Source organism: Lolium rigidum, unplaced genomic scaffold, assembly GCF_022539505.1.
Source record: "Lolium rigidum isolate FL_2022 unplaced genomic scaffold, APGP_CSIRO_Lrig_0.1 contig_20234_1, whole genome shotgun sequence".
NCBI lineage: Eukaryota > Viridiplantae > Streptophyta > Magnoliopsida > Poales > Poaceae > Lolium > Lolium rigidum.
This window is the reverse complement of record NW_025899957.1, coordinates 15151-156337: the sequence shown is the minus strand read 5'-3', so window position 1 is coordinate 156337 and position 141187 is coordinate 15151. Positions and strand designations below refer to the sequence as shown.

At 45.6% G+C, this 141187-nt stretch overlaps 11 protein-coding genes and 1 non-coding gene across 23 annotated transcripts; 9 read left to right on the top strand and 3 right to left on the bottom strand.

Moving 5' to 3' along the window:
* Window positions 1-23088: 23088 nt before the first annotated feature.
* Window positions 23089-24483, top strand: LOC124680571 (aspartic proteinase nepenthesin-1-like). The gene is made up of 2 exons (XM_047215632.1): window positions 23089-23438; window positions 23517-24483. Exons 1-2 carry the CDS (start codon window positions 23089-23091, stop codon window positions 24481-24483), a joined length of 1317 nt encoding a protein of 438 aa, XP_047071588.1.
* An 8572-nt stretch (window positions 24484-33055) lies between these two features.
* Window positions 33056-71801, top strand: LOC124680568. 3 transcript variants are annotated; one of them, XM_047215630.1, is made up of 6 exons: window positions 33056-33166; window positions 33285-33505; window positions 33906-34802; window positions 34884-35033; window positions 35218-35593; window positions 71774-71801. In XM_047215630.1, the coding sequence occupies exons 2-5, from the start codon at window positions 33461-33463 to the stop codon at window positions 35566-35568; spliced, it is 1443 nt and encodes a 480-aa protein (XP_047071586.1). In that variant the 5' UTR covers window positions 33056-33166; window positions 33285-33460; the 3' UTR covers window positions 35569-35593; window positions 71774-71801. The 3 variants fall into 3 exon arrangements, with proteins under 3 accessions (XP_047071586.1, XP_047071584.1, XP_047071585.1); XM_047215628.1 differs by lacking the exon at window positions 33056-33166 and having other exon boundaries at window positions 33196-33505; XM_047215629.1 differs by lacking the exons at window positions 33056-33166; window positions 71774-71801 and adding an exon at window positions 35647-35856 and having other exon boundaries at window positions 33197-33505; window positions 35218-35605.
* On the top strand, window positions 68913-80284 carry LOC124680569. Its single transcript, XM_047215631.1, has 6 exons — window positions 68913-69099; window positions 69376-69441; window positions 70136-71032; window positions 71114-71263; window positions 71449-71824; window positions 80197-80284. The coding sequence occupies exons 2-5, from the start codon at window positions 69397-69399 to the stop codon at window positions 71797-71799; spliced, it is 1443 nt and encodes a 480-aa protein (XP_047071587.1). The 5' UTR covers window positions 68913-69099; window positions 69376-69396; the 3' UTR covers window positions 71800-71824; window positions 80197-80284.
* LOC124680567 (putative FBD-associated F-box protein At5g56820) lies at window positions 77267-80284 on the top strand. Of its 4 annotated transcripts, none has more exons than XM_047215625.1 (5): window positions 77267-77523; window positions 77787-77852; window positions 78555-79451; window positions 79533-79682; window positions 79869-80284. In XM_047215625.1, the coding sequence occupies exons 2-5, from the start codon at window positions 77808-77810 to the stop codon at window positions 80220-80222; spliced, it is 1446 nt and encodes a 481-aa protein (XP_047071581.1). In that variant the 5' UTR covers window positions 77267-77523; window positions 77787-77807; the 3' UTR covers window positions 80223-80284. The 4 variants fall into 4 exon arrangements, with proteins under 4 accessions (XP_047071581.1, XP_047071580.1, XP_047071582.1 ...); XM_047215624.1 differs by lacking the exon at window positions 77267-77523 and adding an exon at window positions 77558-77672; XM_047215626.1 differs by lacking the exon at window positions 77267-77523 and adding an exon at window positions 77587-77680.
* Window positions 80285-83370: 3086 nt separating this feature from the next.
* Window positions 83371-87471, top strand: LOC124680562 (wall-associated receptor kinase 4-like). Of its 4 annotated transcripts, XM_047215616.1 has the most exons (4): window positions 83371-84612; window positions 84936-85442; window positions 85790-85933; window positions 86033-87471. In XM_047215616.1, the coding sequence occupies exons 1-4, from the start codon at window positions 83694-83696 to the stop codon at window positions 87295-87297; spliced, it is 2835 nt and encodes a 944-aa protein (XP_047071572.1). In that variant the 5' UTR covers window positions 83371-83693; the 3' UTR covers window positions 87298-87471. The 4 variants fall into 4 exon arrangements, with proteins under 4 accessions (XP_047071572.1, XP_047071574.1, XP_047071573.1 ...); XM_047215618.1 differs by lacking the exon at window positions 84936-85442; XM_047215617.1 differs by lacking the exon at window positions 85790-85933.
* A 272-nt stretch (window positions 87472-87743) lies between these two features.
* TRNAS-UGA lies at window positions 87744-87825 on the top strand. The gene has a single exon. It is a non-coding gene; the product is annotated as a tRNA-Ser (tRNA).
* Window positions 87826-88871: 1046 nt separating this feature from the next.
* Window positions 88872-91975, top strand: LOC124680560. Its single transcript, XM_047215612.1, has 3 exons — window positions 88872-89091; window positions 90739-90884; window positions 91712-91975. The coding sequence occupies exons 1-3, from the start codon at window positions 88872-88874 to the stop codon at window positions 91721-91723; spliced, it is 378 nt and encodes a 125-aa protein (XP_047071568.1). The 3' UTR covers window positions 91724-91975.
* Window positions 91976-94576: 2601 nt separating this feature from the next.
* On the top strand, window positions 94577-95392 carry LOC124680557 (nucleolin-like). The gene has a single exon (XM_047215609.1). The coding sequence runs from the start codon at window positions 94577-94579 to the stop codon at window positions 95390-95392; it is 816 nt and encodes a 271-aa protein (XP_047071565.1).
* A 3053-nt stretch (window positions 95393-98445) lies between these two features.
* Window positions 98446-104255, bottom strand: LOC124680561. Of its 3 annotated transcripts, none has more exons than XM_047215614.1 (3): window positions 103153-104255; window positions 102334-102433; window positions 98446-98500 (listed from the first exon to the last, which is right to left on the bottom strand). In XM_047215614.1, exons 1-2 carry the CDS (start codon window positions 104231-104233, stop codon window positions 102381-102383), a joined length of 1134 nt encoding a protein of 377 aa, XP_047071570.1. In that variant the 5' UTR covers window positions 104234-104255; the 3' UTR covers window positions 98446-98500; window positions 102334-102380. The 3 variants fall into 3 exon arrangements, with proteins under 3 accessions (XP_047071570.1, XP_047071571.1, XP_047071569.1); XM_047215615.1 differs by lacking the exon at window positions 98446-98500 and adding an exon at window positions 101166-101601; XM_047215613.1 differs by lacking the exon at window positions 98446-98500 and having other exon boundaries at window positions 102078-102433.
* Window positions 104256-106945: 2690 nt separating this feature from the next.
* LOC124680566 (pentatricopeptide repeat-containing protein At3g13880-like) lies at window positions 106946-109353 on the top strand. The gene is made up of 2 exons (XM_047215622.1): window positions 106946-107673; window positions 108378-109353. The coding sequence occupies exons 1-2, from the start codon at window positions 106985-106987 to the stop codon at window positions 109135-109137; spliced, it is 1449 nt and encodes a 482-aa protein (XP_047071578.1). The 5' UTR covers window positions 106946-106984; the 3' UTR covers window positions 109138-109353.
* Window positions 109354-123928: 14575 nt separating this feature from the next.
* Window positions 123929-130568, bottom strand: LOC124680565 (ATP-dependent zinc metalloprotease FTSH 4, mitochondrial-like). 2 transcript variants are annotated; one of them, XM_047215620.1, is made up of 5 exons: window positions 130142-130568; window positions 129144-129252; window positions 128785-128975; window positions 125006-125488; window positions 123929-124917 (listed from the first exon to the last, which is right to left on the bottom strand). In XM_047215620.1, exons 2-5 carry the CDS (start codon window positions 129217-129219, stop codon window positions 124000-124002), a joined length of 1668 nt encoding a protein of 555 aa, XP_047071576.1. In that variant the 5' UTR covers window positions 129220-129252; window positions 130142-130568; the 3' UTR covers window positions 123929-123999. The 2 variants fall into 2 exon arrangements, with proteins under 2 accessions (XP_047071576.1, XP_047071577.1); XM_047215621.1 differs by lacking the exon at window positions 130142-130568 and having other exon boundaries at window positions 129144-130086.
* A 377-nt stretch (window positions 130569-130945) lies between these two features.
* LOC124680559 (ATP-dependent zinc metalloprotease FTSH 4, mitochondrial-like) lies at window positions 130946-133274 on the bottom strand. The gene is made up of 5 exons (XM_047215611.1): window positions 133072-133274; window positions 132718-132971; window positions 132457-132660; window positions 131855-132331; window positions 130946-131772 (listed from the first exon to the last, which is right to left on the bottom strand). The coding sequence occupies exons 2-5, from the start codon at window positions 132877-132879 to the stop codon at window positions 130972-130974; spliced, it is 1644 nt and encodes a 547-aa protein (XP_047071567.1). The 5' UTR covers window positions 132880-132971; window positions 133072-133274; the 3' UTR covers window positions 130946-130971.
* Between the last annotated feature and the right edge of the window lie 7913 nt (window positions 133275-141187).

Below are 141187 nucleotides of genomic sequence, written 5' to 3'. Positions count from 1 at the left end.
TCTGGTTCGGTGCGCGGCGGCCAACACGGTTATGGCCACGATGACTAGGTCGCATGTTTCCGTGGACGGCTGTGCCAGGCAGTGCATACATTTCCATGTCATCGCTCTAGCTGAACAGCTCGGTGCCGGTGGGGACCATGAGACAGAGGCAAAAGCCCGGGTGGAACCAGGTGTTCCTCTTCTCCTAAGAGCGCGTACATGCCTCGGCACTCGAGATGTTCGTCATGGACAAGGATGTCGTGGTGCGCAACGAACTGTGCCAGCTGGGTCACGTTAGATCGGCGAGGTGCTGGTGCGCGTGCCGCCCAACATGCTGCTCGTGCCCGGGTAGCATCGATCCTGTTTAAAATGGCACCTGGAATCATATCTAAAACCTACCTCCTAGCTAGTACAAAATGTCGCTCTATACATATAAAAGGAAATAAATCTGATTTTCTTTTTGTGTTGAATTGACTCGGAAAGAAAATAAAAACAATAGAGAGAAATGCATATGTCTATTGCATTTGGCCCAACCCAGCCACGTACCCACACCTATGAATCACTCTTCTCTGCTCATCAGATCAGGCCTCTTTTATGATTGCCCTATATAACTCACCATCGGAGAAGTTAATTCCTAGGTAGTGCCACGATAATGGTTTCCAAATATTCTACATCGATCGAGTTGCCAAAAAAATGTTAGTAAAACATATTTCAGCATGCAACGTATCAAAGTAATTTTGATTTTTGAGCATGCACAAACCAGTAGAAGCTAGCACATAGCATGCACAATTCACATATACAGATAGGAGTAGCCTAGCTACTATATTGAAAGGAGCGTATACGCACGGCCATCTAGCAGATTGTTTGGCAGGCAACGCCGTACGGTGTACTTGATTCTGTCCTACCTAGCTAGGCGGGCGGGAAAAACAAAAGACCGTACCTCGAGCAGGTCGATCCGATGGACGTGGACATGAGGATTCAGTGTACTCCGTACTAGCTAGCATGCACATGGAAATGCAAGCTAAACTAGTCTCGCGCGCTTTGATCTAGCTAATATTCGAGTTGTTTCTATATTTATTAGGGCATCTCTAGCGGTCAACACAAAATGAACACGGAAATCGTATGTCTGGGTCTATTTAGGTCCAACTGTGGACACAAAATTGGCATTCTTGGCTGGTATGTTCGATTGGGTCGGGTATCCCAAGCCACGGTTACGCCTGCCATGGCCAACATTTTTTCAAAGTAGATACATAGTGGCTAAAATACATTGGAAAAACTAGCCATGGCTGGCTACTAGTCCTCTCCGCCGAGGTCGAGAAAGGTCGGATGTGCCCAAGGCCACGGCTTGTCCGTAGGCTATTGAGGCACTCGCGGTGGGGTTGGTGTGGGATTAGGAGGAGGCGGGCGCTGCGCATGGGGCTGGCGCCCAAGAAGGCAATGAGTACGGCGTTGGAGGCGGTGCGCCGTAGGAAGGAGGCGGCGCGTCGTAGCAAGAGGCTACGGTCGATGCCTCTTTGGCTAACCTCATGGCCCTCCTCCTTTGAGAGGCCATGATTCATGACCTTCGAGGTATAGCGTGGTGGCGCTTGTGGCAGTGGCGGCGGAGGCTGCTCCTGCGAGGACTTCATGGCTAGCCTCATCGCCTCCTCCTCATCCACGCCTTCTAGCATGAGAACCACTTCTCCCTAGTCCTTGACCTTCTTCGTGAGGTACACTAGGGAGCCAATTTAGTCCTCGGTGTCGTCTTGCGCCTCCTCTTCATCTTCGTCCTCCTCCTACTACTCCTCCTCATCCTCCTTCACCGGCATGAGTGGATCGGCGTAGTGGAGTCCATCATCGGCGAGGTATCCCGCTCGGCGCATCGGATCCCATTCGATTTATAGGGCACCGGCGGCATGGGAACCCTCTGGTGGCTAAGGCGTTAACCAGCGGAAATGTGCATGTTGGTCCACCCACTGGCGCATGGTGTGCGCACGTGGTGTAGGGCACGGGTGACTTCGACGATGGCGGACACGCGAATGCGCGGCTTCTTGGGCGCCGCCGATGACCCGGCCTCGGGGTCATGCTTTGGCTTCCGCCATGGTCGTCCCTTGCCCATGATCAACATTGCGCTGGCTGTTTAGTGGGGACGATGCCTGGCGGCGATGGCATCGCAAAAGTGCAGCCACCGCCCGCCGGTAATCGCGCTGCCGCTGAAGCCGAAGCATGCCATTGAAGGCTGTTGGGATAAGGCCGCGCAGGGGGGGGGCATCGATTGAGGCGACGCGGTCACCGCCAAGAGGGTAAGATGCAAAGGGGAGCGGTCACGCCCATGCAACGTCTGTGCATACGCATTCACGGCCCAAATTTTTCCCGTGTTTGCGTCTTGGCGGACACCCCGGTCACTATGCATCACGCTGCTTGGCTGGGGGCAGGTGGGTATTTTGATCGCGCAGATGTAAACGGTCACTTTATATCCATTTGCATCTAGATGGAGATGTCCTTAGTATCCACATTAATTAAAGAATAAAGTAAATGCTGATAGGCTTGCGAAAGATATACGTACGGAGTATGCTTTTTTCTTTAGTTGTAGATCAATTCGGCTTGGTACAAAACTAAACTAAATTAATAGGTGAGCAAAAAAAGGAGGTGCGGATCGATTCAATTTGGTGCAAATGGGGCTATGTGCTTCCAATTAAAAGACGTGTTTGTGAAAGAAGCAATTTTGAAATAATGCTGGTTTTTAAATTTAGCTGGAATATAGTTTTATTCCGTTAAAAGATGTTTTAATTTGCATGAGCCGAACCCTCGTGAATGGATGTAGGTTTTTGTGCGAGTAAATCGATGGATGGATGATTTCAGCACGTACGTAGATGCACGATTGGGGGGGGGTGAGAGAAAAGGTGATGCGTGACGGGAGCTGATCAGTACTAGCTAGTAGAGAGGCTTCGGACAAGAGATACGGAGTACGTGCGTTAAGTCGGACCTGATATATATTTGAGTTAGTATGTTGCGAACGGGCCGGTGTGCATATATGGCACTAATTAAACATGGTTTAATTTGGAGTAGGAGGAAGACGGGAAAGAAAAGAGGGGTCTCGTCGATGTGTGGGGTCAGAAAGGGAAGGAATAAAGATACACAACCTGCAGGTGGAAAAAAGCTGATCCGATCGAATACACTAGTACTAGTACTCCTCCAGGTGATTGTTGAACTGGATTCCGAACAAATTTGGGCCGTGTTTGTGTCTCGGCGGACAACAATGTTACTATGCCTCGAATCGTGTTTGAGTCTCGGCGGACAACCAGGTGACACTATGCGTCGGGCCGCTCGACTAGGGGCAGGCGCATTTTCTAACGGCGTGGACGCAAAAACGATCACTATGAGTATGCGTACGAATCGACTTGGTACGGATAAAACAAAAACAACAAAAAGCGACGAAAAAAGGAGCTGCAGATGGGAACGACTTGATGCAAACGGGCCGGTGCGGTGGTTTGAAGTAGACAAATGGTTTGCATTTTGTACGTATTGCTCGTTCAAGAATAATGGAAAGAAGTGATGAGTCGCAGCAGCTTTTGCATACTACGTACGGACTCTTAGCATGTAGGTCTCATTTTTTCGGGGCTCAAAAATATTTGTGTTAAAAGAATTTGCACGAGGTGAGGACGTGAATGGAGATGTAGCTAAACCAGCTTTGTGTGCGAGTAAATTGATGGATGGATGATTTGAGCGGCACGTACGTACGTTGGGATGGAAGAGAAATGGTGATGCATCACGTGTACAGTAGTATAGTACAGAGAGGCTTCCGAAAAGAAAAGAGGCCGGGCTGGGTGGGTGTGCATGGGAATGGAGATTGGAGTAGGTGCGTAAGTAGCGGCTGATATTTGCAGACGGGCCGGTGTGCATATATATATGGAGTAGGAAGAAATGAAAGAAAAGAAGGGCCTGGTCGACGTGTGGGCTAAGAAGAGTACTGCTTATTTATTGTTCCGGCCCGATAACGGAATTGATTTGAACACACAAGAAGCACTCGATCGTCCGCTAATTAAATCGCCAGCTAGCTGTTTCATCATCATCATCATCAGAAGAAGAAGTCAAATGTTATTCCAGCTGTTTTTCCGCAGTCTCGATCGGGTGTTTCGAAGCTGCAGTTGGGAGGTGCATGTAATATATATATGTGCAACCACCGCCGACGAATGAAGCAGCTTCCGCCTTCCGATTCCTCTTTTGACCTGTGTACTCGATCAAAGGAAGGAAGGAAGGACAAAAAAAGAAAAAAAACTACTCCATGGTATCTAGATTAATTACTTGGCGCAGATTCTTGCAATAATCTGTCGAGATCCGTGACAAGTAGTAATTTTTTGAAATATTGGTGGTTTTTAATTTATTGTGTTGGTGTGTTATTAAAAGATGTATTGATTAATTAGCATGAGGTGAGGGTGAGGTTGTGCGAGTAAATTGATGGATGCATGATTTGAGATGGAAGAGAAAAGGCGATGCATGAGTACTAGTTGTAGTAGTAGTACAGAGGCTTCCGAAAAGAGATAGCTGGCCGGTGCGTGTACACGTACGTACTCCCAGGTGGTACTAGTATTTGGTTACTCCGTATGTTGGAATGAAATAAAACGGCCGGGACGTACGGTGTGGTACGTACGTACCGTACCAATTAAGTAGAGAGGCAGAAGGAAAAGAAAAGAAGGGTGGGGGTGGGGGTGGGGGTGGGGTCGATGTGTGGGTTCAGAAGAAAAAAAATCTGATCCGAATTGAATTGAGCAGCCGTACGTACAGGTGATTTTAGCGAGAGTTGAATTGAATTGATTCCGAACAAAAGATTAACGCTGTTTCGGAAGAAAGAAAGAAGGACAGCGGGCGGATTTATGGAGGCAATCTCTTCTCGCGCGCGTGTAGGTGCGTGCGTTGATGGATCGCTAGATTCCAACGACGCACACGTGACACGGCACATGCACGAGCCTGAAGCGGTGCTGGTCGTGTCCCGCAGCGTGGCGCTGTGGGCGCGCGGAGGTGCTCCCGGTCGTGGGCCCACAAGACGGACGGACGTACGTACGCCGGTACGCGCGCGTGCATCAATGTCCGTCGCCGCCGCGCGGGACCGGCTCTCCTATCTCTCCGACGACCTGCTGACCCACATCCTCTCCTTCGCTCCCACCCGCGAGGCTGCCAGCACCACCGCGCGCGCTCTCCCGCCGATGGCGCCGCCCGCTCTGGCTCCGCACGGCCGCCGTCAACCTGGACTACCGCTCCTACACCGACGCCGGCGATCATCTCCGGTGGCACGCGATGGACGACGCTGACCACGCGTTCGCCTTCCACCGCTCCAACGGGTGCCGCCCCAAGAAGCTGAACGTGCTCATGCGCGATGACGCCACCACGCACCACGACCTATTGCGTTGCGCGCCCCCTGCCGCAGAGCGCGTGGAAGACAGCGAGGAGGAAGAAGAGCAAGAGGCACTCCGCTTCGAGGAGGAGGATTATGCCGGCACCGTCAACGGGGAGGAAGACGACGCGGGCGGAGAGGCGGAGAGGGAGGAAGAAGACACCGCGCGCGTCGAGGAGGACGCCGGCAGCATTGTGGAGGAGGACTCCGGAAGCGGCATCGAGGAGCTCCGCATGGAGTGGCTAGACCAGGGATGTCCATGCATCACGCGCACGCACGCACGGAGCTAAACGCGCTCCAGGACATGATCTCCGCGGCGCCCAGGCTCGCCGACGTCCGTCTCGAGGCCGTGCTCTTTTTGGACGAGCACGATGTGTACCGTCTACGCTGCCCGGCGGCCACCGTGGTTGTCATGGCCAACTGCGGCGTGCACCTTATCAACGGCCTCTACAATGCAAGCTGCAGCGTCAAGCTCAACGCGCCGCGCCTCCGCCGCTTCCACTACGTGCAGGGCGCTGGCTATTTTACGGACGACACATCCTTCTCCTTGGAGTCGCCCACGACGTTGCCTCTAGACCATGTTCACCTGGCACTGCCCTCGACGCCGGCGATCAACCTGCGTCATTCCTTGCTCTCCGCGGTGCGCCACACGAGGCTCCTCAGGCTCACGGTCTTCTCCCTCTCGGACCTCGACGACGATTACATGCCAATGTTATTCAGTAGACTGGAGCGGCTCGACATCCAAGAGCTCTCTGGGTGGTGTGCCCTTGATCACGCCGCCGCGGTGGTCGGCGTCGTGGACATGCTGAGCAGCTGCCCGTGCCTGTGCGAGCTCCGTCTCAAGTTCATTTGGCGGAAATACGTCCGAGAAAATAATGCAGACCCAGCAGACGTGATGGCGGCCATTGCTGATTTCTCGCCGTGCAGATCCATGGACGACGAGGAGGCTGAAGCAGCTGATTGCTGTAATGATCTTGAAGAAGACCTTCTGGGGCGACTCAGCCGCCGCTGCAGGCTGGATTCCTTGAGAAGGGTGGTTGTGGAGTTCGACGCGGAGGAGCTAACGTGTTTCCAGGTCCAGCTCCTCAAGTTCCTGGCGAGGGAAGTGGGGACTCTCCTCGAGGAGGTTGTGGTGGACGGCGGGAAGGGATACGACTCGAGCCATATAGACCGGAAGGTGGCACGGTGGCGGCGAAAACGGAGACCGAGACCGGTATCTCCGCCACTGCCTCCAGCGTTATCCGAGTTCCCGCCGTTGGAGGTGCCTCCGTGCTCGGACGGAGAAGTTGACGACGGGGACGATACCGAGGCGCATGAGGTGCCGGCGTGTTCGTACACAGCGCCTGAGGTGCATTCGTATTACTACAGAGTAGCTTGTGACTACGACAGTACTGATGACGAGGAAGATATATCCCCAAGGCATTTCATGCATAGCGCGAGAAAAAATAAAAAGAGGGGCTCAACTGAATGTTGGAGCGTGAAGCCAAAGCACAAGGGGTTCATCCGGGCCGGATGGAGGAGAGGAGCGTGTGGTGGTGGTCGCCGTCGACGTCATCCTTCACTTGGGGGAGAAGGAGACGTCCCTGCAGGGGCTTTGCCTTCGGTGTCATTGCCAGTGGCTCCCGCTCCGCCAATGCTCTGCATGTTCCGGTTACTCCGCCATGCACCTCCTCCTGCTCCATGGAGGTCACTGTTTGAGCAAGGTAGCACTCCTGCTCCGCCAAGTCGTGTTCCGCTGATAACAGAGCTCTTGTGTGGTTAGCTAGCTAGTCCATCGAGTGTCCAGAGGCATGGCGTTCAGAGCATCGAGGTTTTGCCATACTAGCTATCAAAAGTTGTGATTGGTGTTGATTTGGCACAAGCCCATAACTATTACCTAACTGTTTCACATTTCTGAACATGGTGTATGTTCTGATATAAGTGTCAAACAAAATACATATGCTTAACATCCGGGGAATTGTTCTTGGACACCTTTGCTAAGGCCTTAGGCACATAAACAATATAAGTACTCGTAACATTTTAATATAGTTGAAACAATCCAAAATGAAATGAGGTGTTAACTATGTTTTGATCTTGCTTTAGTGTAGCAAGGAACCATGTCCATGAATTGGAGCACTCTGTCTCCATCACTGCCATTGCAATTGGACTTCTCCCTCTCTAAAACTCAAAAAAGTTATTGAAGCTCCAAATTAACGAGCTTAACGAGCTGCTTATGAGATTCACCTCAACAATAGTGAGCTAAGAATAACAGTTTGGCTCTATTCTTTACTTGAATAAGCCGAATTAAACAAGTCGACTAGACGAGCGCTCACTATGCTTGCCGAGTTTCGAGCTTTATGTTCAGCCCTACCCTCATCGCCATGTACCACCGTCTGCGTGAGTTCTCCTCCTCCTCAGACACCGGTGGCGGCATTGCCCTCCAGTTAGTTGTTTGCCTCCCCTAGAGTGAGTACAGTTCGGTAGCTGTGGATCCGAGCGGCGGCTTTTGAACTAGATTGGGCGCGCTTGCGCTTCGACCGCGCGGTTTGCTGCCGTGGCGCGCTTCGAAGGCGCAAGCAGCGGTTTCTTCGAAGCACGTCCTCGTTTGTAGAGTATTTTCCTCCGCCACGGAAATCTCTTACCAATTACCACCCACCTTGCGCTTATGGTCCTTTTCCTCAAGTTGCACGAGACGGCATCACTAGTGGAAAACGGGGCAATAGGCCCGGTCCATTTGGGCCTTTAGACCCGGTTCCCGAATCGGGACCAACTAGGCGGGACTAAAGGGGGTACCCTTTAGTCCCGGTTCAAAGATAAACCGGGCCTAAAGGCCTCGACACGTGGTGCGGCCAGGGAGCTCGCGGTGGAAGGCCTTTGGTCCCGGTTCGTGATACGAACCGGGCCTAGGTTCCTCTGCCGCGGCGAGAATTGCTATTTCTCTGCCGCGGCACAGGTTTAGGCTGTACCAGCGTTTCTCGTCGCGGCAGAGAACAGGGCGTTTCTCTGCCACGGCAGAGTTTCAGCAATGCATATATATCATTCAAGAAACCACAAAAAATCGTCATGAATATATATAGACATCGTCAACAGTACACGACATCGTCAACAGTACACGTAATGCATGCATATTTACAATACAACATGTCCTCGACGGATTTCGTTCCCCGTCACGATCCGCCGATAGTGCTCTCCACCTGGGGTAAGGACCTCGGTAATAAAGAATCCCGCGATTTCCTCTTGAATTGCTTTTATTTGATCCGCTGTTATGAGAGTGTCCCGCAGGCGTGTCATCTATATTTAAAAAAGGAGATCAATATATGAATGGAACTCAATACAATAGATGGTACTAATTAAGATTAATTGTGAAAATTTGTTATCGTACACGAGTGTGGTGTATTTGGGCATCCCCACCCTTGGGACAGGACATGTCACGCATGAAGGTGCGGACGTAGTATCCACATAAGTTATTCCCTTGTTCCTGCCTCATACACTTTACGAAAAAATAGTTCGATCAAACTAATAATCAAGCATCGTATTGAAAGTAAATATCATATATAAAGTTTCACGGACATAGCTATATATATAGTACTACTTATAGGGTAATCTCTAAATGTAAGCTCCAGTTTCCATTCACCCGGAACAGTATTGATGAACCGTTTCCAAGCCCTGCCCGGCAAAAAATAATGAGTAAATGAGTAATTGATTAGTTGATGATATCTTCGAATTAGAGCAGATGAAGATGCCAATACGAAATTGATTGAAACTACCTCCGGAGGATGGCAGCCATGTCCGCCCATTCCGCATATTCTTTACGTTTCGAGTCCATGACGTTTACGACTCCAAGGTGAAGATCAATGATTAGGAGAATAAAGTGGAAACCGCACAAGCATAGCTCAATGATTACGAGAATAAAGTGGAAGGTGCACAAGCATAATGTATGTTATATATAACACTCACTTGAAATTGTAGGGAAAGAATATATCCTCTTTGTCTCGCTTGCTTCTCTAAAAACATTACAATGTTGTCCTCTCGTGTCCTTGGGGTACTGTCGAACCGTAACTTCATGAACTGTGTTTGGGTCTATGAACCCCAGCGGTAGGAGCTTTCCTCTTTTGTATTCCAGCTTCTTCATTCCGCATAATTAAATGTATAGCGTACACAAAGGATAATTGTTAGTGCAAATGAATGAGCTACAAACTTAATTACACAAATAAATCACTTACGAGCAGTAGCAACCGATAACAGCTTTGTCGAGGGCGTCTTGATTGAATAACTCGAAACAGTTCTTCTATCTCAAGGTTTATCTCGTCTTCCCCCGAAGTAATGCTCATCTCTAAGATACACCGTGAGGTAGCTTTCACTTCTTCGACAGGCTTTCGGTACCATTCATGCAACCTTCGCATCCGAGTCCCTAGACGCGCGAGCTCGCCAGGTTTGACGAGATCTTTTCCGTATCTATACGTGTTTACCACTTCAGCCGTTGGATAGTAATCTTCGTACTCAACCGATGCTCCCCGAGCTCTAGCCGCCCGTTCGATCATCGATGCCGTCTCCGGATCATGATATGGCTCCACGATGAAGTGGGGTGCGGCCTCGAATGTCCCGCTGTCCAAGCTGGGCGACTTTTTTGCTTCTTTGCTCGCTCTAGAGGACTGTCCAAGAGAGCGGTCATAATCAGCTCTCGGCTCAGGTCTCTTCATTCTCGTCTCGGCAAAGTGCTTCACCGTCTCGCGGTCGAATAAACACCTTCTTCGGCGCAAGAAACGCCTTTTGCTCTTCGGCCTGCTCATGTGGTAACAACTCTGGACTCGTGCCCTCATTGGAGTTGATGATCTCTTCGGAGCTGTAGGAGGTGCCGCGGACAGCTTCCTCTTTTGCTTAAGTGGAGGCGGCGGAGTCTCCCGACGAGGAGGAGGAGGCGGCGGAGTCTCCCGACGAGGAGGAGGAGGCGGCGGAGTATTTTCACGCGGAGCGGACCGGTCATGGATAGGGGAATCATCATCGCGCACAGGAGAATCATCACGCGGAGGAGACTCAGGTGGCGGAGGAGGCGGAGGTGGCATGCTTGTTGGCTTCTCACCTGGAAACACAATGTTCTCCTTCCGCCATTGCACGGTGGTTCTACGGGCTTCTCCCAGCTCTTTGATTTCCCCATCTTCACCTGCAGGGTGCTCAAGCACCAACCCCTCATAATCTCTCATCACTTCATCCACCATCACAACAAGCAAAGTCGTCTTGGACCGAACGGCAATGGTAAGACCTTGTAGGTAAGAGGATGCCGACCGCCGCCTTGAAGGATAGGTTGAAAACTTTAACATGCAGCTCACAAGGACGGCTCTCGGTGAGATCATGCACGGGGGGAGCGAGGAGGCTCGACCACCTGGTCATCATCATCATCATCATCCACCTGCTGAGAGGAAGCCACGCTGCTTTTCCGGTGTGGTTGAGATTGCAGCGGGGCGATGGCATTGAGCAATGCAGGATCTACAGCCTGCCCCCGAGCCATCTCGAGATGTAAGTACTTGGGTTACCATGGTTAATTGGGCTTTCATGGTGCTCATACCCTCTTCTAAGTTAGCCAGGCGGTCTGTTTCCCTTGCCTTCCTCCTCTCATGGCTTTTATCGGAAATCTCTTCCTTTCCGCAGGAAAGCCATACTTCCACGGAACGGAGCCTTCGTGCCTCGTGTTCGTCCGCCGTGTTCTTTGTTCCCAAGGGCGCGTGTCAGCTCATCGTTCTCTCTTTCGGGCTGGAACAACCCCGCCTCCACGTCCCTATGTGCTCTTTCCAGGGCATCAATGGGAACCTTCAGATGAGCTTTCTTATAGATTCACTTCCCTGTTTCTGGATCCAACGTTCCCCCAATCCCGTAGAACCACTCCTTGCACCGTTCGATCCAACCGTGTGTCCCTAATCTGATCCATTTATCGGTCGGTTCCGCCTCAGCTGCTTGCCACTTAGGACGGTTAGCCCCGTATCCACCTGGACCCGGAATTTGGTGATATAGCTTCAACGCAGCATTTGCCTTATTTATTTCCGACCTTCTCTTAAATTCTTCCGACTCCGTGCTGTACTTCACGAATTCTTCCCGGTGAGTTTTTACCTTCTCATTGTCCGGAGTCTTCTTTATCTTGATAAGGCGGCGCAATCTTTTCTTGTGGCTCTTGAATAGTTCGGCCATCTTCTTCTTGCCAAACTCGCGGAGGGCCTCGCTCCATCTTGGCCTTTTCAGCGTCACCCCCTCTTCGGGTACTATGTTGAAATGTGACATGAGCTTGTCCATAATGCTGTTTTTGGCTACATCATCGATATAAAGACCTTGACCTTCTTCCTCTGCAGACAAGCACTAGTCCCTTCGGCTTGTTCCATTCTCGAACGGTGATCGGGACGTGGTCCCTAACAAGCACTCCGCATTGAGCTATAAATGCCTTTGCACCTTTCTCTCGGAGCAATCGGTTTACCATCCTTAGCGATGTGGGTGATGTCGTGCCTAACACCGTCGTCCAACTTTTTGGCCGGGCCTCGCTTCCTCGACTTTACGGAAGAAGTGCTCGATCCGGAGGGCTAAAAAAGAAATAATTCATAGTCGAGTACAATTTAATTAGTTAATGCATCTAGTCGATCAACAGCGGCTTAATTAGTTTATATACCTCGGTGATAACTACAGTTCGGGAGCCATTATGATGATCTTGTTCCTCACCGGCGCCACTAGGATCTTCTTCCTCAATATTCTCCGCTCCCTCACCGGAGTCATTCAAATAAGTTGCGGTGACATCGTCACCGCCATCATCCGGAATAACGTCGTCGTCGCGATCATCCGAGTACCGTTTGCTATGAGGTTCTCCATGAAATTTTCTTCAAATTCATCTCTCGTCCATGCTTTCTACAACGACCTGCAAGCTATACATATATAGGAACCATCATATGATCAAATTAAGGATAATGCGAAAACTGAAAATGGAGTTACATATGTAGTTCTTAACTAAGGATCGATAATATAGTGCTGAAAGCAGATAGTGCGAGTTACATGCATACATAGATCGGGTTCATGTTTATTTAACCCTAATACATATCAATCACTACTACAACCACTCAACCGCGCAGACCGGGTCCTAGAGGGCGCCGACCGGGTCCCGAGCCGCGCCGGGTGTACCCCCAAAGCCACGGAACAACAACGGGAGCATAGCTAACATGAGATCCCCGCATAACGCTCCATCCGGTCCTATACATGTTGTCTAACGCGTACATGTAACGGCGAACGTGCTGGTCCTCCGCTTCAATGCGCCGAGCTACCTCCTCCGGCGGGGCCGGCTCCTCTCGAAACGACCGTGGCCCATAAGACCTCCACCAAAGAATATCCGGGTCGACAACGGGACCCGGATTCCGCACCAAGGTGCGCGACCCGGAAGCTAAGACCTCCCAGTGCCACCCCGGCGGAGCCCGGTCCCGGACCTCCCCATCTCGCTCCATCTCCTCTAGAAGAGTCAGACCACGGCGCGGCGGCTGTCGCGGCATCGTAGCTACGAAAACAAATCATATATGTATACTAATATAAATAAAAAACATGATATTGTGCTAAATAAAAAACTTCACTACTTTTGTACTAACGCCGCGTTCCACGACCCCGGATCGATCGATCCGGATCGGGGTCGGGAACGACAGCGGGAGCGGTAGAGGGAATTGAACGACCGTATTTTGGGGGCGCCGGCACTACCGGCATCGCCACGGACTCGGCGCTCCTCCTCTCGCTCTTCTCTCTATTTCACGACCCTAACTCTATGTCACGGCGGCGCCACCACGGACTCGGCACCGCCAGGGGCGCCGGCAGGGGCACCGCCACGGACTCGGCACCGGCAGGGCGCCGACACTACCGGCGCGCGCGGAAGAGGTTGTCCGCGCGGGGGGTGGCGTCGACACAAATTGTAACTTTTTTTCTAACTATACTAATTTAAATCTAACTAAATATTTCTAACTTTTCTAACTAAACTAACTAATCTAACAATCTAACAATCTAACAAAACTAACAAAACTAACTAATCTAATAATCTAACAATCTAACAAAAAATACAAAAAAAAGAAGAACTTGGCCGGCCGCCGGTCGGCCGGCCGGAGGAGGGAGAGGGAGAGGGGAGCACCATACCTGCGCGCGCGATGGCGTCGACGGCGGCGGAGGTCGACGGTGAGGAGGCGGAGGCGAGCGGTGGCGGCGGCCGGCGGTCGAGGAGGCGCCGCGGCGGGACGGGTGCGCGCGGCAAGGTGGAGGAGGAGGCGCGGGCGCGGCAGAGGAAGGAGGCGCGCGACAAGGTGGAGGCGGAGGAGGCACGCGGCGGCGGCGCGCGAGGCGATGGGCGGCGCGGTGGGCGGCGCGGTGGGCGACGGCGGTGGCGCGCAAACGGGCAGCCTGGCGGCGCTCTGTTTCTCCTCCTCGCGCGATTGATTTGCGCGAGGAAGGAGGCGAGCAGTTATACCCCCCCCTTTGGTCCCGGTTCGTCTTACAAACCGGGTCCAAAGACCCCCCTTTGGACCCGGTTTGTAATACAAACCGGGACTAAAGGCCATTTTTGCTGCGTTTTCGCTGCGCGCGCAAAAAAGGCCTTTAGTCCCGGTTTGTATTACAAACCGGGTCCAAAGGCCAATTTTTTTAAAAAATTTCATTCCCGCCTTATTTCAAATCAAAAAAAACACGCGCCGCCACCGCCGTGTACTGGCCACCGCCGCCACCGCCACCGCCGTGTACTGGCCACCGCCACCGCCGCCGCCGCCATGTACTGGCCACCGCCGCCATGCCACATGTGTCCACCGCCGCCTCCGCCATGCCACACGTGTCCACCGCCGCCTCCGCCATGTACTGGCCACCGCCGCCACCGCCACCGCCGTGTACTGGCCACCGCCGCCACCGCCACCGCCGTGTACTGACCACCACCGTCACTGCCACCGCCGTGTACTGGCCACCACCGTCACCGCCACCGCCGTGTACTGGCCACCACCGCCACCGCCTCCGCCATGTACTGGCCACCGCCGTCACCGCCACCACCTCCGCCATGTACTGGCCACCACCGCCACCGCCACCGCCTCCGCCATGTACTGGCCACCACCGTCACCGCCACCGCCGTGTACTGGCCACCACCGTCACCGCCATGTACTGGCCACCGCCGCCGTGCCACACGTGTCCCTTCCCCGTGCCACGTGTCCCTCCGCCGTGCCACACGTGTCGCTTACCCGTCGACGCCGTCGTGCGACGTGTAGCCACCGCTTCCACGTGCCTCGCCCCGCCTACGCCGGCGTGCGACGTGTGTAGCCGTGGCTTACACGTGCCATGCCCCGCGTGCGCTATATAGAGCGACGAGTGCGGGCGCAACCGGACGTCGCCACCGCCTCCGCTCATTCATCTCCAGGATGCCTCCACGTCGTCGAGGGGCGTCCGGTTTCCGTGGCGTTCGAGTGCGTCCGAGCGGTAGGTTCAGCGCCGAGATACGCGCCGGTGGCTTCCGCCTCACCCTCGGCACGTACAACACGCCGGAGCTGGCGGCGCGCGCTTACGACGCGGCGGCGTGGCGCTTTCGGCGGCCAGGGCGAGACATGAACTTCCCGGATGTTGAATCGCTAGAGGAGGCAGAGTTCCTCGCGCCGCCGCCGTGCCTCGTCGACGACGAGGACCGTCGCCGGCACCGCCAGGTGCAGCGCAGGATCGCCATCGCCGAGCGCGACGAGCGCTTGATGCGCAGTGGAGGGCGCAGTTCCCCAACGATGCCGACAACACCGTCGCGTTCTTTGCTAACCTTAGGGCACAACGCAGGTCCGACAGGCGCCACCGTCGGGCCGTCGCCGCCTTCGAGCTCGAGAACCCGAATACAACTTGGACCGAAAACGACCCTCGGTGGGAGGACATTTGGACGGAGACAACCTCCGACGACGAGTAGAGACTAGACTAGTAATTTATCTATTTTATTGTAATTTCAATAAAGTCGATGTCGGTTGGTTTTGTTCAATAAAGTGGTTGACACGAAATTTATTACGATTGAACTGAAATTAAAGTACGAGCTCCTCGGAGAAAAGTTTCCCGCCACATACATGGAATTAAAGTACAGAGGTCAACTGAAAATTAATTAAGATACATCACCAGATTCGACTGTTCTAGTCATTCAGTCATACTCGTGCCTAGCCCTATAGTACTCGCCACTGTAGTCGTCGTAGTCGCCGTCATCATCGTCGCTGGCATCGGGGTCGCGGTAGTCGAACCTCGACGGGAGAGCACGCGTGGGCTGGGACCGAGGGTAGCGCAGCGGGGGCCACGGTAGGCCATGACGCCTCGGAGAGTCCGGCCGCACCACCACAGCCCGACGGCCGGCCTCGTTGAAGTCCGAAGGAGGCGGGCCGCCCTCCTCGTGCTCGGCAAGCGCCCTCTCACGCCGATTGATGAAGAAGCTTTCCCAAGTCGGGAAGTAGTCGGGATGCCACTGGGGATTCCTCCGCTGCTCTGGCGTGAGCTCGAAGTAGTAGTGGTTCGTGATGGCCATCTCGCGCGCCACCTAGAGGGACAGGAGGGACCGGTACGCCTCCGACGCTCAGCAACCAGCCGGTGGGGACACGGTAGCCCGGCGGGCAGGGGTAGTTCGACGCGCAAAGCGCCTCCGCCTCCCGGAGGGTTAGAGATACGATGGAAGCCATGGGACAGAGTGATGAGGTTTGCAGATATGAGTCTAGATGTGATATGTAAATGGAGGCCAAGCCTACATATATATATAGTGAAAAAATTGGCGGGAGGACAGAGGCGGGAAGCAGTGGAAAGCGCGGGAAGAAAAATAGGCGGGAACGCAGTGGCACCGAAAACATTAGTCCCGGCTGGTGGGTACAACCGGGAGTAAAGATCAATTTTTTGTCATATCTAACAAAAGTGTCGGTGGGATAAAGACGTGTGGGTAACCTTTAGTCCCGGCTGGTGGGTACAACCGGGACGAAAGATCCTTTTTTGTCATCTAACAAAACTGTCGGTGGGATAAGGACGTGTGGGTAACCTTTAGTCCCGGGTGGTGGGTACAACCGGGACTAAAGATGTCGGCAGGATAAGAACGCATGGGTGGACGCACGGCTCGATGAGATAAAGCATGTAGCGCACGACGCCCTGTCGAGTAGAAGCGGTGCTGTGCCTATAAAAGGAGCATCGATACGGCTTGCCAAGCGGATCAACAAGCCAAGCGGAGATTCATTCCCATGGATTGGAAAATCTCCCGTGGCGCAGCTTCTCGAAGATGTTGTTGGTGCACACGCCCTACGGCATCTTCGGAAGCTGCGCCTCGGAATTTTTTCCCTGCAAGCCCGTGAACGACTACATCTCCTCTAACAGTGTTGGGGAAAGGGTTGGGAAATCTCCCGTGGCGCAACTTCTCGAAGATGTCGTTGGTGCACAAGCCTTACGGCATCTTCGGAAGTTGCTCCTCGGAATTTTTTCCTGCAAGCCCCCTGAACGACTACATCTCCTCTAATAGTGTTGGGGAAAGGGTTGGGAAATCTCCCGTGGCGCAGTTTCTCGAAGATGTTGTTGGTGCACATGCCCTACGGCATCTTCGGAAACCGCGCTCGGAATTTTTCCCCGCAAACCCGTGAACGACTACATCTCCTCTATATATATGGTACAAAAAGCCAACCACATCTCCACTTTTCATATCTTACATACAGCTTAAATGATTACACAAAAATAAATGGGAAATTGATTGCCATGTTGAGATACTCATTTGTGCCATGGAGCATCTTCATCATTTAATCTTCTTCGGCCTTAACCATGGAGCATCTTCATCATTTAACTTGATGCTTGGATCAATGTTCACTCCGAAGGGTGGAATTTCATCAAACTTATTATAATCTTCTCGACATGTCTGTCTTGTCCTCCACTCCCACGATGTTTCTTTTTCCGTAAAGAACTATGTGGCGCTTTGGCTCATCGTTTGATGTATTTGTTTCCTTATGTTTCCTTTTTCTTGGTTTGCTAGACATATCCTTCACATAGAAAACCTGGGCCACATCCTTGGCTAGGACGAATGGTTCGTCTCTATACCCAAGATTGTTGAGATCCACCGTTGTCATTCCATACAACTTGTCTACCCGAACCCCGCCTCCTGTTTTGTTGACCCATTTGCACCTAAACAAAGGGACCTTAAAAGAAGGTCCATACTCAAGTTCCCGGATATCCTCTATGTAACCATAATATGTGTCATTTGGGCCTTCATTCATTATTGCATCAAAGCGGACACCACTGTTTTGGTTGGTGCTCTTTTTATCTTGGGCGATCGTGTAAAATGTATTCCCATTTATCTCGTACCCTTGGAAAGTCACTACAGTCGAAGATGGTGTCTGGGCCAGCAAGTACAGCTGATCTTCAATATCTTTGTTATTCAGGAGATGTTTTTGCAACCAACCGCCGAAAGTCGACATGTGTTCACGTCTAATCCAATCGTTCGACCGCCCGGGTTCTGGGAGCGTAGAAAGTTCTTGTGGTCACCGATATACGGAGCCACCATGGTGGAACTTTGTAGAACCGTGTAGTGTGCTTGAGTCAAAGAAATCCCGTCCCTACATATCATTGATTTCCTTCCTAGCGTGCCTTTTCCACTTAGTCTCCCTTCATGCCGCGATTCGGGAACACCAATCGGCTTAAGGTCGGGAATAAAGTCAACACGAATTCAATGACCTCCTCTCGTTCCATAGCCCTTGGAGATGCTTCCTTCCGGCCTAGCACGGTTATGAACATATTTCTTCAAGACTCCCATGAACCTCTCGAAGGGGAACATATTGTGTAGAAACACAGGACCGAGAATGGAAATCTCATCGACCGGGTGAACGAGGAGATGTGTCATAATATTGAAGAAGGATGGTGGGAACACCAGCTCAAAACTAACGAGACATTGGACCACATCATTCCGCAACCTCGGTAGAATTTCTGGGTTTATTACCTTCCGAGAAATTGCATTGAGGAATGCACATAGCTTCACAATGGGCAGTCGAACATTTTCCGGTAGAAGCCCCCTCAATGCAATCGGAAGCAACCGTGTCATTATCACGTGACGGTCATGAGACTTCGGGTTCTGGAATGTTTTCTTCTCCATATTTATTATTCCCTTTATATTGGAGGAGAAGCCGGACGGGACCTTGATACTGCTAAGACATTCAAAAAATATTTCCTTCTCTCGCTTTTGTAAGAGCGTAGCTGGATAAATGACGTCCTTTAACTCTCTCATGCAGATTTTTGGGGTCTTTCCAACGTTGCTCGGTCCTCCCGTGCTTCCGGTGTATCTTTTGTCTTCCCGTACACGCCCAGAAAGCCTAGCAGGTTCACGCAAAGATTCTTCGTCACGTGCATCACATCGATTGAAGAGCGGACTTCTAAGACTTTCTAATATTCTAGCTCCCAAAAAATAGATTTCTTCTTCCACATGGGCGCGTGTCCGGCAGCGTCATTCAGAACAGACCGTCCGCCAGGACCCTTTCCAAATATTACATCTAGATCCTTGACCATACCAAATATATCAACACCATCATGATGGGGAGGCTTCCTCCGGTGATCAGCCTCACCGTCGTAATGCTTTCCTTTCTTTCTTACGGGATGGGTAATCCTAAGAAATCGACGATGCCCAGGTACACGACCTTCTGACCTTTTTCCAAATAATCACCTTCGAGCTCATGTAAACAGTGTGTGCATGCATTGTATCCCTTGTTTGACTGTCCTGAAATGTTACCAAGAGCAGGCCAGTCATTGATGGTTACGAAAAGCATCGCTCTTAGGTCAAATTCCTCCTGCTTGTGCTCTTCCCACACACGTACACCTGCTAGGGACCACAGCTGTAGAAGTTCTTCGACTAATGGCTTCGGTACACATCAATGTCGTTCCCGGGTTGCTTCGGGCCTTGTATGAGCACCGGCATCATAATGAACTTCCGCTTCATGCACAACCAAGGAGGAAGGTTATATATACAAAGAGTCACGAGCCGGGTGCTATGGCTGCAGCTCCGCTCTCCAAAAGGATTCATGCCATCTGTACTTAGACCAAACCTTAAGTTCCTTGCATCCTGTGCAAAGTTTGGGAACTCTCTATCGATTTTTCTCCATTGGGATCCATCAGCAGGGTGCCTCAACATCACGTCTTTCTTACGGTCTTCTTTGTGCCATTGCAACAACCTAGCGTGCTCTTTATTCCTGAACAAGCGTTTCAGCCGTGGTATTATAGGAGCATACCACATAACCTTGGCGAGAACCCTCTTCTTGGGGCGCTCGCCCTCAACATCACCAGGGTCATCTCGTCTGATCTTATACCGCAATGCGAGTGCACACCGGACATGCATCCAAATTCTCGTACTCACCGCGGTAGAGGATGCAGTCATTAATGCATGCATGTATCTTTTGCACATCTAATCCTAGAGGGCGGACAATCTTCTTCGCTTCGTACGTCATCGGCGGGCAATTCGTTACCCCTTGGAAGCTTCCTCTTAATTATTGTCGACAACTTTCCAAATCCTGAGTCGGTGACACCGTTCTCTCGCCTTCCATTGCAACAATTCCAGCGTGCCGCCTAGCTTTTTATGGCCATCTTCGCAAGTTGGGTATAACAATTTGTTGTGATCTTCTATCATCTTGTCGAAGGCCAACCTTTCCTTTTCAGTTTCACATTCTCTCCTTGCATCAGCAATGGCCCGGCCAAGATCATCATCAGTAGGCTCATCTGGTGCCTCTTGATCTTCTACTTCATTGTCTTCATTGCCTTCTGCAGTATCATCGTATTCAGGGAAATTGGGATAACCGTCATCATCCTCTTCCTCTTCTTCATTGTCTTCCATCATAACCCCTCTTTCTCCGTGCTTGGTCCAACAATAGTAACTCGGGCATGAAACCGGATCGCAGAAGGTGGCTGTGAATGAGACTCGAGTGAGCGTAATTTACGATATTCTTGCAGTCCACACATGGACAATACATGAAGCCACCATGTTTGTTTGCCTTCGCCACGGCCATAAAATTATCCAGGCCCGCAGTGAACTCGTCAAATCGTCGGTCAATGTACATCCATTGCCGATTCATCTGCATGATATAATTAAGCTGATCAAAACCATTACAGAACATCACGATGTATATATACACATGCATTTTATCAATTGCAGATGAAAAGGATAAAGTTGTTAACCTCGATGAAGAAGAAAAAGCAAGTTAAGTGTGGTTTGATTTGTGTAAACTCAAGTGGCAAATCGTCTTAAGCATTTCATCGAACACCTCTTGTGCATGTGAAGAAGAGAGGAGAGCAATACACCCCTCTTGTGAAGAAAGTGAAAAAATGGCTAAGTGTGGCTCACACTTGGGCAGGGGCAAGGTTATGTAGCCAGAGGCGGGGCCTTTGGACCCGGTTTGTATTACAAACCGGGACTAAAGGGTTCCCCAGGCTGACACGGCCTACCGCGCCCTGCGGGTGGACCCTTTGGACCCGGTTTGTATGACAAACCGGGTCCAAAGGCCGCTACAGGACAGGCGCCAGCGGGTGGGGTCGTCCTGGGCAGAAACGAACCGGGTCCAATGGGGGCATTGGACCCGGTTTGGTTCAGCAGTGGGACATTTGCTTGGGACCAAAGGCCTCTTCTCCACTAGTGCATGTTCTTCTCAGGCGAAGTAACTTCACATGGTTCAGAACCTCTAAGGAACTACACTTACAGATACAGATGCCATGTTCTTCATCTTGGGCTGACTTGTCAGCACCTTCTCTGATTGTTGGTTTGTCTGGCAGTTGCCAAGGATCATATCACAATCACATGCCCAGATCCCCGTGAGTCAAGTCAACGTCTCCAACAAACAATGAACTGCCACAAGTGAAGACAATGTCAAACAATGAGTTTTAAAATGTAAGATCCAGATTTCGACTCTACCCTTCATTTTTTCCATTATTAAGGGGGTTGGTTTAGTCGAAAAGTGGAGGAATAACATAGGTGCAGGAAAAAAAATCACGGTGGCACTGTGCACCCGTTGGTTCAAAAAGAGTTGAGCAAACGAAAAATGCATGAAATTTTCCTTTGATCTCGGTTTTAAAGGGAAAAACGCTTATATGTTTACAATCCATTTGGAGCTCCTTTTCAAATTCCCAGACGCGAACAACGATACTCACAAATCCATTGGCATAATATCCTATTTATACTCTCTCATGTCGATCTTGCTTATCAGAAATTCATGTGAACCAAAAAAACCAAGTTTACATAATTTTTGTGTTTTTAATCCTTTGTTTTGGATGTACATATATATCCTTCATTCAATTTGTTAGGTTATTAAGCAATTTTGGAGTGAGTTTAACTACCGAAATAAACATCACATGTGCTGATGTGCACTAGCAGATCTAATCACATGCACACAAGCAATCACATCTGTAAATAGAACAAATAGTCCATAGAGAGAGATAAGAAACACATACGTGTTGACCGGGAAGATCATTATCGCGGCTTCGTTGTCAATGTCTTCCATGGTGTTGTAGAGATCGTTGAATCCATAGAAGTCGGCGAGGAAGCATTTGCGGCAATGCACTCCCCAAAAGCCTTATCGACTTATCGTCCGTCTCCTGGTGCAGGATCTCAAAGAATGGGGTTTTGGAGGCCTGCTCTCCTAGATAGTCGTGCACGCAGTCGTCGTGATGGAGAAGATTAGAGTGCAACACATACTCCTCTTCCTTTCATTAGTTTCCTAGAGATTTACCCAGATCTCACATATTGTGACCAACAATGTCATTGATATTGGTGTTTTCTTTCAAGATCATCATGTTCGACAACGTCTTCACTCATCAAGAGGAATATCGAGGGTATAGCAATCTAGGGTTTAGGTATATATGGTGTATGAGGGCGATGCCGTAGGTGTAACGAGTGAATGTTTTGATGATGAATGACCCCTTCTCCCATTGTTGTCCTTCCATTTATATAGATGAAGGTCTTGAGAGTCCTCATCTTGCACGCGAAGATCTCGATGTAGTATAGGCCAAGTCTTGGGCTTATCTTCTTTATCTTCATCCAGTAGATCTTGACTCGCATATATTCTAGGTGCGGAACAACGCCTGAACTCGATGGATTCTTAGGTGGGCCCATTAGGCCTCAGCCTTAGTGGGCTTGATAGGGTATATGACCATAGCCCCCCATATATTTTCGACAAGAAGAGGGTATAGCTCTCATAATTTCCAGGTTCCAAATATACCACTGAAAATTTGCTTCAATATATACTTATTTGTCACTTACTTTGTGAAATAGCTACTGCAAAGACTACTTGCCCTTAGGATCCCTTTTTTATGTTCTTAAACTCTGATAAAGTTTTTTGGGCTGATTTGCCGCATGCAACTCACTGACTACAACATTTCATGTAACATATGTGGAACCCGGAAAATTTGACTGGTGGTTCTACATTTGGGCAAGTTCTCCGTAGTTTCTGAAAAAAGAACCATTGCAAGGTGATCATTTCGGAGGGATGTCGAAGCACATTAAGTTTGAAGACACACGGCTCCAACTGACAAGTTCATCGATTTAACAAAGCGTCCACTTGCTAGTATACGTGGTTACGTAGACTATAGAGGCATGAACGGGGTAAAATACATACACTTGGAGCACTTGCTGGCACTACTTAATACCAGTACATGCACTACTTAACAGCACTACTCCCATACACTTGGAATAGCTCCATGCATGCCAGCTACAAAAGCCTAGTACAACAAGTTAGTTCTACCCAAGATCTGTGCTTTGATCAGCTGCCCAGCTGGTAAGTATGGCTAGCTCATCTGCAAGACGCAGCAGCATTGCAGTGGCCGCGACGCTGCTGGTTGCTTGGCTCGTTTGTCTCCGGCCGGCGTCTGCTGCAGCCAAGCCGTCATCGTCGACGCTGGCGGGAACACCTGGGCCAGGAACAAAGCTTGGCATCCCCTTGGCCAAGAAGCTAGCCAAGGTGGGTAAGAAAACGCTGATCAACAAAAACTACGGCAGCGGCGACAATGACCAGCTGGGCAGCGCCGCCGCCGACAACTACGGCTACGTCGTCTACGACGTCTCCGTCGGAGACGGTGCGACCAGCACTACCTTCTCCAGCATCGTGGACATCTCCGACGCGTTCGTCTGGGTGCAATGACCGGATCCACCGGCGCTGACCTTCTCCAGTATCCCCTGCGCCAGCCAAACATGCCTGAGCATGCTCAATAGCACCGCCGCCGACTGCGTGAGCGTCGTCAGCGCCTGCGAGTACGTCACGGTGTACAGCTGGGAGGGGGAAGGGATCAACACCACCGGCTACATCGCCGACCAGACGTTCACCGTCGTCGGGACGGAACCCGTCATCACCGGTCCCGTGGTGTTCGGCTGCAGCACCGCCCGCACGGTGCCCCTGGATGACGAGTCCAGCATCGTCGGGTTCAGCAGGGGCGCCTACTCCTTCGTGTCGCAGCTCAACATCTCCAAATTCTCCTACTTTCTGTCGCCCGACGACGCGGACAGCTCTGAGCCAGACTCCCAGCAGAGCGTCCTCCTCCTCGGTGAAGCCGCCGTTCCGCAGACCAGACGCAGCCACTCCACTCCATTACTCCGGAGCGCCGCCTACCCCGACAACTACTACGTCAAGCTCACTGGCATCCAGGTCGACGGCGAGGACCTTGGCGGTATCCCCAAGGGAGCGTTCGACCTCGCAGCCGGCGGCGGCTCCGGCGGGGTGGTGATGAGCACGCTCATCGCCGTAACGTACCTCCAGTCGGCCGCGTACGCCGCCGTGAAGCGGGCGATAGTGGGAAAAATTAAGTCGCCGGCCGTGGACGGCTCGGCATTCGGCGACGGCGGCTTCGACCTGTGCTACGACGCGCAATCCGTGGCGGGGCTGACATTCCCGAAGCTGACGCTGGTGTTCGGCGGTCCGGATGCACCGGCTATGGAGCTAACGACGGTCCACTACTTCTACAAGGACAACGCCACTGGGCTGCAATGCCTCACCTTGCTGCCAATGCCGGCGGGCCTGCCGTTCAGTTCGCTCCTTGGCACTCTGTTGCAGACGGGGACGAACATGATCTACGACGTCGACGGCGGCCAGCTGACGTTCGAAAAGGCGGCAGCTCCGCCAGCGGGCATGCAGCTCATGGTGGTAGCATACCCTCTCCTCGCGTGGGTGCTCCTGCTGCTCTAATTAAGATTGTAGCCTCTCATAAGGAAAACTCGGGAGTTCTGGAGTATATGTATCTTCCATATAAGTTTTGTTTCAGTTTTCTTTAATCTAAGTTTCTTGAGATTTTCTTATATCAAATTATGTCAACATCACGAGCTGCGATATCAGCGAGATCTCCCCAGATATGGAGAATTAACATCAACCCGACATGAGAATTTAATTGTTGGTGCATAACTACTTATTAAGCTTGTTACAAAATTATGTTTACTACTTTCTCTGTAACAGTTTATTAGTTTTACGCAGCATAGCCCTCGGTTGTCAATTTAAACAACTTAATGGTAGATATATATCATAAAAGTATATCACTAAAAACTTAGACGTTCTATTGTCTAATCATATAATTTTTATTTTATATAATTTTTATTTTATATAATTTATATTATATAGATCAAATTAGGGACAGAAATACACACGTAAGACTAATAAACTGATATGAAGGGTGCACTCCCTTTGATTTTGTAATACTAAGTGTTAAGGTTTTAATTTATATTTAAATTAAATTAAACTAAACCTAACACTTAATATGGATCGGAGTGGCGTACGACTTTGGTTAGTTGTGCATGAGTACCTAGTAAACATGAAAAATTGAGTGCATTTAATTTAGAGTGCATGCGTAGGTAAGCAGTGACCGCATGCAACTACGCATGCTAGTGACGAGGGAATACCTCGGCAATGCCTACGTATTGTAGACTAGGGTTTCGGGAGAGAGCGACGATGGAGATTCCGGGGACGAGATTAGGCACACGACGTACCCAGCTTCGGGTCCCCTCGGTGGAGGATCCCTACGTGCTGCTAGCAATCCAGTATATGATCATAGATGTGTTTACAGGGTGCCGCCGTAGGCGGAGCTATGTTGTCTATATTCTGTCTATCTGTTGTTCTCCCTATTTCGGGTGCCCTGGCTAGCTTTATATATGCAACCAGCCTAGGGATTTACAAGAGTCCTAGTCGACTACTTCTTCGGGTTGCCTTGTTGGGCCTTCTCCATATTGAGTCTTCTCCATATTGGGCCGAGCCGGGTATACTAATAATGGGTATCCGAAGGGTATGCCCATGTCAGTAGCCCCCGAGTTTATAGGGAAGTCGAAGACTTGCGTAGAAACTCCAAGCATAACCATCTCCGAAGTCGAAGAAAATACAAGGCGAGGTCCATGTCGAAGATCATGTGTAGCGTAGATGATGTCTCGAAATTATTTTCTATCGGGTGCGCGGCAGCGCTCCCGATGGGAGTAGCCCCCGAGTCTATGGGCAAGTGCTTGCACTTGGGCATAGACTCAAGTTGTACTACTCAATGAAGAACTTAACTATATTTCTGGAGGATTTGATGAAATCCATGTGCTCCCGATGGGAGTAGGCTCCACTCGAATCGTAGAATCGAGTTGAGTCTACAAACCTTGATTGTCATAGATCCTGTCGAAGTTATTTTTCTATCGGGTGCGCGACCAGCGCTCCCGATGGGAGTAGCCCCCGAGGCTACAGCCAAGTGTTTGCACTTGGGTGTAGGCTCAACTTGCTTTTAATCGACACCACAACTTTTCCTCTTTCTTGTATCTTATCGGGAGGGTGAACAATACTCTCGATAAGAGTAGCCCCCGAGCCTATGAGCAGGTGCTTGCACCTAGGCATAGGCTCAAGTTGTACTACTCGATAAACAACTTGGCGCAGCCCCTCTTTTTATCGACTCCAGGCCATTGCTATTTTTATTTGACATCCATATCTATATTGTACAGGGATAATGGTAGTTGGGGCTAGTTCATCTGACGGATCAGGTACTAGTTAACTGCTCTAGTGGCAATCCGCAAAAACCTACTTCAAGATCACGTCCCTGGACATGATCTCGGGATACTGGTGTTAACTCAACAGGTGCCGCTTAAGGTCTTACCATTCTGTCGAGTCCCAGTCATGTTTTATCGGGTACCTAACGCGTCCGTTAGGATTTTTCTTCACATCTGTTGATGTGGAAAAAAGTAGCAGAGCGCAGTCTTTGGCGATGCCACGCCACACAGGACGGATCCCGGGGTCTTACCTTCGCAGAGTTTTGCGGCATTCAGAGATTATTCGCGACTTTGGCGCTCTGAGAATATTTTGTCAACTGCCTTTTTCGGCTGATGCAATGACCCATTTTGCGGGTTCTTCTATTTTTCTCTCGGGCTTGATAAGACAGCCGAATATATTGGTTATTCTATATTGTCGGGTACATCACCGATGCTCTTGCTCGGAACAATATGACGAGTCAATGAACCCGAAGATTTGTCCACCTTTTTTTTTGGGTTCCTCCTTGATGAAAATTTCGTCGAGTTCCTCCTTCAGGAAAATTTCTTCGGGTCCTCTTTGAGGACAATTCTTCGGGTCCTCCCTGAGGACAATTCTTCGGGTCCTCTTTGAGGACAATTCTTCGGGTCCTTTTTTAGGACAATTCTTCGGGACCTCCTTGAAGATAATTTTTCGGGCCCTCCTTGAAGATAATTCTTCGGGACCTCCTTGAAGAAAATTTTTCGGGTTCCTCCTTCAGAAAAAATTTCGTCGGGTCCTCGTCCTCTCTTGAATAAGATTTCGTCGGGTTCTCTTTTGAAGACAATTTCGTCGGGTTCCCTCAAGATTTCGTCGGGTTCTCTTTTGAAGACAATTTCGTCGGGTTCCCTCAAGATTTCGTCGGGTTCTCTCAAGATTTCGCCGGGTTCTCTCAAGATTTTGTCGGGTACCTCCCTGAAGACAATTTCTTTGAAATTTGCTTTCTCCTGCACAAATAAACAAACTTTTTCTATCTTTTCCTTGACTCTCTTTTTCGCATGCGGTGTCAGATGCTCGGATTCGATGATATGTAAAGTGAATATATGCCGGGCAGCCCCCAACTGCCGGGTGTGCGAAAGTAAACGATAATCAACTTTGTGCAAAATAAAAGAACACTTAGCTTTTTGGACCCGACGAAGTCGATGCATGATGAAGTCTTCGAGTGTAGATAAGAAATCTAGCCAAAGTAGAAACTATCAAATAGCAAAAGTGGATGCCGCGAAATTGTTGATGAAGAAAATAGCCGAGCCCCCGAGCGTTGCTGAGGTGATGTCATGATTGTTGCTTAGACGCCGTGTCACCGTTGTTACTCGGGGTGAAGTCGTTGTCGAGCCCCCGAGTATTATCCGTGTCGCCGAAAGAAAGCCATTAAGGATGAAATACTGAAGATGAAGTCCGAGATGAAGTACTTGAAATGAATCCATATTACACCATCATATATTGAAGATGAATCCGCCGATATCATAGAGGATGAATCTATTGACCCGAAGAATCCAGTAATAACCATAAAAGATGAATCCGTTGATATCATAGAGGATGAATCCATTGAGCCGGAGAAAATAGTTCCAGTAATAACCATAGAAGATGAATTCGCTGATATCATAGAGGATGAATCCATTGACCCGAAGAAAATAGTTCCAGTAATAACCATAGATGATGAATCCATTGACCCGGAAACGCCTCGGGTAATATTGTATAAGTGAACCAATAATAACCCAAAGAAAATCAATCCAGTAATCCGAAAAAAATAAATCCACTGAGCCGAAGAAGATAAAGCCACTGAGTCGAAGAAAATAATTTCACCGAGCCGAAGAAAATAATTTCACTGAGCCGGAGAAGATATATCCAGAGCCGAAGAAAAGAAATTCACGAAGTAACTGAGTATATTTGTGGTAACGAAGTAACGGCGCAACCCCCAGTATTTGGATGAATTTGTTGTAATAATGTAATGGCGCAGCCCCCGAATATTCGGGTGTGGCGAAAGTAAATAATAATTAACACTCGGGAAAGGAACACTTAGCTTTTTTATCGGGTGTAGCGGGGCCGATATGGAAGCAAGTTGTGCATCGGACGCAGTCGATGTAGTCACGTGTCGCTTAGCCGGAAGTAGTTTATGTAGCCGACATAGTCGATGAAGAGGATGCAGCCAACGTAGTGGATCCTCGAAGGTAGGCCCTCGAGTGTGGCGAGTGCGCGACGGCGGGCGCGGTCGTCCGAGCAGAGTAGTCGAAGCTTTGTTTTAATCTGCAGTTATATTGCGGCGCAAAAAACCTACGCGCAAATAATAGTACAAGCCGAAAAAATATTTGCCCGAATAAATTTGCAAAGAGTAATTAATTAGAAATATAGCACCTGATATTTTTGTATCGGATGCTCATCGCTGATGAACTTGACAACTTGATCCATGTAGGGGAGTAGCAGTCGATGAGGTAGATGTAGTTGAAGTAGCCGTCTGGCGCCTGACGCGATGAAGTAGTCGAAGCTTTCTTCCGATCTTTGTTGTTTTATTTCTTGAAATTTGATTTTACGCACACTTGCGAATTTGACCATCGGTTGCTTTGTGTATGTCTTCTTTTTTTTTTTCATCCAAAAGTGCGCCAAGTAGAAAGTTCATATGAAGTTTGACCAATATGCACTTTGTCCTGGAGCCTGGCTTGCTTGGCGCGTGCTGCTGCTGCGTGGTCTGCAACGACTTAGGATAGCTCATGCGTACGTAGCCGGACAACGAAACGTCGGCTCGTCTGCCGGGCGCTGCTATGCATCTTGTAGATTGATCTGACAAAGTAGATGACGTCTTCCGTGCTCGATTTGTCCCTTTACGGCCCAATCGTTCGGGACCATGGGGTACAGCAGATGCTGTTTTTTTTTTTTGTCGGTGAAGAGAGAAAACAGGCTTGTTTGCCTCCAAGTGATCTTCTGAACAACCTGGGACCCCATGCCGCACAGCAGCGTGCACGCGTAATCGCACTCGCCGAATCCCGCGGTTTCCCAGCTGCCATTAATTCTTTGACGAAGCTCAACAAAGGCGAGTAAACCAGATGCGATCTAGATGTTGTTGATGACGAACTTAATGGATCCCGCCCGGATGACAAAATCCAATCGCCGCGATTCCCACGGTCGGCGCCAATTGACGAGGGAATACCTCGGCAATGCCTACGTATTGTAGACTAGGGTTTCGGGAGAGAGCGACGATGGAGATTCCGGGGACGAGATTAGGCACACGACGTACCCAGCTTCGGGTCCCCTCGGTGGAGGATCCCTACGTGCTGCTAGCAATCCAGTATATGATCATAGATGTGTTTACAGGGTGCCGCCGTAGGCGGAGCTATGTTGTCTATATTCTGTCTCCCTATTTCGGGTGCCCTGGCTAGCTTTATATATGCAACCAGCCTAGGGATTTACAAGAGTCCTAGTCGACTACTTCTTCGGGTTGCCTTGTTGGGCCTTCTCCATATTGAGTCTTCTCCATATTGGGCCGAGCCGGGTATACTAATAATGGGTATCCGAAGGGTATGCCCATGTCAGCTAGCCCTCAAGTGATGTCAGTTCCTAGGTGTTTAGCGCATGTTACGTGTGTTTTGTTCTTTTTCGATTATAGGAAGTTTTCTAGAATTTCTGATTTCAGTTTTCTCATTTTTGTTTTTGTTTTTTCTTCGGCACTTCATTGTTTTGTCGGGTTTCTATTGTTTTTTTTTTGTTGCTTTTCTGTCTTTTTCATTTTTCATTTTTCATTCTTTTTCTTTTCTTCTTTTTGTTTTCTTTTTTTTGAAAATTCTGAATATTTTTCTCATTTGATTTTTTTAACATCGAACAATTTTTAAATTTGTAACATTTTAGATATGATTTTTTTTTTCAAATCTAAGAGGTTTCAAATGACGACTTTTTTCAAAGCAAATAAAAGTAATACTACATTTATCCATAAAAGGATATTGCAAGTTTGTTTAAATTTGTATGTATGTAGATACTTTTTAGGGTATAGGTGCATCCGAATTTAGACAGTCCCCAACATCATCTTTTTAACAATGGATGTAGGAAAACGAAAAAAACTCCCCGAGGACAAGTTTCTAGAACTTTCTGATTCTGGTTTTTCGATTTTTTGATTTTTCTCTAGCTCTTCAGAATTTTGTTGGGTTTTAGTTGGTCTTTGGTTTCTAGTCCTTTTCATTTTTTTCTTTTGTTGTTTTATTTTTGATTGAAAATTCTAAACATTTTGAAAATATGATTTTTTAAATTTTAACATATTTCTCATTTGAACAATTTTCGAATTTGTCCAATTTTAGATATGTACCAAGGGAGTAGGAAAACGGAAAACTTCCCGCGAACCCGTTCTACGTTACTCCCGCCCGCACGCGAGCGGGATATAGGGGCACCCCTCGCGCGCCCATTACTTCTACAAGGACAACGCCATTGGGCTGCAGTGCTTCACCTTACTGCCAATGCCGATGGTCTTGTCGTCCATTTTTCTTCCAGGTACTCTGCTGCACACGGGGCACACGGGGACGCATATGGTCTACGACATTGGCCAGCTGACGTTCGAAAGGTGGCAGCTCCGCCAGCGGGCAAGCAGCTCATGATGGTATCATATCCACTCCTCGCGTGGGTTCTCCTTCTACTCTAGCTAACTAGCACGGTGGCCCTCACAAATGCGAGTGCATCATCTTTAGTTGGTTTCCGTAGAGAGGAGAATCGCCAGTGTCCAAATTACCAAAAAAAAACTATATATACATAGAAATTCACATTATGTTATAAAAAATATAACATATTCTATATCACCACTCATGCTAAATAAGTATCATGTGTGCAGACAATATCATCAATTGTCTATCATATTTTGTTTAATGATTATCAGGTTCTTTTCGGAAACATTATAATTACCATAGATATCATTAGTTGTCCATGATACAAAAATTTCATATACACTTAAGTTTAGTATGTGAGCTAGCTGGTTGTCTGTATGTGATGTTAGACCAGTAATTAAGGTTAAAAATAAATTTACTTGCTTAATAAATAAAATAAAAATAATTTATCCCCGTTGATATAAAGGTTGACTAAACAATAGGTATTTTAGTTTAACTATAATTTGATCTATCTACCTATTGTTCCTTCATTAGTTTGGAAAATACATGACATTCTCACTGTGGTATGAAATACATGTCGTGTTAGACACGGAAAGTTTACATTACATAACTCTGAGCTTTGATTAGGAAATGAACATGTTATTAAAAAATAGGGTATTATTTTAATCTCATATTTTGTGTTCTTACGTTATTTTTTCATGTTAAAGCAATACATTTGTGTATCATTAACTATGGTTGTCAATATTTGAATATTTGGATTGTTATTTTCCAATGAAAACAATATTATGTTTAACAATTTTCAACTCTCTTCCATTAACCCTACTCTATAGTCCAGTCATTCTATGACATATGTCATTGTATTTGGAATGTCACGTGACCTGACTTCGCTGGTATGGATGGCATAGTTGTGGAATCTTAATAAAACATTTTTGCTTCCAAATGGTTATGAATTCTAATGGTGCGTCTTATTAAAATTTAAGGATAAGCAACCATATAAAATTTCTTGTAGAAACATACAAAGTAACGTATAAGTATATGCAATCACATAAAGGGAAAGACATAATGATTAGACATCAATATTCTCAAAACAAATTATGCTCAATGCAACTTTATATTTCCAATTGAATGTGATTTATAGAAATACCTTATAAGACTTATAGTCTAAAAAATAAACAATGTACCTACACAGAAAATTCATATGAAGTAAAATTTAAAATGACTCTGAATTTCTTTTGAGTAAAAGTTGTTGCTTCTCGTGTAGTGATTCCATAGCTCTCTTCCATGATCAAGCACATGCCCAATAACTGACATTTAGTCCTCCACTATCTATGTAAAAGGAGTTGATCAACTGCTTTTTCAGCTTTAGTCCTTCGAATTGCACAATCATTATATGTTGTTTATACATGAAGTAACTAAACTTATGTAATATTTTGAACGTGATAACTGTTAAACTGCACTTTGGACAAATCTATGATTGCGATATGTTCATGTATGGTTATGATAAGCTAATGGTTGTGATCTTCTTAACTACAACTATGGAATCTATAGACTTGTAATTTGTTCAAATGCAACTATGATGATATGTTGGTGTTGATATTTTTTATGCTTTGTTATGGACATCTATTATTTGTGATATACAGATAAATACATATACTCCGCCAAGTTGATTATTAGATGTTTTGCTTTTGTGATAAATTTTGTAATGGTTCTCTTTTCTCTACCATATTTTATTTCAAAGTAGACTTCCATTCGTGATACAAATGGTAAAAATAATCATGATGGCTTAACAATGTTTTGTTCGGTGCACTAGTGAAAATGTGAAATATATATGGGTCCTGGTCCATCAGTAAAAATTAGACAACTCAATTGATGATCAAATATTCTTGCATACATCTTACTTTTCCTATTGTATTGTGTTTTGATTTTATCATTAACAATTTTAATAATTTCTAGAATATGCCATATTGACATGATGAGTTTTAGCTCTAAGAATTTCTAGAAAATCTGGCTAGGGTTCTCGCCCAATTCTTGGCCGGCCGCCGCCGACGCCCCTCTCTTCTTCGTCCTCCTCTCCACGATCCGCGCGTCGCCACAGGAGAAGAGGAGGAGGTGGCCTTACAGGGCCGGCGAGGCGGCGCAGGTCGGCGGCGAAGCCAACGGGGGAGCCGCAGCCACGCAGGCGATTAATCCGCCGCCCCCTCCTCCTCCTCCTTGAGGCGCCTCCAACGGTGGCACCGCCGTCCCCGCCGGCTCCTCTGCCTCCTCTCGTAACCAAGGTACGCACGTCAGTTCCTCTTCTCTTCTCTTGGTCGAACTGATGCTGGACCCGATTCAAATTCTTAGCCAGAATCATTTCAAATTCGCCTCTGACTCTCTCTCTCGCACCGGAAGAAGAGGGGCTGCTGCTTCCGGTGCTGCTATTATCTGTAGTAGCAGAATAAGAAGGTGCTAGCATTGAGTTTTCCTCAGGGAGACAATCGCCTGCAATAATCGTCCTCTGCGGTCTCCTTAAGGGTTCGGAATAAAAAAAAAAAATCTGAGGTGCACAGGCCAGCTCATTGAGTTTCTCCATGGAGGCCAACAACAATAATAACAGCTCTGAGAGCCAGAGCCAAGTAAGTCTCTCAGCGCCGCGCTGGCCCTCTCTTCTTGTATTACATGTTGATCCCTTTGTTCATCATTTGGTGTTTTCAGTTCTATTGATATTCCATTTTTCAAATACTATGTGGTATTCAGATCTGCAGCGCATGGGCTTCATCTTTTGTATTAACGATCTGAAGATATCACCTCAATATATGTAACTCACTTTATACAAACATAAATACATCACCTTGATGAATCTGAATGGCACCCAATTATCGATAGCAAGTGTACTAAGTGTACTTGGGAGGTATTTGGCTTTATCAATTGTTAGATAGAGTATTGTCTTTGTCACTATGTAACTATTTTGCTGTTTGGGAATTCTCAATTCAGTTAAGTGGCAGCTAAATAATAGATCCATAATTTATGTTGCAGCAACTGGAGGTTGAAGATAGGCTCAGCATGCTGACTGATGATATTTTACTGTCGATCTTGGGGAGAGTCAGTACACGTCTGGCTGCAACGACATGTGTGCTCTCTACACGGTGGAGGCATTTGCCTTGGTTGCTGCCAGAAGTTATGATTGATGTCAAGGATTTCCTATCTGTTACATGCCCTGACCCTGTCGGGGCAAATGATATGGAGAAAGCTATGGTGTCTTTGACCAAAGCAGCCAGGAGTTTCTTGGCTGATCACCAGAGAGGATCCACCATCTCAAGTCTGCATCTTAAGCTCTATTTAATCAACACTTTCTTGTGCGAAGTTGGCCCACTAATATGTGACGCAGTCGACAGCCGTTTGTTGAAAGAGTTGGATCTCTCCGTTCTTGACGAGACGGATATTTTGGACTCTAGTGATGAGGATATGCTGCAGCGAGCTCAAGAAATAGATTCTTTTTTCAGTGCCTACCCTAGTGTGCCCCACTGCCTCACAAAGCTCACTCTATATAATGTAGGCTTTGACAAATTGGACATGCACCATGTCTTGTTTGATTGCTGCAAGCAACTGAAGCATCTAATACTTGTGCATTGTGATGGTGGTATCTGCTCCCTCTTTAAGATTGATGCACCAAACTCAAACCTCTGTGTTTTAAATATCTACAAGTGTCGCTTTGAGATAATCGAGGTTGTCTGCCTTCCGAAATTAGAGAAGTTCTTATGGAATACATGGGTATCCGATTATGCCCCAGTAACCTTTGGTTTTGTTCCATCTCTTGGGGAATTAGAACTCTCATGTGGTTCATCATGTGGTCAACATGAATTTAAATTAAGCGAGCTTCTACATGGAGTAACAGGCCTGCATACTCTCACACTGGATTTCCAAGGAGAAAATGTAAGTGCTATTATATTTTAGCTAAACGGTATGTTTTCTGTGCTTGCAAACTATTAATTCTTTATTTTATCCTGTGATCAGCTTTGGTTGCAACCTGAGATCGAGGAACTCTTCACCGCTTTCAACAAGCTAAGGAAGCTGTCAATACGTGGTATTTTTGTTGAATTTGATATTTTATGGACGATGGCCTTTCTTGTAGCAGCGCCATCTATCGAAATATTACATATCGAGGTGATGCATTTTTTCTGTATTTCTTTCCTTCCACATTTGGAGTTTTAGTTTTCAAAGAAGTAGTGGACAGTCGTTAAAAACTTTCCTTCCACATTTGGAGCTTTACTTTTCAAAAAAAAATGCGGGAAGTCTTTTAAAACTGGATTCCAATCGCATATGTAATGAACTGGTCACACAAATACAGGTATGGGAACATTCATGTGACGTAGAGGCCAGAGTCGACTCCTTCCTTGACAGAAGGACACCTCAGTGGGAAATGCGCCTCAACGGCTCCGAGAACAGGCTTCTGAAGCATCTGGAATTCACTGGTTTTAAATCACTACAGCAGCAATTTGCATTCATAAGATCTGTGTTGGAGCGATCTCCCAACATGCAGAAGATAGTTTTGAGAGGAGATGAACAATGCAAGTATTGTGACGCCCTTGGGGAATCACCTTGTCCTTCGAAATTTCCAAAGAAGAAAGTTGAGCAAGAAATGGTGGCTAAGAAGATTAGACATGGCACATTCTCGCCAGAGATAATTTTTGAAGAATGACATGTGCTGTAATAATGTACTACTACGTCTGTTCCAAATTTTAAGATGTTTTGGTAGGCTAAATTAATATCCTACCAAAACATCTTAAAATTTGGAAACAAAGTAGCACTCCGTAGTGTAGTGCTCCTTCCGATCGGAGTAAATTGTCGTTGGCACTCCCGCGTTGAATAAATGCGATCCGAGGTAGTAGTTTGTGATTGTATCTCTCAAAGCCAAAATAATTTGCAATGCTTTAATTATGTTGTAAAAGAAACAGTTTGCATCTCAGATTTGTTTTGAATCTTGCTACTTTGACTGCACATTTGCACTTATATTGATCTTGTGTAAAAGATAAGCTTCAGAGTTAAATTTCATGCACAGAAATCTTATGTGGCTATTGGGAGGGAACCTTTGTTTTGGCTTGTGATCTGTCACCTGTACAGCCATGGCACACAACTAGTCAGTAGTTACAAGGGTTTGACGCAAAGCTCGTGAGATTGATCAGAAATTAACAGTTGCAGTGTGATTACTGGAAGGTAGCCATGGTTGTCACCACTAGTCAGTTTTTTTGGCACACTGAAGCTTTATTTGACAACCATGGCAGTGAGCTTCCTGTGGAGGATCTGAAGAAACAGCATCCACAAGGAGCTTGCTGTCTGAGAGGAAAGAAAAGCGAGGCCAGACTTTGAGCTTCTGCCTGCAAAACTGAAGATGCCGAAGAAGATACAACCTGAATGAAATTCTTTGCGTTCCGATCAGGATTGATCAAAAATACCCCCAGGCAGTACTTGGGTCAACTGCAGGCAAGAGAGCACCTGCAGGAACAGGATATATCCGAAACGCTTTGGGTTGGGAGCAGAAGCAAGTGCCCGTGGATCACCAGCAGCCTCAAACTTGTGATCCTCTATACTGTAGAAAAAAGAGCACACGCAGCACGAAGAGCCTACAAAATTGACCAGGATTTTCTGTTGAAAGTAGATAATTGTGAGCTTTCCAAACCATCCAAAGTATTGCAATTAAACGCATTTTGAACAGAAATTTCTGGATGTGCACTAGCAAGCAAGAACTGAATAATATTCGATGGGTAAAGTTTGATTGGAACTTTCAGCTCTAAAGCCCAGTGAAGAAGAAAAGCACGCTGCTCAAGCAAATGAAGAATGGAAAAAACAAGTGAACATCGTCTCTGGAAGTCCAAATCTAGAACATTCTTTCTTAATGTGAGTCTAGTACGGTCATCAGCCCTAAGTATAACTTTCGTCAAGAGTGATCCATACATTACTCAACTTCCCCATCCTCAGGTCTTTACATAACAATAATAGCAGGGGTGAAACAAAAAAAAACCACAACAACACGCTGCTGGTTCATTACAGCCAGCCTTAGCTAACACATGACTACATGAGCACAGACCATTAGCCAATCTACAGAACAAGCTGACTACATAACACTCATCCAAACGCAAGCATATCGTGTTGATCGGTTAATGCTTGCTCAACCCCCAAAACATATGCTGATGTAGTTCCAGTGAGGTCACAAAACAGGAAATCTGTCAACAACCTGTGAACCTGCTTTCTTGCTTGTTGCCAACAGCTTGAAAAGCATCATCTTGATATCCAAAACACGCGGCAATATATTGAACAGATAACGTGACATGAAATCAGAAATATGTATGTTTGAAAGATAAATTCTCTTGTTCAGATCATCTTTAGAAACCAATCCTCGTATCAGGCAATCAATGCATTTCAATAGATTGTCATCTTAATCTAATAAATTTCAATCCTTGGTCCTCACGGAATGTTACGCTGTACTACTATGAAAATAGCTAAATATCCAACACAAGACTCTACAGCGAGATCAAACATTAGATAATAATGTTTGTCAACAGTCTTTTGTTCTTATTTCCTGTAATTGCTGGATGGAAAACAGCAGCTGAAATGATAGAGAAGCATTAAAGAAAGGGTCTACAAAAAATAAGAAATCGAACATACAAATTAAAGGATATTCAAGAACACTAACACACACCAATATTCATGCATACAGTTCCTTGATCGAAGAACACTAAGACATAAACTCCTTTAATTTCATTCCAACATTTTTCTCCTCCTAACATTGCTCCAACTCTAATCATGAATACCAGATTCAACGATATTCAAGAACACTAACACACACCAATATTCATGCATGCAGTTCGACCATAGATAACCATACATACGGTTCCTTGATCGAAGAAAAATAATCAAAACCACGGCATGGCATAATATTCGGGTAACAAGTTTGATTAAAACTTTCAGCTCTAAAGGCTAAATCCCAGAGGGGAAGAAAACCACATTGCTCGAGCAAATGAAGAATGGGAAAAAAATGAACATCGTCATCATCCGTAAGTATAACTTTCGGCAAGAGTGAACCATTGCATTACTCAACATCCCCATTCTCAGGTCCTTACATAACAATAATAGGCGGGGGGAACAAAAAAACCACAATGACACACAGCTGGGTTCATTACAGCCAGCCTTAGGTAACACATGACTACATGAGCACCGACATTCTACAGAACCAGCTGGCTACATAACACGTCCTCATCCAAAAGCAATCATATCATGTTCATCAGCTAATGCTTGCACAACCCCGAAAACATATGCTGATGCAGTTCCAATGAGATAACGATAGAGAGTAATGAGCGTTTACTTTCAGCAGATAAAATTTAAAAGCTGTAAATGGAAATGTTTACAGCTTTGGATGGAAAACAGCTGCTGAAATGAGACAGATTTATTTAGCCTGCGTATCTAAAATAGGAAAAGGGAACATATAAATTAAAGGAAGGGTCTTCCGACTGTTATTAGAAAGGTATGGAAAACTTCCCTAGAAAGAGAAAGAAGTCATCTTATGACTGTTATTAGAAAAAATTATGATGTTGATGCTTCTTCACTTCATAATACTTGATGCTCGCACTTTTGTTGCGCCTAGCTGAAAGGCGTTAAAGAAAAGTGCTTATGGGAGACAACCCATGTTTTATTTTTCTGCATTTTTTATTTTTGTTGAGTCTTGGAAGTTATTGCCTCTGTAATGACCTCTCCTTATAATTATTATTTCGTTTCTGTGCCATGAATAGCCTCTAATGGAAGAAAGTAATATTGAAAAAGTTGTTGTCCAGAAACAGATTCTGTGTTGTTACCGTAACAATTGCGTAATTTTGAGCTGTCATTTTTATGCATATGCCCTAGGTTTATATCTAACTTTCTTTACTTGACCACTTTTCGAGATGAGCAACAGAAGATTTTTCTAAAAAATCGATCTTTACCTGTTGTTCTGTTTTGACAGATTTCTGCACTATTTGCATTTGCCTCTTAGAACTCTCTCTTTTTGAGTTCTTTTGATCAAAGAGCTTTTTGAAATGTTGCTACAATAGCTTATGCTTTAATAGATGTTTTATATATGCTAGTACTTAACACAAGTGGATTTGTTTATTTTAATTGTACTAATGCTACTAATGAAGAATTGTGTTAAGTTTTGTATGAAGGAAGTTTTCAAGTGTAGGGAGAGAAGAATGATGTGATAAGCTGAAGAATGAACAAAAGCTCAAGTTTGTGGATGCCCCTGCACCCCAAGACATATTCAAGAGGTACAAGCGTCAAAGCTTGGGGTTGGCCAAGACATCCCTCTTCATCAACAAAGAAACATGTCATCTCTCTATGCGCTATATTTTTATTGCTTCATACGCTATGTGTTGTTCTTGGAGCGTCTTTATTTTTTTTTTAGTTTTATTTTATTTTATTTTCTGTAGCATATGTTGGATCCCGGCACATTTGTTTTGGAGAAAGACCCGCTCCTTTTTAATTGCATAGAACGCTCTAGTTTTCGATGTTATTGTTCTGCGAGTGTTCTAGTTTTCGGGTACCGTGTTTAGCTCTTTTTCTTTTACTTGAATTATGTTCCGAGCACGTTAGTATTATTTATTTATATATAATTATCTCTCCAGTCCATAATGTATTTCATCTCTGAGAGTTATTTCAAATAAGTTGATTGGTGTTGGATACGAGTAAAATATTTCATGACTATAGTGATGCAAAAAGAAGCTTGTCTAGACCGTGGCATAGACTTTAGCATGTCATGTTGGATGTTATTCTTGTCATATGATTAGTTTTTATTGTTGTAGCATGACTTGTTTCAAATGGTTGAGAGTACATAATGTGTCATTCAAAGAATCATGTGTTGTTTCCATAATAAAAGTATAATATTGTGGTATTCTCCTTTGATGCTTTATTGGGTTGACTTGGCGCATGCTTATACCATGTTATGACTATAACCAATCAACTAAAGCCTCTATGATCATTTAGTTTTTGATTTATAATATCACTTTATGTTTTGATTGATAATATTTTGTCGCTATGTATGATTATGGCCATTATTGCTCTCTTAGTTGGTCGCTCCCAGTCTTTTGCTAGCCTTCACATGTACTGAGTATGAGCTCTACTCGTGCATCCAACCACCAAAAACCAAAGTTGCCAAATGTGTCCAACATATCTACCTATATGTGTTATTTCACCGCCACTCTCAAATAAATTGCTTGTGTGCTACCTTTAAACCTTCAAAAATTATCACCTGTTTTGTGTAAATTATAGCTCACGGTAAAGTAGTTTAAAAACTATTATGGTAAGTGTTATATCCTATGCATTTTTAGTTCTTATAAGTTTCTTGTTGTGTGATAACCATGATGTCATGGGGAACACCATCAATATGCTTTTGTTGAATATCATCTGAAATACTATGCATGCTCATCTTATTTGAAGTAAGGGAGATTTACCATGAGTTGCAAAGATTGGAGTATGCATATTGTTAGAGAGGAACTTTGGGTCACCAACTAAAGCCATGTTCACATGGTGGAAGTTTCAGCTGGACAAAAGTCTAAATATATGTTCTCCTTGTTTCCCTAGTATGGGTGTCCAAAAAGTTAAAATTCATCAAAATTGAGAAATCAAATGAGATTCATCTCCTAGGACCTTTGTACAGGAGGCAAGGAGGTATCTCTTTGTGACACTTGGTTAAAACATATGTATGTGATAAAAATCCATGGAAATCCAAACTAATTAGGACAAGGTGTGAGCACTATTAGTATATTATGCATGAGGCAAGTAAACTTATAGGAAGTTTTTATGCATAAGCCATACTATTTATCACCATGTCATCCAACACACTATTATATGGTCTTGTTCATCTCTCCACCAACAACTTGCAATACTATAAAACTCTTTTAAGCATTTCTATCGGAATTTACGGGTATAGATTGTGCAATCACCTTCAATCAAACTTCCTTTCATCTTGTTAATAGAATATTTTTCCATCCATCCAATAATTATCGCACACAATCTATCAATCAAATGTTGAAAACAATATTATCTATCCACTCCAACCATAGCTGACAAGCCCAAATATTTATCGCTTAAAATTTTCTAGCATGATATTTAGGATCTAGCACACCTGAACTTCCATATCCACCCATATTTGGATTGAACTAAATTCTCCATTTTTCGCCGCAAACAAGTTGTCCTGAACTGCTACATTACTGATCAAAATATCCTCCAAATTCACCCCTGGATCTGTTTCATATTTTCACGCCGATTCAATTCAAGTTCGCATCTGACTCTCGCGCGTGGGGGCAATTCTCAATTTGGCCATCCACAGTGAGCCACCTCCTCGCCGCCGGCTCCTCTTCTCTTTTGTATTCAAATTCACATCTAAAAGGATTTTTATTTTAATTTTTTTATCATTTTCTTTTGTATTTTACAAAGTTAAAAAAGACGACCGGGGGGTGTGTGGAGCCAAAAAAAAAAAACCCAGAAACATTTAGTTCGGGTAGGTGTTACAAACCGAGACTAAATGGTAGACCTTTAGTCACGATTTGTAATGCCAACCAGGACTAAAGGTTTTCGCGCTGGTGGGGCCTTCTGCAACCCCTTTAGTCCCAGTTGGTGTCTCCAACCGGGACTAAAGGTCCTGTTACGAACCGGAACTAAAACTTTTCGGGGTCTTACCCGTTCGAACCGGGACCAATCGGCACATTAGGCCCGGATTCAAACACAGCCGGGACTAGTGATCCATGCGGCTCCGAACAAAATACATGTTTTTAACTAGTGGTTACGTGTGTTTTTGGTCTTTTCGATTATAGGAAGTTTCTATAACTTTCCAATTTCAGTTTTCTCTTTTTCTTTTTTCCTTCGGCACTTCATGGTTTTGTCGGTTTCTAATGGTTTTGTTCTTTCTTTTGAACTCTTCTTTCTTTTATTTTTTGTTTCCATTTTTGTATTAAAATTCTGAATATTTTTAAAAATATGAATTTTTTTATTATATGAAAAAACTTCAACATCGATCAGTTTCTAAATTTATAACATTTTAGCTATGAACATTTTAAAAAATCTAAGAGGTTTCAAATGAGGACATTTTTCAAAGCAAATAAAAGTAATAGTACCTGTCCAAAAGGATGTTGCGAGTTTGTCTAAATTTGTATGTATGTAGATACTTATTCGTGTATAGATGCATCTGAATGTAGAAAATATCTGACATCATCTTTTTATCAATGGATTTAGGAAAACGAAAAAACTGCTAGAGGACAAGTTTCTAGAACATTTCAATTCCGGTTTTTCCTTTTTTTGATTTTTCTTTGGCTCTTCATGGTTTTGTCGGTTTTTATTTGGTTTTTGGCTTTCAGCCTTTTTCAGTTTTCTTTCTTTTACTTTTCTCGATTCTTTTTTGATTGAAACTTCTAAAAAAACAAAATATAATTTTTTAATTTTAACATATTTCTCATTTGAATAATTTTTAACATCGAACAATTGTCGATTTTGTACAATTTTAGATATGTACAAAGGGACTAGGAAACCAAAGAAACTGCTCGAGAACCCGTTCTGCGTACACGCACGCAAGCGGGGGTATAGGGGCACCCCTCGCGCACCCACTACTTCTACAAGGACAACACCATTGGGCTGCAATGCCTCACCTTGCTCCCAATGCCGGCGGGCCTGCCCGTTCAGTTTGTTCCTGGGCACTCTGTTGCAGACGAGGACAAATATGATCTACGACATTAACTCTGGCCAGCTGACGCTCGAAAAGGTGGCAACTTTACCAGTGGGCAAGAAGTTCATGGTGGTATATATCTACTCCTCGTGTGGGTGCTCCTGCTACTCTAGCTAACTAGCCATGGTGGCCCTCGCAAATGCCAGTGTATCATTTTTAGTTGATTTATGTGGAGAGGAGCACCGCCAGTGTCCAAATTGACCAAAAAAATGTAGATACATGGACATTCACATTATACGATAAATAAGTATCATGTGTGCATACAATATCATCAATTCTTATTTTCGGAAACATTATAATTACCATATATATCATTAGTTGTCCATGATACAAAAATGTCATATACAATTAAGTTCAGTATGTGAGGTTGTCTTTATGTGATGTTAGATCAGTAAGTAAGGTTAAAACTAAATTTAATTCCTTAATAAAGTAAAAAAAAATTATCCACGTCGATATAAAGGTCGACTGAACAAAAGGTATTTTAATTTAACTATAATTTGATTTATCTTCCTATTGTTCCTTCATTAGTTTGCAAATACATGACATTCTCACTTTGGTATGAAATACATGTCATGTTAGACATGGAAAGTTTACATTACATAACTCTGAGCTTTGATTACTATAATGCTGTGTTTGGATGCATAGAATCCTCTATGGAATTGAATTGGACTTTCAGATTCCAAATCTAAGATGGAAATGAACTGGCTGCGAATTCGAATTCGGCTGTTTCGATGTGTGATACGTCCAATTTGCATCACTATTTTATATCATAATTTGCTGTTATTCATTGATATATTTCATATTGGGACACAATACTTATGTTATTTCATCTATTTTGCATGTTTCATGATTATTTGGAGATCGCGCACCGGAGCCGGGATTCTCGCTAGAAAAAGCACCGTCGGGATGCAATATTTCGGAAGATCAACTGTGGAAGGAAATTTCACCAAAAATCCTATTTTTCCGGATGACGAAGGAAGCCGGAAGGGGGAGCCAGCTGGACCCAAGGTGGGCCCGGACCATAGGGCGGCGCGGCCCATGGCTCGGCCGCGCCACCATGTGGTGTGGGGCCCCCACAGCCCCTTTCGCCTCCTTTTCTTCGCGAAACCCTTCGTCCCGAAGACCTAAGCCACGAGAGGGATCCTCACGAAGGGTTACGGCCGCCCTGCGGGGCGGAGAACACCAGAGAGAAAATAGCTCTCCGGCGGGCAGGAATCCGCCGGGGAAATTCCCTCCCGGAGGGGGAAATCGACGCCATCGTCACCGCCATCGAGCTGGACATCATCTCCATCACCATCATCATCATCTCCACCATCATCATCGCCGTCTCCACCGCTGGACATCGTCACCGCTGTAGCAATTTGGGTTTGATCTTGATTGTTTGATAGGGGAAACTCTCCCGGTACTGATTTCTACTTGTTATTGATGCTATTGAGTGAAATCATTGAACCAAGGTTTATGTTCAGATTGTTATTCATCATCATATCACCTCTGATCATGTTCCATATGATGTCTCGTGAATAGTTCGTTTAGTTCTTGAGGACATGGGTGAAGTCTAAATGTTAGTAGTGAATTATGGTTGAGTAATATTCAATGTTATGATATTTAAGTTGTGGTGTCATTCTTCTAGTGGTGTCGTGTGAACGTCGACTACACGACACTTCACCATTTATGGGCCTAGGGGAATGCATCTTGTACTCGTTTGCCAATTGCGGGGTTGCCGGAGTGACAGAAACCTAAACCCCCGTTGGTATATCGATGCAGGAGGGATCGCAGGATCTCAGAGTTTAAGGCTGTGGTTAGATTTATCTTATTTACTTTCTTGTAGTTGCGGATGCTTGCAAGGGGTATAATCACAAGTATGTATTAGTCCTAGGAAGGGCGGTACATTAGCATAGGTTCACCCACACAACACTTATCAAAACAATGAAGATTAATCAGCTGTATGTAGCGAAAGCACTAGACTAAAATCCCGTGTGTCCTCGAGAACGTTTGGTCATTATAAGTAAACAAACCGGCTTGTCCTTTGTGCTAAAAAGGATTGGGCCACTCGCTGCAATTATTTCTCTCGCATTTTACTTACTTGTACTTTATTCATCCGTTACATCAAAACCCCCGAATACTTGTCTGTGAGCATTTACAGTGAATCCTTCATCGAAACTGCTTGTCAACACCTTCTGCTCCTTGTTGGGTTCGACACTCTTATTTATCGAAAGTACTATGATACACCCCCTATACTTGTGGGTCATCAAGACTATTTTCTGGCGCCGTTGCCGGGGAGCTGAGCGCTATTGGTAAGTGGAATTGGTAAGGAAAACATTTACTGTTTATGCTGATTTTATTTCTGCCTGCTGCTATAAGTCATTATGGAGAGATCTTCTCTTCAATTTCTATTTGGGAAATCTACTACTACTGCAACGGTAGTGGATGAGGCGCCAGGTGAGGAAGTAATACCATATAAAATACCTATGAAAATTATTGAACGTGTTATGGATAACCGCTATGAAGGGGATGGAACTGTCCATCCTGGTGATCATTTACTGTTTTTGCATGAATTATGCGGGTTATTCAAATGTGCAGGTATTGCTATGAATGAAGTTAGAAAGAAACTATTCTCTATATCGCTGTCTGGTAAAGCGGCGCATTGGTATAAATTGTCTGAAGAATGGTGATTCTCTTGATTGGGAGGACATTGTGCCTTTATTTTATTCCAAATTCTATCCTCCAAGTGAAATTCACAAAGATCGGAACCGCATATATAATTTCTGGCCTCATGATGGAGAGAGTATTGCCCAAGCTTGGGGGAGATTGAAGTCTTTAATGCTCAAATGCCCCATTCATGAGCTTCCTGGTAATGTTATTATTGATAATTTCTATGCAAGACTTTCTTTTCAAGACAAGACCTTGCTGGATACTTCTTGTTCCGGATCATTTACACGCAACAAAGAAGAGTTTAAAAGGGACCTTCTTGATCGGATCCAAGAAAATACTGAAGGTTGGGAGAACGACAAGGATAGAGAATCAGGTATAATTTATGATTATAAATGCATTGAAGCTTTTATGGATACTGATAAATTTCGTAATATGAGTTCTACATATGGTCTTGATTCTCAAGTTGCTGCAAATCTTTATAAAGCTTTTGCCTCTCATTATGAATTTCCTAAGAAGAATTTTGACAAGTATCATGAACCGTATAAAGATAAAATTGATTCATCTATTAATAAATGTGTTGTAGTTGAAACTGCTGATCGTGTTATTCCTGAAGCTTATATTGAAAAAACTCCTTTTCCTGCTAAAATGAAGGGGTACTCTGTTATAAATAGTGCGGTTCATAAAAGTGAAAAGAAACCTATAGAACCTGAAAGAACAAATAAAAGTTGAACCTCGTTGTTGCAATAGTTAAAGATCTTGTGACTGAAAATGTGGAGGATGGTCATATTATTTTCACGTGAAGATGCTTCTAATATTGTTTCACATCCTAATAAACCTAAACAAGTTAGTGTTCCTATGCTATCTCGTTAGAATTGGTGATCATTGCTATTATGGTTTATGTGATATTGGTGCAAGTGTTAGTGCTATACCTTATGAGCTTTACACGGAGATTATGCACGAAATTGATTCTTGTGAACTTGAAGATATTGATGTGGTTATTCAGCTGGCTAATAGAGAAACTATTTCTCCAATTGGTATTGTTCGAGATGTGGAAGTTCTATGTGGTAAGATTAAATATCCTGCTGACTTTTTGGTACTTGGTTCTGCTGCTAGTGATTATTGTCCTATCATTTTTGGTAGACCTTTTCTAAATACTTGTGGAGCTATTATAGATTGCAAGAAAGAGAAAATTTTGACTAAATTTGCTGGTGAATCTTATGAGTTTAACTTCTCTAAATTTACCAAAACTCCTTATAAAGCTGATTTGCCTAGTAATGATTTTAAAATGGAGGAGTGTGCATCTATTGTTCTTGTTCCTAATAATCCTTTGCAGCAACATTTGGAGAATAGCGAGAGTGAAGTTTTTAGGAAAGAAAGAGATGAGCTTGAGGAGATTTTTCTTCGCCAACCTATTCTCAAGCATGATTTACCGGTGGAAGATTTGGGTACAACACCGCCACCAAAGGAAGATCCTGTTTTTGATTTAAATCCTTTGCCTGATAATCTTAAATATGCTCATATTGATGATAAGAAAATATATCATGTTATTATTAGTTCTAAGCTTACAGAGTTTGAAGAAGAAAGATTATTGCAAATATTGAAGAAACACCGAGGTGCTATTGGCTATACTCTTGATGACTTGAAGGGGATTTCTCCCTCTATTTGCCAACACGCCATTAATATGGAAGATGATGCGAAGCCTGTTGTTGAACCTCAGCGTCGTCTAATTCCCAAGATGAAGGATGTGGTAAGAAATGAGGTATTACGACTTCTTGAAGCTGGTATTATATATCCTATTGCTGATAGTAGATGGGTTAGTCATGTGCATTGCGTTCCTAAGAAAGGAGGAATGACAGTTGTGCCTAATGATAATGATGAGCTCATACCTCAAAGAGTAGTTGTAGGGTATAGAATGTGCATTGATTATCGAAAAGTTAATAAAGTTACTAAGAAAGATCATTACCCTTTACCATTTATTGATCAAATGCTAGAAAGGTTGTCTAAAAATACTCATTTTTGTTTTCTTGATGGTTATTACGGGTTTTCACAAATTGCTTGTTAAAACTAAAGATCAAGAGAAAACCACTTTTACTTGTCCCTATGGAACTTATGCTTATAGGCGTATGCCTTTTGGTTTATGTAATGCTCCTGCTACTTTTCAAAGATGCATGTCTGCTATCTTTCATGGCTTTTGTGAGAGTATTGTGGAAGTATTCATGGATGATTTTTCCGTCTATGGGATTCTTTTGATAGTTGCTTGCGAAACCTTGATAAAGTTTTGCAGAGATGTGAAGAAACTAACCTTGTTCTTAATTGGGAGAAATGCCACTTTATGGTTAATGAAGGAATTGTATTGGGACATAAAATTTACGAGAGAGGTATTGAAGTTGATAGAGCTAAAGTTGAAGCCATTGAGAAGATGCCCTATCCGAGGGGTGTTAAAGGTATTCGTAGTGTTCTTGGTCATGCTTGGGTTTTATAGGAGATTTATTAAAGATTTCTCCAAGATTTCAAAGCCTCTTACTAATCTTCTTCAAAAAGATGTACCTTTTGTTTTTGATGATGATTGTAAGGAAGCTTTTGAAACTCTAAAGAAAGCCTTAACAACTGCTCCTGTAGTTGAACCTCCTGATTGGAATTTGCCATTTGAAATTATGTGTGATGCTAGTGATTTTGCTGTAGGCGCTGTTCTTGGACAGCGAGTAGATACAAAATTAAATGTTATTCATTATGCTAGCAAGACTCTTGATGCTGCTCAAAGAAATTATGCTACTACTGAAAAAGAATTATTAGTTGTAGTCTTTGCTTGTGATAAATTTAGATCTTATATTGTTGATTCAAAAGTTACAATTCATACTGATCATGCTGCAATTAGATACCTTATGACAAAGAAAGATGCTAAGCCGAGGCTTATTAGATGGGTACTTCTTTTGCAAGAATTTGATTTACATATTGTAGATAGGAAAGGTGCTGACAATCATGTTGCTGATAATTTTTCTAGATTGGAAAATATTGCTTATGATCTTGTTCCTGTTAATGATAGTTTTCCAAATGAACAATTGGCTGTAATAAAGGTGAGCTCGCGAGACAGTCCTTGGTATGCTGATTATGCTAACTTTATTGTTTCCAAGTACTTGCCTCCAACCTTTTCAGCTCAGTAGAGGAGGAAATTCTTTTATGACTTGAGGCATTATTTCGGGATGACCCACACTTATATAAAGAAGGAGTGGATGGTATTCTGCGAAGGTGTGTTCCCGAATATGAACAACAAGAGATATTGAGTAAATTTCATGGTAGTGCTTATGGAGGACATCACGCCGGAGATAGAACCACGCAAAAGGTTCTACAATCAGGTTTTTATTGGCCAACTCTCTTCAAAGATGCAAGGAAGTTTATTTTATCTTGTGATGAATGTCAAAGGGTTGGTAATATCTCCAGACGCAATGAAATGCCTATGAACTATACTCTTGTTATTGAACCGTTTGATTGTTGGGGATTTGACTTCATGGGAACTTTTCCCTCTTCAGAAGGTAATACTCATATACTTGTTGTTGTTGATTATGTTACTAAATGGGTGGAAGCCATACCTACAAAAAGTGCTGACGGTGAGACCTCTTTAAAAATGCTTTTAGATATTATTTTTCCTAGATTTGGAGTACCTAGATATATTATGACTGATGGAGGTTCTCATTTTATTCATGGAGGTTTTAGAAAAACTCTTGCTAGGTATGGTATTAATCATAGAATTGCTTCCGCTTATCACCCTCAAACTAGTGGTCAAGTAGAATTATCAAATAGGGAGATTAAATCTATTTTGGGAAAGACCGTTAATAAATCTAGAAAGAATTGGGCTAGTAAATTGAAAGAAGCACTATGGGCTTATAGAACTGCTTATAAAAACCCCATGGGAATGTCACCTTATAAAATGGTTTACGGAAAAGCTTGTCATTTACCTTTAGAACTAGAACACAAAGCTTATTGGGCTGTTAGAGAATTAAATAAAGATCCTAAACTTGCCGGTAATAAGAGGTTGCTACAATTAAGTTCTCTAGATGAATGGAGAAGTGAAGCTTATGAAAATGCTAAACTCTTTAAAGAGAAAGTTAAGAAATGGCATGATAGAAGGATCATCAAAAGAGAGTTTAATATTGGGGATAAAGTCCTATTGTATCGGTCTCGTCTCAGACTCTTTGCAGGGAAATTACTCTCGAAATGGGAAGGACCATATGTTGTTGAGGAGGTGTATCATTCAGGAGCAATTAAAATTAGCTCTCTTCAAGGCAATGCTACGCAAGTGGTGAATGGACAAAGACTCAAGCATTATATCTCAGGTGATTCTTATAATGTTGATGTTGATATTATTCAAGTGGAAACACCGGAGGCTTTCATCAAAGGACAAATTGACAGTCCGCCAGAACTCGACTTTGAATAGGTAACAGTACTGGTAATGAAAAGTTCGCGATTTACTTTCCGAACAATGTTTTTGCTGTTTTTGGAAAATATGAAAAATTACGAGATCGAAACGGAGTGGAAAGGACGCACGAGGGCGTGCCCCCATAGGCCGGCGCGGGCCCCAGCCTGGCCGCGCCGACCTATGAGGACACCGCCTCGTCGCCCCTTTCCGACTCTGGTTCGACCTGGTACTTTCCGTTTATTATATAATCCCCCGGACCCCTGGAGGTCCATATATCGTTTTCTCGACGTGTTTTGTTTCGAGCTGTTTCTGCCAGGGTTTGTCTTTGATTTAGGAGCACCATGGTCTCCCACAACAAGGACAAGGAGCCTTCGGAGGAAGGTACGCAAGACCCCGAGTTGAAGGAAGAAGTGAAGGAGGATGAAGAGGAAGTCGAAGAAGTTCCGCAAGTGCGCCCGCGCACCACCATTGCAAGCATCGGAGTGGTGTCAAACCCGTCCAACGCCAAGAAGAGCGCACGGATTAGGACCGGAGGAGGATTTCCACGTCATTACCTAGCTCCAAGGACATCTTCTTCAGGCACTTACCATCCCTTCCGCAATCTAATCTACAATAATCAAATTGAAAGGACTCCCAAGGCAGCATTGCCTAGCAATTGGGATATAGATCGTTCTAACACTGCAGGAAGGACGAAGCTTGAAGCTGAAGGTTGGGGAAATAACTCCAAGAATTGGGACTCGCCGTCGGACATACTTCTTAATCGCGTCGAGCACAATTCGGAGATGATCCGCAACCTCATGTACAAGATTGACGAGCTTCAGGAGCTTGTGGAGAAGCTTGTGAGGAATTCATCACCACCATCGCCAAAGGAGTAATCCATCATCGGTATTGGCATCCCCTTGGTTTGTTCCAAGCTTGGGGGAGTGCCGCAGTATCACATCATCACTACCTTTTACTTTTTACTATCAAGTAGTGTCATATCATGAGTAGGGAAGTTATCGTATAAGATGGGTTGCGGTGTGGAAGTATCTCTCCTTTAGTTTGTCTATGTATCCCTTGGTGTGAGTTATCGTTATGGAATATTAATGAGAAGTCTTATCATTTACATATTGCACACCTTATTTTAGTTTGCAATTTCTACTATATGATTGATCTTGATTTTAGTATTGGTACCACTTTGGGAGCATTGAGTAAATCTATTTGGTTTTGGCAAACTTAGCAATGGTCAATAGCAACAACACTTTGAGTTCAAGAAGAATAGAGGAAATACATGTAGAAGATGTTATTATCTTTCTTATCAGTCCTTAGCTTGGTATTTTGAAGTTAAAATTGTTTGTGCTCACAAGTAAGATGCATGATTGTTTCTATCACATGTATATTTGTTTGTTTCCCTCAACTCCTATGCTTGCTAATTAACCTTGCTAGCCAAAGACCTGTACTGAGAGGGAATACCTCTCGTGCATCCAAACCTGAACCCAAACCTATGCCATTTGTGTCCACCATATCTACCTACTGCATGGTATTTTCTGCCACTCCAAGTAAATACTTCATGTGCTACCTTTAAACAATTCAAAACTTATTACTTCTTATTTGTGTCAATGTTTTATAGCTCATGAGGAAGTATGTGGTGTTTTATCTTTCAGTCTTGTTAGGCAGCCTCCACTAATGGACTAGTGGCTTCATCCACTTATCCTATAATTTTGCAATAAGAGCTGGCAACGGGGTTCCCAGCCCCAATTAATCAACTTTCATTAATAATTCTCTTCACATGTTTTCCCTGATTCATCAGTAAGCAACTTAATTTTGCAATAGACACTCCTCCATGGTATGAGATTGTTGGAAGGCACCCGAGGATTCGGTTAGCCATGGCTTGTGTAAGCAAAGGTTGGGGGGAGTGTCATCCTTAAATAAACTAAAGTACATGTGTAAACAAAAGAGAAGAGGGATGATCTACCTTGCTGGTAGAGATAACGTCCTTCATGTGAGCCGCTCTTTGGAGGTCTGTTTGGCAAGGGGGTTAGAGTACCCGCTACCAGTCGTTGACAACGACAAACACCTCTCAAAACTTTACTTTTATTCTCTTTATATGATTTCAAAACTGAAAAAGCTCTAGCACATGATTTAATCCCTGCTTCCCTCTCGCGAATGGCCTGTCTTTTACTTTATGTTGAGTCAGTAAACCTATTTCCCTCCATCTCAAGCAAGCATTTGAGTTGTTGTGATCAAACTATTATATTGTGATTTGCTTCATCATGTCTTTACTCTTTCTTGTTTAGTACAAGTTTTACCTGAATGAATATAGCTTTGAAGGTCATCAATGATTAATATGATTGAGTATGCAAGTTTACCATAAGCTTTAATATGAGAGCGCTGCTCAATAGATAAATATAATCTGTTGAATGTTCTCTGACCAAGAACAAAGTTTGCCATCACCAATTATGATTCCTTATGCACCTTTATTTGTGATTACCTTATACTTGTTTCAAGTTGGGTTATATGAGGAAGTTGTTTACTATAATGTCTTGTGTGAATGAATATGATGCTTCTTGTCCGTATTTTATTTATCGACTCTTCACTCCATAAACATGTGGTCCTGTTTACCGAGTTCAGTTTCGCTTGGGGACAAGCGAAGTCTAAGCTTGGGGGGAGTTGATACGTCCAATTTGCATCACTATTTTATATCATAATTTGTTGTTATTCATTGATATATTTCATATTGGGACACAATACTTATGTTATTTCATCTATTTTGCATGTTTCATGATTATTTGGAGATCGCGCACCGGAGCCAGGATTCTGCTGGAAAAAGCACAGTCAGGATGCAATATTTCGGAAGATCAACTGTGGAAGGAAATTTCACCAAAAATCCTATTTTTCCAGATGACGAAGGAAGCCAGAAAGGGGAGCTAGCTGGACCCAAGGTGGGCCCAGACCATAGGGCGGTGCGGCCCATGGCCTGGCCGCGCCACCATGTGGTGTGGGGCCCCCACAACCCCTTTCGCCTCCTTTTCTTCGCGAAACCCTTCGTCCCGAAGACCTAAGCCACAGAGGGATCCTCACGAAGGGTTACAGCCGCCTCTGCGGGGTGGAGAACACCAGAGAGAAAAGAGCTCTCCGGCGGGCGAGGAATCCGCCGGGGAAATTCCCTCCCGGAGGGGGAAATCGACGCCATCGTCACCGCCATCGAGCTGGACATCATCTCCATCACCATCATCATCATCTCCACCATCATCACCGCCGTCTCCACCGCTGGACATCGTCACCGCTGTAGCAATTTGGGTTTGATCTTGATTGTTTGATAGGGGAAACTCTCCCGATGCGATTTCTACTTGTTATTGATGCTATTGAGTGAAACCATTGAACCAAGGTTTATGTTCAGATTGTTATTCATCATCATATCACCTCTGATCATGTTCCATATGATGTCTCGTGAGTAGTTCGTTTAGTTCTTGAGGGCATGGGTGAAGTCTAAATGTTAGTAGTGAATTATGGTTGAGTAATATTCAATGTTATGATATTTAAGTTGTGGTGTCATTCTTCTAGTGGTGTCGTGTGAACGTCGACTACACGACACTTCACCATTTATGGGCCTAGGGGAATGCATCTTGTACTCGTTTGCCAATTGCGGGGTTGCCGGAGTGACGAAACCTAAACCCCCGTTGGTATATCGATGCGGGAGGGATCGCAGGATCTCGAGTTTAAGGCTGTGGTTAGATTTATCTTAATTACTTTCTTGTAGTTGCGGATGCTTGCAAGGGGTATAATCACAAGTATGTATTAGTCCTAGGAAGGGCGGTACATTAGCATAGGTTCACCCACACAACACTTATCAAAACAATGAAGATTAATAAGCTGTATGTAGCGAAAGCACTAGACTAAAATCCCGTGTGTCCTCGAGAACGTTTGGTCATTATAAGTAAACAAACCGACTTGTCCTTTGTGCTAAAAAGGATTGGGCCACTCGCTGCAATTATTTCTCTCGCATTTTACTTACTTGTACTTTATTCATCTGTTACATCAAAACCCCCGGAATACTTGTCTGTGAGCATTTACAGTGAATCCTTCATCGAAACTGCTTGTCAACACCTTCTGCTCCTCGTTGGGTTCGACACTCTTATTTATCGAAAGTACTACGATACACCCCCTATACTTGTGGGTCATCAATGTGCTCGGAATTTTATGTTGGAATCAAATGGTGAATCCAATTCCAAATCTTGTTTGGATGTACAAACTACGAAATTTGGTGTTCTGTGGAGTTTGAACATATAAACATGTGTACATGTAAAAAAAAAATATCAAACACAGTACGAGTCAAAAGAAGAATTTTATTCTTCCAATCGGCCAAAGCTAGTACTAATTATCCAAGAAAGTTTCAATTAGAACGGATCTTAACATTAGACAACACACATTCATCGATGCAAACGAGCATGGCCATGGAGGGCCCCGTCCTCCCTGCCTTATTACGGTGCAATTCACCTCCAGCCGCCGCTGTTTACATCACCGCCGCCGCCGCCGTGACCATCCCATCTCACATGGCGCAGATTAGAGTTATGCGCCAGGAGAGGGACGACCAGCGGAGGCGACGCAAAGGGGAATAAGCTGGGGAAGCGAGGAAAGGGAGAAGAGGAGGGGGCCGAGCTTGTGCGCCGCCGTCGGGGCTCCGCCGCTCCGGTCCGGTCGCTCGCGTCGGAGGGAGGCGGCAACGGGCGAGTCGCCTTGCTCCGTCTCTATCTCTGCTCGCTTGACGAAGAGGCACGCGAGCGCTTCGATTCCACACGTTTCCGAGGGTCTGACCTCGGAAAGTTTCGGGGATGTTTACACGGGCCGGACCGGTGCGTGGAATTTGGCCTCTGTTTCCAGGCTCCCAATTCTAAGGCAATCCAAACGGCGGAAACAGGCCTCAAATTCCAGATTGGACGATTCCGAGCCCAATTCAACGCAACCAAACACAGCATAAGGGTATATTGCCCCTATGTGTGGTTTTGGTAATTAATGACAACCCCTATGGACTAATATTTTGATTGAGTTTATATGAAGGAATATTCCATATGTACTACTTGTATCCCATGTGTTGGATTCAAGTATGGATGCCATGAAGATAAAGATACACCTTGTGTATTGGCATCAAGATCATCGATCAAGATAGTATGATAGAGCATGAGAAGATACACGGTTGACCAATACAAAGAGTGAAGAATAGATTCAATATTGGTCAACATATGAAGCATGAAGAATGTGCCACGAGAAGTCATGTGGTATGGTAAGCCGTGTCAATCATACTTTATGAACTAACCCATCATATATGTTCCCTTGTGTTGTCTATGTGGGTTAGGTATTTTTCCATGGGCATGCATCAAAAGTGAGATCTCATATAGCCCATGAGAGGATGACGTCAAGTGGTGATTGTCATCAAGGTTGAGTTGGGCAAGTTCAAGTTGAGCATCTCAAGAGGATCATATGCTTGAAGCTTGCCGTCCATTTGGTGATAATGGACATGTGAAGATGTGCATCAATGGAGCTTTCCCATCATGGTGTATGGGGAGCATTTGTGAGTCTTCACGAAGCAACAATGATCAAGTGTGGCATTCCGGCTTGAGTGGAGCTTGAAGAGTTATCATCAAGATCAAGCGGGATGCGCAAGGAAAAGGTATGGCCTTGATAGGTATTCCTTTTACCGGTCTCAAGGTGGTTGATGGGAGACCGGATTATAGGATAGATAGCCGCACTATCAAGAGGGGCTTTCGGTTGGGTAACTTGATCACATCGTCTTAGGGAGCTCAATCCTTTGCATGCTTTGCATTCCATAAATCTTGTTGTTTCTTGGTGTTTCTCTGTGTGAGGTTCTTGAGTTTGTTTCTAGCTTTACAACAATCCCAAGTTCATCGAAAACGGAATCCATATGCATCTTCTATTGTGTTTTCGAGCTTGGAGGTTTTACCGGTGTTTCTTTTATAGATAAGTCAAAACATTCATCTTATGGTTTTTACTCCATGGGTGGACAATGATGTTTCTATGCATAAAGTTGTAGGGCTTGTTATCCTGATTCCAACAAGCCCAAGATCATCGAAATCGGAGTCCGGACGCAAAAGTTATCATTTTCATAATAGCACTAGCAATATGCTTTGTAAGAGCAACATTTTGTTCACTAGAATTGGGAGTTTCAGCGAGCTTTTGCAAGAACTTTATAAATTCAGTAATGGTACAACTTTCAAAATCAAAATCATTGCTATCAAAAGTAAAAGGACAATTATCTCCCACACCTCTAAAAATTTCAGCACGCTTGTCGGGAACAGTCTTAATGGGTTTATACACTTTTCTATGTGGAGTGGGGACTTTTCCTACATTTTCGATTTTTCTAGTAGTAGTAGGAGGTTTTCTAGCATTCAAATGTTCAGTATTACTATTGGTGGTGATTGTGTAAACCTTGGCTAAATTATTTTCTCTAGCCATCTCATCTTCTCTTTTCCACCTAGCATGCAATTCAGCTAACAAGCTCATATTGTCATCAATTCTAACTTGAATAGCATTTGCTTGAGCAAAAGTTTTATTCTCAGTATTATAATGAGGAACAACCTTGAATTTAAGAAGATCAACATCAAGAGCAAGGCTATCCACTTTAGAAACAAGAGCATCTATTTTGCTAAACCTTTCCTCCATAGATTTATTAAAAGCAGTTTGTTTACTAATAAAATCTTTGAGCATAGCTTCAAGTTCAGAGGGAGCACTCCTATTTCTGTTATAAGAATTACCATAAGAGTTACTAAAACCACTTCCATTGTTGGGAGGGTACGGCCTATAATTATTGCTACCAAAATCATTCCTATAGGCATTATTATTAAAATCGTTGCTCTTAATAAAATTCACATCTACATTCTCTTCTTGAGCAACCAAAGAGGCCAAAGGAACATCGTTTGGATCCATAGGAGCATTATTATTTGCAAGCATGGACATAATAGCATCAATCTTATCACTCAAAGTAGCAGTTTCCTCAACAGAATTTACTTTTTTACCTTGTGGAGCTCTCTCGGTACGCCACTCCGAATAATTTACCATCATATTGTCCAGAAGTTTTGTTGCCGCCCCAAGGGTCATAGACATAAAAGTGCCTCCAGCAGCTGAATCCAATAACTTTCTTGAAGAAAAATTTAGGCCTGCATAGAAGGTTTGAATAATCATCCAAGTAGTCAGTCCATGAGTGGGACAATTTTTAACCACAGATTTCATTCTTTCCCAAGCTTGGGCAACATGCTCAGTATCAAATTGTCTAAAATTCATAATATCACTTCTCAAAGATATAATTTTAGCAGGAGGATAATATTTTTCAATAAAAGCATCTTTGCATTTAATCCAAGAATCAATACTATTTCTAGGCAAAGATAGCAACCACTCCTTAGCTCTACCTTTTAATGAGAAAGGAAACAATTTCAACTTAATAATATTACCATCTACATCCTTATATTTTTTCATCTCACATAGCTCAATAAAATTGTTGAGGTGAGAAGCATCATCATCAGTACTAACACCAGAAAATTGCTCTTTCATAACAAGGTTCAACAAGGCAGGCTTAATCTCATAAAAAGTCGCTTCAGGAGCAGGTGGAGCAATGGGTGTGCAAATAAAATTATTTTTGTCGGTGCTAGTAAAATCACACAACTTAGTATTCTCAGGAGTAGCCATTTAATAAAAATAATGCAAGCAACAGAAATAAAAGCTATACTAATTTTTTTGGATTTTCGATAAAAAATGCAAACAAGATAAAAATATAATATGCAAGCAAAACAATTACAAAGTAAAAGAGTTGAGAGTGAGAGACTCCCCTCGCAGAAGAGATGCTTTTCTCCCTGGCAACGGTGCCAGAAAAAGTCTTTGCTGAGCGCGGAGTTGATGAAGGAAAATTTATGTGCAACGTTGAGTGGAACCACAAGAGGAAGATATGATGAGTACAGCAGGAAGTTTTCCCTCAGTAAGAAACCAATGTTTATCGACCAGTAGGAGAAAAACGTTCTCTCCCGAGGTGTTGCGAACCAACTCGTGGCAGGGCGCACTGCCGGCGTCAGCGGCAACGTGGAGACCTGCACACAAGCAACCAAGTACTTTGTCCCCAACTTTCAGCGAGGTTGTCAAGCTCACTGGTTTTGCTGGAAACAAAGGATTAAACAAACCGTGTGGAAGAAGAATTGTTTGCAGAAAACAGAACAGAAAAATGTTGTAGAAGATAGCAGTTAAAAGAACAAGGACCGGGGTCCACAGTTCACTAGAGGCGCCTCCCCAATAAAATAAATATGATGGGTAAACAAATTACAGATGGGCAATTGACAAAAAGAGATTCTACACTAATGGTTGGTGCAGAATACATGCTATGAAAGATCGGGCATTACAACAATATGCATAGACCGTAATCCAACTGCATCTATGACTAATAATCCACCTTCAGGATTGCATCCGCGACACCCTCCAGTATTAAGTTGCAAGCAACTGACTATCGCTTTAAGTAATGTGTGTAAAGTAAACGATGAAACTACCCTTGAATTGAACACCGCTATTTTCTCCCTTGTAGCAACATCACATGTACAACCGTAGAGAACAAGGTCACTTCCCATAGTTAAATAGAGGCATGAATCCACTATCGAGCATAAATACTTCCTCTTGGAGTCGCTAGCATCTACTTGGCCAAAGCATCTACTAGAAACGGAGAGCATGCAAGATCATAATAACATAATACATAATCTCAACCAAAGCAATTTCTCTATAAATCGGATCCACATCAAACCAACAAGTAGAAATTACAAATAGATGATCTTGATCATGTTAGGCAGCTCACAAGATCTATACATGAAGCACAACAAGGAGAGGACAACCATCTAGCTACTGCTATGGACCCATGGTCCCATGGAGAACTACTCACGCATCACCTCGGATGAAGACATGGCGATGTAAAGGCCTCCGGCGGTGATTTCCCTCTCCGGCAGGGTGCCGAGATGGACTGCAGAACCCTCCCGAACTAGGGTTTCGGTTGACGGCGGTATCACAACTTTTCGTGGATGGAGGCTCTCGTCCCTGGGGTTTTCCCGATACGAGGAATAAATAGGCGGAAGGGTGGAGCAAATGAGGCGACGAGGCGCCAGTACATGGGCCAGGTGCGGCCAAGGGTGGGACCGCGCCTGCCCTATGTACTGCCACGTGGCAGCTCTCCTGCTCGTGTCCTTTGGGTCTTCGTCCCGGAAAAATAAGACTCTGGGCTTTTGTTTCGTCCAATTCCGAGAAACTTTCATGTACAACTTTTCCGAAACACAAAAACAGCAGAAAACAGGAACTGACACTGCGGCACTACGTTAATAGGTTAGTCCCAAAAAATGCTAAAAAGTGTGAAAAAGTGCACATAAAACATATAAAAATTGTAACAAAACAAGCATGGAGCATCAAAAATTATAGATACATTTGGGACGTATCAGAGCGCGGATTTGGTGTGCTCCAAGCTCGGTGGACACTTGTCCGTCACCCGGCAAGAACATGGTCGCTGAAGACCATGCATGAAGTGATGACATTCTGCGTGATCATGCACAACATGATCGTTGAGAACGAGCATCCTGATGGCCGCAATGAACATCAATGAGATTTCCAAGGTGAGCTGATTGCGCCACTCCCTGTGCATTATCCTCGGAGGACTATCTACATATGAATGTAGAAGTCACTGACGAGAACGTGTGCAAACGGCTGCAGATGGATCTGATTGAGCATCAGTGGACATTGGCTGGCCATGAAGACCATGCCTAGAGGAATACCATCTTATTTTCATGTAGACTTAAAATTTGGATGTAATAACTATGACTTCGTTGAAGCTCTTTATTTTATTGTTTTCAAACATCATAATTCATGCCGACGCGGAAATGCGTCGGACCGCTGGAGGCACCCCCGAGTGCAAACGGACGCGTGAAAAATATGGTCTTTTCGCGCTGCCGCGACGCGGACGGACGCGAGCGGACACCAATTTACGTCGTCCCGTTGGAGATGCCTAATAAAACGCCAAAAAAATCAGACTTTGAAAGGATGTTTTCTTATGTTAGCGCAGAGATTTTATCACTTAACACCACTAGTTGATGATTTTTTTATCACAAAACCACAACTCTCGTTTTTTTTTATCATAGAACACCAACTCTTGGTGTAATTGTTTGCATACAACACAGTAGTTGTAATTAGCTGGTTTGATAGCCAATCAGCCCATTTGATAGATTTTTTTTATCACAAAATACCAATATTTGCAAAAAAAAATCAGTAGTACATCTTTTCTACAAGATGAATTTTTCAATTCATTTCACCAAAACACAAGCTATAGGAAATTGGACAACCAAACATGGACATGAAATTGGCAGGAAATTTGATACCATAAAAAGAATGACCAGAAGATAACATTTATCCAAATTATAACCAGACATGATAGGAATTAGACGATACCTTACAGCACATACAAAACATTAGTTTGCCTCATAAGATGAATCACACTAGTTTTGGCAAAAAGCTTCACATCTAGTGTCTTACGGGTAAGAGGCTCCTGTTGATGTCCTTGCCCATTACTAGCTGTGAAGAACCATAAAGCCGGCTGTCGGTGTAATGGATCCGTTGTCTTGTTCTTGTCCTTGGCAGTCTTTCTCGTTCCTTCTTTACGGAGATCTGCCACCTCTACCCTTCGCCTCTCTTCGTCAAATACATTATTTTCTGTTGTCAATCGTGTGGGAAAACAGTCCTCAACATCCGTATCACATCGTGTGGGAAAACAGTCCTCAACATCCGTATCACCTTCACAACGAACCAGAAAATCATCATAATTGTCAGAGACGGTTTCCTCATCAACAAAGCCTTCATCTTGTGCATCTTTCTCTATATGTGCTACCACTTGTGTAGATTCAGCATCAAGATTGGTCCAATCAACGTTGCAGCCTAGATCATCCAACCTGAACAAAGATAAACACTAGTTATTATTATGTTGCACAATCCCAAAACGAAATATGCAGCCTGGATTTACTAATTTCCTAGCAGCCTGAAATCAAAATAAACTTCCCCTCCTCACATTTTCTCTCATTATATTGTACAATCCCAAAACAAAAAATGTAGCAGCTAATATAACACCACAAAATTAGTAAACGAATTAAATTTATACGTCGATCAGAGCTAAATTGTTCCAAAGACAAACTAGGATTCTTCTTACTCCCGGCCAAAACCCTAACAAAAAGAGAAAAATCTCACAGATTAGGCATTGGAAGCGAAGCTTACCAACTGAACGAGATGGGGTCATCGAAATAGATGGCCGACGTCCACCTACCATGCGTGCCGCCGCCCCCGTCGCTGGTGCCAGCTCGATTGAGGCCCGCCTCGGCCTCAAATCCCGTGAATCCATCGATGAGACCTGGCTCAATCTCCGCCGCTAGACCATGGCCCAACCTCGCCACCGGCGCTCCTCCGTCTCGGTCGCCGGGTCGGCCAGTCGCTGGGTCGGCTGGTCGCATCTCGCCGCCTCTGTTCGCTTGGGGATGTGGTGCCACGCTGGGCCTATAATACACTAATGGGCTGTTAAACCGACTAACATGTTATGTGCAAGCAATTATCCAAGAAATTGGTGTTCTGTGATAAAAAAACAAAAGTTGTGGTTTTGTGAAGGAAAATGTTCTAAATCAGGCGGAGGCTGGAAACGCGCGGGGCCTCCGGCATCAGCTCGTGACGCGTGTCCTGCGCGGTGGTGAAAAAAATAAGCCATGCGGCGGGTCCCACCATCATCTCCTCCCATCGTTATCCTCTAGCACGCGATTTTCTCAGCCACGCAATAAAACAGGAGCTGCTGTCCCGCCGCCGCGCGCCTACCGCTTCCTCCGAGCACCGCCGCCGGGGAGGCCGCCCCGACTTCCACCGCGCCGCCATGTGCCCGGGGACCGCCGCTGCCGACCTCCAACTCGCCTCTCTGTACAGGGGGCGCCGCCGCCATCCACCGCGTCGCCGGCCATCCATGGTTTGCTTCAGGCTGCCGGCCTCGAGGGAGCGCGCCGCCGCCTCCTTCCCCCACAACAGCAGCAGCAGCCAGAAGGCCACCATCTCGCGCGGCGCCGACTCCTTCCGCCGCCTCCATCTCGTGCGACGCTGCCCCTGCTGCAGTCGCCTGTGGCCGGAGCTGCAACCGGCGGCGGCGCTGCTGCAACCGCAGCGGCGGAGCTGCAAAGGGCATCGACGGTGCTGCAATCCCAATTTTGCTATGAGCGTCTCGCCGGAGCCATGACTGTGCTTCCTTAGTTCATTTTTTTGGCTGCATTACTACGTATTTTAGCTTCATTACTGTTAAATTTGGGCTGCATTACTTCATTTGTTGGACAGCTTCATTTTTTTGTGACCGTGCTTCCTAAGTTTTATTTTGGGCTGCATTACTACACTTTTTTAGCTTCATTACTATGAAATTTGGGCTGCATTGCAGCAAGACAATTTCGTTTCTCGGCGAGGTAGGGGGAGGTGCTGCAAATGTTCAACGGCGGTGTTGTAAATGTTCCGTGGCTCTGCTTCTTTACTACATTATTTGTGCTTCAATGTCTCCGGCGAGACTCCGGCGAGGGCTCCAGCGAGTCTCCGGTGAGGTTGGGGAGGTGCTGCAAATGTTCAATGGTAGTGTTGTAAATGTTTCGTGGCTCTGCTTCTTTACTACATTATTTGTGCTTCAATGTCTCCGGCGAGATCTCCGGCGAAGTCTCCAGCGAGCTCCTCGTGTCTTTTTCTTTTTTTAGGCGAATCGTTTTGTGCTTCAATGAAGCAAAAGCGGGATATCTTTTGCTACGACGAAGCATCATCGGGATTTTGGCTGAAAGTGGACACGTGTCGATCGGGGAAACAAAAGATTGGAATTTTTTAGACGAATCGTTTTTGTGTTTCAATGAAGCAAAAGCGGGAATTTTTTTGCTGCGACGAAGCATCGTCAGGATTTTGGCTGAAAGTGGACACGTGTCAATCAGGGAAGCAGGTTCTCAGCGGTGTCCTTTTGTGAATTAGCAACTAGTGGTGTTAAGTGATAAAATCTCTAGCGCAGAACCTTTTGACGCGCTGAGAGCATTCGCCTCCTCAAGAACAGAACATGGGAGGCAGGGGAGGAGGTATAAAGGCAAAATCTGCCTAGGGTTCTCGCCCAATTCTTGCCCGGCCACCGCCGCCGCCTTTCTCCAGCAGTGCCTGCATAGAAGGTTTGAATAATCATCCAAGTAGTCAGTCCATGAGTGGGACAATTTTTAACCACAGATTTCATTCTTTCCCAAGCTTGGGCAACATGCTCAGTATCAAATTGTCTAAAATTCATAATATCACTTCTCAAAGATATAATTTTAGCAGGAGGATAATATTTTTCAATAAAAGCATCTTTGCATTTAATCCAAGAATCAATACTATTTCTAGGCAAAGATAGCAACCACTCCTTAGCTCTACCTTTTAATGAGAAAGGAAACAATTTCAACTTAATAATATTACCATCTACATCCTTATATTTTTTCATCTCACATAGCTCAATAAAATTGTTGAGGTGAGAAGCATCATCATCAGTACTAACACCAGAAAATTGCTCTTTCATAACAAGGTTCAACAAGGCAGGCTTAATCTCATAAAAAGCTGCTTCAGGAGCAGGTGGAGCAATGGGTGTGCAAATAAAATTATTTTTGTCGGTGCTAGTAAAATCACACAACTTAGTATTCTCAGGAGTAGCCATTTAATAAAAATAATGCAAGCAACAGAAATAAAAGCTATACTAATTTTTTTGGATTTTCGATAAAAAATGCAAACAAGATAAAAATATAATATGCAAGCAAAACAATTACAAAGTAAAAGAGTTGAGAGTGAGAGACTCCCCTCGCGAGAAGAGATGCTTTTCTCCACGGCAACGGTGCCAGAAAAAGTCTTTGCTGAGCGCGGAGTTGATGAAGGAAAATTTATGTGCAACGTTGAGTGGAACCACAAGAGGAAGATATGATGAGTACAGCAGGAAGTTTTCCCTCAGTAAGAAACCAATGTTTATCGACCAGTAGGAGAAAAACGTTCTCTCCCGAGGTGTTGCGAACCAACTCGTGGCAGGGCGCACTGCCGGCGTCAGCGGCAACGTGGAGACCTGCACACAAGCAACCAAGTACTTTGTCCCCAACTTTCAGCGAGGTTGTCAAGCTCACTGGTTTTGTTTGGAAACAAAGGATTAAACAAACCGTGTGGAAGAAGAATTGTTTGCGAGAAAACGGAACGAGAAAAATGTTGTAGAAGATAGCAGTTAAAAGAACAAGGACCGGGGTCCACAGTTCACTAGAGGCGCCTCCCCAATAAAATAAATATGATGGGTAAACAAATTACAGATGGGCAATTGACAAAAAGAGATTCTACACTAATGGTTGGTGCAGAATACATGCTATGAAAGATCGGGCATTACAACAATATGCATAGACCGTAATCCAACTGCATCTATGACTAATAATCCACCTTCAGGATTGCATCCGCGACACCCTCCAGTATTAAGTTGCAAGCAAGCGACTATCGCTTTAAGTAATGTGTGTAAAGTAAACGATGAAACTACCCTTGAATTGAACACCGCTATTTTCTCCCTTGTAGCAACATCACATGTACAACCGTAGAGAACAAGGTCACTTCCCATAGTTAAATAGAGGCATGAATCCACTATCGAGCATAAATACTTCCTCTTGGAGTCGCTAGCATCTACTTGGCCAAAGCATCTACTAGAAACGGAGAGCATGCAAGATCATAATAACATAATACATAATCTCAACCAAAGCAATTTCTCTATAAATCGGATCCACATCAAACCAACAAGTAGAAATTACAAATAGATGATCTTGATCATGTTAGGCAGCTCACAAGATCTATACATGAAGCACAACAAGGAGAGGACAACCATCTAGCTACTGCTATGGACCCATGGTCCCATGGAGAACTACTCACGCATCACCTCGGATGAAGACATGGCGATGTAAAGGCCTCCGGCGGTGATTTCCCTCTCCGGCGAGGTGCCGAGATGGACTGCAGAACCCTCCCGAACTAGGGTTTCGGTTGACGGCGGTATCACAACTTTTCGTGGATGGAGGCTCTCGTCCCTGGGGTTTTCCCGATACGAGGAATAAATAGGCGGAAGGGTGGAGCAAATGAGGCGACGAGGCGCCAGTACATGGGCCAGGTGCGGCCAAGGGTGGGACCGCGCCTGCCCTATGTACTGCCACGTGGCAGCTCTCCTGCTCGTGTCCTTTGGGTCTTCGTCCCGGAAAAATAAGACTCTGGGCTTTTGTTTCGTCCAATTCCGAGAAACTTTCATGTACAACTTTTCCGAAACACAAAAACAGCAGAAAACAAGAACTGACACTGCGGCACTACGTTAATAGGTTAGTCCCAAAAAATGCTAAAAAGTGTGAAAAAGTGCACATAAAACATATAAAAATTGTAACAAAACAAGCATGGAGCATCAAAAATTATAGATACATTTGGGACGTATCAGAGCGCGGATTTGGTGTGCTCCAAGCTCGGTGGACACTTGTCCGTCACCCGGCAAGAACATGGTCGCTGAAGACCATGCATGAAGTGATGACATTCTGCGTGATCATGCACAACATGATCGTTGAGAACGAGCATCCTGATGGCCGCAATGAACATCAATGAGATTTCCAAGGTGAGCTGATTGCGCCACTCCCTGGTGCATTATCCTCGGAGGACTATCTACATATGAATGTAGAAGTCACTGACGAGAACGTGTGCAAACGGCTGCAGATGGATCTGATTGAGCATCAGTGGACATTGGCTGGCCATGAAGACCATGCCTAGAGGAATACCATCTTATTTTCATGTAGACTTAAAATTTGGATGTAATAACTATGACTTCGTTGAAGCTCTTTATTTTATTGTTTTCAAACATCATAATTCATGCCGACGCGGAAATGCGTCGGACCGCTGGAGGCACCCCCAGGTGCAAACGGACGCGTGAAAAATATGGTCTTTTTCGCGCCTGCCGCGACGCAGACGGACGCAGGCGGACACCAATTTACGTCGTCCCGTTGGAGATGCCTAATAAAACGCCAAAAAAAATCAGACTTTGAAAGGATGTTTTCTTATGTTAGCGCAGAGATTTTATCACTTAACACCACTAGTTGATGATTTTTTTATCACAAAACCACAACTCTCGTTTTTTTTTATCATAGAACACCAACTCTTGGTGTAATTGTTTGCATACAACACAGTAGTTGTAATTAGCTGGTTTGATAGCCAATCAGCCCATTTGATAGATTTTTTTATCACAAAATACCAATATTTGCAAAAAAAAATCAGTAGTACATCTTTTCTACAAGATGAATTTTTCAATTCATTTCACCAAAACACAAGCTATAGGAAATTGGACAACCAAACATGGACATGAAATTGGCAGGAAATTTGATACCATAAAAAGAATGACCAGAAGATAACATTTATCCAAATTATAACCAGACATGATAGGAATTAGACGATACCTTACAGCACATACAAAACATTAGTTTGCCTCATAAGATGAATCACACTAGTTTTGGCAAAAAGCTTCACATCTAGTGTCTTACAGGTAAGAGGCTCCTGTTGATGTCCTTGCCCATTACTAGCTGTGAAGAACCATAAAGCCGGCTGTCAGTGTAATGGATCCGTTGTCTTGTTCTTGTCCTTGGCAGTCTTTCTCGTTCCTTCTTTCTGGAGATCTGCCACCTCTACCCTTCGCCTCTCTTCGTCAAATACATTATTTTCTGTTGTCAATCGTGTGGGAAAACAGTCCTCAACATCCGTATCACATCGTGTGGGAAAACAGTCCTCAACATCCGTATCACCTTCACAACGAACCAGAAAATCATCATAATTGTCGGAGACGGTTTCCTCATCAACAAAGCCTTCATCTTGTGCATCTTTCTCTATATGTGCTACCACTTGTGTAGATTCAGCATCAAGATTGGTCCAATCAACGTTGCAGCCTAGATCATCCAACCTGAACAAAGATAAACACTAGTTATTATTATGTTGCACAATCCCAAAACGAAATATGCAGCCTGGATTTACTAATTTCCTAGCAGCCTGAAATCAAAATAAACTTCCCCTCCTCACATTTTCTCTCATTATATTGTACAATCCCAAAACAAAAAATGTAGCAGCTAATATAACACCACAAAATTAGTAAACGAATTAAATTTATACGTCGATCGAGCTAAATTGTTCCAAAGACAAACTAGGATTCTTCTTACTCCCGGCCAAAACCCTAACAAAAAGAGAAAAATCTCACAGATTAGGCATTGGAAGCGAAGCTTACCAACTGAACGAGATGGGGTCATCGAAATAGATGGCCGACGTCCACCTACCATGCGTGCCGCCGCCCCGTCGCCGGTGCCGGCTCGATTGAGGCCCGCCTCGGCCTCAAATCCCGTGAATCCATCGATGAGACCTGGCTCAATCTCCGCCGCTAGACCATGGCCCAACCTCGCCACCGGCGCTCCTCCGTCTCGGTCGCCGGGTCGGCCGGTCGGCCGGGTCGGCTGGTCGCATCTCGCCGCCTCGTTCGCTTGGGGATGTGGTGCCACGCTGGGCCTATAATACACTAATGGGCTGTTAAACCGACTAACATGTTATGTGCAAGCAATTATCCAAGAAATTGGTGTTCTGTGATAAAAAAACAAAAGTTGTGGTTTTGTGAAGGAAAATGTTCTAAATCAGGCGGAGGCTGGAAACGCGCGGGGCCTCCGGCATCGGCTCGTGACGCGTGTCCTGCGCGGTGGTGAAAAAAATAAGCCATGCGGCGGGTCCCACCATCATCTCCTCCCATCGTTATCCTCTAGCACGCGATTTTCTCAGCCACGCAATAAAACGAGGAGCTGCTGTCCCGCCGCCGCGCGCCTACCGCTTCCTCCGAGCACCGCCGCCGGGAGGCCGCCCCGACTTCCACCGCGCCGCCATGTGCCCGGGGACCGCCGCCGCCGACCTCCAACTCGCCTCTCGTACGGGGGCGCCGCCGCCATCCACCGCGTCGCCGGCCATCCATGGTTTGCTTCGAGCCGCCGGCCTCGAGGAGCGCGCCGCCGCCTCCTTCCCCCACAACGGCAGCAGCGAGCCGGAAGGCCACCATCTCGCGCGGCGCCGACTCCTTCCGCCGCCTCCATCTCGTGCGACGCTGCCCTCGCTGCGGTCGCTCGTGGCCGGAGCTGCAACCGGCGGCGGCGCTGCTGCAACCGCAGCGGCGGAGCCGCAAAGGGCATCGACGGTGCTGCAATCCCAATTTTGCTATGAGCGTCTCGCCGGAGCCATGACTGTGCTTCCTTAGTTCATTTTTTTGGCTGCATTACTACGTATTTTAGCTTCATTACTGTTAAATTTGGGCTGCATTACTTCATTTGTTGGACAGCTTCATTTTTTTGTGACCGTGCTTCCTAAGTTTTATTTTGGGCTGCATTACTACACTTTTTTAGCTTCATTACTATGAAATTTGGGCTGCATTGCAGCAAGACAATTTCGTTTCTCGGCGAGGTAGGGGGAGGTGCTGCAAATGTTCAACGGCGGTGTTGTAAATGTTCCGTGGCTCTGCTTCTTTACTACATTATTTGTGCTTCAATGTCTCCGGCGAGACTCCGGCGAGGGCTCCAGGCGAGTCTCCGGTGAGGTTGGGGAGGTGCTTGCAAATGTTCAATGGTAGTGTTGTAAATGTTTCGTGGCTCTGCTTCTTTACTACATTATTTGTGCTTCAATGTCTCCGGCGAGATCTCCGGCGAAGTCTCCAGCGAGCTCCTCGTGTCTTTTTCTTTTTTTAGGCGAATCGTTTTGTGCTTCAATGAAGCAAAAGCGGGATATCTTTTGCTACGACGAAGCATCATCGGGATTTTGGCTGAAAGTGGACACGTGTCGATCGGGGAAACAAAAGATTGGAATTTTTTAGACGAATCGTTTTTGTGTTTCAATGAAGCAAAAGCGGGAATTTTTTTGCTGCGACGAAGCATCGTCAGGATTTTGGCTGAAAGTGGACACGTGTCAATCAGGGAAGCAGGTTCTCAGCAGTGTCCTTTTGTGAATTAGCAACTAGTGGTGTTAAGTGATAAAATCTCTAGCGCAGAACCTTTTGACGCGCTGAGAGCATTCGCCTCCTCAAGAACAGAACATGGGAGGCAGGGGAGGAGGTATAAAGGCAAAATCTGCCTAGGGTTCTCGCCCAATTCTTGCCCGGCCACCGCCGCCGCCTTTCTCCAGCAGTGCCGCCACAGGAGAATTCGGCCGGCGACGAGGAGGCGCAGGTCGGCGGGGAAGCCTACAGGGGAGCCGCAGCCACGCCGGCGAACAATCCGCCGTCCCCTCCTCCTCCTCTCCGCGATTCTTTCTCCAGCAGTGCCGCCACAGGAGAAGAGCAGGAGGCTCACAGGGCCGGCGACGTGGAGGCGCAGGTCGGCGGCGAAGCCAGCCGACGAGCCGCAGCCACGCCGGCGGTTAATCCGCCGTCCCCTCCCCCTCCTCCTTGAGGCGCCGCCAACGGTGACACCGACCCCCCCCCCCCCCCCCCCCTGCCGGCTCCTCTTCCGCCTCTCGCAAGTAAGGTACGCACGTGAGTTCCTTTCTCTGCCTCCAGTTGACCCAGGATTCGATTCAAATTCTTAGTCCGATTCAATTCAATTTCGCCTCTGACACTCGCGCGCGCGGGCAATTCTCAGGCCAGCTCATTGAGTTTCTCCATGGAGGCCAACAACAATAATAACAGCTGCCAGAGCCAGAGCCAAGTAAGTCTCTCTGCGCCACGGTAGCCCTCTCTTCTTGTAGTACTATACATGTTGATCTCTTTGTTCATAATTTGTTGTTTTCAGGTCTATTGACATTCAATTGTACAAATAGTAGCTGTATCTTGAACTAATACTACGAGTTTAGAGCCTGAAATGCTTTTTCTAGCAATACAGAAGTACTAAAACTGAATTTTCTTTTTAGAATCAATAGTACAAACATGTATTAAGCCCATACGTGGAGATATGTTCTTCTTGCTTCTGTGATATACTTGTGGAGATTTGATTCGTTTTTAGCATTCCGTTATCAGGTAATATGGTACTTCTAGCGCTTGATTCTCAGAACTAATCTCCAAACTGTACAACTGTTTTAGCGCATGTGGTAAAAAAATAGCAACTCCGTACTAGTTTACAGCTCCTCAGTATGTAGTATTCAGATCTGCAGCGCATGGTCTTCATCTTTTGTATTAACGATCTGAAGATGTCACCTCAATATATGTAACTCACTTTATACAAACATAAATACATCACCTTGATGAATCTGAATTGAACCCAGTTATTGATAGCAAGTGTACTTGGGAGGTATTTGGCGCTAGATAGAGTATTGTCTTTGTCACTATGTAACTGTTTTGCTGTTTGGGAATTCTCAATTCAGTTAAGTGGCAGCTAAATAATGGATCCATAATTTATGTTGCAGCAACTTGAGGATGAAGATAGGCTCAGCATGCTGACTGATGATATTTTACTGTTGATCTTGGGGAGAGTCAGTACACGTCTGGCTGCAACGACATGTGTGCTCTCTACACGGTGGAGGCATTTGCCTTGGTTGCTGCCAGAAGTTATGATTGATGTCAAGGATTTCCTATCTGTTACACGCCCTGACCCTGTCGAGGCGAATGATATGGAGAAAGCTATGATGTCTTTGACCAAAGCAGCCAGGAGTTTCTTGGCTGATCACCAGAGAGGATCCACCATCTCAAGTCTGCATCTTAAGCTCTATTTAATCAACACTTTCTTGTGCGAAGTTGGCCCACTAATATGTGACGCAGTCGACAGCCGTTTGTTGAAAGAGTTGGATCTCTCCGTTCTTGACGAGACGGATATTTTGGACAGTAGTGATGAGGATATGCTGCAGCGAGCTCAAGAAATAGATTCTTTTTTCAGTGCCTACCCTAGTGTGCACCACTGCCTCACAAAGCTCACTCTATATAATATAGGCTTTGACAAATTGGACATGCACCATGTCTTGTTTGACTGCTGCAAGCAACTGAAGCATCTAATACTTGTGCATTGTGATAGTGGTATCTGCTCCCTCTTTAAGATTGATGCACCAAACTCAAACCTCTGTGTTTTAAATATCTACAAGTGTCGCTTTGAGATAATCGAGGTTGTCTGCCTTCCGAAATTAGAGAAGTTCTTATGGAATACTTGGGCATCCGAGTATGCCCCAGTAACCTTTGGTTTTGTTCCATCTCTTGGGGAATTAGAACTCTCATGTGGTTCAACATGTGATCAACGTGAATTTAAATTAAGCGAGCTTCTACATGGAGTAACAGGCCTGCATACTCTCACACTGGATTTCCAAGGAGAAAATGTAAGTGCTGTTATATTTTAGCTAAATGGTACGTTGTCTGTGCTTGCAAACTAGTAATTCTTTATTTTATCCTGTGATCAGCTTTGGTTGCAACCTGAGACCGAGGAACTCTTCACCGCTTTCAACAAGCTAAGGAAGCTGTCAATACGTGGTATTTTTGTTGAATTTGATATTTTATGGACGATGGCCTTTCTTGTAGCAGCGCCATCTATCGAAATATTACATATCGAGGTGATGCATTTTTTCTGTATTTCTTTCCTTCCACATTTGGAGTTTTAGTTTTCAAAGAAGTAGCGGACAGTCGTTAAAAACTTTCCTTCCACATTTGGAGCTTTACTTTTCAAAAAAAAATTGCGGAAAGTCGTTCAAAACTGGATTCCAATCGCATATGTAATGAACTGGTCACACAAATACAGGTATGGGAACATTCATGCGACGTAGAGGCCAGAGTCGACTCCTTCCTTGACAGAAGGACACCTCAGTGGGAAATGCGCCTCAACGGCTCCGAGAACAGGCTTCTGAAGCATCTGGAATTCACTGGTTTTAAATCACTACAGCAGCAATTTGCATTCATAAGATCTGTGTTGGAGCGATCTCCCAACATGCAGAAGATAGTTTTGAGAGGAGATGAACAATGCAAGTATTGTGACGCCCTTGGGGAATCACCTTGTCCTTCGAAATTTCCAAAGAAGAAAGTTGAGCAAGAAATGGTGGCTAAGCAGATTAGACATGGCACATTCTCGCCAGAGATAATTTTTGAAGAATGACATGTGCTGTAATAATGTACTACTACGTCTGTTCCAAATTTTAAGATGTTTTGGTAGGCTAAATTAATATCCTACCAAAACATCATAAAATTTGGAAATAAAGTAGCACTCCGTAGTGTAGTGCTCCTTCCGATCGGAGTTAATTGTCGTTGGCACTCCCGCGTTGATTAAATGCGATCCATGGAGTAGTAGTAGTTTGTGATTGTATCTCTCAAAGCCAAAATAATTTGCAATGCTTTAGTTATGTTGTAAAAGAAACAGTATGTATTCCTGGTCGCAGAGCATCTCAGATTTATTTTGAATCTTGGTACTATGACTGCACATTTGCACTCATGTTTATCTTGTGTAAAAGATAAGCTTCAGGGTTAAATTTCATGCACAGAAATCTTATGTGGCTATTGGGAGGGAGCCTTTGTTTTGGTTTGTGATCTGTCACCTGTACAGCCATGGCACACCCATAGTCAGTAGTTACAAGGGTTTGACGCAAAGCTTGTAAGCTTGATCAGAAATTAACAGTTGCAGTGTGCTCACTGGCAGGTAATGGTCTTTTTTTTGGCAAACTGAAAATTTATTTGGTAACCATGGCAGCGAGCTTCATGTAGTCTGTAGAGCATCCGAAAAAGCAGCATCCACAAGGAGCTTGCTGTCGGAGAGGAAAGAAAGACAATATGAATGAAAATCTTTGCGTTCTGATTAGGATTGATCAAGAATACCCCCAGCCCTGCAGCACTTGGGTCAACTGCAGAGTTGAAGGCCGCATCAGAGTACGCAAGAGCACCTGCAGGAACAGGGAATATACGCTCCGAAACGCTTGGGTTGGGAGCAGAAGCAAGTGCTCGCAGATCAACAGCAGCCTCAAACTTCTGCTCCTCAGCACGAGCGAAGGGCCTGCGGAGTTGACTGGGATTTTATGTTGAAAAGTAGATAATTGTGAGCTTTCCAAACCATCCAAAGTATTGCAAACACATTTTGAATAGAAACTTCTGGATGTGCACTAGCAACAATAACTGAATGATATTCGATGGGTGACAAGTTTGATTAAAACTTTCAGCTCTAAATCCCAGAGGAGAAGAAATCCACACTGCTCAAGCAAATGAAGAATGGAAAAACACATGAAGATCAATTATTTAGATTTGCTCCGGATCAATAGCAGCAGCGGCAGCACAGAATTCGACCTCCGGAGCGCGAACAACCTATAATTTGCTCCATTGTACAGTTGATAAATTATTTAGGAATAGCAATAATCATCATCCGGCAGCTCCAGTTGGATTAGGACCCTTCCCCTTCGGACTGGGAGGGGCTGCTGCTTCGGTGAGGCTATTATTTATAGTATGAGAATAAGAAGGTGCTAGCATTGGGTTTTCGTCAGGGAGACAATCGCCTGCAGTAATCGTCCTCGATCTGCGGTCTTCTTAAGGGTTGGATAAAGGAATAAAAAAGATGTGAAGGTGCGCAGGCCAGCTCATTGAGTTTCTCCATAGAGGCCAACAAGGTAGCCACTTGAACCAAAAGTCCGAACTGATGGAAAGACAACACCCCCACTCGCGTGTGACGGGAGAAGAGAAAGTCAACACGTGAAAGAAGAAGAGTACACCGAAACAGGACATCAACGGTGGCTAAAAAGGGAGGCAACAGCAATTTTTAGGCTTATAATTACGAAAACCATGTGAAAGTCGGGATTTGAACTCGAAACCTGGGCTCTGATACCATGTTAAGCTTCGTACACTAGCCACTTGAACCAAAAGTCCGAACTGACGAGAAGACAAGTCAACACGTGTAGAGAGGCAAAGAGGCAGCGGAAGGTTGGGACCATACGGCAGGAGGCTGCGAGAAGAGGGGGAGAAGAGATAATTTTTAGAATAAAGTGAAAGCCAGGATTTGAACTCGAGACCTGGGCTCTGATACCATGTTAAGCTTCATGCACTAGCCACTTGAACCAAAAGTCCGAACTGATGGAAAGAGCTAGGCAATCCACATATACATTTCACAACAAATAATAGCTCCCAGAGACTGAGCCGGCCCTCTTTTCTTTTTTTGATAAAGGATGCTTTATTACTTCAAGAAGCAATTACATCCAGCCTCTGCATAACCAGGATGCACATAGCCTCTTTTCTTGTATCACACTGCCTCTTTGTTCATAGTTTGTTGTTTTCAGTTCTATTATTAATATTTCACAGTACAAGGAGCTGTATACTACTCCCTCTGTCACTCCCTCTCTCCGGTGAAACATGTCTTAGATTTGTCCAAACTACTATAAGTCTATAAATAGCTGTCTCAGACCTGAATAAAGGAGGAGGGTGGTAAAAACCTGCCATTCTTATGGATATTAACAGTTGCAGTGTGATCACTGGCAGGTAGCCATGGTTGTCACCACTAGTCAGTTTTTTTTGGCACACTGAAGCTTTATTTGACAACCATGGCAGTGAGCTTCCTGTGGAGGATCTGAAGAAACAGCATCCACAAGGAGCTTGCTGTCTGAGAGGAAAGAAAAGCGAGGCCTGACCAGCCCCTGTACCACTCGAACAGCCAACAACAAAACTTTGAGCTTCTGCCTGCAAAACTGAAGATGCCGAAGAAGATACAACCTGAATGAAATTCTTTGCGTTCCGATCAGGATTGATCAAAAATACCCCCAGGCAGCACTTGGGTCAACTGCAGGCAAGAGAGCACCTGCAGGAACAGGATATATCCGAAACGCTTTGGGTTGGGAGCAGAAGCAAGTGCCCGTGGATCACCAGCAGCCTCAAACTTGTGCTCCTCTATACTGTAGAAAAAAGAGCACACGCAGCACGAAGAGCCTACAAAATTGATCAGGATTTTCTGTTGAAAGTAGATAATTGTGAGCTTTCCAAACCATCCAAAGTATTGCAATTAAACGCATTTTGAACAGAAATTTCTGGATGTGCACTAGCAAGCAAGAACTGAATAATATTCGATGGGTAAAGTTTGATTGAAACTTTCAGCTCTAAAGCCCAGTGAAGAAGAAAAGCACGCTGCTCAAGCAAATGAAGAATGGAAAAAACAAGTGAACATCGTCTCTGGAAGTCCAAATCTAGAACATTCTTTCTTAATGTGAGTCTAGTACGGTCATCAGCCCTAAGTATAACTTTCGTCAAGAGTGATCCATACATTACTCAACTTCCCCATCCTCAGGTCTTCACATAACAATAATAGCAGGGGTGAAACAAAAAAAACCACAACAACACGCTGCTGGTTCATTACAGCCAGCCTTAGCTAACACATGACTACATGAGCGCAGACCATTAGCCAATCTACAGAACAAGCTGACTACATAACACTCATCCAAACGCAAGCATATCGTGTTGATCGGTTAATGCTTGCTCAACCCCCAAAACATATGCTGATGTAGTTCCAGTGAGGTCACAAAACAGGAAATCTGTCAACAACCTGTGAACCTGCTTTCTTGCTTGTTGCCAACAGCTTGAAAAGCATCATCTTGATATCCAAAACACGCAGCAATATATTAAACAGATAACGTGACATGAAATCAGAAATATGTATGTTTGAAAGATAAATTCTCTTGTTCAGATCATCTTTAGAAACCAATCCTCGTATCAGGCAATCAATGCATTTCAATAGATTGTCATCTTAATCTAATAAATTTCAATCCTCGGTCCTCGCGGAATGTTACGCCACACTACTATGAAAATAGCTAAATATCCAACACAAGACTCTACAGCGAGATCAAACATTAGGTAATAATGTTTGTCAACAGTCTTTTGTTCTTATGTCCTGTAATTGCTGGATGGAAAACAGCAGCTGAAATGATACAGAAGCATTAAAGAAAGGGTCTACAAAAAATAAGAAATCGAACATACAAATTAAAGGAAGGGCTCGGGTCACGCAGAGACATAAACTCCTTTAATTTCAATCCAACATTTTTCTCCTCCTAACCAATTCTCCAACTCTAATCATGAATACCAGATTCAACGATATTCAAGAACACTAACACACACCAATATTCATGCATACAGTTCGACCATAGATAACCATACATACGGTTCCTTGATCGAAGAAAAAGAATCAAAACCACGGCATGGCATAATATTCAGGCAACAAGTTTGATTAAAACTTTCAACTCTAAAGGCTAAAGCCCAGAGGCGAAGAAAACCACATTGCTCGAGCAAATGAAGAATGGAAAAAAAAATGAACATCATCATCATCCATAAGTATAACTTTCGGCAAAAGTGACCCATTGCAATACTCAACATCCCCATTCTCAGGTCCTTACATAACAATAATCGGCGGGGTGAACAAAAAAAACCACAACGACACACAGCTGGGTTCATTACAGCCAGCCTTAGGTAACACATGACTGCATGAGCACCGACAATCTACAGAACCAGCTGGCTACATAACACGTACTCATCCAAGCGCAATCATCTCATCCAAACGCACAATCCCGAAAGCATATGTTGATGCAGTTCCAGTGAGATAACCATAGAGAGTAATGAGCGTTTACTTTCAGCAGATGAAATTTAAAAGCTGTAAATGGAAATGTTTACAGCTTTGGATGGAAAACAGCTGCTAAAATGATAGAGAAGTTGACAGATTTATTTAGCCTGCGTATCTAAAATAGGAAAATGGAACATAGAAATTAAAGGAAGGGTCTCACAGAGACATACTAAACTCCCTTTCAATCCAACATGTTGCTCCTATATAACCAATGCCCCAACTCGAATCAATCATACTCAAGAGCAATGACACATAAAAAATCACAATGTATAGGATCCGACCATAACAACCCAAAATCTCCAAGTTGGCTAAGCTCCAATTTCGCATTTCAACACTTACATACATAGGGTTCCATACATACACACATACATTCATATCTAGGGTTACCAAAAAAACATATCTAGGGTTCCATACATACATATCTAGGGTTCCATGCATACATAAATGAAGCACAATCTAGGATTTCACATCTAGGGTTCATATCCAAATCTAGAATTTCACATCTATGGTTCATATCCAAATCAAGCATAATCTATGAAATTAGTAGATGAAAACATGGGGATCGGAGGAGAATACCTTGAGGAAGAGGTTGGGAAGAGATTGCCCAGGCAGATCTGACGATTTGATGATCGATTTGGTGGGGGGAGAGGGTGGGGAGGAGGAGGAACCACCGGCCGTATTGTTCTTGCACCGAAACAGAGAGGAGAAGAGAGGAGGGCTCGGGCTGGGGCGGGCGCGGGCGCCACACATAAGTGGATGTCGCCCTTCAGAGCGGCGCCACAGTTTCAATATGTGGCGCCGATGTGAAGGGCGCCACACATCCTGCCACGTCGGCTGGTCAGCATCGACCACGCCACGTCGGCTGGATGAGTGGCGCCGCTCGTATGGGCGTCACACAGTGAGGTGTGATGTGATGGGAAAGGCGCCACACAGAAATGTTAGATGGGTGAAATAGTTTGCGAAGTTATTTTTCGTGTAAATCGCCGGGTTCTCGCCCAATTCTTGGCCGGCCACCGCCGCCACCCATCTCTTCTTCCTCCTCTCCGCGATTCCGCCGTCTTTCTCCAGCAGTGCTGCCACAGGAGAATTCGGCCGGCGACGAGGAGGCGCAGGTCGGCGGGGAAGCCTACAGGGGAGCCGCAGCCACGCCGGCGAACAATCCGCCGTCACCTCCTCCTCCTCTCCGCGATTCTTTCTCCAGCAGTGCCGCCACACGAGAAGAGCAGGAAGCCTCACAGGGCCGGCGACGTGGAGGCGCAGGTCGGCGGCGAAGCCAGCCGACGAGCCACAGCCACGCCGGCGGTTAATCTACCGTCCCCTCCCCCTCCTCCTTGAGGCGCCGCCAACGGTGACACCGACCCTCCCCGCCGGCTCCTCTTCCGCCTCTCGCAAGTAAGGTACGCACGTGAGTTCCTTTCTCTGCCTCCAATTGACCCAGGATTCGATTCAAATTCTTAGTCCGATTCAGTTTAATTTCGCCTCTGACACTCGCGCGCGCGGGCACTTCTCAGGCCAGCTCATTGAGTTTCTCCATGGAGGCCAACAACAATAATAACAGCTGCCAGAGCCAGAGCCAAGTAAGTCTCTCTGCGCCACGCTAGCCCTCTCTTCTTGTAGTACTATACATGTTGATCTCTTTGTTCATAATTTGTTGTTTTCAGTTCAATTGACATTCCATTGTACAAAGAGTAGATGTATCTTGAACTAGTACTACGAGTTTAGAGACTGAAATGCTTTTTCTAGCAATACAGAAGTACTAAAACTGAATTTTCTTTTTAGAATCAATAGTACAAACATGTATTAAGCCCATACGTGGAGATATGTTCTTCATGCTTCTGTGATATACTAGTGGAGATTTGATTCTTTTTTAGCATTCCGTTATCAGGTAATATGCTACTTCTAGCGCTTGATTCTCAGAACTAATCTCCAAACTGTACAACTGTTTTAGGGCATGATGTCAAAAAATAGCTACTCTGTACTAGTTTACAGCTCCTCAGTATGTGGTATTCAGATCTGCAGCGCATGGGCTTCATCTTTTGTATTAACGATCTGAAGATATCACCTCAATATATGTAACTCACTTTATACAAACATAAATACATCACCTTGATAATCTGAATGGAACCCAATTATCGGTAGCAAGTGTACTTGGGAGGTATTTGGCTTTATCAAATGCTAGATAGAGTATTGTCTTTGCCACTATGTAACTATTTGCTGTTTGGGAATTCTCAATTCAGTTGAGTGGCAGCTAAATAATGGATCCATAATTTATGTTGCAGCAACTGGAGGATGAAGATAGGCTCAGCATGCTGACTGATGATATTTTACTGTCTATCTTGGGGAGAGTCAGTACACGTCTGGCTGCAACGACATGTGTGCTCTCTACACGGTGGAGGCATTTGCCTTGGTTGCTGCCTGAAGTAGACATCGATGTCAAGGATTTCCTATCTGTTACACGCCCTGACCCTGTCGAGGCAAATGATATGGAGAAAGCTATGGTGTCTTTGACCAAAGCAGCCAGGAGTTTCTTGGCTGATCATCAGAGAGGATCCACCATCTCAAGTCTGCATCTTAAGCTCTATTTAATCAACACTTTCTTGTGCGAAGTTGGCCCGCTAATATGTGACGCAGTCGACAGCCGTTTGCTGAAAGAGTTGGATCTCTCCGTTCTTGACGAGACGGATATTTTGGACTATTGTGAGGAGGATATGCTGCAGCGAGCTCAAGAAATTGATGCTTTTTTCAGTGCCTACCCTAGTGTGCCCCACTGCCTCACAAAGCTCACTCTATATAATGTAGGCTTTGACAAATTGGACATGCATCATGTCTTGTTTGACTGCTGCAACCAACTGAAGCATCTAATACTTATACATTCTGATAGTGGTGCCAACTCCCTCTTTAAGATTGATGCACCAAACTCAAACCTCTGTGTTCTAAATATCTACAAGTGTCGCTTTGAGATAATTGAGGTTATCTGCCTTCCGAAATTAGAGAAGTTCTTATGGAGTACTTGGGTATCTGAGTATGCCCCAGTAACCTTTGGTTTTGTTCCATCTCTTGGGGAATTAGAACTCTCATGTGGTTCATCATATGATCAATGTGAATTTAAATTAAGCGAGCTTCTACATGGAGTAACAGGCCTACATACTCTCACACTGGATTTCCAAGGAGAAAATGTAAGTACCATTACATTTTTGCTAAATGGTACCTTTTCTATGCTTGCAAACTAGTCATTCTTTATTTTATCCTGTGATCAGCTTTGGTTGCAACCTGAGATTGAGGGACTCTTCACCGCTTTCAACAAGCTAAGGAAGCTGTCAATACGTGGTATCTTTGTTGAATTTGACATTTTATGGACGATGGCCTTTCTTGTCGCAGCACCATCTATCGAAATATTACATATCGAGGTGATATTTTTTTTTCTGTATTTCATTCCTTCCACATTTGGAGCTTTAGTTTTCAAAGAAATAGCTGAAAGTCGATCAAAACTTTCCTTCCACATTTGCAGCTTTAGTTTTTTTTTAAAAAATAGCGGAAAGTTGTTTAAAACTGGATTCCAATCACATATGTAATGAACGGTCACATAAATACAGGTATGGGAACATTCATGCGATATAGGCGATACCAGACTCGACTCCTACCCAGAGAGAAGGACACCTCAGTGGGAAATGCGACTCGGCGGCTCCGAGAACAGGCTTCTGAAGAATCTGGAATTCACTGGCTTTAAATCACTAGAGCAGCAGTTTACATTCATAAGATGTGTGTTGGAGCGATCTCCCAACATGCAGAAGATAGTTTTGAGAGGAGATGAGCAATGCAAGTACTGTGACGCCCTTGAGGAATCACCTCGTCCTTCGAAATTTCCAAAGAATAAAGTTGAGCAAGAAATGGTGGTTAAGCAAATTAGACATGGCACATTCTCGCCAGAGATAATTTTTAAAGAATGACATGTGCTGTAATAATATACTAGTACCTCCGTTCCAAATTGTAAGATGTTTTGGTATGCTAAGTTGAGCAAGAATGGTGGTTACGGAGTTTAGACATGGCACATCCTCTCGCCAGAGATAATTTTTTAAAGGATGACATGTGCTGTAATAATAATATACTAGTAGGCCTACCAAAACATCTTAAAATTTTGAAATAAAGTAGCACTTCGTAGTATAGTAGTTAGTGATTGTATCTCTCAAAGCCAAAATAATCTGTAATGCTTTAATTAAGTTGTAAAAGAAACAGTATGTATTCCTTCCTGGTCGCAGAGCATCTCAGATTTGTTTTGAATCTTGCTACTATGACTGCACGTTTGCACTTATGTTGATCTTGTGTAAAATATAAGCTTCAGAGTTAAATTTCATGCACAGAAATCTCATGTGGCTATTGGGAGGGAGCCTTTGTTTCAGATTGTGATCTGTCACCTGTACAGCCATGGCACACAACTAGTCAGTAGTTACAGGGGTTTGACGCAAACACGTAAGATTGATCAGAAATTAACAGTTGCAGTGTGATCACTGACAGGCAGCCATGGTTGCAGTGCCTCACCTTGCTACCAATGCCGGCGGGCCTACCGTTCAGTGGGCACTCTGCCTTTGAAGGGCATGAGAAATTGATGCGGTCGTATTTCAATGAGAATCCGATTTTCCCCGAAAGCTATTTTCGGCGGCGTTTCCGGATGAGTCTCAACTTGTTCAAGCACATTGCAACGGAGGTCACCAAATATGATCGCTTCTTTGAGCAAAGGAGGAATGCCGCCGGAGAACTTGGCCATAGCACATATCAAAAGGTGACCGCCGCCTTGCGTATGTTGGCATATGGTATATCGGCGGATCTTGTTGATGATCATTTGGCCATGGGAGAGAGCACTTCTATCTTGTGTGTGAAGCGCTTTGTCGTCGCAATTGTCAATGTCTTTGGCTCCACATACTTGAGAGCCCCCAATGCTCAAGACACGGCAAGGCTTTTGCAGATCAACGCCAACCGGGGGTTTTCCGGTATGCTTGGTTCCATAGATTGTATGCATTGGAGTTGGAAGAATTGTCCAGCGGCATGGCATGGACAATTCAAAGGCTACAAGAAGGATGCCACCATAGTACTTGAAGCGGTGGCCGACCAAGAGATTTGGATATGGCATGCTTTCTTTGGAATGCCCGGATCTTGCAATGACATCAATGTTCTTCAACGGTCACCACTGATGACAAGACTTGCAATGCGGGAAGGTCCATTGGTGGAGTTTGAAGCAAATGGCCACAAGTACAACTATGGCTACTTCCTCGCCGACGGCATATATCCAAGGTGGCAAACATTTGTGAAGCCAATTATTCAACCAAAAGGTAAAAAGCAAACTCAATTCCACAATGCACAAGCGGCGGCTAGGAAAGATGTAGAGAGAGCATTTGGGATTTTGCAAGCCCAATTTGCCATTGTTAGAGGACCGGCTAGATTTTGGGATCAAGAATGCCTTTGGTATATCATGACCGCGTGTGTAATCATGCACAACATGATTATAGAGGATGATCGCGGAAAAGATGTGGATCATACCCACTACGACTTGATGGGGGTTCCCGTGCAAGTGACGAGGTCCGCACATAGGATTGCCCGATTCATTGCCTCATACCATGCCATTCGGTGCAACGACACACATGATGAGCTTCAAAAAGATCTCATGGAAGAATGGTGGAATTGGAATGGACAATAATAGTTGCATATTTGTTGTATTTGTTTGAAAACTATGTGTTGTATTGTCTCAAAACCATGTTGTATTGTTGTATGTTGGACGTGTTGTATTTGGTGTGAAGTATTGTTGTAAACAATGTATTGTATTTGGATGGTACAATATATTTGTGAATTTTTATATATTGTTTGATCTTCTTGGATGCATACTTGTGTGTGTTTGTTGTTTGCGCCGCGCCCGCGCGGCTGCAAAATGGCGCGTCCGGCGGAGGTGCTATTTTACCGCGCCAACGCGCGCTGCAAAATGGCGCACCCGGCGGAGGAGAAATCGATCATGCGCGCGGCAACGGTTTAGCGCGCGCAGATTTTTGCTTTTGGCGCGCCGCGATATAGCGCGCCTGTTGGAGATGCTCTTAATAGAAGTTGGGCTTCGTGAAGGTCGGTCTTTTCCTAGTTTTTTTTTTTTTTTTGAGGGTTGTCTTTTCCTAGTGGTACCCCTTGCCCTTTAGTTGCATGCCGCGCCTGGGCCGACCCGCGTGTCTAAAATCGAAAATGCCTGCAGCGGCCTTCGTGCCTCTCATTGTCGCGTGCCGGGCCGTGCCCCGTGTCTCTAGTCGTGCATCTTTGTGCCCCGAAAAAGTCCGGCCAGACGGACGGGAGGAACCAGCGCGTACGCATTTCGCCGAGCAGCTCTCCGGCGGGACCGTGCCGGTCGGCGGCGAGCCGCTTGGGATTCACCTCCCCCTCCTAGGGCGGCGGCTCCGTGCCAGTTAGCGGCCACCTCACTCCCTCTCCGATTACTCTGCACTGTTTGGCTTGTGCCCCCAGACAGCTCGGTAGCAGGGGATTGGATGTACCCCCAGCAAAGCAATGGCGGCTTCTCGAACGACGCGACCGCCCGGTGAGAGACGGCGGGACGGGAGCAGCTAGGAGGCGCGCGTTCGCTCGTTCTTGGTGGTGGCCGGCGGTCGCTCGCTTGCGCTTCGACGGCGAGAGCCAACCACGGCTTGCCGCGGTGGCGCGGGCAAGCAGCGATTCAGCATTTTCTTCGGTGACCGCCAGCACTATCCCTGCCACAGGTAATTTCTTCCGGCCCAGCACGGGCACTCGAGCAGAGCTCATGTCTTTCTTATCCCTGATTTCCCCATCTGAAACTGTGTGCAGGGGACATCGGTACCTCCCAGCATCCGGCATGGCCGCATGGGTGAGCAATCTAGTCCTCTGCACGAACGTATCTCCTTCGACTCTCTTCAGTCATGGTGTGTCCATCGATTTAACTCCTCATTTTACAAGCCAGAACGTTCAGTCAGAAATCACACGGTATGTGCTGCACATCTCTAATTCTGCGTCCACTAGAACATGACTAGTTGCTCGCACTCACGATCACGCGTCTCGTATCGATCTTGCCTTCTTCAGTTGTGACTGCCAACTAGCACAAGTCAAATGCGTCTTGCCCAAGCCTGTGCACCTGTGTCACCCAAGCAGAGGTCTCCAAGTCTTGCTCAACATCACACAAGTCAGCAAACTTTTATTGTAGATGTTGATGTATGGTGTGCACACAGACGGCCAATTCATGACCAAGTGGAATTGTCTGTTCCCTTTTTGATGTACCCATGGTCACGCGGCCCGTCTGGTTGACGACAAGGCGGTCTAAAATTTATATGCAAGAAAAGTCTTCCATGCTCTGAAGAAAAGATACATATGGTAGACAACCTTCCCCCAGTTGCTATGCAAATCTCACTCTCTCCCACCTCATGGGTTCAGCGAGCAGAACTGTATTAGCTAGCAGGCAGCTGTTGTTGCTGATGGCGTGGAGCCTAGCACCCACTGCCATGACGATCAAGGTGGCATCTGCAACCCCTCCTTCTGCCGCTAGCCTTGCGCACTGCCCCAAAACCTGTGGTGATGTGAGCATCTGGTACCCCTTCGGCGTTGGGCCAGGCTGCTTCCGGCAAGGCTTCGAGCTCATCTGTGACACCGCCACTCAGCCACACAAGCTCTTCCTTGGGAACACCACCACCCAGGTGACCAGCCTCTTCCCTTCAGGAACTGTCCTTGCATCAGTCATGTACACCATCCCCCCCATGGCGCTTGGCACTGGCACCTACAACCTGACCTGGGAGTCTCCAGGAAGGAACCTCAACATCGTGACCTACAATTACCTGGCGTTCCTTGGCTGTGGCATCGGAGTCTATCTTTTCCACCCTGACACCGGTGGCCTCGTCGGCCATTGCACGGTCAAGTGTGCCTCCGTGGCGAGCATGACCGTGGCAACAGAAGGTGGGATCTGCAATGGCATGGGCTGCTGCACCGTCACTTTCCCCGTGTTGTTTCGACGGTTTAAGGTGACCATCATCAAGAACAACGAGACGGTACCACAGCCATTCGCCAATATAACCATCAAGGCCTTCTTGACATTCCGCTCATATAAGTTTAGTATTGCGGATCTATTGTCTGACAAGATAAATGCGAGCACTGTTGGTGCTTCCTCTGCATACCTCTCGACTGTGATCACGGACAAACCCAATTGTGCAAGAGCATTGTCCGATGATAACACGCAGTATGCCTGCGGCAGTAGCGACTGTGTGGATGTGCCAAATGGAGGCTACTCATGTACCTGCTCTGGCAGTTCCGATGATGGCAATCCATACCTTCCTGATGATTGCAAACAAGGTACTTGCAAACACTCTAGCACTAAACCACGCCCAATCTTTAAGATTGTTTGCTCATCCAATGTTCTGATGTTTCAACAATATACTGGAATTTTATTAAAAAAATTGAACAATTGGAATATATTAATATCGCTAATATACTACCTCCGTTCCAAATTAGTTGACGTTGATATTTAGTACAAAGTTGTACTAAATCAGCGTCAATTAATCTGGAACGGAGGGAGTACCGATAATATGGGACCTGAACTATAAATGTATAGAGTGGTTAATTTATTCGCTGGCTCTTATCTTATCACACATACTAATATTTCTTAACTGGAACAGAGTATAACCCTACCCCCAAACTGAATTGTTCAAGATCATGTGGTAGCATGAACATTCCTTTCCCTTTTGGGATTGAACCAGGCTGTTATGCTACAAGGAGATTTCAACTAAATTGTGCATCCAATCGCACTCTTATTGGCAGACCACCTGCAAAATATGAAGTGACAAATATTTCATTAGATGATGGACTCCTGTATGTTAATAAGCTTTCTGAGTTTGAAGATGCTAATACGAAGTATCTATCAGTATACTATGGTGGCTCTGTATATTTTAGTCAGCAACTAGTATATGGGTTGGATAAGTCTGATTTATCTGAGGAGTTTGCTGTGTGGAGGTGGTCTGCGACCAATCTTACATGTGAAAATGCAAAAAGCGGCAGTGCATATGCATGCCGTAGCACACATAGTGAGTGCCTTGGTGTCACAAATGGGAAACTCTACATTGGTTATCGTTGCAAGTGCTCTCTTGGCTTTGAAGGAAATCCTTACGTCCAAAATGGATGCATAGGTACGTCTTCTTGTAGTTTAGTGTGTTCTGTTTTGTGGTATGCGGCAGAACTATGGAGATTTATCATCGAATTGCCAAATAAATTGATATGTTATACATAGAATTTTATGGTATGTTGTTTGCAGATCTTAACAACTTTTTAGTAAAAGAAGGAAAATAGGACCATAAAATGATATATTGTCATGGAGATTTAACATGGAATTTCCAAGGGAAGTGATTGTTATCTGTAGAATTATATGGTATACTGTTCTCAGATATTAACGAGTGCTCACTCCAAAGAAAGAAAAGAGGGTCATAAAATAATATATTATCCAACACCAATTTACATTTTGGCCTTTTATTTGCAGATATTGATGAGTGTCTGATACCCAATAACTGTAATGGGATATGCTATAACCTGAAGGGAAGCTTTCGTTGTTGCCCTCATGCCACGTATTTTGATCTGATAGGAAAACAATGTACTCCCAATAAGCGGCAAAATCTTATTTTGGGTATGTCAGTGTTAGGTCTTTCTTACTGTTCGCTGTGTTGTGCATTCCGATTGTCATAGAACTACATTAAAACTTCATTTGTTGCAATTACTCATGTAGGAGTTGCTACTGGGATTGGCAGTGGTTTTGGTGTTCTAGCTATTGCACTGAGTACAATTGTAGTAGTGAGAAGATGGAAAAGAGACACTCAAAAGAAAATCCGAAGAGCATTCTTCAGAAAAAACAAAGGCCTACTCCTGGAGCAGCTAATCTTATCCACAAGTGAAAGTGTTACCCACACCACAAGGATATTTTCTTTGGAAGAGCTAGAAAAGGCAACCAACAACTTTGATCTAACACGCATTCTCGGGCACGGAGGCCATGGCACCGTCTACAAGGGGATTTTATCCGACCAGAGAGTGGTGGCTATCAAGAAGTCCAAGATTGTTGAGCAGAGTGAAATAGACCAGTTTGTCAACGAGGTTTCCATCCTGTCCCAGATCATCCATCGCAACGTCGTGAAACTCTTTGGGTGCTGCCTTGAGTCTGAGGTGCCGCTTCTTGTGTACGAGTTCATCTCTAATGGCACACTACATGAGCTCCTCCATGGTGATCCGGGTGCCAAATGCTCGTTGACTTGGGACGACCGTATCAGAATTGCTCTGGAGGCTGCAGGGGCGCTTGCTTACCTCCACTCGTCTGCTGCAATGCCTATCTTTCACAGAGATGTGAAGTCAGCCAACATACTCTTGGATGACACTTTCACCGCGAAGGTTTCGGACTTTGGTGCCTCCAGGTCCATTTCCATTGATCAGACTCATGTGGTTACAATCGTGCAGGGGACATTCGGGTACCTCGATCCAGAATATTACTACACTGGACAGCTAACCGAGAAGAGCGACGTCTACAGTTTTGGTGTGATACTTGTCGAGCTACTAACAAGGAAGAAGCCAATTTTCCTCAACAGTCTTGGTGATAAACAGAACTTGGGTCATTACTTCCTTCGAGGGCTAAGGGATGACACTGTCATGGATATAATTGATCCTCAAGTTGTGCATGAGGCTAGCCAAAGAGAGATTGATGAGATCGTGTCTGTTGCGGAGACGTGCTTAAGGAATAAAGGAGAACAGAGACCTAAGATGAAAGAAGTGGAGTTGAGGCTACAGCTACTGAGAGCTAGGAGACCTCCTAGAACACACAACGAGGAGTCGCAATGGGACAGCGAGGCCAAGCCTCTGTTACCTCCAACGAAGTCCAAATCTACGTCTCTGGTCATGGAAAAGAATGTTGAGCTTGGCATCGTCGCTAATCCGGCGTCGCAGACTCTGTCTAGGTGCTATACCATGGAGCGGGAAATGATATCTTCATCTGAATTTCCCCGTTAGATGTAGGTTTTGTTAAACCAAACTCACTGAGTGTTTTGTTTTATGAGTATGTAAATACAGTACCTTGTTGCTTTTAGTAATTCGAATGGAGCACAGATTCAGTCTCTGTAAGACTAAGGGGTGGATAGTGTCTAATGTGTACCCGAGATTCAGTATAAGAATGTGTACAGAAGATTCAGTGGAAGAATGTGTTCACGATGTTCATCGTAAGAATGTGTGTACACGATGTTCAGTGTAAGAAACACGTGCTTGTCTTGTTTATTCCCTCAAATTTCGTTAGCCAGGAATGTCGGTAAAGAACTACTAGAATTTCCTGTTATTTTGCTCGATTCTTTCATCTGAAAGGCTTCTTAGTACCTGGAGCGCCTGGAGAGAGCAATTTGATATTGCACCCAGGTGTTAAGTAGAATGTACGTATAGTTACGGTTGCCATTCGTCACAACAAGGTCGATATGTCCGAGTGGTTAAGGAGACAGACTTGAAATCTGTTGGGCTTTGCCTGCGCAGGTTCGAATCCTGCTGTCGACGTTTATTTTGTTTGATTGACCATTTTTTTGCCCTCCACTTCAGTAGACTTTGACTCACTTGTGGCTGGTTTTGGAGCACTTGGTGAATGGTGATTGTCTTGTCACGGTGTACGATCTCTTTTTTTTAAGACTATGCAAGGTGTAATAACTTACGTAGTGAACTCTTTGTGTTTACTCTTTAGCAAAGGACATTGCACGGTTCATGCGACATGACAAATTCACATCCCACGAGAAAATTGTCTTGGTCCATGTAATTTGAGTGAGTGAGATTTTCATGGTGCAAACGCAGATATGATCCAATGCTTTATTGTTTTAGCCGTGTTCCATATTTCTCGCCTGGCAGAAACCAATCACGACTTGGAAATGCCTCCTTTTATTTGTTGACGATGTCAACGTCTTGTTCATAGGCACGCAAACTAGTGACACGATCACAGGAAGCCGTTTTAATATCTCCCGGGTTAACGAAACGGTCTTATTGCTCAAGTACTCCCTCCCTCCTTACCAGTTTACCTTTTTCTTTTTACGAAACACAATACAATCAAAGACGCTTATACATAAGCGCACACACTCAGCCCTATGAACGCACACCCTACCCCTATGAGCACCTCCAAGAGACTGCGTTGAAGAACTGATCCAGTGGGTCTTGAAAATTGACGAAGTCACCACATGCGCCTCGCTGTCGACGGGAACGTCCGTCGCCTCGTACTGAAGAATATTCCGCCTTTATTAGGCCGGCACCTAACTAAAGAAAAAAATTTGACCTTAAGTTTAGTCTCAATACAAACACAAGCATTTGGATTTGGTGATACTATAACAGGAGTATGTATTTTCGCGTTTAAAACCAGCGCAAAAAGAAAACCAGCGCAAAATGGAATCGTGCTCTCCAAGCGCACCGGAACCCGACCGGACCGGACCCGACCCAACCCTTCCGCACCGCACAAAGCACCTCTCGTTCCTCGTCCGCATTTGTCTCCCCCATTCGCGTCGCGTCTCCTCCTCCTCCTGTCGCGAAGCCCTCCTTCCCATCCACCCTCCCTCCCTCCCCCGATGGCGGAGTCGCCCGAGAACGCCGCCGCCGCGCCCGCGCCGGCCGCCGCCCCAGCCCCTCCGGCTCCCCCGGCGCCCAAGCCGTCCTCCCCGCCCCCCAGCTCCGGGATCCCGCCGCGCTACGACCTCGACGCCAAGTGGGACGCCTGCCTCGACCTCTCCATCCGCCGCGTCGCCTACGCCTCCCTCGCCGGCGCATTCGGCGGCCTCATCCTATTCCGTACGCCCTCCTCCCTTCCCCCAACCCCCTCCCTCACCGCGAGATCTGTTCGCCGCATGTGGAATCCGTTTCCGCTCACCCGATGCTGATCTAGGGTTAGCACGGGAAACGATGCGCTCGCCCCGTTTCGGCCGGATGCAGCACTATGTTGACCTAGGACGCACGATACCCATCGGCGATCGCGTTGCCTTGCTATGCTGTAGAGTAATTATTACGTCGTGTGCCATCTCTGCGGTCCCGATTGCCCACTTTTGTGACGGGATTTCGTTTCTCCAGTACCCACCTCGTCTCGTTCGGGTTCTGCCTGCGTTGTGGAATAGAGGGCGGATGCTTAGCTTTGATCTGCTTAATCGATGTAGCAATAGCAATAGCTGTGGTTGAATTGCTATCTAGGTTATGTGGCTGCTTTGGTTGGTAAAGTAGCGAAACTTATCTTTAAACCGTTCGTGTGAGGCGCAGAGCTTGCTTGCGCCAGCAGGTTTCGTATGAGTTTATTGATCATTGCTAATGTGAACAGTGAAATGTAGTTTGTACTTAATCTGATCATCATCTAAATCGCTACCCCTCCAGTTAAGTTTTAACAGCGATTATAGCATGTAGGCCCGTTATGCGAGGTCCCGAGTCAGTTTCATTCTCTACTTTTAAGGGCTTGGCTGTAGATGTCTATGGGATACTTACTATCACCTAATCTTTTTGATCGTTTTTTGTCTCTTATTCTGTTGAATAATGTGGAGTCCTTACACCTAAGTCCTGTTGTAATTTTTCACTGGCTTGAAACTTGGAGGAAGAACAATGCTTGTCTTATTAGGAGATGACTGTCTGGGATTGTGGTATGTGGGGGAATTAAGTACTGGGCCGCTCTTGAAAATTACAGCATTTCCTGTTAGTGCTCAATCATATTCTTAAGTGGATTGTTATACGACTCATGCCATTGCTTTTTTATAGTATGCATTGTTAGAGTCCAGGCTTGTGACATGCATTTGATGTTTTAGTGGATCTCCTGATTCCTGACCAAGTTTTGTTTGTATTCATTCCAAGTGGTTAGCAGGGATTTGGTAGGGCTGTTGTAAGAGTTTTTATTGATCATTGATAATGTGAACTGACAAATGTAGTTTGTACTTAATCCGATCACCATTGAAAATGCTACCCCTCCAGTTTACCTTTAACAGCGATTATAGCATGCAGGCACGTCATGCGAGGTCCCGAGTCAGTTTCATTCTCTAACTTGAAGGGCTTGGCTGTAGATATCTATGTGATACTTACTATCACCTAATCTTTTTGATCGTTTTTTTGTATCTTTACTCTGTTGAATAATGTGGAGTCCTTACATCTATCCAGAATGAGTTTGATGTCTAGAAGGTTCTTAAACTTTGAACAGTGAAACTTGTTACTTTGTATTGCTTTCGCGTCTGAAGTTGTTTTGTTGTGACATGTCTATTTTGTAACATGATCATCCATAGCAACGAAATGTTTCCATGAATGTTCTCAGATTATTCAGTCTTATGTATCGATAATTATTCAAAATTGGCATATGCCAAACGAAAAGTTGGAAAGGAAGTACCTAAGATTTAGGCTTCATTAAGTAACTCTGTAACTGCCACCAAATCTAGAGTCGTAATCATGTTTGACTTGTGTTACTTTATACAGGTAGCCCAACAACCCGCTGGGCATCAGTTGCACTTGGAGCTGGTGTGGGGATAGGGGCTGCGTATACTGAATGCTCATACATATTCAATGGTTCTCCTCCCAAGTGGTCATCCAAAGTTTCAACGGTTCCTTCTGCTCATTCTGAAGTAAGTTCTTTCGCATTTTCCCGTTAACCACCCTGTTAGCTTTTTTGCTTGTTTTTTCAAATTCATCATCAGTATGTTCATAACAGCCTGATACCATTTTTCAGTTTGGTATTCATTTTTTCTCCTCAAATGTCAATACATCATCATCATTGTAGTACATGCTATGGCTACCAGTTCTTTATGTCTCAGAAGCACAATTTGAAGTCCACATAGTCTGCCAGTTACATAGTACATTCACCTTCTCATTATGGCTTGAATACTTTGCAACTAAATTGTAAATCATGGTATAATATGTTAACCTTAAGGAAGAATATACATTCTAGTATAAAGCAATTGGTTAGTGCATATATTAAGTCATTTGTGGACATGTTTCCTAACCCTCCAACCATTGATAAATACAACAATATTTACATGCAAACACTGATTAGAACATAAACTTTGAATGTGGTGTCGTCGCAAGTAATTTATCAACTTACATGTTTAGGTCTATTAGCTGTAGTTTAGTCAGTGCTTGCATCACAACAGACATTTTCGTCGCTGATAATAGATCAATCAACATACTTATTGAGATACTCCCATGCCAGTCATGTTTTTCTCCAATATGGAGTTACTTTTTTAATCTGCACTTAATATGAGAAAGGTTATTGTTATCATTCAGTGACGCCACAACTTCTCAACATCCTTGTTACTAGATCCCATGATATAGGTCTGTAAAAGCCTGAAGGTTATTGAATGAACTCAGCATTTGTAGGACACACAAGTAGCAAGATATATTGCTTGTGAAATAATATTGCTTTTATACTGATGTCCTCCTTCTCTTTCACCAGGGAGACAAGTAAACACCGTCCGCAGGACTGGTAGTCCAATCTTGATGTGAGTTTTGGAGTGTCATTGAACTAGCTGTTTCATGTCTGATATCGCCACTTGTCATAGTATCACCTCAAAGTTAGCATGTACCCAGCTCGTGATTTTCTTCACACTTTATGCGGAAACCATTCTGGATGTGGTCTGATGACCCTATGGCTGCGCACTGCAGGAGCTTTGTAAGCTCTGTCCCGAGGTTTTATGTCTGGCAATAAATTTTTCTGTCATGTGAACTTGTTGTGGAATGCCGTGTGACTCCTATATGCTCCGCTTGCAATCTTGATGCGTGGTTTGTACAACATGCCTGCTTAGACTAGTTTGTTTATCGGTTCAGTTTCAACAAGCGAGTATCGACTTTCGATCACTAGTAGTAAATGTGTTGGTGACCAGGAATGTTATTGTTGCATTTCAATGGCTGTACACGTCAGCAGGTAGCAGCGGATTGTTTCACCTATGGGGTTACCCATGTTTTTTTGGCTTGCTAATGACCGTAGTTATTCAAAGATCCCTGTTTAGTTTGTACACACGGCAGTGCCAGAAAGTAGATACCGAAACCAGTTGCCCAGACATGGCTTAAGACTACGTGCTACATAGAGACCTGCGTGACAGGCAAACTTGTAGCTCGTGGCAAATTTGGTCTAAGAATACAAAATGTGAATCGATGGAATGACTGGATGAAGAATTTGAAAATTCAAACGATTGATTGGTTGGTTGAAGAATTCCAAACTCAAGCATGGCGAGTTTGGTTGAAGAATGCTGGGCGCCACCACCCTCTTTTGCGTGAAGTTATGAAGTATTCCCTCCCTTTAAATTATTCTTGTTGCGGATTTAGGTGTATCTATTCACAAAATAGGTTTAGATACATCTAAATTTACTAAAAAAAATTATAGAAGGGAGGAAGTAGCTTGGAATTTGGCACAGGGGGCAGCCCCTCCGTTTCTGCACCATCTTCGGAATTTGGAAAGAGTTCTGAACCCAAATGACTAGCCTGCTCCACCGTGCCCATTTCTGCACTGCATTCTATTTCTTTCTTATTATCATCCATACATTTTACTTTGGAAAATGTGACCTAGTATTTTAAAAAAACCGTGGTCAAAGTTTAAGTTTTAGTATGAGCTAAACATACATGAGGTAATAGAGAGATGGAGATGGTTATGTCTGGCGTCTTGCAGTTGGGTGTGAGGATGACGGCAGGCGGCAGCGTTTGTCTTCTTCGACTGAGTCTGGAGATGATGACGGTGTTGGGATCTGGTGACCATGGGGAAGATCCCCGGCCGACGTGCCACAAAGTCTCGGGCTCGTCCTCTGCGACGACCCGGTTCATCGGCTCAAAAAGCATCATTGAATGCGATGGTGCTCTCCCAGATCTAGGTGTGGTGGTTGTTCGCCTCTTTTTCCAGCGCTACCATGGTGGCAGTGGAGGAAGATGGACGATGTTTCGGCGAGGCACAGGTTTCTCCAAGGGTGAACTTGTAGTTTTACTTCTTGTGAGTTTTCTTGTGCAAAGTTGCTTGATGCAAATATTTGTCTTGTGTGGCGACCATATGTGTAATATCTGTAAACAGATTGTCTAATGAAATATATGGTTACATCAAAAAAAAAAAAAAAAGCTTAGAAATGCCACCTGCAAAAATAAGGCCTAGAAACGTAGCAACATAGATTTACAAGCAATCTCCCATTTTTGAACATGGTCACATGCATTTCAAGACACCTGGTCACGTGCGATGAGAAGTGAATCTGAAACCCTCCCACGTCGTCCTTTTCCCCGATCTCACCGGTGACGGCCGTGCGCTGCAGACCCGGCCGAACGAAGTCATCTTTCCCCAATCGCCAAACCCCATGGTCGACCTCGCCGGCGCTAGCTGAACCGCGATACGGCCAAATGTGGCGTGAACTTGCGAAACGAGGTTAACTAATCATGGTTGTTATCTTTAGTGATTTATTTATATACAGGTGTGATCTTAACGTGTCGATTATCGTCTTGAAAGTCTGAACACATCGAATATAAGATGGGCAAATTCTAAGGAGATTTTACCCAGCGGCACATTCTTCACCGTATTTGTTATGTCTCACTCGGACTAAAAATTTCTGAAGTCTCAATGTCTCATTCACAAAAAGAAAAATGCAACCACAGTTCACAATTTTGATACGAAAATCTTAGTCAATTGGGACGTAAACAAACCCCATAATTTATACTTTTGGAAACATAATTTTTCCGTGCAAACATTGTAGCTTTCAGAATTATGACGTTTTAAGATCTACTCTCTCCATTTCATGAAAAGTGTACTTCTAAGAAAATACTAAACTAGTTGCGAAAAATGAAAATACTAAAACATCTTTCATAAGATGGAGGGAGTACTGGACCTTTGCCGGCGGGCGCTAAGCGGTACACGAAACATTCTGCGAATCAGCTCGGCTAGTTAGGCTGTCCTGTAAAAATGCATTTCCTTAAAGTGTGGATCAACTACTGATGGTCTTTTTCTCCGGCGATGGCGAAGGATGTGTGTTCTTGATAGTTGCGGCGGCAACAGTTTGCAGCATTACAACCTTTTATATCCTCTCATGTTATGTTACGTGTATGTGTACCAACTTATGTTTATAAATACAAGTAATGTATGCCTACATATAAAAAAAAGCATTTCCTACGAGCCCCAGGATGAATATCGTTAGCGCGGGAGCAATAGCGAGTGGTGACGAGAGTACTCTTCTATTTTGGGTCATGTCCTAATTTAGGGCGGCTCTGCACCCCTATGGGCTATGGCCTCACCTCCACCGCCGCGCGAAGGATACGTACACCCGCTCGTGGCAAAAGGCACATACAGATCACGATGGAGCGGCGGCCGGAGCTGCGGCGGTCGATGACGCTCTCGGAGCAGCTGGCCACGCCCGACCCGGCCATCCGCGAGTTCCTCAGGATCCCCGACGACGACAGCCACCACCACCCGGACGCCGACGCCGGCGGGCGAGGCTGGAAGCCTCTGCGCGACAGGCTCCGTCTCCGCCGCACCGCGAACGCCTGGACAGCCCCGTCGCAGAAACCCAGCGCGGCGGACGGCGCCCTGAAGAGCGGCGGCGGCGGTGGCAGCAGCACACGCAGCAACAAGTACATCTACGCGCCCGGGGAGGCCACGGCGGCCTTCTCCCGCACCACCTCCCTCCGCCAGACGCCCACCTTCTCCCGCGTCGCCTCTACCCGCGTCGGACCCACCGCCGGGCGTGCCGACCGGGCCGCCCCCGTGGTTGTCGATGACGACGACGAGGAGGACGAGGAAGAGGAGGAGGACGACGAGGGAGACAAAGATCAGGACGAGGCGCCGGCCGCGCAGATGTCCCTGATGGCGCTGCTGGAGCAGACGGACAGCTGGGACGACGAGGACGAGGAGGAGGACGAGGCCGCCGGCGGCGGCGGCGGCAAGAACGCGCAGCAGCATGCCGGAGGCGGCGACGACGACGAGGACGACGGCGAGGGGCGGGAGGAGGAGATGGTGCACGTGTGCTGCGTGTGCATGGTCCGCCACAAGGGCGCCGCCTTCATCCCCTGCGGCCACACCTTCTGCCGGCTCTGCTCCCGCGAGCTCTGGGTCAGCCGCGGCAACTGCCCGCTCTGCAACGGCTTCATCCAGGAGATCCTCGACATCTTCTGACCATGCATGGCGCGCGCGCGTTTGGCGCGTGTGCGTGTGAGCGGCCACCCCGCGCGCTCTGAAGCTGAGACCTCGGTCGTATCATGTCGTAGGGTAAATTGGCTGACTGTTCTGAGTTTTTCTTTTACGTGAGTGTTCTGAGTTATATATGTGCATTGTTATGCCAAGCACTGACAGTTTGCGATTTTATTAATTATTACTAGAATGTGATCGATCGATTGTATCAAGTGTACTAATATTTTGGAATAAGAATGGTATGCGTCTACTGACATGTACTACTATCTAAAATGTCATATTCTTTCAAAAGGAAGAGGATTTTGTCCAACATCACATCAACCTGCTCTTGCTCACCAATGAAATGTCTAGCGACTTTGGTGAAGACTATCTCACCAATGCGTGCTGAATGCATGCGTGCACTGTTGGTTTCGAAAAAATTTGGCACGCGTGTCTTGATTACTTACTACCGCCATATTTAGAAAGTGAAACTATGTCTAGTTTGACCAAGTTTTTTAACAAAAACTATTAACATGTAAAATAAAAAAATCAATATCATTAGATAGATAATGAAATATATTTTCATATGGTATCTACAAAACATCATATTTGTTGATAGATTTTTCTAAAAAAATAGTTAAAATTTACTTGGTTTGACTTTTCAGAAAAAAAATATAAGACTTGAACTTTGGAACCGAGGTAGTATGTACTACTAGCTCTGTTCCAAATTATAAAATATTTTGGCAAGTTAATATGGCCTACCAAAACATGTTATATTTTGAAACACATGTGTTACTTGTATGATGGCTTCTCTGCTCACCGATGAGATGTCTAGATTTTAGTGAAGACCATCTCACTAGCCGAGTACTTATCTGAGGCTATTTTTTTTTTCTACACACAGATTCACCATATATTTGGATTATTGCGGTTGTTTTTCAACCCAATTACGGTTCATAAAAAATAATTGTTTACGTAAGCGCGCGAGGAGGACATTTGTAGAGCATGTGTAGAGCATGCACATGTTAAGTAAAAAAGAACAAGAGAAATCAGAAATTCAATTCTCAGCACATGGGAGCATATGCACCTGCCATCAGAAAAACATTTTAAAATGTTAAAAAAATTCGAACAAAAATTTTCTCACTACATATCAACATTTTAAGTGCGCACATCAAGTCTTGCGAAAAACCGTCATTTTTTGTGACTTGTGTGAAAAAGACAAACAAAACATCTCGTACACAACCTTTTTTTATAGCAAAATTTCTCTTCAGATGATACTTCAAATGTCGGGTTTCTGTGAAACCAGTTTGTGAACGTGTAGAATTTCGAGATGCATCCACTAAATTTTGTTTTCAAAATTTTCAACATTTTAAAAGTGCATTTAAAAGGAAGTTTTAAAACCGGGAGCATATGCTCCCGGGTGCCAAACCTCCACTCTATGTTTCATTTCTAAACCTTTGAATCATGTCCGAACATCGATCTTCATCTTTATGTTAATTACTTCATGTATAGCTCAAACTAGAGTTTTAACTAACTTTTTGACAAAGGCGATTGAGTTTTTTTTTTCAAAATTTTAAGCGACTCAAATTTAACATGATACTAATATTGTGGCTAGTCTTAGGTAAGCGCGCGACGAAGACGTGTAACCTGATCGTGTCTGTTTGGTGACAGGAAAGAAGATAGAAGGGCTCGATCGTGCAACGCAGGGGCACTCGTTGTTGCATGCCCCACGCTCAAAAGTTTAGAGTTCCTGAAGAACACGGCCAAACGTAGTTAGGATTAGGAAGATGATAAGTACAGTTGACGCCGCCGCCTCATCCCGGTTTCAAGGTTCGCCTGAGGCCTGACCTAACGCACGCGCGGCTCGTCGTCTGCCGGCCTGCTTGCCGTCGTGTATTCCAAGAGACAAATCGTCAAGGAGGAGTCAGTTCGCGAAGAAGATTTGCGTACTGGGCTGCTCATTGGATTTCTCCATGGAGACAAACAACCATGAAGTAATTTTCTTAGCCTGCCCTCTATTCTTGTATCGATCAAACAGGTTGATTGGTGATCGCCATGCTTCTCTCTTCGTTGTTTTGTGTTCTCCTAATCAAACAACTGACATGCTGCTAGCCTAGAAACATTATATACACTCCGTACTATACTTCTTGTCACCACGTGTGCATCCGGCCTACCGCCTATGGACCGGTTTATAGGTCTGGCACGCGTATCTCTAGACCATCAATTTGACTTATATAATTATATAAATAAAAATATACCATTAAAAAATATAATGTCTGAATGCATACATATGTAACGGGGTCTATATTTTACGCTGCAGCAACTAGAGGATGAAGATAGGCTCAGCATGCTGACTGATGATATTTTATTATCCATCTTGGGGAGGGTCGGTTCTTCACGCATGGCTGCGAGGACAAGCGTGTTGTCAACACGGTGGAGGCACCTCCCTTGGTCTCTGCCCAAGCTCACCATCGATGCCAAGGATTTCCTACCTGTTCCATGCACCGAGGCAAACGATGTTGAACAGTTCGCTATGAAGACCTTCACCAAAGCAACTAGGAGTTTGTTGGCTTATCGGCGGAGAGAAGACACCGTCTTAAGTTTGCACATTAAGCTTTATTTAACCGGCACCTTTTTGTCCGATGTTGGCCTGCTGATAGGTGACACGATCGACCGTGGTTTGTTGAAAGATTTGGATCTTACTGTTCTCGACGAGACACCTCCTTTGGACCGCGGTGACGAGGATATGATGCAGCGGGCTCAAGAAATACATGCTTTCTTCAGCGCCTACCCTAGCATGCTCCGCTGCCTCACGAAACTTTCTATACACAATGCGGGCTTTGACAAATTGGACATGCACCATGTCCTCTTTGACTGCTGCAAACAACTGAAGCATCTAAGTCTCTCTCAGTGTGATACTGGCGATAAATCTGTCTTTAAGATTGATGCACCAAGCTCAAAACTTTGTATTCTAGAAGTCGACAAGTGTCGCTTTGAGAGACTAGACTTGGTCTGCCTACCGAGATTGGAGAAATTCATATGCACTACCTGGATTTATCAATATGTCACCCCGGTGACCCTTGGGTGTGTCCCATCTCTCGGGGAATTAGAGCTCTCCTGTGTTGCATTCAAGGATGACCAAGCATTTAAATTAAGTGAGCTTCTACAGGGAGTGACAAGCATACACACTCTCACATTGCATTTCGAAGGAGAAATTGTAAGTACTTTTTTATTTCTATTTTTTGCTAAACCTTACTTTTTGTATTCATCGTGTTGTCTCAACTATGAGATTTATATCATGGATGTTTTTATTACCTAAATTAGATTTCCAAATCGCCCTCTATTATGGAAGAGAGCGTGTGATAGAGAACAAACATAACTGTAAATTCATTGATAATCTCATTTATGTGCTTGCAAGCTACTATTCTTATTTATTTTCTTTCTTATTTTTTTTCGGTGGTCAGCTTTGGTTACAACCTGAAATGGAGGAACTTCGTACCGCATTCAACAAGCTAAAGAAGTTGTCCGTGTGTGGTATCTTTGTAGAATTTGACATTCTATGGACCACGGCCTTTCTTGTAGCAGCACCATCTGTCGAAAAATTATGTATCCGGGTGATGTCTTTGTCCATATTTCTAGCCTTTTCTCCACATCTGATGCTTTAGTTTTTCACAATTTTTTAGGGGAAAATTGTTGAAAACTTGATTCCAATTACGTACGTAATGGGTTGGTCACACACATACAGGTATGGGAACACGTATACGAGGTGGATATGTTAAGAGGTGATTTCTACCATGACAGAAGGACTCCTCAGTGGAAAATGCGATTCCATGGCTCCGAGAACAGGCTGCTGAAAGAGCTAGAATTCTGTGGCTTTAAATCACTAGAACAGCAATTTACATTCATAAGATCCATGTTGGAGCGATCTCCCAACTTGCAGAAGATAATCCTGAGAGGAGACGAGCAATGCGACGATTGTGATGCTCTTGATCCATCGCTTCGTCCCTCGTGTTTTCCAAAGAAGGATGAGAGCATGTCTAACAGGCCCCGTATAACCCGCCCACCCCGTAAAATTCCGGCGACATACGGGGCAGGCGCGGTTTGGGCCGTCTAGCAGGCCCCGTATTCGGGCCGCCCCGTTTCGGCGGAATACGGGGCCCAGGAAATCGGCCCCGTCGCCCCGTACATATAGTGGGCGCGAGGTGCGAGTGAGGGGTTAACCCCTCACTCGCAACCCTAGCTCCGCCGCGCGCCGCCGCCTCCTCCTCCTGCTCCGGCGAGCAATTAGCCGCTCCCCGCCACGCATTCCACCCCAAAAGCTAGGATGGACTCCCGCCGCCGCGAGTAGGTCCTCGCCGGCGAGCGGATCGAAGCGATCCCGCTCGCCGGACACCGTAGAGGAAGCGTGGCGGCCGAAGTGCAAACTCTCGGCCGCCGGCAGCCGTCGCGCGGCCTGCAAGTACGCCGGCGCGCTCGTACGTGCCGGACCCGCTCCGCGAGTTCGCCGCGGGTGGGCGGTGGTACAAGCGGGACCCGCCGCTCAAGCCGATGAGCGGCGAGGCGTTCGAGAAATGGCGCGCGCGGTGGCTGCGCGACCGCGCGGCGTTGGCGGAATGGAGGGCGACCATCGGCAGCAGCAGCGGCGGCGGAGGAAGCGGAGGCGGCGAGGAGGAAGCGGCGGCGGCGGAAGAGGAGGGAGAGGAGGCGGCCTACCGCCGTGCGGTCGCCTTGTCCGAGGCGGATGCCGCCGAGAAGCGGCGGCGGAGGCCAGAGGAGGAGGCGGCGGCCATCGCCGCCGTCCGGGAGTTCGAGGCGCGGCAGGCGCGGGAGGCCCGGGAGGCGCGGGAGGAGGCGGCGAGGATCGCCTTCATCCCCTACGTCATCCTGGACGAGTAGAGGTAGGTTAAGTAGCATGATCCGTAGTACGATCCGTAGTATATGATCAAAATGTGTGTATGCTCCCTACTATGATCAATGAAGATGAACTTCCCGGGGTTTTAATTTTTGAAAATACGGGGCGAAATACGGGGTCTGCTAGACGGCATGGCTCGAAATGGAGCAGTTTTTCGATACGGGGCGAAATTAGAGCCTTATACGGGGCAGCGAAATACGGGGCCTGTTAGACATGCTCTGACCAAGAAATGGTGGTGAAACGGATTACAGATGGCAAATTCTCACCAGAGATTATTTTTGATGAATTCTCGTCATTGAGCATCTGAGATTTGTGCCAGATTGTAATCTCCCTAGTTAATTTGGAATCAACCAGGTTTTTTTTTTTGAACAAGTACGGCCCCGAAAGGCCAGGAAGCATCCATTAACAGCGGTGGGTACATGAATTACAACAATGCCCTTTTGCATCTCTAGCCCTAGAAAACCTGATCAGTTTGTTTTACAAGAGGGCACCGGAATTACCAGTTACCAAAAAAAATGCTCAAATTTTGGTGTTTTAACACCCGAGTTAATTCAAACAAATTGTGAATTCAAAATTATTCGTTGCTAGATAAAATAAAATTGCTACCTATGTTAACAGTGCAAAAGTTAATTGGGACCTGAGCAGACTTGGAACCCACGACCCCACTGGCAGGACCAGAGCTCCTTGCCAATGGAGCAAACGTAGCTATACGTTAATACAAAGCATATCTATTTAACCCAATCCTGAATTTTAAATTCAAATTCACCTAATTTCTTTTGAACGGCAGCACCATTTCTTGGAGGGAGGGAGAATTCTGGTTTTTGGTCGGTACCCGGAAATCTCGGTCGAGAGAGAAAAACCTGGACTCAACAAGCTAAAAAATAAATAGTGATCTAGCCTTCAACAAATACTCCAGGCGGTAGGCAGATACATGTTTATAGGAGTTTTGCTAAGTCTCCGTCAACTAACCGAGAATAAATTCCAAAATTGCAACTCTAGCTGAAAAGGGCAATTTGTAAAGTACACCCTCTCCCTTCCATAATTCTAGCTGTGGTTTTAGTTCAAATTTAAACTAAAGCCACGGCAAGAATCATGGAATGGAGGGAGCACAATATTTCACATGAAGTAAATTTTACCACCCACCATTGCGTTTGGATCATATCAAGAGAAGTCACTCACGTGATCAATTCCGTCACGTTTTGCGAAGGTGATGCCACGCTTGGCACTAGAAATAGTTTGTTTCCAGCTACATTGAGCGCCTGATATTTACCACATCAACACGACACCGACCAAGAGATTGAGCGGCCTGCATGAGTAAGCGGTGCGTCACCAGCATAACCTAGGTGCCTCCACCGCATAGCAAGCAATCTTATCAGCAGAGCCGGTTTTGGCTACTCGTGAGGGGCAAAATTCAGAGGGGAAAAAGTATGTCAAACAGCAACAAAGAAAACATTTTCTACCCAGTTAACATGCTTTGTCGTATTTTATGCACAACTCGGTACAGAGATAACATGTGGCGAACTGAGGAACGACAGGTTCATGGTCATGTGTGGTGCTACGTTTGTACACGACATAGGGTAATATCATGCGCACACCAATGGCAGGGCCTGATGAAGAAAAATAAAATCTAGTTTCTAGTTCTACTTTTGGCTCATGATGATCAGTACCAAGTGGGAGCATGGCGTTGTATGTGAAGGATACAAACCTTCTGGTCACTGTGTTTTCTCAAATGCAGAATGACTGGTGTAACTGTTCATCAAAATGGTATTTGAGGAATGATACAAAATTAGCTGACATGAACTATCAAGTGTGCAGAGTCAGGAGGAAGTGTTCGACAGCTCCAAGAGAACAGACAACTAAGGTCAATCTGAGAGATGAATAGTCATAAGCGGGCTACAGAAACACGGCTAAACCACATTCCTTAGGTTCAAACTGTGTACCACAACAACTTCTTAAAATACCACTAGAGAGAATATCGACTCATTGATTTACAAACATATGACTACAGTAGAAACACAGTAGAGAAACATCACATCACCTCTTTAACGAATTAGGCATCATGTCAGATGTGACATCACAATCATCTCAGTTGATGTTCAACAGTTCGTCTTGATCATCTCCACCACCACTCATAATTCCTATGAGAAGAACGATTAAGGATTGACATGTAGTACAAGATTAAAATGATTAATCAAGACACTTTGCGTACCATCTACCTTATAACAAATGTTGTGATATTCAGTAATTTATCTGGCCAGGATTTTTTTTAGAATTGTTGATACAAGCACGTTCATTAATAGAGCATACATTTATGTTTATGTTTTGTGTCCATGATATATCAAAGAAAACCAGAAGGTATGTATTTTTCCCACTCTCTAGTTCAAATAATGCTCACCACAGAATTAAGGCGCCATCCAGACATTAGAACCTAGTATCTTAAGTTGAAAGAGAAAAGAGTTCAGCATTGACTCATTGATTGGTTGTCATTATAATATGCAACACAAACGAAAGGCACTCTATTGGTCAATTTGGTTGCCTAATTTACCAACACTGATGTCTCAGATAGATTATCCATGACAACAGGGAAAGATAGCTATAAACCGGTGACAGGATGCAAATATATTGTTCCTCAAGTATATGTTTACAGGTAACAGAATGACCTTTTAAGAGTGTTGTGTTGACTACATTTACAAGCACACATTCTTGCAATAAACAGAATCCTGACTGTTCACATCCAAAGTTCATGAAAACGTGTCATCCACAATGAACTAGTGTTCTTATAGATGATACATCTACAAGGAAGATACCACTTTGAAGATTAAAATGAACTGTGCGACATCGGAAATAATGGTGGTACCTGGAGCATAGAAACTAGCATAAGGAAAAATGTGACTGCAGATCCTTTTCGCTGACACCTCCTCGATCTTCAGGGACTTGAGATGGATCATGTAGAAGCTAGGATACACATCAACGAAGATCACATCAGCATCTTCAGCATAACCAATTGGGTCCACTCCAAATCCTCCAACCACACACGCCGCCACGACTTCTGGCGCAAGAAGCTTCTCCATGTCAATGACCCTGATACGTGTCCATGTTGCCACACCATCAATGCCAGCAACCTTTGACCACAAATGGAGACAGAATCCATCAACTCCGGCGAAACCAAGAAGTCCATCCTCTGCTGGCATGATGATAATCTGATCGTAGTCCCGTGGCACCTCCTCGACGAAATCCAAACTATTCTTATCCAAATCAAACTCGATGATGCTAGTGTTTTCCAGCAGCCAGTAGGGCTTGTTTCCAATCAGAGCCGCCGGCTTTGTATCAATTAAGCAATATGGTGCATGAATGGAAGCGATCTCACCCCAGGCACCGGTCTCGGACGAGTAGACGCAGGCAGAGGTGACGAAATCAACCTGGTGACTGAACACGAAAGCCACGAGGAACGGGCACGAATGGCAGCCGGCGTGGCCAGCCGCGGAGAGAACAGCGCCGTTGAACTCCATGCTCCCTAGACAGGCCTGTGCGGGGAGCGGCACGTAGCGCTCGTCGCCGGTCATGAGGTCCCAGACGAGGAGGGTGCCGGTGCGGTAGCTGTCCAGGAGGGCGCGGCCGTGGCGGCAGTCGTAGAGCCACCAGTCGTCGTGGCACGTAATCGTGGCGGTGGAGAGCGCGAAGCCGGTCGAGGTGGGGACGAAGAGCGGAGGACCTCGCGGGTGGAAGAAGCCGAGCACCGGAGGCGTCCTCCCGTGGAGCTCGCGGAAGCGGCGGAGGAAGCGGGCGTCGTGGACGAGGCAGCGCCAGTGCTTGGAGACGAAGGAGGCGCGGAAGAGGTAGATGGGCTCCGGCGGGAGGCGCAGCAGGATCTCCACCAGGAGGTCGTCCGGTAGGGACGGCGGATCGGCAGCGCGGCTGTCGCCGGCGAGCTCTTCCATGGGGTTTGGCGATTGGGGAAAATCGCTGCGGTCCAACCGGAGCGGCGGCCGTCACCATACATGCTTTTTGTAAATAAATCTCAAATACAGTACATTTCTTATCCTTCGGATCATGTCCAAACATCTTCTTCATCATTTTTTTACTTCTTGCATAGCTCAAACTAAAATTTGAAGTTACTTTTGACAAAGGTGATTGAGATTTCTGGAATTTTGAAATAACTAAAAATTTGCAAAATTAAAAGGGTGTGCATTCTAATGACTCAGAAATTTTTAATAAAGTAAATTATGCTGCATCCCCGAATCACAACACTAAAATGGTGCTCCTCCCATTTTTGAATGAAAGTCATGATACAACTAGGCGACCAACTATTGTAAATAAAGATTAGCCGGTAAAAGTGATACATAATGGTGAGGGGGCGGGGGGGGGGGGGGCTAAGAGGCAATCCAGACTGCCGAAAAGAAACAGAAAGACCGTTGAACCCCAATGCACCAACCCCACCAAGCTACTGCTGGAGAGGGACGCCTGTCTTGTCGCTCCGGGTCGTGGAGTGCCGATCCTGCCAATGGATGGCCAGTACCAAGGACGGTGTCAACGAGTACACGTGTAACATAGGAGACCAACGAGTCTGCTCCAGGACATAGTCAAAAGAAGGTTTAAGCCAGAATGAAGACGTGGAAGCGTTGCACCTGGATGGAACCTGAGCTTCTAGACGACATCCCAAGGAGAGTAATGGAGCAACGCGCCGCCAAGGGGTATGTGACACTCGTAGGCATCACCCCTGCTAGCATCAAAGAGACTATCTCTCCACTATCGTTTGACATCTACGATGCCTCCAATCAGAAAGGGTTAGAAGGACTCTCCTTTCACCCCAGGCGAGCCCGTTGGTGCGCATGAGGCATGGACAAGCTAGGGCTGTGAAGCCCCAACCATGTGCTCGTAAATAACAGGTCGGCAGAAATGGGCAGAGGAGGGACAACCATGACTAGCCTAGCCAACAAAGATCCCCGTAGGCATGCTGCCACCGCCGACCGCCATGGCCTCCTCATGCATCAAGCATCAAGACTCATGGAGCCATGGCCGGAACGCTCTCCGGGGCCACCGCCTCGGCGCACCACCACTGTCTGGGGCCGCCGCACCGACATCCTCCAACCTCGCCGGCGAAGCAACACTACACAACATCTGAGACTCCCAAAAAGCAACAAGGAATTCAAGGCGGTGTCTTCAAGAAGATAGCGACGAGAACACCGCCACCGCCCACTCCAAAGGAGTTTGGGTTTTCACCCGAAGATACCTTGGCCTTCGAGGTGTTGGAGAGGCGGGTTTCACGACGATGCCTTCAGGAAGGTATAGCGATGCACCAAGACACCGTCATCGTCGGCACCAGCCCAATGCCGGTGCGAGGCCTTCGCTCGGAACACCGACACCCTCGTATTCGCATCCGCTCGACGTGTTTGTTAGAGCTCTTATGTTAGAGGAAAGAAAAACTTAATTCTCAACTAAAAATCTGGAGTTCATGGGTAGTTCAAGAGTGTTGAATGCGTGTCTTTTCACTAAGTGAGGTGGGGCCGAGTTGTCGGTGCCGTCATGGTGTGATCTCCAAGGCAAAAGAAAAAAAAGGCGGGGGATAATTCCGCAAGGAATGTTAAACCCTCCCAAAACATCGCTCGCTCCGTCGACCGATGCTGCTCCCGCACCGGAAACCAAGCCACCGTCTTCTCCGGCAACCGCCTTCGAATCCGCCCCGAACCCCGCCGCCTCCCCACCGACGCAGCCCGCCGGCGGAGGCTCCACCACCACCCTGCCACCGCCGCGTCCCTCCCCTGAACCCGGCAGCCTACGCGGGCCTCCTCCGGACCGCGTCGAGGGCCCGGTCGCTGCAGCTGGGCAGGCTGACCCACTCTCACATGCTCCGCGCCGGCTACCACCCCGGCCTCTTCCTGCGCAACAACCTGCTCGCGGTCTACTGCCGCTGCGGTGACATGCGGGGCGCCCGCCTCCTGTTCGACGGAATGACGCGCCGGGACGCCGTGTCCTGGAACACACTCATCGCGGGCTACTCCAGCCTGGGCGGCGGAACCAGCTCCACACGCCTGGCGCTCGCCGCGTTCCGGGAGGCACGGGGCAGCGGCATCCAGGCAGACCGGTTCACCTACGCGGCGGTGCTGGCGGCGTGCGGCGGGGCCGGGGACGGGCGGAGCGGCCGGGCGGCGCACGGGCTGGCCGTGGCGAGCGGGCTCGCGCGGGACGCGTTCCTCACCAACTCCCTCATCGACATGTACGCCAAGTGCGGGATGATCGACGAGGTGAGGCTGGTGTTCGACCGGGCCGAGGAGCGGGACGAGGCGTCCTGGAACCTGCTGCTGTCCGCGTACGTGCGGATGGGGTGGCCGGAGGTGGCCGTGCACGTGCTCGTCTGGATGCACCGGTCCGGGGTGAAGCTCGATAGCTTTGCTCTGGGCGGGATCCTCAAGGCCTGCTCGGAGCTCGAGGGGTCCGAGGATCTCCGCAGGATGCTGCACGGCTGCGTGGTGAAGGTCGGTTTGGACTTGGACATGTTCGTCGGGAGTGCCATGGTGGACATGTACGCCAAGAACGGCGGCCTGGAGGAGGCGATCAAGGTGTTTGACTGCATGCCGAATCAGAATGTGGTGGTCTACGGTGCCATGATCGCTGGGTTTGCTCGGTTAGGTAATGACCCATGCCCTGAGGTCAGAATCGAAGCAGTCAGGCTTTTCTCGAACTTGCTTCGAATGAGGATAAAACCGTCCAAGTTTACGTTCAAGAGCGTGCTCGAAGTCTGCAATCTGACAGATGCTGTGCGCTGTGGGAGGCAGATACATGCCCATGTTATATTCAGTGGGTTTCAGGACGATGAGTTCATAGCAAATGCGCTGATCAACCTCTACTCTAAAGCACGATCAGTAAATGACAGTTTTAGATGCTTCCATATGACACCCAAGCAAGATGTCGTCACATGGACATCCATGATTACAGCTTTTGCACATGATGAAAATTTTGAGAAGGCACTAGACTTCTTTATAGAGTTTCTTTCTATTGGAAAAGAGCCAGACCAATTCGCTTTATCTAGTGCGATGAATGCCTGTGCTGCTCTTAGTCTGCCAGCAACCTGTAAGCAGTTGCACTGTTATACGGTCAAATCGGGACTCGATCAGTTCACTGTTTGTGGCAATTCTCAGATTGCTATGTATAGGAATATAGGTGATGTTAAGGCTTCAAAGAAGACATTTGACCAGATTACCATTCTGGATACTTACTCATGGTCTACCATGGTTTTGACCTATGCCGTCCATGGCCATGAAAATGAGGCTCTAGAGCTCCTCCAGAAGATGAAGGAATGTGGCGTCATAATAGATAATACTGCTTTTCTTGCCGCTCTTATTGCTTGCAGCCACCAGGGTCTGGTGGATGAAGGTTTCAGGTACATACTCATGACTCACCTGTCTGTTTTGTTATTTCCCAAAAGTTTGGTCTTCCTGCTACGTTTTATAGGGATCCTCGTGTACTATACTATACTAGTAGCAATGTACGAATCAGTTTACAGTAAATGCTCAATAGTCAAGTCATCCTACACAGGAACTATATGCACTAGCGAGGGAGAGTTGACAGTCTGGGGAATTGTAGTACTGCCTACATTATTAATTCTAGCTCCAAAATAGAAGTTCCAATTAACCCCTAGACATTCTTGCTCTCGCTTATTAAGCTTAAAAGGCATGTTGCATTAGCTAATACAGTTCACTTTTGCCAAACATAGGGCTTACCCATATTATGATGTCATACTTACCCTCCGGATAGGAAATCGTGCATTCTGGCTTTCATTCAGTTTCTCATGTGTACTATAATCATAACTTTTCGAATTGCCCATTTCCAGGGACTGGTAAGATCACCGGACTTGAAGTAACACCGCCAATGCCGGTCCCAAGCCCGGATGCAAAAGGTGGAGGGTTCAAGTCTGACATACCTTTCCTGGACAAAAAAATGTGTATGTTCAGAACTAAAGCTAATTGAAGAATATGCTATAAATGGAACACTAGAAGTAGGGTACTCTCCTCCATTTCTAACACTTCTATCGAACTTCTAAAAAATGTTCAGAATTTCACCAGATATTCGTCTTTTGTAATGCAGGCATTACGAGAGCATGATATCAGATTTTGGTTGTTCCCCATCTGCGAAGCACAAAGCTTGCATAGTAGACCTCCTTGGCCATGTCGCCAAGATGGCTGAGGCTGAAGATTTCATAATGGGGTCTGGATCAGAAAATGACCCAATACTCTGGCGTGCACTGTTGCGTGCTTGCAGAATCCATGGGGATAAAGAGAGAGGTATAAGAACTGGAGAGAAATTAATGGATCTCGAGCCCTTTGCTGCTACCTCATATGTGGTGCTGTACAACCTCTACATGGATGCTGGCAAAGTCTCATTAGCTATGAGGACAAGAGGCCTAATGAGAGAGCGAGGCGTGAGCAAGGAAACAGGGATTAGTTGGGCAGAGTCCGGAGGGTCCATCCACCATTTTGCTGATGGAGATAGCTCCTGCCAACAACAGAACAATGCAGTTCAGGCCAGATTGGAAGACTTGCTGGTCAGGGTGAAACAGAGGACCGAGTGTGGCGGAACGGATGTTTGGGAATTAGGATTCCAGAGCAGAAAGGCTGGCGAGAGCTCGCTCGGCAGACATGGTGAACTACTGGCGGTGGCTTTTGGGCTGTCCACTTTGCCGCCTGCTGCTCCTGTAACGGTTATGAAGAACCAGAGGATATCCCTGGAAAGCCATGAAACCCTGAAGTTGCTATCAGGGCAGGAAAATAGGGGAATAATTGTCAGAGACCCGACTCATTTTCATCGTTTTGATCAAGGTTCATGCTCTTGCAGAGACTACTGGTAGTCAAAAGTGATTTATAACCTTTGGGACTACAGGCCTTAGAAGGGTCAGTGGAGCAGTTTGACCGTTTTTGTAGGTGAGATCAAAACTGGTGTCTCACAGATAACACAACTCTACATGCAAGTAAACCAAGCCAGGGTATCATCAAGGAAACCCTGACAGGCTATTGTGCTTGACTATGCCAAACTCCAGCTGTGCATCACTTTGCGATCAAGAGCTGCACCCCTTGTAGTGCAAGCTGAAGATGTGAAGGCAGTGCTACTTCCCTGTATGTCAGCAAGAAGTGTAGCTTAATCGCCTATACTTGGGACATTTTGTTGAGCCAAATGTGCTGGGCTAAAGAGCTAGCAGCTGCGCCAGGGCTGATTCTTAAAGATCATCTGCAGCAGAACGTACACTGTAGTCACGCTGCCGTAGAAGCTGCGGTTAGAAGTGTTCGCGTTGAGAATGTCCTGAAGGGGGGACATGTTAACATTGAGAAGCTCCTGATGGGTAGACAAACTGATCGCAATGATGCGCGGCATTCTAACTATGATGAAAGAATTCGCTGGGAATATTTTTTTTGCACAAGCTGACATAGTTTAGCAGGTATAGTTACCACATGGTACATTTATGCAAGCACCTAATTTCTTTTACATACTTTTTGTATACATACTTTTTGTAGCTGGGGAAATGTATGTAGCCAGGACTGAAATATTTACATATCATTGTGCCCTGTCACAGAAGCCATGTTCGGTTAACAGAAATCTTGGGGTGCATCCATGGCTGAGACCCAAAACAGGAGTTTTTACCAAGTGCAAAACACGTCACATTCTCTTCAGACTTGAGAAACAAAATCCAGAGAGATCCACACATCATCTTTACGTTTGTGTTTTCTCAAAAAAAAAAAAAATCTTTACATTTGTGTGCATGCAAGCAGTTAAAGAATCAAAAGAAGAAGAACCTTTTTAGGACAAAACTGCTCTGCCTATCGAGTTAGTAGGAAGGGGTTTCATGATTCTGCTAACGACCGTTAGAGGCATTTATTTACTTCCTTTTGCGGTAGTCGATACTGGTTTCTTGGTCTGATCTTTGGTGTCAGTTCCATTCTTCCTTTTGCGGGTAGAGGACACTGGTTTCTTGAACTGATCTTTTGTGAGAGTCCCATTCTTCATTAGGGTCGTGATGTGGTCTCCAGTGAGAGTTCATGCTCATTGCTCAAGGAGGGCATGGGCTAGCACATGAAGCTCCTTACTGCGTGTAGTGAGAGTGAAAGAAATAAAAAATTGTCTTCACTTAGTTGAACTGCTAAAAAGTCTATTTTCTCCATTGTGTCATGTGTTTTTCCTTATCAACATGATTTTTATTAGAGTTAATTAATTCTCATTAATTGCTAGAGATAACAATAAAAGATTAGTTAAAAGGCGTCTAAGATTAGTGTCTTCTGCAACCCTTTTGCTAATTCCCGGTTAGCCGAGAAATAACATAGATCCCGATCGATTTGTTTGGTTTTTTAATCGATGGGTTGGCTAGCTGTTTTGTGATTTCGTAATTTTTTATCCTGACGGGCCTGCAGATTTTGTGCTTTTTTTACATTTAACGGGCCGCTCAACTGGAGTTCAGAGTCCATGTTGTAGTATATTTTCTTTCTACCCTAAAAAAATTATATTTTCTTTCTTTTTGTTTGTGAATTTTTTATTTAAATTATTTACTTGATGCTTATTTTCTGAAACTTATCTTGGTTCTTGGTTACTTTTTGTGCCGTTCGATTGCATGATAATAGTTACGCTGATTTTTAATGAGAAGAATCACATTTGTTGTTGTTTTAGTATACCGGGCGATGTCTTCTAGTGGATGGTAGCGGTTTTGCATCGAACGACTTTAGAAGTAGTTGGTGGTGGACTTTTTCATACGTAATTGTACATATATGTGTAATTGGCTAATTGCACATACATGTGCAATTGCACCTATGAATTTTTCAATACACAATTACACATATCAGTGCAATTGCACACCTACATGCAATTAGGTATCTATGTGTAATTACGCATATACGTGTAATTGCACATCTACGTGTATTTGCATGCAATTTCGAATTCTATATATAATCTATTTTTTATTTGATTTGCCCACGTTAAACAGTACCCAGGCTTATAGTTGTTTATATTTTAGCTCTTTTCTAGACTTTGTAGCGAGTCATCAGAAAGCCCACAAAACAAAAACTGAGAGAAGCCAAGGGGACCAGGCCTTTTGGCGAGCGAGCAATGTGACTAGCTGTTTCCTCCTGGCGGCCGCGCTATGGTGACTTCGTCAATCTCAAGACCCGCCGGATCAGTTCTTCAACGCAGTCTCTTGGAGGTGCTCATAGGGGTAGGGTGTGCGTGCGTTCATAGGGGTGAGTGTGTGCGCGTATGTATGAGCGTCTTTGATTGTACTGTGTTTCGCAAAAAAAAAAAAAAAAAACCTTCCAGTCCCCTTAAGTATCCTGGAAGGAAAAGAGTGTGTAAGAAACTTGCCGTCTCGTAATTTCGCACCATTGCAGCACCTCTACCAGATATGATGAACTACGTCACTGTTGTGCCATACGAAAATGTTGCGGCGGAATAGATCCTGCATATTTATATTATAAAGAATATTCGTTGGATATTCAATCGTCTTTCTCCATGGTACGCAGATCCTAGGCACTGACCTGGAGCTGCCCGGCCCTTGGCTCGTCACCACCCATGGCGGGCACCACGACTACACCTGTTGTTGTCCCCGTCCATGTCCGGCCGCCGCCACTTGCCCCTTATGTGTTGCTGCTCTGCTACCATCATCGAGTTGTTGCCCACCGCCGCGGCCCAACCTGAGCTCGCCCGGGCGCCACCCAACACCGACAGTAATGCGGGTCCAAATTCCACTCTAACACTGTTGGAGGGAAGTAGGGAAGGAGAGTTTAAGACTCCTCCACCGTCACGCGAAGAGGAGAACGAAGTACCTGTTAGGGTAATAGACTTGTTGTATTACCAGGGGGCCAAAGGCTACAATATATAGTACAGGTACATGTGCAAATATGCAGAAAGCCCCCTAACATATGGGGAAACTACAATATACAAATATATACATCTAACACCCCCCTCAAACTCATGGTGGATCCACAACACTGAGTTTGGAGAGTAAGAAGTCATACTGCGCTCGGGTTTGTGTCTTTGTAAAGAAATCCGCCAACTGCAAGTCTGAAGGCACATAATGAAGCGCAACAACCTGAGCCTGCACCTGAGCACGTGTATAAAAAGCATCAACACCAATATGCTTGGTAAGCTCATGCTTGATCGGATCACATGCAATACTGATAGCACCTGTACTGTCAGAAAAAAGTGGAGTGGGTGTCGTAACAAGACCCCAAAATCTGCAAGCAACCACAGTAACGAGGCCACCTCAGCAATCAACAAAGTCATAGCCCGCAGCTCAGCCTCAACACTCGAACGGGAAACCGCTACCTGTTTCTTCGTCTTCCAAGCAACAAGCGAACCACCAAGAAACACACAGTAAGCAGAAAGTGAACGACGATCCGTAGGATCACTCGCCCACGTAGCATCCGAGTAGCAATGGAGCTGGAGAGAGCTGGAACGAGGAAAGAAAATGCGACGGGTGATCGTGCCACGAAGATAACGAAGAACACGGAGGAGATAACTGTAGTGAACGGTGGTAGGAGCTGAGACAAACTGACTCAGAATATGAACATGATAAGAGATATCAGGACGAGTGACAGCAAGATAAACAAGACTCCCAACAAGATGGCGATAACGTGTCGGATCAGGAAGAGGATCACCATCGGTAGGGACGAAGCTTAACATTAAGCTCCATAGGAGTCTCAACAGTGCGCTCATCCCCAAGAGCAGCACGAGCAAGAAGATCCTGAATATACTTTTCCTGAGAGATAGAAAAGCCATCAGAAGTGGAGGAGACCTTAATCCCAAGAAAGTAGCGAAGAGGACCAAAATCAGTCATAAGAAACTGATCACGAAGACTGATGGCGTGTAAGACACACGTCCGTTGGGAACCCCAAGAGGAAGGTGTGATGCGTACAGCAACAAGTTTTCCCTCAGAAAGAAACCAAGGTTTATCGAACCAGTAGGAGCCAAGAAGCACGTTGAAGGTTGTTGGTGGAGGAGTGTAGTGCGGCGCAACACCAGGGATTCCGGCGCCAACGTGGAACTTGCACAACACAATCACAGAACTTTCCCCCACGTAACAGTGAGGTTGTCAATCTCACCGGCTTGCTGTAAACAAAGGATTAGATGTATAGTGTGTATGATGATGGTTGTTTGCGAAGAACAATAAAGAACAATTGCAGCAGATTGTATTTAAGATTTAAAGAATAGGACCGGGGTCCACAGTTCACTAGCGGTGTCTCTCCCATAAGATAACAAATGTTGGGTGAACAAATTACAGTTGGGCAATTGACAAATAAAGAAGGCATAACAATGCACATACATATATCATGATGAGTACTATGAGATTTAATCAGGGCATTACGACAAAGTACATAGACCGCTATCCGGCATGCATCTATGCCTAAAAAGTCCACCTTCGGGTTATCATCCGAACCCCTTCCAGGTATTAAGTTGTAAACAACGAGACAATTGCATTAAGTATGGTGCGTAATGTAATCAACACAAATATCCTTATACAAAGCATCGATGTTTTATCCCTAGTGGCAACGAGCATATCCACAACCTTAGAACTTTACGTCATCTGTCCCAGATTTAATGGAGGCATGAACCCACTATCGAGCATAAATACCCCCACTTGGAGTCACAAGTATCAACTTGGCCGAGCCTCTACTAGCAACGGAGAGCATGCAAGAACATAAATAACATATATGATAGATTGATAATCAACTTGAAATAGTATTCAATATTCATCGGATCCCAACAAACACAACATGAAGGATTACAAATAGATGATCTTGATCATGATAGGCAGCTCACAAGATCTAACATGATAGCACAATGAGGAGAAGACGACCATCTAGCTACTGCTATGGACCCATAGTCCGGGGGTGAACTACTCACACATCGATCTGGAGGCGATCATGGCGATGAAGAGACCTCCGGGAGATGATTCCCCTCTCCGGCAGGGTGCCGGAGGAGATCTCCTGAATCCCCGAGATGGGATTGGCGGCGGCGGCGTCTCTGGAAGGTTTTCCGTATCGTGGCTCTCGGTACTGGGGGTTTCGCGACGAAGACCTTAAGTAGGCGGAAGGGCAGGTCAGGGGGCCACATGAGGGCCCCACACAACAGGCCGGCGCGGCCAAGGGCCAGGCCGCGCCGCCCTAGTGTAGCATCGCCTCGTGGCCCCACTTCGTAAGTCCTCCGGTCTTCTGGAAGCTTCGTGGAAAAATAGGCCCCTGGGCGTTGATTTCGTCCAATTCCGAGAATATTTCCTTACTAGGATTTATGAAACCAAAAACAGCAGAAAATAGCAACTGGCTCTTCGGCATCTCGTCAATAGGTTAGTGCCGAAAAATGCATAATAATGACATATAATGTGTATAAAACATGTGAGTATCATCATAAAAGTAGCATGGAACATAAGAAATTATAGATACGTTTGGGACGTATCAAGCATCCCCAAGCTTAATTCCTACTCGCCCTCGAGTAGGTAAACGATAACAAAGATAATGTGTGAAGTGACATGCTATCATAATCTTGATCATACTGATGTAAAGCATATGAGATGAATGCAGCGATTCGAAGCAATGATAAAGATAATGAGTAAACAAATGAATCATATAGCAAAGACTTTTCATGAATAATACTTTCAAGACAAGCATCAATAAGACTTGCATAAGAGTTACTCATAAAGCAATAAATTCAAAGTAAAGGCATTGAAGCAACACAAAGGAAGATTAAGTTTCAGCGGTTGCTTTCAACTTCAACATATTTATCTCATGGATAATTTGTCAACACAAAGTAATATAACAAGTGCAATAAGTAAACATGTAAGAATCAATGCACACAGTTGACACAAGTGTTTGCTTCTGGGATAGAAAGAATAGGCAAACTGACTCAACAATAAAGTAGAAGATAGGCCCTTCGCGAGAGGAAGCATTGATTACTATATTTGTGCTAGAGCTTTTCATTTTGAAAACAAGAAACAATTTTGTCAACGGTAGTAATAAAGCATATGTGTTATGTATAACACATCTTATAAGTTGCAAGCCTCATGCATAGTATACTAATAGTGCTCGCACCTTGTCCTAATTAGCTTGGATTAACACTGATTATCATTGCATAGCATATGTTTCAACCAAGTGTCACAAAGGGGTACCTCTATACCGCCTGTACAAAGGTCTAAGGAGAAAGCTCGCATTGGATTTCTCGCTTTTGATTATTCTCAACTTAGACATCCATACCGGGACAACATAGACAACAGATAATGGACTCCTCTTTAATGCATAAGCATTCAACAACGATTAATATTCTCATAAGAGATTGAGGATTAATTGTCCACACTCGAAACTTCCACCATGAATCATGGCTTTAGTTAGCGGCCCAATGTTCTTCTCTAACGGTATGCATACTCAAACCATTTGATTGTGAAAACCGCTCTTACTTCGAGACAAGACGAACATGCATAGCAACTCACATGATATTCAACAAAGGTAAAAGAGTTGATGGCGTCCCCAGAAACATGGTTATCGCTCAACAAGCAACTTATTAAGAAATAAGACACATAAGTACATATTCTTCATCACGATAGTTTTTAAGCTATTTGTCCCATGAGCTATATATTGTAAAGGCAAAGAATAGAAATTTTAAAGGTAACACTCAAGTAATTTACTTTGGAATGGCGGAGAAATACCATGTGTAGGTAGGTATGGTGGACACAAATGGCATAGTTATTGGCTCAAGAATTTGGATGCACGAGAAGAATTCATCTCAATACAAGGCTAGGCTAGCAAGGTTGTTTGAAGCAAACTCAAGTATAAAAGGTGCAGAAAAGCTCACATATGAACATATTGTAACTATTATAAGACTTTACATTGTCTCCTTGTTGTTCAAACACCTTAACCGAGAAAATATCTAGACTCTAGAGATCAATCATGCAAACCAAATTTTAACAAGCTCTATGTAGTTATTCATTAATGGGTACAAGGTACATGATGCAAGAGCTTAAACAAGATCTATATGAGCACAACAATTGCCAAGTATCACATTATTCAAGACATTAAACCATTTACCACATGCGGCATTTTCCGTTTCCAACCATATAATAATGAATGAAGTAGTTCAAATTTCGCAATGAAATTAAAGATAAAGCTAAGAACACATGTGTTCATACGAAACAGCGGAGCGTGTCTCTCTCCCAAACAAAGAATGCTAGGATCCGATTTTATTCAAACAAAAACAAAAACAAAAACAAACAGACGCTCCAAGTAAAGCACATAAGATGTGATGGAATAAAAATATAGTTTCACTAGAGGAACTTGATAAGTTGTCGATGAAGAAGGGATGCCTTGGGAATCCCCAAGCTTAGACGCTTGAGTCTTCTTAAAATATGCAGGGATGAACCACGGGGGCATCCCCAAGCTTTGACTTTTCACTCTTCTTGATCATATTGTATCATCCTCCTCTCTTGACCCTTGAAAACTTCCTCCACACCAAACTCGAAACAAACTCATTAGAGGGTCAGTGCATAATTCATATATTCCGAGGTGATATAATCATTCTTAACACTTCTGGACATTGCACAAAGCTACTGAAAGTTAATGGAACAAAGAAATCCATCAAACATAGCAAAACAGGCAATGCGAAATAAAAGGCAGAATCTGTCAAAACAGAACAGTTCGTAAAGACGAATTTTAAAGTGGCACCAGACTTGCTCAGATGAAAATGCCCAAATTGAATGACAGTTGCGTACATATCTGGGGATCACGCACATAAATTGGCAGATTTTTATGATTTTTCTACAGGGACTACTGCTCAAATTCGTGACAGCAAGAAATCTGTTCCTGCGCAGCAATCCAAATCTAGTATTGGCTTTACTATCAAAGACTTTACTTGGCACAACAATGCAATAAAATAAAGATAAGGAGAGGTTGCTACAGTAGTAAACAACTTCCAAGACTCAAATATAAAATAAAGTGCATAAGTAAAATAATGGGTTGTCTCCCATAAGCGCTTTTCTTTAACGCCTTTCAGCTAGGCGCAGAAAGTGTGTATCAAGTATTATCGAGAGATGAAGCATCAACATCAATAGGTATCTTAGATGCTCCCCTATCCGTAGTGGTGCTAAGGGCTTTTTCAATTTTAGGCCTATAATAATTTTTTGGTTTAGGCACTTTAGAGACATACATAAACTTTTGCTCCTTACCCACATAAGCTTTCTCCTTAAACTTAAGAGAAGAAAAAGTTGAACCCAAGGTTCACATAGCTTCTTTAAGTTCACTAATCCTATGGGTTCGATTATCAAGAGTAGCACAAGTTTCTAAAACAACAATTCTCTCATTAATTCCACCTAGGGATTTATCAAGTTTGTCAGTGCTATTAAGTAATATTCCCAATTTAGTCTCAATACTTGGAAGATCTTTCTCTATGGCCTCCAACTTTTCATGACATCTTCAAGAGAGATTTCAATTTTAGCTTCATTAACAGGTGGCATTCCAACTAGACTCTCAATAATGCAACTAGCTTCTAAAGCAGGAGTGCCTAGGAAATTACCTCCCGCAAGAGTATCAAGAACATACCTATTCCAACTAGAGATTCCAACATAAAAGTTCCTAAGTAGTATAATAGTGGAGTGTTTCTTAATGCACCTATGATGAGCATTGCTAATTCTATACCAAGCATCTTTAAAACTTTCTCCCCCTTGTTGCTTAAAGGAACGAACTTCAACTTCCGGATTACTCATTTTTAGTAGTAGTAAATAAAGCAAACTAAATAAAATAAATGCAAGTAACTAATTTTTTGTGTTTTTGATATAGAGAACAAGACAGTAAATAAAGTAAAACTAGCAACTAATTTTTTGTGTGTTTTTAATATAGAGAGCAAATAAGACAGTAAATAAAGTAAAGCTAGCAACTAATTTTTTTGAGTTTTGATATAATGCAGCAAACAAAGCAGTAAATAAAGTAAAGCAAGACAAAAACAAAGTAAAGAGATTGGAAGTGGAGACTCCCCTTGCAGCGTGTCTTGATCTCCCCGGCAACGGCGCCAGAAAAAATGCTTGATGGCGTGTAAGACACACGTCCGTTGGGAACCCCAAGAGGAAGGTGTGATGCGTACAGCAGCAAGTTTTCCCTCAGAAAAAAACCAAGGTTTATCGAACCAGTAGGAGCCAAGAAGCACGTTGAAGGTTGTTGGTGGAGGAGTGTAGTGCGGCGCAACACCAGGGATTCCGGCGCCAACGTGGAACCTGCACAACACAATCACAGAACTTTGCCCCAACGTAACAGTGAGGTTGTCAATCTCACCGGCTTGCTCGTAAACAAAGGATTAGATGTATAGTGTGGATGATGATGGTTGTTTGCGAAGAACAATAAAGAACAATTGCAGCAGATTGTATTTCGGATGTAAAGAATAGGACCGGGGTCCACAGTTCACTAGCGGTGTCTCTCCCATAAGATAGCGAGATGTTGGGTGAACAAATTACAGTTGGGCAATTGACAAATAAAGAAGGCATAACAATGCACATACATATATCATGATGAGTACTATGAGATTTAATCGGGGCATTACGACAAAGTACATAGACCTCTATCCAGCATGCATCTATGCCTAAAAAGTCCACCTTCAGGTTATCATCCGAACCCCTTCCAATATTAAGTTGTAAACAACAGACAATTGCATTAAGTATGGTGCGTAATGTAATCAACACAAATATCCTTATACAAAGCATCGATGTTTTATCCCTAGTGGCAACAGCACATCCACAACCTTAGAACTTTCGGTCACTGTCCCAGATTTAATGGAGGCATGAACCCACTATCGAGCATAAATACCCCCTCTTGGAGTCACAAGTATCAACTTGGCCGAGCCTCTACTAGCAACGGAGAGCATGCAAGAACATAAATAACATATATGATAGATTGATAATCAACTTGACATAGTATTCAATATTCATCGGATCCCAACAAACACAACATGAAGGATTACAAATAGATGATCTTGATCATGATAGGCAGCTCACAAGATCTAACATGATAGCACAATGAGGAGAAGACAACCATCTAGCTACTGCTATGGACCCATAGTCCAGGGGTGAACTACTCACACATCGATCCGGAGGCGTTCATGGCGATGAAGAGACCTCCGGGAGATGATTCCCCTCTCCGGCGAGGGTGCCGGAGGCGATCTCCTGAATCCCCCGAGATGGGATTGGCGGCGGCGGCGTCTCTGGAAGGTTTTCCGTATCGTGGCTCTCGGTACTGGGGGTTTCGCGACGAAGACCTTAAGTAGGCGGAAGGGCAGGTTAGGGGGCCACACGAGGGCCCCACACAACAGGCCGGCGTGGCCAAGGGCCAGGCCGCGCCGCCCTAGTGTGGCATCGCCTCGTGGCCCCACTTCGTAAGTCCTCCGGTCTTCTGGAAGCTTCGTGGAAAAATAGGCCCCTGGGCGTTGATTTCGTCCAATTCCGAGAATATTTCCTTACTAGGATTTCGAAACCAAAAACAGCAGAAAACGACAAGCGGCTCTTCGGCATCTCGTCAATAGGTTAGTGCCGGAAAATGCATAATAATGACATATAATGTGTATAAAACATGTGAGTATCATCATAAAAGTAGCATGGAACATAAGAAATTATAGATACGTTTGGGACGTATCAAAGACGAGCCTTGACAAAGGCAATATACTCAGGATCATCAGCAGTAATGATCATATCATCAACATAGAGAAGGAGAAGAGTACGTCCACGAGGAGAAGTGTGAACAAATAGCGCTGGGACACAGACCAGCGTCGAACATAAGCGACAACAAGAAGAGTACGCACAGTGGTCATATGAGCCACATGGGCAAAAGTCTCATCATAGTCACGGCCGTGCTCCTGCTGAAAATCACGAGCCACAAGACGCGCTTTATAGCGCTCGAGAGATCCATCAGAGCGGGTTTTAATTTTATAGACCCACTTACACGTGATAGGACGAACACCAGGAGGGGGAGAAACAAGATCCCCGAAGACCACGACGGACTAATGACGATAAACGGGAGCCACAAAGGTGACCCAGACGATGATGCCACTGCTGAAAAGAGCCAGTGACGGAAGCAGCAACCGCAGGAGAACTGACAGATGAAGTGTCAGCGGATGGAACGCGAAGCCAGTCTAACTCCCATAGCCCCGGAGACTCAAGGCTGCAAGGGCCAACTCCAACCAGGGCCTGTGTACGGCGGTCCTGAACAACACAAGAATCAGCGTCAAGAATGACGCGACAACCGAGATCGATGAGCCGACTAGCGAGAAAAAGATTCATATTAAGACTAGGAACATGAGAAACGTCGGGAACAGAGAAAGAGGGAGTAGAGAGGGTGCCTCGACTGGAAACAGGAAGAGAGGTACCATCAGCCGTGATAACACGGACATGAGAAATAAGAGAGCGAAGAGCAGAAAGAATAGAAGACGCAGAAGTCATATGAAAAGAAGCTCCAGAATCCAGATACCACGGGGATGACGTACCTGATTGTGTAGAAGATGGTGGTCGCGCGGTGCCAGAAGAGCTAGGCACAGAACCAGCAGTACCAGACGAGGAAGAGCCTGTAGCAGCGAGCAGACCACGAAGACCACAGATAATATCCTGATCAGAGAGTGCAACTGTAGAAGATCTTGAAGAACCAGACTGATTATGATCATGGTACTGCTGACATAAACTGGGATCCCTCCTCCAGCAACTAGAGACATCGTGGCTAGGCTTGCCACAGTAGGAGCAGGGAGGACGAGGAGGTGCTGTCATACCACGAGGCTGCTGAGGCTGACTCTGGCCCTGGACCTGAGGAGTAGAGAGTATCGGCGGTACTGGAGACCGCAACGAAGCCGACGGCACATGAGGACCACGAGCATCAAGTACAGAGGGAACCTCAAGAAGACCAGCACCACGAAGATGAGTCTCCTCAACACGAAGCTCAGACAGTACCTTAGAGAGCGGAACACGACCACGAGCAAGCAGCTGGGCACGATGAGGCTCAAACTCCTTGCCGAGCCGCGACAAGAACTCAAATACGCGCTGAAACCCCATATCCGCGCGCACAGTCAGACAGCAGGGACAGGTGGCACACATAGTTGTACAAAGAGAATCAAGCTGATGCCAGATAGCAGCACTCTGAGTATAGAACTCATCAATAGTGGAATCACCCTGCTAAAGAGCATGCTCCTGGCGAACCACGAACAGGTAAAGAGGCATCCCTAGATGGCTGGTAGCGCTGACGAAGAAAAGCCCACTGAGCAGCAACAGTGGGAAGACCCATGAACTTAGCAGCATACTGAGGCAGAACACTGGAAGTGAGAACAGCAGCAACACGAGCATCCTCATCTATCCACTGAGTGTAGTCAGTCAGATCCAGCCGGTACGTCGCAACAGTGGTAGAATACTTCTGGACCTTCCGGTCATACTCAGCCAGAGCAGTATCATCAACACTCTTGGCTGCATCCTTGACCTCCTGAGTAGTATCGGGGGCAAGGGCAACGGGCGCCGGTGGAATAGGCGCGTAAGAGCAGTGGGGCGCGGCGGACAGGGGACCTCGCCAGAAAGCACACCCCAAAGACGAAGACCGTGCATGTGGACGCGCTTAAAGGCAGCGAAATCAGGGTAATTCGCGCCATCAAAAATCACCGGGCAGGGAGGAATCGCAAGATAGCCCGACGAGGAAGACATAACTCTTTTTTTCTAGACGGGATCTAGATCGGGTCAACTCCCGATCGAATCACGCACGCAGACGGGGACGGGGGCGGAGCGGCCGGATGTGGGCGGAGCGGGCTGGCGAGCGGATGGGGGCGGAGCAGCCGGACGTGGGCCGGACTTGGGCGGAGACGGCGGCCGGACGGCGGCCGGACGCGGCGGCCGGTGGTGGGCGGGGACGGCGGCCGGTGGTGGGCAAGGGGCGGAGCGGCCGGGGCGGGCGGACGGGGGCGGCGGCCGGACGGAGACGGGTGGCGGCGGCCGAGGAGGGCGGCGGCCGGAGACAGGAGGCGGCCGAGCGGGACGGCCGGAGCTCGCAGGCGACGAGGGAGAAGAGGCGGCGGCGGCCGGGCACGGCGGCAGAAGGCCGGGGTGGGCGGCGGCGGCGGCTGCGAGGAGAGGAGCTACCTATTGCTCTGATACCATGTTAGGTTAATAGACTTGTTGTATTACCAGGGGTCAAAGGCCACAATATATAGTACATGTACAGGTGCAAATATGCAGAAAACCCCCTAACATATGGGGAAACTACAATATGCAAGTATATACATCTAACAGTACCGACGAGGTCCGAGGCACCCCTTGAGCAAAAATAGTGTGATGAAGAAGATGGAGCATTGGGCCAGGCAGCCTTGAAGAAAGGCTCCTCGTGCCCATGCGAGCTAACACAACTAGGGAATACCCTACCGGTGTCGGACCAAAATGGGCTACGGCAGGCACACCAACACGCACCGGAGGTAACGGTTTATCACCAGCGCACCAGCCTGATACGTCAGCGGTAGGTAAGTTATGAGCAACGCACCAGCCTTGTGCCCTGGCGGAAGCACGTACCACTTGCGCTCTAGGGAGGTACACTGACGGTAATACCTACAGGCAGTGGTGCAGGGTGGTGCGCCAGCGGTATGTATACTTGTGTGCCATCGGTTTGCTTTTTTTCAAACTTTTATGCGTATTTATATAGGTCCAACACACATATTATATTATACCAATACACATGCAGTATAAAAATACATACATTCAAACACGAATTTACGATATCAATACACAAATAATATACAAATAGAAAAGTGGCCAAATATTTGGTTCATAGATTATACTGCAGGAAATTAAGCAAAGAGCACAGCTAAGAGGTGAAACATACTTCTGTCTAGAGCGATGAATATTGAAGCACATTCGCTGGGGCGTTTTGCTTCTTCCCTATCTGCTGGGCGTCATGTTTGGTCCGATGCTCCACCACCTGGGTTGAATATGGTTGTAAACAATGCTACTATTTGAATTTTGAATAAAGGCTGGAATCTTGTGATGTACTATGCGCCTACAAAAACAAAATGATACCCGCAAAAAGAAATGATGGCTTGTACTCACCTGGCTGAAAAAGCGTTCAGAATTTTCTCGAAAATAATGGGCTAGCAGTTAATTTGGAAGCACCTATTGATCCCTTTATACAGGTTTTGCACCTGGGGATATGTATGTAGCTAAGTGGCATCTACACATCCTTCTGCTCGTTCTCAGAAACCCTGTTCAATTCTGATAGAAATATCATGTTTGAGATCCATAGCAGGGGTTTTGCTGATTCAAAACACGATATGCGAAATTTGCAGTAAATGCCATATGCTCTTCAGATTTGAGAAACAAAAATCAGAGTATTCTAGAAGATGAAAATAGTCATGACAAATGCAGAGCGTACATCTTTACATTTGTGCGTATGCAACTAATGAAACAAAATAAGAAAAAGCTTGCTGGGACCACCCTGTTTTGTCTCTCAGTCGTCAGTGTGAAGAAGGTGCCTCCTGATTGTGCTGACAATTTATAGTGGGGTTTTTTAGGTTCTCTCTACTCGCAATAGATTATCTCTGATCTTTTAGTATTTTGGATACAAGTTCAGGTTTTGATGATTTTTTGCCTGAACAAGAAGATGATCTATGAAGAACAGAAAGAGGGATAGGTGAGGATGCTAGGAAGCCGTTCGCCTTGATCCAATGCAGGATGGTTCGCACCATGTCCGCCTGGTCTTTAAGTAACCCTTCGCCGCTTGGTGATCCATTCGTCACCGGCCACCCGCTTATTGGCCCTGCATCTTCTCTTCGGCCTTGGGGCTGGGTCTTCATTGGCGGCAGGAGCAGTGGTGGGAACTAGGCTGCAAACAGGTCTCGTGGTCTGATCTCTGGCGACAGTCTCATTCTTCAGCAGGGTCGTGATCTGGTCTCCAGTGAGAGTTTCATCCTTCAAAAGTGCGTTGGCTAGCGCATGAAGCTCCCACGTGTGTGATGTGAGAATCGTTTTTGCGTTGGTGTAAGCCTTGTTCAGTAATGCTTTCACCTCACCATCAACCAGGGTTGACGTTTGCCAGCTCATGGTCTTCGCATTCCAACCGCCCTCCTTGTCGTAGGAAACAGGGCCGACCACCTTGCTCATACCATGCCTGGCGACCATGTCTGTCGCCAGCTGGGTCGCCGTGCTTAGATCAGATAAAGCAGCAGTGCTCACCTCGCTCTCTCCAAATATAAGCTCCTCGGCCACCCGGCCTCCCATGAGGAAATCCAATTCTGCCAGCATCTTCCTCCTTGAGTATTTGTACTCATATTCTTCGTCTGCCAGTTGTGTCACCATGCCAAGAATATACCCCCTGGGAACAATGGTAGCCTTGTGGATAGGACCGGTACCATCCGTGTGGATAGAAACAATGGCATGCCCTCCCTCATGGTACGCAATCATCTTTTTGCAGCTATCAGGCATCCCAACTGATTTGCGCTCGCTGCCCATGATGAGTGTGTCTGTGGCATACTCGAGGTGATCCATCGCAACAGCTTCTGCTCCATCCTTAGCAGCCTTGAGAGCGGCATAGTTCACCAGGTTTGCGAGGTCTGCACCTGAGAAGCCACGAGTCCCCTTTGCAGTGGTCTTAAGATCCACATCATTGGCTTTCAAGACCTGCGAAGGAAAAATTCATGTAGAAAGAGTTAAAGTTTTCTCAACTGAGGCTGCGAAGACAACTAGGATTTTTGGATGGAGTACAAACCTTCGACATATGAGCCTCAAGGATCTGCCGACGGCCCTCAACATCTGGGTAAGGAATCTTAACGTGACGGTCAAAACGCCCAGACCTAACAAGGGCTTGATCTAGAGAATCGAGGGAGTTGGTCGTGGCAACCACCATGACCCCATCGTTCTGCTTGAAGCCATCTAGCTCGGTGAGCAGCTGGTTCAGGGTGTGCCTCTGCCCTGTTTGCTTATTTATGTCTCTGCTCCCAGCAATGACATCAATTCCATCGATGAATATTATGCAGGGAGATCGTTTCCTTGCTGCACTGAAGAGCTCTCTCACTCTTTTAGCCCCAGCACCAACGTACTCACCCTCAAATTCGCTGCCGCTGCAGGCGAAGAATGGGACGCCAACTTCCCTGGCCAGAGCCCTTGCCAACATTGTTTTCCCGTTGCCAGGTGCGCCGACTATCAGAACACCTCTCGGGAGCTTGCAGCCGAGGCGTGTGAAACGTTTAGGCACTACAGGAATGGAGCTATATGCCGAGGGCCGGGAACCCTCGGCGTAGCATGCTTTGGCCCTCGGCGTAGGCTATGCCGAGGGCCGCCCTCGGCATAGCTCCTCGGCATGTAAGTCCCTCGGCAAAGGCACTATCGCCGTCGGCGTATCCCGGCCCTCGGCGTAGCACGCTACGCCGACGGCAAAACCCTCGGCATAGACTTTTAAAAAATTCAAATTTTCCGTTTCCAAAAAATTTCAAAAAAAAATATTCGAAAAAAAAATATTTTTTTCTATATGCCGACGGCAAAACCCTAGGCATAGACATTTAAAAATTTAAAAATTTTAATTTCTTTTACACAATTTTTTTCTTTTTTTTTCTTGTTTATCTTTCACCCAATACACTTTTAATTCTAACTACACTTAATCTTATGTCAAACTACAATCATGGTTAAACTTCCCAGTCGGTCACCCATCCTCACACTACTCTAGCCTCAGCACGCTTAACTTCTTGGTTCCATTCGAATGAACTTCCATTATAGAATTGACACCTCTTGCTGATAATAATAGCATATCAACCCTATTAACCCTTGAACCGTGATGCACACTTCTTTATTTTTGAATCCCAAACAATTACTTAAGTAGACAACAATGAATATTTATAAGTAATAATAATATTGAATTCAAATAAAAATAAAATAATTTTATTTTTTGGTCTTTTTTTCTATTTAATATTGAATAATTAATATCTTTAAATCGGAAAATCAAAATTCCACAAATAATATGTCTAAATCGATCAGAAAAATGAGAGGAATCTAAATATAATATACATATCATCATTTGAACCTAAAAATTAGAGGAATCCAAATATGACGCCCAATTTGCCATGTGGCCAAAACAACCCCCTCGCGAGATGCGAAATGGCCGTATCGGGCGGGCTGGTGCACCGTTCGCCAACACGCTAAACGGACAAAAATTAGCACATAAAGTGATGTGTTATAGACATAAAAACATTTTTTGCGGAATTTATTGAGTGACGGAAAGTGTACCCCTAGTTCAAATCCGGTCAGTTCCGGCGGATTCGGCGGGACACCGCAGGAAGGCTGCATGGATTCCCGGATAGCTAGCGCGCACATATGGCATGTGATATGTGGTGCGAAGGCGGTGTCCTACCACTACGCGGAGGTCTCGCGCAATACTAAAATACGCCCCATGTAGTCGCTTCACAAAATAAACCCGTTTTGGCACCCCGAAAATGAAAAAACCATCGCCCATCGGTCGGATTGGAAATCCGCTCCCGAGGCCTTGCTTCCCATCCCGGGGACCACGCACATGCCAAATATGGCCTCGTTCCGACAAACTATGCGGTGTCACGGGCCGTTTCCTACTCATTTGCCCTAAAAGGCATAGAACTCCGGACGTGATAGCCCTGTTTGTGAAGGGTTTTCCAAAATAATTGCCGTATCCTAATTCCGACTTTTGGAGTGGTTATTAGGACACATAAAATGACGCCACGCGGCTCCGCGGGATTTTCTGACTTTGTTTAAATTGTCATTTGGCCAAAACGGGCCCCCACGGAGATGCGGTATGTCCGTACCGGGCGCGCTGGTGCACCCATTTACCATCGCGCTAAACGGACAAAAATTGGCACATAAACTGATATGTCATAGACATAAAAACATTTTTTGCGGAATTTATTGAGCGACGGAAAGTGTAGCCCTAGTTCAAATCCGGTCACTTTCCAGCGGATTCGGCGGGACACCGCGAGAAGCCGCATGGATTCCCAGATAGCTAGCGCGCATATATGGCATGTGATATGTGGTGCGAAGGCGGTGTCCTACCACTACGCAGAGGTCTCGCGCAATACTAAAATGCGCCTTATGTAGTTTCTTCACAAAAAAACCCGTTTTGGCACCCCGAAAATGAAAAAACCATCGCCCATGGGTCGGATTGGAAATCCGCTCCCGGGGCCTTGCTTCCCATCCCAGGGACCACACACGTGCCAAATATGGCCTCGTTCCGACAAACTATGCGGTGTCACGGGCCGTTTCCTACTCATTTGCCCTAAAAGCCATAGAACTCCGGACGTGATAGCCCTGTTTATGAAGGGTTTTCCAAAATAATTGCCGTATCCTAATTCCGACTTTTGGAGTGGTTACTAGGACACATAAAATGACGCCATGCTGCTCCGCGGGATTTTCTGACTTTGTTTAAATTGTCATTTGGCCAAAAGGGGCCCCCACGGAGATGCGTTATGGCCGTACCGGGCGCGCTGGTGCACCCATTTACCATCGCGCTAAACGGACAAAAATTAGCACATAAACTGATATGTCATAGACCTAAAAACAATTTTTGCGGAATTTATTGAGCGAAGGAAAGTGTAGCCCTAGTTCAAATCCGGTCACTTTCCAGCGGATTCGGCGGGACACCGCAGGAAGCCGCATGGATTCCCAGATTGCTAGCGCGCACATATGGCATATGATATGGGGTGCGAAGGCGGTGTCCTACCACTACGCAGAGGTCTCGCGCAATACTAAAATACGCCCCATGTAGTTCCTTCACAAAAAAACCTGTTTTGGCACCCCGAAAATGAAAAAACCATCGCCCATGGGTCGGATTGGAAATTCGCTCCCGGGGCCTTGCTTCCCATCCCAGGGACCACGCACGTGCCAAATATGGTCTCGTTCCGACAAACTATGCGGTGTCACGGGCCGTTTCCTACTCATTGCCCTAAAAGCCATAGAAATCCGGACTTGATAGCCCTGTTCGTGAAGGGTTTTCCAAAATAATTGTCGTATCCCAATTCCATCTTTTGGAGTGGTTACTAGGACACATAAAATGATGCCATGCGGCTCCGCAAGATATTCTGACTTCGTTTAAATTGCCATCCGGCTAAAACGGGAACCCGAGAACATATAAGAAAGTGATTGAATTGTTTCTATGTTAACATGTTATTCTACATGATTCAAATATGCATGATTTTGACATAAACGGATAGAGGATGTTTTTCTGAACATTTTGATACCTCATACGCATTTTTCTGACATCCTATGAATTAGTTATGATTTTTACAAAATTAGACAAATTTGAAAAATAGCCTACGCCGAGGGTGGCCGTCGGCGTAGCCCTGCATACGCCTAGGGCCAAAGATATGCCGAGGGCTGCCCTCGGCGTAGAGATCGCTACGCCGACGGCCACGTTTCGCCGAGTGTTGAAAGGGCAGGCTGGCCTGGCCGGGCCATACGCCGACGGCCCCGACTTTTGGCCGTCGGCGTATAGCCTGGCCCTCGGCATAGCCTCCCATTCCTGTAGTGAGGGTCACGCATGTACTGGATTATGTCCTCGAACTCGGCTTTAGCTCCATCGATCCCCTTGACATCACTAAACTTTGTGGTTGAATCCTTCACCTCTTTTGTCGAACCATCAAAGGCACTCCAAAGATGGTTCCAAAGTTGGCCAACGAAGCCTGACCCGTACCAGCCTTGTTGGTTTATATGGACACCACCTCCTGCATTGAGCATGCCCCAATCAGACCAGTTTGCACACAAGAAACTTACGAATGGCAACAACAGGAGTCAGAAAATTAAGGTGTCACGGATCACATAAATATCAAATCAATTCTACCCATGTTAAGTTGTAGTTCAAGCAGCGGACAAAAAGAAACAACCATTCGTACCTGCATTTGTAGTGGTTGCATCCGCCGCAGGTGCTCTGGAAGAAGGAAATATGGCGGTCACAGCACACTCCTCCATAACAACGTCGTTTGCCTGCTGCGTCGTCGCGGCCTGTGACACAACCACACACAGATATTTAGTCGAGGGAAACAGAACACTGGTGTACTCTGACAACAAGTGAGAAACACTGGATGAGATTTGCTAATCCATAAGCTGGCCGGCACCCACTGCAAACACCAGTGCTCTACTTCTTAAGTACTATATACAACCAATGCCTCTTGGCTTCATAGCCGATGTTCATGCAATAGTAAGTCGTGTAGAATTCAATTGAAAAAATAAATTGGCGTCAGTCTGAAACTCAGATAGCTTTTTGCAGTCGATGAGCATCAGGCCATCAACTACAGAGAATTAAGTAATAAAATGCACCGTGCTCCTTTCATAGTCGAGCAGGCCCATTAGACCCAAGATTTGATGAATAAAGCTAAGATGAATAGGAAGACCTTGGAGAGAGGGAGCCTGCAGGCCATGGTGGACAGGACAGGAGGTGTTTCTGGAGATTTAGCTCAAGAAGAAGAAAGGATTTGGTCGAAATTTCCGTTGCTCGGCCGGACACCAACACCAAGTCTCCAGTTCGCCTACCTAGTAATGTAACCACGCCCGCGAGTTAACTACATCGATCGATCGATCAGACGTGATGTGTGTTTCTAGGACTCTGATCTTGTATATGCATCGGGACGAAGAGTAGTAGTAGCAATCAATTTCTAGAACATGGCAAGTTAGACGGGAGAGGAAGGTTTCAGAGACGGGAGAGACATGCGGGGAGTTTGTCGGCCAGATTCGGAGAAAGGTTCCTACCAAATTAGGAGGAGAACCCAACACATACGAATCACCAAATTAGATCCTGAATTTCGGTGGACAAGGCTTTAATTCGAACGATATCATACTGCGTCGTACCTGTGGATTCTGGAGAAGAAAATGAGGCGGAGTCGCGTTCACTCACCTGCAAGACAGAAACTAGTGCTCAGTCCTGGCCTGGTTCCGATTGGTTCCACCTCGCGGCGGCGCGGTCACGCTGGCCGGAGCAGAGTACTGTGACGTGGCGAGCACATGGTGACGCCGTTGACGATCGGGGTTGGGCTGCCTGTCCCCGGACCAACGCCGACACCGCGAATCTGTTCTGGGCTGAGGCGAGTTGGTCGGCGTTGGTCTGGTCCAGCACGGGCACGGCGGGTACCTCCATCCATGCCATCACAAGCGGTGCCCCGCCGGTCCTATCCACCGGACTGGCTCCGGCGGATTCGACTGGAGCATAGACCTGTTGCGCCATGGCTTGGGCCTAGCGTGGTGGGGAGTCAAATCGCTCAGTCGACCGATTCCCGTCAGGTCAACATAGGCGATGGTGGGATTCCGGTGAGGCCAGTTCTCATGTGCGGGCTCATTTTCTATATTTTCGTCTCAAAATGCCATCAAACTCAGATAAGCGGTATCACTGCCTCAAAAGAAAAAAAAATACTCCGTACATGGTATCAGAAAACCGGAAATTGTATTTATATATCCTCTTGCACAATCACAAAGGTCCTATTCAGTATAGTGGAAATCTTGAGGTATATTCAAGTTTTTGATCCAAAATAAGCAAGAGTTTATCTAATTCAGAATACAATATGTAAAAAGTGCAAACAACGTCGCATTCTCTTCAGAATTGAAAAAAATAGAAGTAAACCAAATCAAGACCGTACATCTCGTTACATTGATGTTCATGCACATGAGGAATCAATCAAATAAGAAAAAGGGAAATCCTCTTAGAGCAAAATCTGTTTTGCTAATCCAATACTAGAGCGAAGGTGTTTCTTGATTCTGCTGACTATTGCTTGGCGAAACTAGCTGCTTGATCTGGTCTCCGGTGAGGGTTCCATGCTCAAGGAGGGCATCAGCTACCACATGAAGCTCCTTGATGTGCGCCGTGAGAATCTTTTTCGCGTTCTTGTAAGCCTTGGTCAGTAATTCTTTCACCTCCTCATCGACCAGGGCTATTGTATGCCCGCTCACAGTTGTCATCTTCTTCCCAACCCCGCCGTCATCGTTGTTGCCATAAGAAACAAAGCCGACTCGCTGGCTCATACCATATTTTGTGACCATCTCTGTCGCCAGCTGAGTTGCCTCACTTAGATCAGACAAGGTGCCAGAGGTCACCTCAGTGTTTCCAAATATAAGCTCCACAGCCACTCTGCCTCCCATGAGGATATCTAATTTCGCCAGCATCTTCCTCCTTGAGAATTTATACATATCTTCTTCCTCTGGTAGCTGTGTCAACATGCCTAGAGTGTTTCCCCTCGGGACAATGGTAGCCTTGTGGATAGGATGAGCACCAGCAGTGTGGATAGCAACAAGGGCCCTCCCTCCCTCATGGTAAGCAGCCATCTTCCTGCAGTTATCAGGTATCACTGCCGATTTGCGCTCGCTGCCCATCATGATCTTGTCCTTGGCGTATTCAATGTGATGCATCATAACCGCGTCTGCCCCATCCTTGGCAGCCTTCAGAGCAGCATCATTTACCAAGTTTGTAAGGTCTGCACCTGAGAATCCTGGTGTCCCCCTCGCAATGGTCATCACATCCAAACCCTTGGCTTTGACCTGAAAAAAAAACATAGGGTCAGATCAAAGTCATGCACTAAAGAGCGCAAAGATAACTTGCCTTTTTTAAGAGAGTTTGTACCTTTAATATACAACCCTCGAGGATCTGTCGCCGACCCTCAACATCTGGATTAGGAACCTGAACATGACGGTCAAAACGCCCAGGCCTAACAACGGCTTTATCTAGCGACTGTGGAAAGTTGGTCGCTGCAAGAATGATGATCCCGTCATTCTGCTTGAAGCCATCCATCTCAACAAGCAGCTGGTTCAGGGTCTGCCTCCGCGACTTTGAATCATCTGAGTTCCTGCGCCCAGCAACGGCGTCGATCTCATCGATGAATATTATGCAAGGGGACCGCTTCTTTGCTGCATTGAAGAGCTCTCTCACTCTTTTAGCCCCAACACCCACATACTTCTCCTCAAAATCGCTCCCACTGCATGCGAAGAACGGGACACCAGCTTCCCCAGCTACAGCCCTTGCCAACATGGTCTTCCCTGTGCCAGGTGGGCCCACAAGCAGAACACCCTTTGGAAGCTTGCCACCAAGGCGTGTAAAATGCTGCAAATTAAGCATGCTAGATTAGCAACTCGACCAGCATGAAGAAAACAGAAAATAAAAGGAGTCCTGAATCAAAACACCCCCCTAAATGCATGCTTGTTAACTATGATGGTAATGTCTCTCACCTTGGGATTTCTTAGGTAGTGAACTATGTCCTCGAGCTCAGCTTTGGCTTCATCAACTCCCTTCACATCTTTGAATTTCGTGGTTGACATCATTGACACGTCGTTCACAGCATCGAATTTATCTTTTTTTTCATGAACCGTGTTGACATAACTGGAATTCATGCTTGAATCCACATTATTCAAGTTACCACTTTTTTCATTGACCCCCCTGGAATTCATGCTTGAATCCACATTATTCAAGTTACCACTTTTTTCATGGACCCCCCTGAGATCATTGACCTTGGTACTTAGTTCCACGGGCGCTCTCTTCACACCATAAAACTTGCGATATTCTTCCTCCGAATCAATCTTCAATGATTTGTCGATAGGATCCTTTTTACCGACAGAGATTATGGTGCCTTGCTTATTCAATCTGTCAATCATAACGTTACCGGCGTAGATTAAAAGGCCAGTAGCTGCAATGGTCCGCAAGGTAGGCCAAAGCTCCTTGCTTAATTGGCTTGTGAACGTGTCTCCTGCAGAAAATAAGTTGTAAAACAAATCCCAATGTCATTTGTGCGTCGGAGAAGAAAAGGCATCTTAAAAGAAATGTGTGAAAGGAAAACGACGGTTAACCTTTAGCTTGCAATTCAAGACTGACGAGGGCTTTTACGTACTCGGAGAGAGCTAAAGCATTCGATGAATTATGACTTTCGAAGTCACGTACAACTCTTTCTGCACGAGTGCGATTAAACTCTTCGAAAAACGAAAAAGGGTTAGAGTGCAGGCCCCGTGACCTCTGACTGGCAAAGCTCGATCGATGTACCCTGTGCAGGTTTCTCGCCGCGCTGCCTGCACATTAGGCATCCGAGTTCAAAAAGAAACTTAATCAGTTCCTGCCATGGCAAGACTCAGCCAGCAAGGCGCAGGATATGATGTCTATATAATGGAAAACAGGGTAGAGAGGGCAGCAGCGTGTATACCTGCGCTAGTAGATTTTGCAGCAGGTACCATGAAAGACGATCCACACTTTGCAATATGCCTTGCGGCCTGTGACAGACAGAAACACACGTAAAGGTTAAACACACCGGTGACAACTATGGCTGTGTATTCAACGGCGGTAGGTTCGAAATTGTCAACCCGTAAATTCAGGTGGCATCAACCTGAAAACGCATAATAAAGATAATGCCTTGCAATGTTGAGGTGTTTCAGCATCATTCAGGTCTAGAAGCCAAAAAAAAAAACCTTGTGTTCCTTTGGATTGGGAAAGAAACACAAGGAAAGAAGAAAAAAAATACCCTGGGGAGAGCGAGCCGGCAGGCCATTGTGGGCGGACAGGACGTGTTGCTGGATATTTATTTATCTAGCGCCCAAGTGAATCGCTCGAAATCTAGTTTCGTTTGCTCGGCGAACTTTTTTTGTCTGTCTTTTCTGTAGAAATAGACGGAGGGACGCGTGATATTTAACTGCAGTCCATCGCAATCACACGCGACGGGGTATCTCTTAGTCCGGCTCTACCACATACGGCAACGCTTGAAGTAATCGATTAGAGCATCTCCACTCGTCTCCCCACAAAGCCCCCCACGACCACTTTTTTTATGGCGAAAAACGGCCCAGTTAGGCCCCCGGGTTCTCGTTTTGGTCCGGATTTGAGCCTATTTTCGTCCGGACTCCCCATGCCATCCTCGGTTTCCCGGGGGTCTCCCGGGGACTCCGGATGAAGCTAAACCAACCGCCCACGCCCACGTGTCTCCTATTTCGTCCGGATTCCCCGAGCCATCCTCTTTTTCCCCGAGAAACGCCGCTTGGGGAGCACACGACTGGGAAACTACTCCTCCCCACGCCAAATCTTCCTCCAATCCGGACGAAAATTTCGCCGGATTTGGGCGTGGGGAGCGCCAACGAGTGGGGATGCTCTTACAACATAGCAAAGATTGGATACGAAAAAGAAGAATCCAGTTCAGAGAATGCCGCACGCCCGAAAGAACTTCAGTGGACGAACTGACTTCCAGATCATGAAGAAGATTCACCTGCGACGGCAGTGCTACGTTGCCGGCGGCAGCGCCGCCGCAGGGAGCAGAGCAGGACGGGCACGCGGTGACGCCAGCGCCCGCGGCCGAGGCTGGGCTGCCTCTGCCCCGGATCAACGCCGACCAGCAGGCTCCCAGATCCGGGCTGAGCCGAGCCGGTCGTCTCCGGCACGGGCACGGGGCTCGCCAGCGCCCAGCGGGCGGTCAAAACCGGTGCTCCGCCGCCCATCGCCGGCGTTATCCACCGGCTCGGCTCCGAGGGGATGCAATGCAATGCGAGCGAGAGCGGGAACCTGGGCGCGGGCCGGCCGGGGGTTCTAAACGGTTCTGGTCGGTGACATAGGTATCCCAAATGGGCCTGCCAAAGATAGTACCCGGGGTTTAATGAAGACCCACTACCCGAAGAATAAGAAGATTCGGGAGCCCAAGATATATTAAGGAAAGTAGAGTCGTAATAGGAAGTGTTGTTTGTAATCTGGCGGGATGAGTTAGAAACCGTCCCGGACTCTGTAACTTGTACAAAACGAAACCCTCGGCTCCGCCTCCTATATAAAGGGGGAGTCGAGGGACGAAGAGATCATCGAATCATTGTTCACAAACCCTAGTTTTCATAATCGTCGAGTACTTTTCGGCTAAAACCTTCGAGATCTACTTGCCCTCTACTTCTAACTAAACCCTAGCCTATAATCCATAGGCATTGGCAAGTTGATACCTTGTCAATTGGCGCCGTCTGTGGGAATTAGAGGCGTAAGGATCTGATCTCGATGGCACGTTCAAGATCTTCGACATCGTCAACCGCAAGCAACACAATGGATCGAGGTAAACAGATCGCTGCTGGTCTTGTCGATTTTGTTCCTCACCCACCCTCCCGTTTGGATGCATATGCGTATCTGGCGGAGCCCATGGAGATGACGTTCGGAAGGTTTCACTTTCGCGTCGAGAAGGAAGGATCGTATCGTGTCGAAATTCCGATTTCATCGGGATCGTCGGCGGTCGATTCCGATTTTTCAAGCTATACATCGTCAACCGAGTCAGGAGAAGAAGAAATTTCGGAAACACGTTACGTCAGCACCAGAGCAAGAGAGAAACTCGACAAGATCTTCGGCGACATATCGTTCGAGTCATCTGCGGACTCATATATAAGCGATGACTCAAGCGATGTCGACAGTTACGACTTCATCGACAAATCTATCACAGTGGGCAAGGTCTTCATCAATCTCAACAATGATGTCACCAAACCCAACATAGATCCGAGTACAAAATATCATCGGATTTATGCCATTGAAAATCAAGAGGAAACATCGGAGGCTTTCGACGATTTGGGTAATCCCTATGTCGATCCCTCGGATCTAAGGAGAGGTATGGGCACTAAATATGTCGGGCCCACACCACGCGTCGAGTTCAACTTCCACAAACAGCACTGGGATAGAGCTGCAAAAGCTTTAGATGGTTCGGAGCCAATGACGACAACTCGCTACAGTCCAAGAACCGCAAGCTTATCAATATAGGCTCGCACGAGCTGCCGCAGAATTGGAAAAACAGACGAGCTGAGTTGAACAGGAGAAAGGAGGCAGCTTCGCATCCAGCAGGAGAAGGGCAGATCTAAGTCGACAATCTAGAACCTCGGGAGATAGTCATAGAGAAGCTCGGAACGAGCAAGGTCCGGATTGCAACACATACCTGAAGGAGAAAGAGAGTACCTGGTTCAAAATCTCGACATGTCTTTTATGTCCATAGACACAAGAGGGAATATTATCCCTAAAACACCAGAAGCTGGGTATATGGCGACACAAGCCTTTATCCTTGCATCCAGGCCACCTCCAGGAGATCCAAGGGAGGCTTTGTACAATATGGCGATAGCAGGACAAGAAGTCATGGGAACGGCGTTTGTATCAACACCGCCAGAAGGAGCTGCAAGGCAAAATAGTCCACGACCTACGGCAGCAGCAGCAGCAGCAAATGTTGAAGGAACAAGTGGAGCAAGAGATACGGCAGCACAAGCAAGGGTAGACAGAGCACGGCAAGGCAGAAGGGAACATCGACAATCCCCAGAACTAAACGACGAGGATATGTGCGGTTTGCCGTGCTTCACAAGGAGAGTACGAAAAACTCGAGTCCCTTCGGGATTTAAGTTGCCTGATCACTTCAAAAAATTCGACGGCCTGCAAGATCCAGAGGATTGGCTAGTTGATTACCTCGAGACGATGAAGTTAACTGGAGGGACTAGGGCAACAGCCATGCAAAGTATTCAGGTGCACTTAAGTGGAGCTGCACGATCTTGGATCAAGAAGCTTCCTCCAGGATCTATCGACAGCTGGGAAAGTTTCGAGGACGTATTCGTCAAAAACTTCAGATCCACGTGCAAAAAACCTGCATCGTTAGAAGAGTTGAGAGCATGTCGACAAAAACCAGATTAGTCAATGAGAAAGTACATCCAAAGGTGGAACATCATAAAAAACTCGGCAGAAAATATATCTGACGAGAGAGCAATAGATGCGTTTGTCGCAGGAATTAGGCGTGGAGATTTTGTCGAGGACTTGGGAAGGACCAATCCAAAGACGAGTATCCGCGTTAATGGAGATAGCAAATAGATGGGCAGATGGAGAGGATGCTGTCCACAACAAACGGCACGAGGTCACCGAGAAGAGGACCGTGGTCGAAATTACCAATCGAGGCGACGATTTCCCCGGCGGTACCCGAACTATGACGCCCCGGGGCAAATTTCGGCGAGCTTTCGGGCAAACACAGGGGGAAACAATAGAGATGATTATCGGAGAAGCGAGTGAGCAGCGAGGCGATAACGGGGACGACTCTCGCAACAGGCAAAATAGCGGGCCTAGGTTCCCAAGGCCTTTCGTATCCCCGAAGAAATGATGAACGGACCATGCCGGATGCATTTTTCCTCGACGATAACGAGAAAAGACAGTCGGGGCACCTGCGAAAAGACTGTCGAAATTTTCGAGCAATGTTCGGATATGCGAGAGAACGCTCATGCTCGAGCAGCACGAGAGAAATCCTCGGGAGCCCGGGAGCGAGGTTCACCTGCCACCACCTCCCGCGATTACGGACGACAATCGGCATCGGCTCGGAATAGCGGCAGCACCTCCACCACCACCTTATGTCGATCCTAACTCAAACGGAGCGGTGTCGATGATTCGAAGGGAAGGCCGTCCAACAGAACTCAAAAAGTAATCTCGAGACAGGTGTTCATGGCGGAGAAAATGCCTCCACCAACGGTTGAGTACCTCAATTGGTCGGGGCAAGATATCGGCTTCACCATAGCGGATCATCCGCGAGCAAGTTCCTCGACCGTGGCGGTCGGCACTTATTCGCCGGCGGTTATTGCGGGATTTGATGTTTCTCGAGTGTTCATAGATGGTGGCAGCAGCTTAAACCTTATGTATGCAGATACATTGAGGAAGATGAACATATCCTTAGCAAACTTGAAGCCAACGGACACAAGGTTCCACGGCATCACACCGGAGAAACCAAGTTATCCATTGGGGAAGGTAAATCTCGACGTTCAGTTTGGAACTCGAGAAAATTATAGAATCGAGAAGCTGGAATTTGAAGTCGTGGATTTTCCATCGCAATACCACGCTTTGTTGGGACGACCAGCATATGCTAGGTTTATGGCGGTACCACACTATACATACCTGTTGTGGAGATTGCCTGGACCAAAGGGACCAATCACAGTTAAAGGAAGCTTCGCCCTAGCCGACAAGTGCGACAAGGATTTTCATCGGTTATCAGAAACTTTCGGGATGCAAGCTGAGTATTTGGCGTCAAAAAGTATGACTGATTACGACGTACTGCCGGACGTTGGAAGGCCAAATAAAGAATCAACTTTCAATACCGAGAAAAATTCAAAGGAGGTGCGGATTCACCCGACGGACCAAAAAAGACGACATCTATCGCAAACAACATGGATATCGCATAGGAAAGCGCGCTCGTCGAGTTCCTCCGTGAGAACTAGAAAATCTTCGCATGGTGTCCAGCTGACATGTCAGGAGTACCCAGGGAACTTGCCGAGCACCACCTAAATTTGGATCCATTAGCGAGATCAATCAAACAACCTTTGCGGCGTTTTTCGGAACCAAACCGCAAAGCTATGCTGTCAGAAATCAATCGACTACAAGAAGCTGGTTTTATCAAAGAGATATTCACAGAAGCCACATGGGTAGCAAATCCTGTGATGGTGCCAAAGAAAAATACTAAGGTCCTTCGCATGTGCGTCGACTTTACGTGTCTCAATAAACATTGTCCAAAGGTCACTTTCCCCTCCCGAGGATCGATCAAATTATCGACTCCACGGCTGGATGTGAACGTCTTTCCTTCCTGGACGCATATTCTGGTTACAACTAGATCAGATTGAAAGAAGAAGATGAAGTAAAGACAGCGTTTATTACACCATACGGCGTGTTTTGTTACAGAACAATGCCCTTTGGTCTAAAAAACGCGGGAGCAACATATCAGAGGATGATGCAGAAGTGTTTGGCGACACAGATTGGAAAAAACGTGCAAGTATATATCGACGACGTCGTCATAACATCAAAAAAGGGGACAACACCGATCGAGGATCTCAAGGAAACTTTTGACAACCTCAACAAATTCTGCCCGAAGTTGAACCCGACGAAGTGTTCCTTTGGCGTCCCAGCAGGAGAACTCCCGGGGTTTCTAGTCTCGGCAAGAGGGATTGAAGCAAATCCCGATAAAATACAAGCTATCGTAACAATGAGAAAGCCAACAAAGTTGAAAGAAATACAACGACTAACTGGGCGAGTCGCAGCTTTGAGCAGGTTCGTCGCCAGGCTGGGAGAAAAGCGTTACCATTCTATGCTCTGATAAAGCAAGGAGACAAATTCCAGTGGAACGAAGAGGCCGACAGAGCCTTCGAAGATTTGAAGCGCAAAATCTCGACACCACCAGTTTTGGTGGCGCCGAAGGAAAAGGAACCTCTCCTGCTATATATCGCAGCCACGCCCCAAGTGGTGAGCACGGTGCTAGTTGTCGAAAGAGAAGAAGAAGGAAAACTCCACGGAGTACAGAGGCCAGTATACTTCGTCAGCGAAGTTTTATCGCCATCAAAACAAAGGTACCCTCAGTACCAAAAGCTAGCATACGGAGTGTTCACAACAACACGAAAATTGCGCCACTATTTTTCGGCACACCCGATCATAGTGGTCAATGAAGCTCCCTTGTCAAATATACTAAACAATCCAGAAGCTACGGGTCGTGTCTCCCTTTGGGGAATAGAACTTTCCCCTCGGGACATCACGTATGAAAAAAGAAAAGCAATCAAGTCGCAAGTTACGCCGGACTTCATCGCGAGTGGATGGAGCTGCAAAACACGGGACCCCCGGACTTATCGAGAACCCGGACCATGAATTTCGACGGGTCCAAGAGAGTAGAAGGAGTCGGCGCGAGAGTAGTACTTATATCACCTGAAGGCGACAAGTTGAAGTACATCCTTCGGATGATGTTCCCTAACGCATCTAACAATGAAGCAGAATATGAAGCCCTCATACACGGGATGAAGATGGCGAAAGTTTGCGGTGCAACTCGACTAAAAATCTTTGGCGACTCACAATTGGTGGCTCAGCAAGTTATGAACCAATGTGACGCAGTCAATGATAGCATGGTGGCATACAAGGAGGTGTATAACGAACTCGAGAACCTATTTGATGGATGCGAGGTAAATTACATCAGTAGATTGAGCAACGATGAAGCTGACGTCCTCGCAAATATCGGGTCGCAATGCCTACCAATCCCGCCAGGAGTATTTTGGGAAGAAATAGCGGAGAGATCTTCGAAGCCAAAAAAGGTGCAGAAAAAAGCAAAAGAAGAGAAAACTTCGACACCCCTCACAGAAACCACGGAAGATGAAGAGGAACAAGAGCTTGTGATGATGGTACAGGTTCCTTGGATGCAAGCATATATATCATACATCCTCAGGAAAGAAATACCCGATGATCCAGTTGAGGCAAGGCGAGTAATTCGACGCTCTAAAGCTTTCATGGTGATCAAAGGAGAATTGTACAAACGAAGTATTTCAGGCGTTCTGCAAAGGTGTGTCACACCCGAAGAAGGAAGAATAATTCTGAAGGATGTACACGAAGGAATATGCGGCCACCACGCGAGTAGTCGAGCCATCGCAGCCAAGGTTTTTCGGGCAGGATTCTACTGGTTGACAGCAATCAAGGACGCCAAAGAAATAGTAAGGACTTGCGATGCGTGTCAAAGGTTTGCCGCAAAACCTCACTCTCCAGCAGCAGAACTAACACCAATACCATTGTCGTGGCCCTTCGCACAATGGGGACTCGATATGGTGGGCAAGTTACACAAATCGTGGCCAGGAGGAAAGGAATACATGCTAGTAGCTGTCGACAAATTTACAAAGTGGATAGAAGCGAAGCCGATAAATTCGCCAGACGGAGCATCCGCAGTAAAATTCATAAAAGGCCTCGTCTTCAGATTTGGAGTGCCCCACGAGCATCGTCACGGACAATGGCGGTAACTTTACATCCCACGAATTCAAAGATTATTGCAAAGAAGTGGGTATCAAGTTGCACTTTGCGTCGATTGCACATCCTCAAACCAATGGGCAAGTCGAGAAAGCCAATGGCATCATCCGCAATGGCATCAAGAAACGCTCGTTAGGACCACTGGAAAAAGCTCGACATACCTGGCCGGAAGAACTACCAAGTGTGTTGTGGAGCATC

Excerpts from the sequence above, each read along its gene's own strand:
- LOC124680565 (XM_047215620.1), bottom strand. The coding sequence starts at position 129,219 with ATGGAGGAGTGTGCTGTGACCGCCATATTTCCTTCTTCCAGAGCACCT. Across the intron at positions 128,976-129,143 it reads TGCAACCACTACAAATGCAG|GAGGTGGTGTCCATATAAAC; the intron begins GTACGAATGGTT and ends TGCTCAATGCAG. Across the intron at positions 125,489-128,784 it reads TAATCCAGTACATGCGTGAC|CCTAAACGTTTCACACGCCT; the intron begins CCTCACTACAGG and ends ATTCCTGTAGTG.
- LOC124680560 (XM_047215612.1), top strand. The coding sequence starts at position 88,872 with ATGGCGGAGTCGCCCGAGAACGCCGCCGCCGCGCCCGCGCCGGCCGCC. Across the intron at positions 89,092-90,738 it reads CGGCGGCCTCATCCTATTCC|GTAGCCCAACAACCCGCTGG; the intron begins GTACGCCCTCCT and ends TACTTTATACAG.
- LOC124680571 (XM_047215632.1), top strand. The coding sequence starts at position 23,089 with ATGGCTAGCTCATCTGCAAGACGCAGCAGCATTGCAGTGGCCGCGACG. Across the intron at positions 23,439-23,516 it reads TCCGACGCGTTCGTCTGGGT|CACCGCCGCCGACTGCGTGA; the intron begins GCAATGACCGGA and ends CATGCTCAATAG.
- LOC124680567 (XM_047215625.1), top strand. The coding sequence starts at position 77,808 with ATGGAGGCCAACAACAATAATAACAGCTGCCAGAGCCAGAGCCAA. Across the intron at positions 79,452-79,532 it reads TGGATTTCCAAGGAGAAAAT|CTTTGGTTGCAACCTGAGAT; the intron begins GTAAGTACCATT and ends TCCTGTGATCAG. Across the intron at positions 79,683-79,868 it reads TCGAAATATTACATATCGAG|GTATGGGAACATTCATGCGA; the intron begins GTGATATTTTTT and ends ACATAAATACAG.
- LOC124680559 (XM_047215611.1), bottom strand. The coding sequence starts at position 132,879 with ATGATTGACAGATTGAATAAGCAAGGCACCATAATCTCTGTCGGTAAA. Across the intron at positions 132,661-132,717 it reads AGGTCAATGATCTCAGGGGG|GTCAATGAAAAAAGTGGTAA; the intron begins GTCCATGAAAAA and ends AATTCCAGGGGG. Across the intron at positions 131,773-131,854 it reads TCGAGGGTTGTATATTAAAG|GTCAAAGCCAAGGGTTTGGA; the intron begins GTACAAACTCTC and ends TTTTTTTTTCAG.
- LOC124680569 (XM_047215631.1), top strand. The coding sequence starts at position 69,397 with ATGGAGGCCAACAACAATAATAACAGCTGCCAGAGCCAGAGCCAA. Across the intron at positions 69,442-70,135 it reads GCTGCCAGAGCCAGAGCCAA|CAACTTGAGGATGAAGATAG; the intron begins GTAAGTCTCTCT and ends TTTATGTTGCAG. Across the intron at positions 71,033-71,113 it reads TGGATTTCCAAGGAGAAAAT|CTTTGGTTGCAACCTGAGAC; the intron begins GTAAGTGCTGTT and ends TCCTGTGATCAG.
- LOC124680568 (XM_047215630.1), top strand. The coding sequence starts at position 33,461 with ATGGAGGCCAACAACAATAATAACAGCTCTGAGAGCCAGAGCCAA. Across the intron at positions 33,506-33,905 it reads GCTCTGAGAGCCAGAGCCAA|CAACTGGAGGTTGAAGATAG; the intron begins GTAAGTCTCTCA and ends TTTATGTTGCAG. Across the intron at positions 34,803-34,883 it reads TGGATTTCCAAGGAGAAAAT|CTTTGGTTGCAACCTGAGAT; the intron begins GTAAGTGCTATT and ends TCCTGTGATCAG.
- LOC124680562 (XM_047215616.1), top strand. The coding sequence starts at position 83,694 with ATGGGTTCAGCGAGCAGAACTGTATTAGCTAGCAGGCAGCTGTTGTTG. Across the intron at positions 85,443-85,789 it reads CGTCCAAAATGGATGCATAG|ATATTGATGAGTGTCTGATA; the intron begins GTACGTCTTCTT and ends TTTTATTTGCAG. Across the intron at positions 85,934-86,032 it reads GCGGCAAAATCTTATTTTGG|GAGTTGCTACTGGGATTGGC; the intron begins GTATGTCAGTGT and ends TTACTCATGTAG.
- LOC124680557 (XM_047215609.1), top strand. The coding sequence starts at position 94,577 with ATGGAGCGGCGGCCGGAGCTGCGGCGGTCGATGACGCTCTCGGAGCAG.
- LOC124680566 (XM_047215622.1), top strand. The coding sequence starts at position 106,985 with ATGAGGATAAAACCGTCCAAGTTTACGTTCAAGAGCGTGCTCGAAGTC. Across the intron at positions 107,674-108,377 it reads CTGGTGGATGAAGGTTTCAG|GCATTACGAGAGCATGATAT; the intron begins GTACATACTCAT and ends TTTGTAATGCAG.
- LOC124680561 (XM_047215614.1), bottom strand. The coding sequence starts at position 104,233 with ATGGAAGAGCTCGCCGGCGACAGCCGCGCTGCCGATCCGCCGTCCCTA. Across the intron at positions 102,434-103,152 it reads TGCTAGTTTCTATGCTCCAG|GAATTATGAGTGGTGGTGGA; the intron begins GTACCACCATTA and ends TTCTTCTCATAG.